General features: G+C 37.7%; 1 long non-coding RNA gene across 2 annotated transcripts; it reads right to left on the bottom strand.

The window, feature by feature from the left end:
- Nucleotides 1-58,266: 58,266 nt before the first annotated feature.
- LOC140532907 (uncharacterized) lies at nt 58,267-135,331 on the bottom strand. 2 transcript variants are annotated; one of them, XR_011976733.1, is made up of 4 exons: nt 135,275-135,331; nt 125,208-125,266; nt 67,335-67,472; nt 58,267-60,377 (listed from the first exon to the last, which is right to left on the bottom strand). It is a non-coding gene; the product is annotated as an uncharacterized lncRNA (long non-coding RNA). The 2 variants fall into 2 exon arrangements; XR_011976734.1 differs by lacking the exon at nt 135,275-135,331 and adding an exon at nt 126,769-126,813.
- Between the last annotated feature and the right edge of the window lie 8,848 nt (nt 135,332-144,179).

Here is a 144,179-nt window from a genome sequence, read left to right as displayed (position 1 = left end):
GAAGACTGCAAGAAAAGCAGAAAGAGTAGAACAGGATGCATAGATCTAGAACAGAAAGAAAGAAGATTGAGGATGAGGGCATGTAAAAGGTATGGAGACTTTTCATCCTACTTTATAGGTATGCCTAAGGTTGCTACTTTTTTCCTCTTCTATATGACTACATTTCCCCCCTGCTATTTAGGGAATATCAGAAGGGTGCCATCCTTCCCTGCCAAGGAGGCAGAGCTATAAAATAGGAATTCTGGTATCCAGGGAGGGTCAGCACAAAGGAGAGTCATACCAGGAAATACCTCAGATAAGATTGGTGAAAATAGGCAGCATGTGATAGAGGAGTGGTATAGAGCCATTGTGACAGAAGGCAGGACCCAAATAAGGGGGAGAGGACCCCAAGGATTATGGTAGGCAAACCAGAAGATTGTTCAGGAAAGGAAGGAAAGAAAAAGGAAAGAGAAAAAGGAAGGAAGGAGAGAAGAATTTGTTAAGCACTTATTATGTTCTTTATAAATATTATCTTGTATGATCCTCACAACAGTCTTAGAAGGGAGGTACTATTGTTATCCCCGTTTTACAGTTGTGATAGAGTTACTCTGGGATAGAGTTTAAGCAACTTGCCCAGGATCACCCAGCTAGTAAGTAGCCGAGGACATATTTAAACTGAGGTCTTCCTGATTCCAGACTCAGTACCCTATCCATTGTACCACCAAGTTCTCTCATGAGATCAAAGCACAACATCTTAGATGTTGGCATCCTGGGATAGAGCGTCAGTGTGTATATATGTGTGTGTGTGTTTGTGTTTGTGTATATGTATACACACATGTATACATATATACATGACAGTGTGTTCATCACTGAGGAAGAAATAAAACATCTGATACATGAATAATCTTTAAAAAGTATACTATTCTAGAACTTCAAAGAATTGCATGACTAATCCATCAGAGCAAAAGACTTCATATCCAATCCATAAATATAGTCTGCCATGCAGGTAACCTTCTTTTATAATCAGGATTGTTCAGTGGTCCCTATGCAGGTGTAGTTTCCATTGCTTTCAGTGAAATCACTGAAGCTCTGTACGTGTAGGGACAAGAAGATTGGGTTGAAACGACAACATTTACTCAGGAGTCAAGTTCATGACTGAAATGTAATTTCTAAGCAAGCCTTGGATTTCCACACAACCATAGATTTAGAAGGGTAAAAGAAATTTAACAGTGTAAACTAGATAGTTAGAAAATCTATCATAACTCTGTGGGTTTCCTTTTATTATATTCCCCTACAGAGTGTCCAAGTTGTAAAGAATTAAGATGAACCCTTTTAAAAAGGGCTATTTTCCCCAAAGACTCAAGAGAAAAATATTGGCTTCTACATAAAATTGTCAGTGCCTCTGACTTATGAAAAACACTGCTAAAAGCAGAGAGTTTATTTTTGTTCTTCTCAACTCCAACCAGCACAGTGTTGGGTTTCTGCTGCCAAAAAGCAGAGTCATGTACCAAGTCTAGCCATATAAATATCATCCACTAAGAGATTTTCAGCTGTTATTAGATGAGTACATTAGAGGATACATTTTCTTTATGGGTACTTTTTCCCAGAAAGAAGAAAAGTCATTATGGATTCAGAGGGCTTGGAAATCCGCAGTTTCTCTAGCTTCAAATCAGTCTTTACTGGAGCATTCATTTCTCTAGATAAAGTCTTGAAACTTACAGTCAGATTCTAATGGCTTCAAAGGTCCTTTCCATGTCTAAGATTATGGGATTCTATTGAATTCCTAAACAAAGTCAAGGTTCTATGCTTATCATAACAGAAGATGGTTTCACTAGCCAAGGTAACAGGACCGGGACAGAGAATCTTATGTTTTCCTTGAACCAATGTTTCCTCCTCTTTCTTATGGTCTAACCTTAATCATTTTTGTGTCATGGACCCCTTCCAGTAGTCTGATGAATCCTATGGACACCTCCTCAGGATAATGTTTTCAACACACAAAATAAAATGCATGAGATTATACAGGAAACCAATTATATTAAAATACTGTTGTCAAAATATGTTTTTTTTTTACAAGTTCATGGATTTCAGGCTGAAAGTCCTACCTTTAGATAAATTGTTTACTGGTACTTTCTCTGACTCACTCGGCTTATATATAAAAGGAGATAAACACTTACCTCATCTACAGAGTTCAGTAAGGATGACCCATATAATGATGGAAAACTTTCTTCAATGTTTTTAAGTACAGCAATAGAATCCTACAGGTAGAAAATCATAGAATCTAAGATCTAGAGCTAGAGGGAACATTGGAAGTCATGTGGCCCCACCCCTTGACTTTACAGCTAGAGAAACTGAGGCCCAGAGAATTGAAATAATTAGCACAAGGTCACAAAGACAGCACTGAGCAAATCTAGGGTTTGAAGCAAGGTCCTCTGACTCTAAGATTGGCATTGCTCCTACTGGGCCATACTCACAGATGGTCTAGTTGATGTTCTTCACTTTATAGATGATAATATTGAAGATCAGAATGGATCTTCCTGGAATGAGACATGAACCTAGTCTTCCTGACTCCCAGGCCAGTTCTTTTCTACCATGCAACACTGGATTCATTTCTAGAGTCATTATTTTCCTTTGTGAAGTAGGATAAGATGAAATTTGGTGCCTTTTCACTGATCCTTTCTGTACCACTTTTCCTTCTCTAAAAGCCTACCTTGTTAGGAACCTACCTGGCTACTTTGGATCCTCCAGTGAAAGTTCTTGTCCAGGTCTGCACTTATTCAACACCACTGCAGGCTCAACCTGTGCTTTCTTTATGGGTATCTTTCCCCAGAAATAAGTAAAGCCACTATGCCTTCATACTACTCATCTTTCCTGATACAAAACTTACCAGTCCTTTGTAGGATTCTTAACTTATAGTCCATGAACTTTTTTAAAAAAATATTTTAGTAATTATATTTCAAATAAGGGGTTTCTTTGTATTTCTATACATTTTATTCTATGCATTTAAAACATTTTTTTCCAAGAGAGGGTCTGTCCATAAACTTTACCAGACTGTCATGAGAGCCCATGTCATCAAAAGAACCCTGACATAGAGCCTTGTTTAGTGACTGGAAGGAAAGCCAAAAGCCACACTGGTGAACTAGTTTGTACATGGTAAATGACTTAAAGAGTTACTCTGTCCCAAGAAGAATATACATTTTTAACAGGGATCCTCAGTTGTACTTAATCCAAAAGAGTTTGAATAAAATCTGATGGTGGAATTTCATGCCCTGTTGTTGTGTTCATCCCTTGTTGCTGAAGAAGACCATGCCATCAGAGAAATGATGACGTGATTTGCACTTGACTTTGTTTTGAGTGAGAGAGGGCTGTGCAAGGTCATCAACCTCACTTCTCCTCCAGAGCCATCTGAATCCAGTGACCAGATGTTCATCAGGATGACTGGAGATGACCCAGGATGCACTGGGAGACCTTGGCCTCTTTAGGCCAAGTCTTTGCAGGTACTCACTTAGGGTGAAGTAATGCCCATTCATTGAATAGGCCTGTTTAATAAGTAGCCATGGCATGGCCCCTTTAATGAGACAAAGAAAAAGAAAGACATCAGGCTGGGAGGGAAACAGCATCAGTTACTACTGATAATCACTGTAAAGCCAGGAGGGTCCATAAGAGCTGTTAGGCAGGGGCCCATTGGCTTCCAAGCTTTAAGGTGCAGAAGGTTTAAGGTTTTGGGAAAGAATGGAATGGGATGGGAAAGGAAAGGAAAGGAAGACAAGGGAAGGGAAGAGAAATGAAAGGAAAGGAAGAGAAAGGAAAGGAAAAGAATCTAGCCAGTAAAACCCAAGTGAACTGGGCATCTTTTGGCCATGCAAATTTACCTTTTTTTGGAGAGGAAAGGAAGGGAAGGGAGAGGCAGACAGGAGAGGAGGAGCTGAGTTGTCCTTTAGCAAGAAATTGAAAAAATAACTTTGTTATAGGTAGAGATATTTGTTAGCAAAATCCCATTTAGGGGACCACGTACTCAGTAAATGCATAAGATCAGCTGGAAATTTAGCATTGTGTGAATGGAGGAATTTCGTGAGGGAAAAAAAAAGTAGTATAGTTTATATATTGGATACTGCAGGAAGGTTAGCTTTAGTAAAGGGAGCATTCAGGAGAGAACAGAGAGACAATATTGGTGGTCTTTATAGCCTTTATTGGCTATCTACAATGTACTAGGTAATTGTAGAATGAATAGAGAATTCTTAACCTAAAAGAAGAGTGAGCAGGAATTGATTGACTACCTCCTTGGAATTTCTATTCCAAGACCAAAAATAATGATACAGACTTATGAAGGAAAAGATAGACAACCAGAAAGGAATACATGCACTAAGGAAATGTTAGTAGAAAGATCTTTACTGCTGTAATATAAATACTGGGATCATGGATTTTGAGTTGAAAGATTATCTAGTCTAGGAAATTGACTTGACCAAGGTCACACTGGTGGTAAATAGAACAACCCGGGTCCTTGATTTGAGGTCCACCATTTTTTCCACTCTACAAAGGCTTTTGCGTATTATCACCCTTACTACTTAGAATAATGACTATCATATAGCAGGTGCTTAATAAATGTATATTGACTGATTCCTTGTGAAATACATTTGCATAACTCTGGAATCAAGGAAATATAACAATATATGTAAGCATACACACATGCATATGTATGTATATATATTATATATTCATAAAGCATACATCATATATATATGCATGTATGAAGGCTATATATCCGAGAGGTCTAATGGAAATAGAACTGGCCTTAGAGTCAAGAAGACCTGGGATCAAGTAGCACCTTTGACACATTATGATTATGTAAACCTTGGCAAGTCACTGAACTTTCCAGAGATCCTGGTAATTTTCAGATTATAAAGTGCAAGCAGAAGCTGCACCATATTGGGGGAGACCATTCTTTCACTGTTAGCTTCTTATACCAATGGAATCATAGGTACGGTGAAAAAAAATAGTGTGTTATCTTTACATATCTCAATTTCTAGTGATGTCTGAAGGCAGAACATTTAGATATGTACAAAAATTATTCTGTTTGTTAAATTTCTTTTGAAATGTTTCAAAAGATTCACTTAAGTCTGAAATATGAATGAAAAATATCTTTTGAAAAACAAATCAGGGGGTGGAGCCAAGATGGTGGAGTAGAAAGACCCACATACACTAGCTCTTCCCCTACAGCCCATAAAACACCTGTAAAAAATGACTCTCAATAAATTCTAGAGCAGCAGAAGCCACAGAATAACAGAGTGAAAGAGATTTCCAGCCCAAGTTAATATGGAAATCTGACAGGAGAGGGCTATCGCATGGAGCGTGGAGTGGAGCACAGCCTGGCCTTGGCATCACTGCACTTGGAGGAACAGAACCGGAACAGGCCTGGGGGCAGAATCCCAGCAGCAGCAGCAGCAGCACTTCTCAGATCCCTCAACCCACAACACCAAAGGCAGCTTCCAAGGTCAGTGACAAGAGAGCAGGGTCCTCTGCTAGACTTGGCCCCAAGTGGCAGTGGCAACAGAGGCAGCAGCAATGGCAGTGTCCATTTGTGGAGCACTCAGCCTAAAACCCCTAGGGGAATTGAGCAGCTGATCTGAATCTCAGCCCTGAGAACAGTCCTGGGGCATGGAGGAGTTGGAGGTGATTGTAGAGAGGAAATTCTACTACTTGCAGATTCTGGGCAGGAAAGTTTTTGGTTGCTCCCAGACCAGTGCACAGGCACTGATTGTGCCACTTCGGAGGAACTGAGAACTTACAGGCCTCCAGAGTATACCCTCCTCTTGATAAAGGGTTCAAAAGTGAAATAACTGACTGGGAAAATGCCCTCAAAAGGGAAAAAAATAAGACTATAGAAGGTTACTTTCTTAGTGAATAGGTATTTTCTTCCATACTTTCAGATGACGAAGAACAATGCTTACCATCAGAGGCCTCCAAAATAAATATGCAATGGTCTCAGGCCATGGAAGAGCTCAAAAAGGATTTTGAAAATCAAGTAAGAGAGGTGGAGGAAAAACTGGGAAGAGAAATGAGAGTAATGCAAGAACATCAAGAAAAGTGAGTCAACAGCTTGCTAAAGGAGACTCAAAAAAGTGCTGAAGAAAATAACACCTTTAAAAATAGACTAACTCAAATGGCAATAGAGACCCAAAAAGCCAATAAGGAAAAGAATGCTTTAAGGAGCAGAATTAGCCAAATGGAAAAGGAGGTTCAAAAGCTCACTGAAGAAAATACTTCTTTAAAAATTAGAATGGAGCAGATGGAAGCTGATGACTTTATGAGAAACCAAGAAATTACAAAAGAAAACCAAAAGAATGAAAAAAATTGGAAGATAATGTGAAGAATATCATTGGAAAAACAACTGACCTGGAAAATAGATACAGGAGAGACAATTTTAAAATTATGGGACTACCTGAAAGCCATGACCAAAAAAAGACCCTAGACATCATCTTGCATGAAATTTTCAAGGAAAACTGCCCTGATATTCTAGAAGCAGAGGGCAAAATAAATATTGAAAGAATTCACCTATCACTTCCTAAAAGAGACCCAAAAAGAGAAGCTCCTAGGAATATTGTAACCAAATTTCAAAGTTCTCAGGTCAAGGAGAAAATGTTGCAAGCAGCTAGAAAGAAGCAATTCTAGTACTGTGGAAGTACAATCAAGATAACACAGGATCTGGCAGCTCTACAGTAAGGGGTGGAAGAGTTTGGAATATGATATTCCAGAAGTCAAAGGAACTAGGATTAAAACCAAGAATCACCTACCCAGCAAAACTAAGTATAATACTTCAGGGGTAAAAATGGTCATTCAATGATATAGAGGTCTTTCAAGCATTCTTGATGAAAAGACCAGAACTGAATAGAAAATTTGACTTTCAAATACAAGAATCAAGAGAAGCATGAAAAGGAAAACAGGAAAGAGAAATCATAAAAGACTTTCTAAAGTAGAACTGTTTACATTCTTACATGGAAATATAATATTTGTAACTCTTGAAACTTTTCTCATTATTTGGGTAGGTGGAGGGATTATACACACACACACACACACACACACATACACACACATATAGACAGAGAGTACAGATTGAATTGAAAAAGAAAGAATGATATCTAAAAACAATAAAATTAAGGGGTGAGAGGAATATATTTGGAGGAGAAAGGGAGAAATGGAGTGGGGCAAATTATCACTCATAAAAGAGGCAAGAAAAAACTTTTTCAATGGAGAAGAAAAGGGAGAAGGTGAGAGGGAAAAAGTGAAACTTACTGTCTTCACATTTAGCTTAAGGAGGGAATAACATGCTCACTCAATATGGTATGAAAATCTATCTTACACTACAGGAAAGTAGGGGAGAAGGGGACAGGTGAGATGAGGGGGATGATAGAAGGGAGGGCAAATGGGAGAAGGGAGTAATAAGAAGTAAACACTTTTGGGGAGACAAGGTCAAATAAGAGAACAAAATAAATGGGGGACAGGATAGGATGAAGGAAAACATGACTATTATGGAAGTCTTTTGCAAAACTACACATATATAGCCTATATTGAATTGCTTGCATTCTCAGTGGGGATGAGTGGGGAGGGAGGAAGCGAGAGAAGTTGGCATTCAAAGTTTTAAGAGTGCATGTTGAGAATTGTTTTTACGTACAATTGGGAAATAAAAAATACAGGTAATGGGATATAGAAATCTATCTTGCCCTACAAGAAAAGAGAGAAGATAGGGATAAGGGAAGGGAGGGGCATGATAGAAGGGAGGGCAGATTGAGGGAAGGGGTAATCAGAATGCAAGGCGGTATGGGGTGAGGAGAGGGGAGAGATGGGGAGAAAATTTGGAACTCAAAATTTTGTGGAAATGAATGTTGAAAATTAAAAAGAAAGAAAGAAAGAAAGAAAGAAAGAAAGAAAGAAAGAAAGAAAGAAAGAAAGAAAGAAAGAAAGAAAGAAAAAAGCAATAAAATAAAAAACAAATCAAAGGTCTGGATTTTCACAAATACAGATATTAAAAAACACAGACACGCAATAGCAGGGCTTCCTAGTAAACTTCTAAGTGATAAGTATTAACAGACTGAAAAGGTATAAAATCCTCTGAGGATGCATCACAGAGCTTTAGAGGGGTTAATTGGAAGTATGTCTGGGGAGGAGCAGGAGGAGAAGCAATGGTCTAGGGCAGGAGTGTTGAATAGAAGTAGGAACCATTAAACCATATATAAATATCTCTGCAGTCCACATATTGACTCAGAAAACTATTTTTAATGTTATCTTTGTCTTATATTTTCACTTATTTTGTTAAATATTTCCCAACTACATGATAATCTGGTTCCTACTGGAGAGTGTCTTGGACCACATACCCCTGCCACATGTTCAATTAGTTCAGAAAACAATAGGATATTATTTTATCATAGCTAAATAATATAATAAAATTTCAGAGCTAGGAAGAACCAGAAATCATGTCACTGAGCCCCTCTCTTTCCTTTTTTTTTTTTTTTTAATAAATAAAGTAGTAAAGACCTCGGTTTTAGTGCTGGGATTTTGTATTAGCAGAAAGCAAGGAAAAGGTTTGGGAACATAAAAGCAGAAGGTGAAGACACCTTGGCTTTTTCCCCTACCCACAAATGGCATTGGCTCACTGAACTGTAATTAGTATCAGGCACAAGAGTTTTAACTGGATGGTGTGCTGAGTTGTCCAAATTGCTGATGACTGACAGTTCAATGACAGCATGATACTGTAGTATTGGAGAATCCCAGAGAACATTCTTCTTCCCTCACTCACCTGCTTTTTACATAGCTTGATTCAGGTCCTAGGCAGAATTTGGAAGATGAGAAATTGTGGCTGCTCTGGAAATGTCAGAAAAGGGTGAACATTATCAAATCCTCAGTCTGCAGTGTGGTATCATGGAAACAACATCGTACCATCGAACAGTCAAAAAACCTGGACTCCAATCGCAGTTTGGTCAATTTGCCAGCCATGTGACCTGGTTCTGAATCTCAATTTCCTCATCTATAAAATGTTGATTAGAGTACTTATGCTACTTAGTCCACAAAATGTGAGGGGAAAAGGTATTCCAAAAATTGTAACATGTCAGGTCTACCTCCCTAATACTCAATTTCCTCATTTATAAAACAGGGACCATAGACTAGGGGCCCTCACATTTCTTATAGGTCTAAGTCTGTGATGCTGTATTAATTTGAGCCATTAAAAGCATTTTGCAATCTGCTTTCCTCCTGAAAACCATGTGGGGCAAATTGAGTAAGTATTGTCTGAATTTTATAGGATTTCCTGAGAGGAAAGTGAGGCTCACAGGGCGATTTGCCTGGTTATATAGGCAGGAAATGGGAGAGCTAGGAGTACAACTCAAGTTTTCCTTACTACCTCCTCAAGAATTGTAAGGAAATGTTTTTTTCCTAAGCTACGCACCTCAAATATTCCAATATACCCATTTCTGTTCCTGAGGCCAGAAGAGGTTAAGTTGAGAAACAAAAGTACCACCATGGACCAGCAAAAATTTTACAATTAATCAGAGCTCTATATCTTGGATTTTCTGACTCGCTGAAAACTTATATCTCAATAGATTATAGTGGGTAGTCATTTTTTCCCAGATTGTATTAATTATTCCTTTTAGATTAATTTTACAATCTGTTAAATATTAAATTGTTATTACAGCTCAGCTTCTTCCACTTTGTTTTATTTTACTACCAAAGTTATGGGCACTGGGTAGGGCTAGGGTTTGCATTTTATTTCACTTGAAATCCAGGTCTATTCTGGTCATTTCTTAGTTTCCTTCATCATATTTGGGCCTCAAACGTTGAGTGGAATGTGCTTTGACATAGTTTGTGAAACTGGGACATAGTTTCACAATGCATTGCCAAACTAGTCAGTTGGCCTTATTCAGTATCTAAAACACAGGTTGCTTTTTATAAAGTGTGACCCTAACTTGACCCATCTTACCTTGATGTATGCTCTGTCAATAATTGTGAGGTTTTTTTCAATGGTTTACTTCTCTTTCTTTCCAATCTGACTCTAGGTGTCAACCATGAAAATTTATCTTAATAAGTGCTTTTCTCTTGGTTTTTTACTTTTCTTGAATTTCACTTGTTCCCTCCAAGGCACCTTCAAATCATAGGATGTAGAGCTAGAGGGGACATAGGCAAACATCCAGTCAAACTCTCATTGTCCAAATGTGGACGCCAAGGCCCAGGAAGGAGTGATCTTCCCAAGGACATGTAGCTAATTAGTGGCAAAGCTGGCACAAAAGTCTAGGTCTCTTGATTCCAAATATATAACTATTCCCACTATGTCATGTAATCTCTTCTAAAAAGTGATTTTTGTTCTCTTTTGTATAGATTTTTTTATTTATAGTTTGACATCAATCCAGTCACCACACAATTGCTGTCTACATGGAAGGCCAATTACATAATTAAAATCAGCCCTTTATTATATATTGCCTTATTCTAATTGTCTGTGCAGTGCAATTAGTCATTTTATTGTATTGGTCTATGATGTCAACCTGACTTGATTGCTAATTGCCACAGGTGTATGTAGCTTGTGTGTGTCTCTCCCTACCCCCACCCCCCCCAGGTAGAAAATAAGGTCCTTGTTGGCAGGGATTTGTATTCTACTTTTACAGTGTTTCATAAGCACCCTAGTGCTGACCCTCATCACCTCACAACTGGATTGCCACAATAGTCTGCTGGTTGTTGTACTTGCCTCAGAGTCCCTCCCAGACTCATCTCTCTCGACTTTCAATTTTTCCTCCAATGCAACTGCCAAATTGATCTGCCTAAAGTACAGTCTGACCATGTCACCCTTTCCAATCCTCCCACCCCAATTTAATCAAGTCCATTGGCTATCAGGATCAAATACAAAATCCTTTTGTTTGACTTACAAAGTCTTCCATCACATGACTCCTTCCTACCTTTCCATTCTTACACCTTTCATACCTCCATGTACTTGGTGATGTGGTGATTCTGGCCTCCATTTCCCAAGAGCAGGAATTTTCACTGACTGTTCCCTGTATCTGGCACTCTCTGCCTCCTCATCTCAGCTTCCTGACTTCCTTCAAGTCTCAGCCAAAGTCTCACCATCTGCAAGATTTTCTAGATCCCTTTTACTCGCTAGTGCTTTCCCTCTGTGGAGTATCTTCAAAGCCCCCCTGTCTTCTCTGGTCCTGCTGCCCATACCACTGTGCTGTCGTATTTCTTGCATAGCACAGTCTAAGTTCCCACTCTAGCCCAAAGGTTTTAGAAAATCATAAACGCTTAGATTTGAAAGCTTCCTTTGGGGCCTGTCTAGTTCAAACTCTTGCACCTTGCACGAGTCCACTCTGCAACATTCCTGATAAGCAGTAATCCAATCTCTGCTTGAATATTTTTAGCATCCCAGAACTCACTACCTTACAACCTAGGACATGACATTTTTTTGTAATGTTAGGAAATATCTTTCTTCTGGTTTTTTCACTTTACCTTACTGATGCTAATAATGTCTTGAAGTCAAAAAAACTTGGGCACAAGTCTTGTTTCTGATGGAGGATGAGAACAAGCATTTATGTGGTAGCTACAATATGCCAGGCACTGTGATGAACACTTTGTAAATATTATCTCATCTGATCCTTCCAACAATCCTATGGGATGCAGGCACTGTTATTGTCCTCATTTCATGGAAAAAGAAACTAAGGCAGACAGAGGTTAAGTGACTTGCCTAGGATTACACAGCTAGTATCTGTCTGAGGGCATGTTTGAACTCAGGTTTCCTTGACTCCAGGTCCAGAGCTCTATCCACTGACTAACTATGTGATCCTGGACAAGTCAGTCCACTTCTTCACAATATTCATAAGGTTATGGACAAACTTGTCTTTCCTCTACTCTGAGATAGTTACTGTATTCATAACCAACAAACCAGTGCACACTTTCAGAACCACTTATAGCAACAAGATATCCATGAAACACTTTATAATTTGCAAATGCTTTACACAGGTTATTGAATTTGAACCTCATGATGATTCTGAAGAAAAATAAAACCTCTCTTATTAGTTACATGTCGGAGATGGGGAAACTAAAAAATTAATGATTTGTTTAAATTCATGTAATTAGTGTTAGAGGCAAAATTTGAACACAGTCCTTCTTCATGCCAAGGCCAGCACTCCATCTTCTGCATGAGGTTGTATGTCTAGGGTGAAAGGGACCCCAGAGGGAGGCTGGCTCAATTTCAGAATTTTAGAAATAAGCAAACTGAGGCCAAAAGGATTTAAATTACTTGTTCAAGGTCATGCAAGTAGTAAATATCAACCTTTTGATTTGAATCCAGGTCCTTTGACTCCACTTTCCACTGCATTGTATCTATTTACAATGACTTTTCTTTGCTTTGCCCTCATATTCTACTATTCTTTCTTCAACTGTATTTCTACTTTTCTCCTAGTTCCCTAACTTGATAACCATAAAATAATTTCTTTACCAAATAAATACAATATTAATCCAAGAACAAATATTAATTGCAAACCTATGATATGCAAAGTACTGCCAGGGAATTCAAAGAAGAATAAGGTTTAGTGAGGTGGTGCAGTGGATAGAATGCTGGGCCTGGAATCAGGAAGATCTGAGTACAAATTTAGCCTCAGACATTTACTAGCTGTGTGATCCTGGACAAGTCACTTAGCCCTATTTGCCTTAGTTTCTTCATCTGTAAAATGAGCAAACCACTCTAGTATCTTTGCCAAGAAAACCCTAAATAGGGTCAAAAAGAATCAAAAACGTCTGAACAACTGCAACATGTCTTTATGGAGTTTGTAGTCTAACACTGAAGATAAGACAGGAGAACATTTGTCCAATCCGACGGCTTAGATTCCTATAAACAGTTACTAACTAAATTAAAGTCCACTGCTCTCTTCTTTCAAAATGCTTCTGGAGAATTCTTACATCCTAGTGAAGATTTGACAGTGAGGGAATGGGATGGAGGTTGAGGGGAAAATGAGGAAGACCAACAGCCATAGTTTTTGTGTAAGATATTTTATTGTTCTGGGTTTTTTAAAAAAATGTTCATCTTTACTGCAAGATCCTCATGAAGTACAATCTTTGTATGCCAAATTCATGTTTATAATAGAAGTAATAAAATAATGATAATAACAATTAATAATGACATTTATTTAGTATCTGAATTAATAGACACCCTGTTGGAACTACCTATTAAGAGGAAGAGCAAAATGAAACCTGACCCAGTGAGATAGCAAACTAACTCCAGAGGGATTGTGTTCCCTAAGTACACCTGATTAAGTAAGAGCCTTCTAGTAACACATGAAATTCAGCATGGCGTATAGGAGGGAAGACACTTCAGTCCTGTTAGCAACGATAGGTAGGGAATTGTGTACCCAGCTCTTCAGGCAGTGTGATTTATTCCACAAGGAACATCCTATTTTATGCACTAAATGAACTCTGTGGGATCTGGTGACAGCTACATTATTTTTTTGGAGGGTTTTCCCATGTGTAATAATTGATCAGCCAGATCAGCATTCTCCCAAGCTTGCAGATTTCAGATGTTCTCTACTAAGAGAGGAAAAGACAAAGGCGACTTTTCAAATCTTTTTTCTGTGCTCAGTCCTAGCACTGACTCCTTCTTAATACAGTACAACATATGTTGACTTGGAATATGGAGGGCAGGACTGATATTGGGCAAAACTGAAAGAAATATGAAGCAAAAACCAAGTTTATCTTCCCGGTTTCCCTTCCTCATCCTCTCTTCTGCTTCTTCTTTTGCCTCTTTTACTCACAGTCTTTCTGTCCCAGAAGCCCATGGCCCTCAGCTTGAATTAAGGGATATATCTGGGTCTTCCTTTCCTCCAATTCACTGACTCATTTTCTTCAAATCATATTCTCAGCTAACCAATAAGTGAATCTCAGCTGAGGTATGGATGGGAGCTAATCTGTAACCTGTAACCCTTTCTAAGGAAATTTATCCAGTTTGGGAGACAATAGGCACTATTACTTCTTTCTTCTGGTGGTTCTCCAACCTTTCTTGTGCCAAATGGCACTTCTCATGGCACTGAGTCTCTAGCTAAGACTGAACCACTCTGGAACATTTTCCTCTATTTTGGTAGCATGACACCCATGGAAGAGATTTTTCTTTGGCAGCTGGTTAGTGGTATGGCTGTGTTGAAGAGCAGAAGGAACTATGAGGCTATGCAACATCATACTTCTAAGTACTGGGAAGATAGGAGCAGACAGAGAGTCATGCCAGACACTACCTGGTGGCAGTGGCCCTACACTGCACTACAAGGATCTACCTACTCCACCCTAACTGGAGAGGTGAAACACTGGGAACCTAGCTAAGTCATGAATTCAAGTGATTGACATTCTGTACTACTTGGAACCTCTGGGAGAGGGGGTTGCTCATTGAAGAGTATCTTTATTCACCATTAGTTTAGTTTGGGTTCTAGTTTGTTTCCCTTCTCATGTCAATAAAATACACTTCCTTTGAGTTTTGAGAATGAGATTCAATTTATCTTTTAAATGCTTAGTGAATCTTAACCTATTTCTTCCAGAACTTTTTGCTCTAACAACACTTCTCCCTCCATTACCAACTGGCCATTTAAACCCAGTAAAACTATATTCATTTAAAAATAACTATTAATATTTATCTTACTTCAAAACTTAAAAGAATTTGTCAGGGTAGTGCAGCTCAATCATTCAATCAACTAACATTTATTAAAGATCTTTTATGTGTGAGGAAGGACAGCAAAAAACAGTCTTTGTATTCAACCAACCAGTGAGGTACTGACTAAGTCAGGAGTTCTTAATCTGAGGTCCATAGTAAAAGGTCTGGGAATAAATTTCAATGAGTCCATGAACTTGAAAGTTTTAATATTCTGATAGTTACATTTCAAAATAATTGGTTTCCTTTGTAATATTATATATTTTATTGTATTCATTTAAAAATATTTTGATAAGGGATTCATAGACTTCACTAGATTTCCAAAGGGGTTTATGACACACACAAAAAAGTAAAGAATCACTAGACTAAAACAAACAAATAGTTTAAAAACAAATTCCACAGTAGTAAAGAGACTGAAGAGGCAGGAAAAAAATAAACCCATTGAAAACTTTCCATTTTCAAAGCAATTATCTGCCACTTACAACGTACTATTGGGTACTAGAAATATAAAGACCAAATAAATACCTAGCTAAGTAAATAAATCAATAGGTAGAAAGAAGAAAGAAAATGAAGAAAAAGAAAGGAAGTAAAAGAAAGAAAAAAGAAAGAAAGAAAGAGAGGGACAAAGAGAGAGAGGGAAGGAGGGAGGGAGGAAAGAAGTGAGAATCCTTGCCCTCAAGGATCTTACAAATGCTGAGATAAAACAGCATAGACTGGTCATTACAAAATAAGTACAAAGTAATTAGGGTAGGAATGACGCCAATATCTAGGATAATCAGGACAATTTTTCTTAACATAATCTCATTATCAAAAATTGATAAAGGAATGATTGTTTTAAAAGGTATGAAAAAATGGACCTGTCTCTAAACTAATCATATACATATATACTATACAATATACATACATGCATGCATATCCGTAACACATGTGTATACATTTATAATACATGCATAATTTCTTCCATACCTATACACCCAAACCTAACAAAAAAAAAAAATTTGTGCTTACACTGACCTATCCAGAGGCCACTCAGGAACCCAGACTGTCTTTGTTGTCTTGCCCCAGAATATTTAGGACTGTGTCACTTCAAATGAAGTTCCTCTCCTCCCACGTCCACCACATAGCTATTTTCAGCTGACCAATATGTTCACAACCCCCTGCAGCCACATAAATACATTTCTTTCTCAGGCTTCTAAATATTGACTTGGAACCTCAACATTCCTACTTCTTCCAATCATCCCTCATTCCCTGCTCCAGCCCAGAAGGATCTTGTTGCACCCAGACCCCAATTCTGTTCCCCACACTCCTTCTATAAGAGAAAAGAGAGGAGAGGAGCCAGTATGATTGAGATTCTGATTTTAATTCACCAGACTAGGGCGAACATGGATATTGTTTGGCACTGGCAGACAGTTTTTGGATTAAGGCCAGTGGACGGAATGTTCATATGAGTCAGAAGAAAGAGAAAATAGACAAGGTTTCTTGGGATGGTGAGGATGGAAATCAGTATTCTAAAGAATATTCAGGAAGGTGAGATATTTTAGGGATCAGAGATATGGGAATTCAGTTAGTTTCCCCAAGTCAGGTCCAGGAATAAGACAACTGGAAATAATGTTATGAGTCCAAAATAAGGAAGGAGAAGACTGCCAGGGTCCATGGTTTCCAGGAGTTTGGGAATACAGTTTGAATATGTCCCCTTTTCCCTTTAATCACTTGTACTACAGGCAGCTCTCTCTTTCATGGTTGTTTTTAGTGCTGATTGCCTCATTTGCCAGAATTGCCTCCAGTGAATAAAGAACTTCCCACTTCTATTCATTTTCAAAAGATTGATATTGCTGACATCAATAATGAGCCCTCTTCAACCCTGACTGGCTGCATTCATGTTTTGGTTTCATGACACAGGAGTTCTGGGAAGTTTAATTTGTCCTGTACAGTTCTAAAATGTGTGATCTTTGCAAATTGAAAAAAAAGAAAGAAAATCAACTAAAAATTGTTAGTTTCAGTATCTTTGTGGGTTTATTTTTTTTCACTGAATAATAGACTTTTCCTCCCTGTTTATCACCTCATTGATTTAAATACACTCTATATTGGGATGTGTTATTGTGATATGAAGAGTACCTCAGATACTGGTTTATAGTTCCAGGTAGATATATAAACATGTGATGTCACCAGTGTTCTTTGCCAGCCATTATGGTATTTTAACTCCAGGCTTTCAACAACAGTTTACCTTTCATCAGTTCATGCTAACTGAAAAACAGTCTACGTCACAAGGTCTTCTGAGAAGAAGGGCAGCTGTTTGAGTAAAAGAAGATAAATATATTCTGAAATAGCCATTGTCTGAAGTCCCTGAATCATCTGAAAGGACATTTCCAGTACAAATATATGATGTAAACCAGTGTGCCTTCAGTAACACATCTGCAAGGTAAGTTGTGTGATTTCCCAGGGTAATATTAAGTCTGCAAATAGACTGTCAATGGCAAACACTATTGTAAATGAGAGGTATATAAGCCCCTGTCCTATAAAAAGAGCATTAACCCGTGTTTTGAGTTAAGGGTAATGCTTTAATTTTTTTAAGGGATATATCTTATTTTATTCTACTAAAACTGCTATTATTGCAAACTTCTTGAACATAAAATGCACTTGTAAAAATTCTTTTGGCGCACTAGCAGCTTGCATTACACAAAACCGATAAAAAATAGATTAAAAATTAAACATTTATGACCCAAGGAACTGCTGAGCAGACTTTGCTGGGAAGAACATCTGTAACCATAAAATCCAGACTCTTGAAATTTGAATTTGCCTGTTGTGCTTACTTAATTACTGTGCAGAGTAACTTCTTGGTCCCTAGTAGGGCAATGACTGGGTTATAGAAAATATTATTCCCTTGGGGATTTTTCTGTGCAAATTCTAGAGGGGAATATTCTCTTTCCAATACATACACATACACACATACAACTTGCATTACTATTAAATGGAGTTATGCATACTATTCAATGGGATAATACACCCCTGAGTACAGATCTAAAACAACCACTCAAAAACCCCTACATTATAGTTATGTTCCCTGTATTACTTAATTTTGAATTTCTTAATGTGTGAAAGAAGACTAAAGCTCCATTTCTTCCTCAATTCAATTAATCGTGTGCATTATGTGAATACTTTTTAAATCCATAGAGATAGATTTGAGTTCAGGGATTGGTGCAGTGATGGCAATATCAGGGAAGCCCCAATTTTCCCTTTTAGGAATACTTTTTGTCTGACTGGTTCTGATAATGGATGTTACCTCCAGCTCAGGGGACTTAGCAAATGGAAATTATATTAGGTACCTAAATTAAGTTACTTTTTTTTTTTTTTAACATTACCTTCAATTGATTTTTTTCCCAGTGTTTAAGGGACTCTGGATAGAAATAAAAGGTTCCCCATTACTGCTAGAGGGTAAGGAAGTAGGAATAATTTTGGTATGAGTTGTGACACTGGGTACCTGTGTGGCCTTAGTCAATTTATTTAACCTCTCTGGGCTTTGGTTTCTTTGCTTATAAAATTGGGGAGGAAAACTCACTCTCATTAAGTCCTAGTCTAAAAACCTGTTAGAGTATAGAGATGACCTTGGGTTCTGGAAGGCTATTTTAGTGGAGAAGAGAATCTAAAGTTTCTATCAAACTCTAAAAAGTTCACGTACAGGTTCAATGATACACTAGATGCCTGATGTTGGGGGGTCCACCTGACCCAATGAAGTTCAGAAAGGCTCATTATGACCTCCTGGTCAATGAAATTTTATCCGCAAAACTCTTGAACTAATCTACTAATTGAAAAAAGGCTAAAATCTGCAGTATGGAAAGAGTACCCATCATGACAACATAAAGGATTTTAGAATTATTGGTATACAATTACTATCTATCAAGGCTTTTATGAAGTCTAGTTCTAATTTCATCAGAGCTGATAAACTGGCAGACTGGAGGAACACTACTCAGTTTACCCTGATTTTAGCAAAGCATTTGATCACTTCTCTCAAAATGGCTTTATGAACCAGATAATAGAATGAATACTACATGACTATATTGTTAGGTTGATCTGGAATCAGTTGTGAATGGGCAGATCCAAAGAGGACACCTGTCTCATTAAATACTGTCTTCAACACCTAACTATGTGACCATGGACAGGCCCTTTACATCTCTGAGTCTTAGTTTCCTCTTTACTAAAATAGAAGGGTATATTATCCTGTCTACCTCAAAAGGTTGTTGAAAGAATTTTGTAAATCTTAAAATCTGACAAGAATGAGATAGATTATTATTAAAACCTTATTAATAAAATATAATCGAGGCACTGAGATAACCCTGAGTACTCTCTGAAAACTGTAAAGCAAACATTTTTTTTGGTTTCTTTTTAGAGTTCATTTCACTTTATTGCATTCTAATTCCCTGAAAATTGGTAATCTAGATGTGGCAATTTTCCTTAACCAGAATACTTTATTAAATGATACAGCCCATCTTGCTTCAAGTCTGGCATGTTAGTTGACTTATTAGTACCTTCTGGGTCTGCTTCCTGAACCTTCCATCTTCATCCCCTCTTAAAGAGAGTTTCAGAAAAGATTTTGTGTCGTTCTCAGAATCAATTTATGCTATCTGAAGGACTGATGTGGTAAAAACATTCAGAAAGCTTAACCACAGGCTCACACGGGTAGATGAAAACTAGAGCAGGTATAGCTGGCCTGAAGTCCAGATACCATTCTCATCAAAGGTCAAGTACATGTCAGTTTCAGCAAGGCATTTTTAGTCTGTTATTATCAGAGTAATGCTACTCAGAATAGTGAGTGCTGGAGTTAACGAGCACAGAACCTTGAAATGATTATTATTCTTAGTTCCTGTATATACACAGCAGAATTGGCTGTGACATAATTGAAAGATCACTTTGTTGCTCTCATAATCCTGTTTTTGCAGCAATCAACTAAATGGACAAAGTGATGGTTTTGTGACTGAGATGGCTGAAGGGACCAGGTTCCATGACCCACTGATTTCCTTTGCATAGAAAGAATTTAAATGGCTTGACTAGACGTGGAAAATCTTTTTTTTTTTTTAATAAAGTGTCCACAGGAAAAGAAATCCTTTAAAAACCACATAAAAGCAAAATAAAGCTCTTATTTTAAATTTAAAATTATACAAAGCATTAAACTCATCTGCTTTCTAAAATTAAATATTAAGAACATACAGTTGTATGTTTCTACATTACTAGTCAATACACTTCAGTTCCAGAAAAAGGCCAGATAAGTGGGAGTAGGCAGGAGGAGTAAAACAGAGAGGAGGGTTATATAGGCAGAAAAGGGGAGGGAAAGAAAAGGCAAAAAAAAAAAAAAAAATAAAGAGAGAAAGGCAGATACAGAGAAAAGAAGAAAGAGAAGTGCAGAGAGATTAGAAAGAAAAGTATGAGACAAAGGGAAGGAGCAGAAAAGGAAAATAAATAAAGGTCAGTGAGAAAGAAGAGGCAAACAGAATTAAAGATATACAGGCAGTGGAAAAATTATTGCTCATAGAAGGGATTCATCTAATGACTCAGTAAGTGCTAAGGTTGGGGAAATACTTATGTAAAGGGGAACTGGCCAATGATCCCAGTCCTTAAGCATGCTGAGAGCTGAGGATGCAGTTCCCCAAGCAGGAAAGCTGAAGGGCCTACTTCCAGAAGAATTGTAATGATGGATAAGGGAAGTGTCTTAGAGAAATTTGAGGCATGCACAGATGTTCTGCACTACCATAACTAAGGGTGAATCCAAAAGGCACAAGCCAATCAAAGCCTTCTATGGGTAACTTTTTTTTGTCCTGACTTCTCCTCTTTGTGTGATTTCTTACTGGCTGATAGTATCTGGTGAGAGACAATGCCGTAAGGGGAGAGATCTAGGGCCTTCTGCTGAGATTGACATGTAACTCAGTAAATACGGACCTCAGTTCTTTACTCTGGAATTTGTTCTTTGGCATTTGGTGAAGGAGATTATCTTGTAGGCTACAGCCTTGTGAGTTTCATTTTGAAAGGTCAGGAGAGGGAAGCATGAGTTCCATTTCTGGAAGTCCAGTCCACACTGGGTTCTGAAGATAGTCCAGCAATGATACCCCAAGGATCAAGTCACGGTTAGCTTCCAAAAATTAACACCCCAGGTCCATTGGGACAGTTAACATTCTAATTAATTAATTCTAATTAATATCAATTGTCTTTTATAAAATAATATTTACTTTGAAAATCTGGCAAGCACCAAAGACAGTCTTCCTCCAAAAAACTTCAGGGGCACACTCAGATCAAACCCAGCCCGTCAGTAGCTGGGAAAAAGACATATCTGGCAGTGAACCTGCACGTGGATGTAAACTTGGTGAGGCCAATGCTATGTAGGAACTATCAAGACTGAACTCACTATCTTTAATGAAGGGAAGAGTAAACCCTTGAAGTTTTGAGGGAAGACTTATTTTATTGCTAACTTTACAAAGTAGCTATCTCTTTGGAAATAGGCTTGTAGTTGCGGGAACCTAACAGTGGGGTGAATATATTCATAAAAATGGCTCCAGCTGAAGAGAATAGATACTTTGAACCCTTACAAGCACTCCTAGGACCTTGAGTGATAGATTTGACTGGTCTGAACCAAAGATTACTGCCTTCATGCCAGTTTATCATTAAGCATATCTCTGTCATATAAACAGTAATACAAGCCATATTTAATACATTACTATATTTAAGTCTATTTCATAGGCCAAGTCTCCAGTTAAACAAGAAAAGTTTAGAAGGAATCATCAGGATAATTGAGACTGAATGTACACAATACCAAAATCAAGTCAATGAAAACAAATATTTAAACTGAGACAAGCGTAAGATTTTGAAGCAAAATGCATCTATATGACATATGCAGAAAATTAAGACTTATGTGTGTTCTTGATTTTGACTTCAGCCATTAACATTAGCCTCCCACTTTACCTAGCTCATGTAATCTTGCTCACTAGAGTGGAAAGTATTTTTAAGAGTCATTTAGTCTATTATTTGTGCTTAAGGCAAAACCCCTCCTAAGCCACTGTAATAAAAAATTAAAGTAGGAAAATACAGGGGAAAGAAAATCTTCTGACAGTCTAGAGATGGGAGGGAGAACGGTTCCTGGTACTAGTTCTAGCACTAACTAGTTATATGACTTTGAATAAGTGACTTAAAACAATGTGTGAACCATATATACCCTAGTCACTCCATTCATTCAACAGTATATAGTAAGAGACTACTATGTGTCAGGCACTGTGCAAAACACCAAGGAATCAGAAACAGAAATGAAAAAGTCTCTGATTTCAAGGATGGCAACTTCTCTGGGCTTCAGTTTCCTCATCTGAAAAGGGAAGATCCTAGAGCAGATGACCTTCCAGAGCTAACATCCTATTAATCATGGATGTAAAAACATTTTAAATGAGTTCTAATAATGATCATAGAAGTGGTCTGGAGAAGTGAATAGAGGGTCTGACAGGAAGTGGTTATCTCTAGATCTTTTCTTAAACCACATGCCCATAGGAAAAAAATTTGAGCATGTATCACACACATATGTACATAGATACATGTACATATATTTTTACTTATTTATAAATTATATGCACATACTACTATACTGGGCAGCTAGGTGGTATAGTAGATAGAGTGCTAGGTCTAGAGTCAGGAAGATACCTTCCTGAGTGCTGGCCTCAGACACTAGCTGTGTGACCCTGGGCAAGTCACTTAACCCTGTTTGCCTCAGTTTCCTCATCTGTGAAATGAGATGGAGAAGGAAATGGCAAACCACTTCAGTACCTCTGCCAAGAAAACCCCAAATGGGGTCACAAAGAGTCAGATGTGACTGAAAAACAACTGAACTACTATACTAATGATTGTGTACATTACAAAGCTTATACAAAGCTATGTGTTAAAATATCCATCTTGAAAGTAAAAGATAAAATGATGAAATTTTGAAAATAATATTCTATTAATACAAAGATTCTTTCACTTTCATTAAAACATTATCTATATATGGATTATTATATATAATGGTTATTGTTCTTCATTCTTAAAGAGGACCAAAATGATATCACTATGTTAAGGTCAAGGTACAGTATGTCCAGCTGTGGTTGATCAGAACAATATATGCTCAAAGGCTCTACCACAGGTCAGGCAGAAATGATCCATATCATCATTTGGAGCAGAGATGTCTCTAAATTTGCTCATCTCACTTTTCTTTTGTGGTGCTGAGGTATGCTTTGTTCCTGGAGTGCCTTCTTTGATGCAGACAGGTCATACGAAGTGGTCCTGTACCAATGTCTCCCAGGTCTCACAAAATTATTCTTATTATATATAAAATATTACACATACCTTTAAATAAATATTTCTATATAAATTAAAATTATTTATACATAAAATATTATTTAGAATGGTATTTTGGGGAAAGAAATGTAAATTAATACACATTCTTTTAAAAAATTTTCTGATACAGTGTTTCAAAGGTCTCTGTGTTTAGCATATTCCAATAATGAAAGAAGTTCATCATTGGCTATCTTACTAAATCATGATATACATTTTTTTTCAGTCCTATATATAAATTGTGTAAACATTTGTGTTGAAATTTAGCTAGTAAATTTACATTTTATCTGATATCAATCATTCTAACAAATTATTTGAAGGTGTTATATTATTAGCTAATGAGTTTGAAGCCCACTGAAACTCTTGATTTGAAATATTTTAAAAACAAGTTGGAAAATTCTATTTTCCAATGTTTTAAGTGTACAGATATGGGAATTTTTAGGTAGCATACTTATCCTGTTTTCAGCAATCCATCAGAAGGTATAATAATCACTTTGTAGGAAAAGATGGTCAATTCTATCAAATGCTACAGAAAGGAAAAAAAAAGAATGAGAACTTAGAAAAAAACCATTAAGTTTACACTTTAAGAAAGCATGGTAACATCGAAGAAACCAGCTTCTGTTGAGTAAAAATTCATGGAAAAAAAAGTTTAAGAGTTGGAAGGCTGGAAGGATAGTAGTGTCATTAAGGAAATAGGACAATATAGAACAGGAGTGAGTTTAGGGCAAAAGAATATATAATGAGATAAACTAAATCTATTGCAATCCATTCACATCTTCTCCTTTTGTGTCACTCACTTGTCACCATGAAAAACAACAATAAATAAAATAAAGTGGAGAGGGGGTATCTTATTCCCTAGTCACTATTCCAGAGCACAGAGCATGTCTATTAAGTTGTAGCTGTAGCGGTCATGACATGATCTCACCTTAAAAATCAAGGAAAGGGGTCAGACATGGGAGAAATGTTGTGTGTAAAGTTGTTGAGGGTACTTGAGTCTCAGGAAGATTGATCCACGATGTAGTCACAGGAAAGTTGGTAGAAGAATGGATTGAAGGAATATTAATTATCATGAGTGGGCATTGAGGCTGTTTTGGAGATAAGCCCACTACTGACTGGGGGGTGAGGATTTCACCCATCTTCATGTCCATCCCCTTCAGGTCAGTATATGCCCCCAGAACAATCTGGCTCATGATTTGGTACCCCTTACCTTAGAGTCAGGAACTTACTTAGAGTCAGGGTTCAGGTCCTGAATGACTCGTACTGTGACAAAGAAAGCCATTTAACCTCTCAGTACCCTGAGTAACTCTCTAAGCATAATAGAGAGGAACTCCTGACTTGCATTAGTGGAAGGAGTTTCAATACAAGGAGTTCCTAATCATAGGTTCAGACTTAAAAACAAAATACCTGCATGATCCACCTTGCTTTAATGTTTTAGCAGAAAATAACAGGAATACATGATGAAAAAGGACCTCTGTTAAATTCGCAGTATGTATCCCAAGATCAAAGCCACTTACGAGGTTTAGAATATATAATTCAATCTCCAATAATGAGTAATATAATTCTCTTGTACATTTTCCTAAAATTGATGGTAAATGTAAATGAAAACAGTCTATGTTTAAAAAAATAAACGGGAAAATCTGTTCACAAAAACAATATCTACTCTCAAGCTGAGACGTTTTATGCCAATTTTCCCCCAGCTGGTTCAATTTTGCTTTACAGCTGATCGTATATTAAGGGTTTGTAATGGAAATGCTGAAAGCGCCATAAATGCCCTGACACTGGTGGCTACTGCAATAATAATGGAGCCTTTAATCACTACCTGTGTAGTGAAGGGAACAGGGGGGAGGAGAAGAGGCTCTCTTTGCATTGGAAATACGAAGAGGCTGTGGAAAATTCCCTGGGGAGAAATAAGCAACTTTGGGATATTAGCTAAGTATTTCACCAATGACCTTTAGTCAGAGCAACTGTTCCCTCTGAAACAAGAGGCTAGTTACAGGTGATAAATGGAAAGTCATACTAACAGGTACACCGATATAGTAGCAATTACTCTGTGATGCATTCCATCCTTGTTGAGGTTACAAAGATAACAGTACTTTGTTATTTAGTATGGATTTTCCTAATTGTAAAACCCCTTATGATTTATTACACAGGCTCTGATTAGACCCAGCCTGAGCTAATCAATACCCTATTAATTACTAGTTGCTGTTTTACATGCACTATGACAGTAACTGAATTCTAAAAGTTGTTAAGTTATCTAAGCCCAGAACTGAAATTAGACACATTTGTCATAAGTACAAAAGGCTCATTTCATGTAAAGAGGAAGCCATTATGCTAAGAAAAATTGGATGCAATTTATATGGGAGCAGACAGACGGCTGTGTGTTAAGGAGAAAACCATTTCATTTGTTGATCATATCCCATTTGAGCAGTAGCAAACAGATGACTGTTTGGAAGAGTACCATTAGCTAATAGTATTTCTCATCACTCACTAATATTTTATAATAATTAAAATTGCATACTTTTCCTGAAGATGTCATTATGCAATCAGATACCTGAGTCATCTAATTGATAAAACCAAAATTACTAACATATAGTGTTAATTGTAACTGTTAAGTCAGATGTAATTGTGTGTGTCTATTAATTGTACCTAAGCTATGCAAGTATTATTTGGGCCACATAATCAGTGAAAACTGAGACAAATAAAACAAGAATTATAGATTAAAGACTGTAAGGGCACTTGAAGGTCACTGAGTCAAATCCCTTGATTTTACAAAATAGGATTAAGTGACTTGCCCAAGAACACATAGGTAGTAAGTGACACAACTCAGATTCAATGATCCCATGTTCTTTCCATGGTACCATATTGCTTCTCTTATATAATATTAACTTACAGTGAGGAATCCTCACTCATTGGGTAAAGGAAGCAATGGGACTGAAATTCTCTCTCCAATTCTATGAGCTCAAATTCACTTGTGCTCAATTAGATTGAGCAGGACAGATGAGGAAACTAAGCTCCAGTAACTTGCTGAGGATCATTGCACAGGTCAATGGAAAAGCTGGAATTTGAACTTTCACCTCCTGCATTTCCACTCCAGTGCTCAGCCTGCTGAACCATGCCATGTGTCTTCTAAGGTAGGAAGGATGTTGGCAGGTGGGGAAATATATGTAACCCTCATGTCAGAAGGACTGGAGGCATGAAAAGTCCAGGTTACCATTGTTCTCTTGGCTTGGAACCTCACTCAGAAGTTCATACTACTGGGCAGTCTCATACTTTCTTAATCGTGGGTACTCACTGAAAAGAAAATTCTAACAACAAGTAATAGCTTTTCCAGCAGCAATGACAACATTCTAATGCCAGAGGTAACAACATCTTATACGAAGAGTTCTGAACTCAGAATCCCATGATGCTGACACTGCCATTTGCAAATTGGCATGATTATGGGGAATTAACTTCTCCCTTAATTTCTCTGAACCTCATCTATTAAATGGAAACAAATAACTTCATTAACACTACTATATCTCGTAGGGCTAGTGTAAGGAAACAGAGATAATGTGATGAAAGCACTTTGTAAACTTTAAGCCCCTATACCTTTGCAATGACCAAGGTCACATAGACCTCCAAACTTTGAAACCTTACTAGAAATATGGAAGTACTGTCCTTTGCTGTCAACCATGGTTCTCACATGATCTGGAGCTTCCTCTTGGTGAGGTCTCTGTCTTGCTTTAGTACTAAATATCACCAAGTTAAGAGCCTGAGAATTTCCATACTGATTTCACTAGCAGTTCTTTGCATTTCATGTCTAGAATACTCTTCTGCTCATTTCTGCCTCTTGGAATCCTAATATGCTTCAAGGATGACTCCTAGGTTGAAAGCCTGGGTAACAGGGAGACTGATGGTGCCCTCAGCAGTAATAGGGAATTTAGGAAGAGAGAAGAGCTTGAGGGGAAAGATAAGGAGTTTTGATTTGGGAAATGTTTAGTTTAAAATGTCTATGAGACATCCAGTGTGAGATGTCTAAAAGATAGTTGGTGATGCAAGACTGGAAGTCAAGACAGAGGCTATTGCTGGACAAGTAGATCTGAGAGGCCATGATCTTCACAGAACTGATAGCTGAGATCACAGAGCTAATGAGATCACCAAGTGAAAAAGTGTGGAGGAAGAAGATAAGAAGACCCAGGATACAGCCTCATAGTACTCCTACTCTTAATGGTCATGATGCCATTGAAAATCCCGTGAAAGAGACAGACAAGTAGACATGTAGAACCAGGAGACAGCTATGTCACAAAAACCTAGAGAGGAAAGAGTATCAAGAAGAAAATGTGAAAGTCTGCACAAAAGTTAAGAAGGAGGAGGATTAAGCAAAGGCCATTAGATCTGGCAATTTAGAGTTCCTTAGTCACTTTGGAGAGAGAGGAAGAGATTTCAGTTAAATAATGAGGTTGGAAGCCAGATTGCAAAGAATTTAGATGAGAGTGAGAAGATAGAGAGTAGAGGCACCAATTATAACTAGCGTTCTAAAAAAATTTAGTCGTAAAAGGGAGGTGATACAGGGTAATAACTAGTGAGGAAGGATGGCTCAGGTTAAGGGCTTTTTTTTTGTTTTTTTGTTTTTTAAGATATTGTAGGCAGTAGGAAAGCAGCTAGTAGACAAGGGATAAATTGGAGATCAGTGAAGACAAGACTTGCCTTGGCAATAAGGTCATTTCTTGTTAAAAAGAGGAGAAGGAGCTCGTGCGTGCGTGTGTGTGTGTGTGTGTGTGTGTGTGTGTTTAAGCATGTATGTTTGAGGCTAAGAGTCTCTCTCCAACTACATTTCCTTTATTTTCTTCTGAAGCCAAGTCAGTTAAGGAAAATGGGTCCCCAAACTATCAGTAGCTAAGTCTGCTATGATACAACAGGGATAAGAGGTGGTGTGGTGGAAAGAATGCTGGATTCTAGTTACTCACTCCCTCTGTCACCTTGGCAAATCACTGTAACCTCTCAGCCACAATTCTTTATTGGTAAAATGAAAAGGCTGGAACAAAATGCTTCCAAGATCTTTTATACCTTTAAATCCATGATTATATCTTTCAATTATTAAGAAGTAACTGAAAGTCATATAAATATGATCAAAACATCAAGGAAATGGCTCATCTCATGGATCCATAGCTCAGCTTTCTCCAGATCATTTTTAGTTTGTGAGAATACCTAATCTTCACTCCTGTGCGGATGGAGAGCCCATAGTTGAGTTCCATTAACACATTTCTGTCCATTTCAGGAATCTGAATCTCTGTTTTCTGTAAGCCCAATAAAGAAACGATTTCTTGCTCATTTTATCCACATGGAGACACAATAAAGCTTAATTTAAAATATAATTTTAGTTTTGTCTTGTGTATGGACCCCATAGGATAATAATTCTTGGGTTCCACAAAACCTCACTCAATGGAGAAAATTCACTTTGGACTACACCCTCCAGGAGTTTGTACATAGGCTCTATAATCTAAGTGTTGCCATCTGTGGATAGGCATGCTTTCCAGATGTATAGTTTAATAGATCTGAAAAATCATTTAAGGGATTAGACAGTAACAGAAAAGATAAAGATATAAAGATAAAGAATTTAGATGATGCCAAAATTAGCAAGGCTTACAGAAGCAACTGAAGCCCTGAGAGATGTCAATATGTTCCATATAACAGTGATTTGAGAGATAAGCACATCCTAGAGTACCATACGCACACATACGTGTGTATGTATGTATATGTGTATAATATATGTATATATGTATGTGTGTGTATATACATATGTATGTATATAAATATACATATATATTTGTACGAGGAAAAGTCTACAATACTGTCTAATTGCTCTGCTGAGAAGCTAGTATACCAAAACTGTTCCTGGGATGAGTTTCCTTAGCATGTCCCCACAAGCTAATTAATGTAACTCTTTCTCACCGTATTGGGGATCTAGATAGGTTAATTGGAAGTCACCTAATATTTCTAAGAGACATAAGAGATTAACACCCATTTGGAAATGGGTGCTGAGAGCATTTAATGCCTTATTCAATTCTTCATTATTATATCACCTTCCTATTTTACTTAATAATTTTTTTGCTTTGCTTTGAATTCATGTGCCAATTTGTTAGGTCTCATATAAAGTTACATGCATGTATATACAGACATACACATATGTGTTACATCAGGAAATTAGAGTTCTGAACCGAACATTATGCCCTCTAAATAGAGGATATTTACTTCCTTATACATTTCCTCAGTGTTCATGTGATATCTGTCATCTTGCTTGGTCTTATATACACTAGTATATCTCAGAGGAGGGTTAGAGATCCGAATCAGAATAGATTCTTCCTCTAATGGTTCTAGAAACTTAGAGGTAGCTGAGAGGGGACAAACTGAAGATATCCCAACTTTTGTTGTGTTTCTAGTTAATAGAGGTGAAAAATAATAACAAGGCAAAAGGAGTATAATGTTAAACATATAATTACTAAATGAAGGCAGAGAATTCAGATCTGGTAAGAGAAAACTGTAGACTCTAAGGTACATTCGGAGGTTGTGTTAAAAGACATGCAACTTGATCTTTTCAGAAAATACATACCTATGGTCACAGAGGATAGAATTTTAAAGTATTAAAAAGGTGTGGATTTTTTAGAAATTTAATTTTTTTGGTTACATTTTAAGTTCTGAACTATCTCCTTTCCTCCCTCCACACCATCACTGCAGGCCACCATTTGACATACACATACATATTAACATATACATATATAACCACAAATATACATATATATGTATATACGTATACATATATATATATATATATATATATATATATATATAACCATACTATTCATACTTCTATTTATCAGCTTTTTCTCTGGAGATGGATAGTATCTTCCTCCATAGGTTCTTTGCAGTTGATTTGAGTATTTATGATTGTCAGAATAACTTTGTAGTCCACAATTGTTCCTTGAACAATTTGTTATTACTGTATACAATGTTCTCATGGTTTTGCTTATTTCACTGTTCATTATTTCATGCAAATCTTTGCATGTTATTCTAAAATTGACCAGCTCATCATCTTTTATAGAACAGTAGTATTCCGTCACAATCACATACCACAACTTGTTTAACCATTGCCTAATCAATGGGTATTCCCTCAATTTCTGGTTCTTTGTTACCATTAAAAAGGTATGTCCTTTTTAAGAGTTCTATTAAGAAGAGTCCCTCTTTTTATATCCTCCTTTTCAATACCTCTGCCACCAAGTGTGGCACTCTAAGAAACTCTCTACCTTGCCTGCCTGTTCTCTATATGTGATATTATTTCCAACTCCTATTCCAATCTTATCTCCATAACATGGTCAACTTCAAGATTTTAAACTTTTAATTTCTAACTCACCTCTCTTCAATTTCTGTAAAGGAGAGATTACCCCAGGAGTATGGCTTATCTCCTTCCTCTCCCAGACATCTTCTATCAATTGCTAAAAATCCCAGATTTCCATCTTGAACAGGGCTTTCAGTTCTTCCAAGGTCATATGATCTAAGGAGAGGTATTTACAACTCTCCTAGCCTGTACTCTGGTCTGTGAGCAGCCACAAGCACTTTTTTCTGCCCTGGAGCAGTAAGCAGGGTCTCCCCTCCACTGTGACTGCAAGCCCTGCTACGCTAGTGCTCCTTCTCACCCTGGGACTGCCACCCAGGACTGAGACCTGGATGCAAGTATGGGCAAAGCAACAGAGGTCTGCCTTAGTACTAGCAAAAAAACCTCTGTAATCTCCTCCTGACCAGTTGTTTGACCCCCTTGCCATTGGCTGGCTGAGAGCGAGTCCCTGCCTTTACTCTGCCATCTTGGCTTAAATGGGGCTTTTTAGATCAAAAGATTGATCCAGACATTCACAATCACTGGGGAGGAAGACAGTTCTCCTTACTTTTAGGTATAAAACATAATCCTAATGGTTATTTACTCAACAGCACAAGCAAGTGACCTCTATACTCCCTTTGATGGTTTCTTCATTGGCTGTAATAGCATGACACAACAGAGGGAAGAGGGCACGGCTAGCACAAAGGTATCTGGTGTAAAGGGTGTGATGGTTTGTTGAAGTTGTTAGGTGAAGCAATCACATCATTGCTTATTTAGGCTTCTTTTCTCCTTTTTGGCTTGTCTTCTTAGGGTTGCTTTTGGTACGAATCGTGTTTGCTCTGCCTTGATAGAAAAATCTTCTGACTTTGCCCTATGTACACTAATGTTCATAAGGTAACTCATCACAACAACAATCTAGTGAATACTGATTTCTGAATATACAATTAGAGTTTTATTATAGAGATCACTGTTGACTTCAATAATACCCAAAAGGCAAAGTCAGAATCATTTTTCTCAAAGCCTCTCAAAAAAGTTCCTCATCTGGTTCCCCAACCTTTATTAGGCATCACAAACTTGCCTTTTCCATTGCCCTATGAACATTAAGTCTTGAATTGGTTTGCAATCTATGGCTTCCTTGTCATGGCAGACTCTGTTTCTATTATGATGGATAACTTGGTCTAGCCTTCCATCTGAGAATTAACAGCTGTCATCATTTTTTATGGTCCTGTGAGCTAACTATTCAATTCAATGCTGTTTGATTCAATTCAATTTAATAAACATTTATTCAGCACCAAGTACTGTTCTAGGTAGCCTAGGATACAAAGATTTCCAAAAAGCAAAAGAAATTTGCATTCTATTGGTGAAGAAACAACAAATATGTTTTCCCATAAATTCTCTACCAAGGAGTTGCCCAACATACTATATAAATCCTCTACTAGGTCTTGGTGGGCAATTATGTACCTTCTTGGGCCTTGCCCTGGCCAGGTCTCTGTGTTTGGTCATGTAACACAAAATGTAGGATGCCTTGTTGATATGGTAGACTGGTATGTAGACCCCATGAGCACTACTACTCTGACTTATATGGAAGAGTTGAGAAGCAGTTCTGGTCATTTAAACTTCTAGAATAAATGACCACAATTATAGCTAAGAATGTAAGATGCTAAGTGAAATCAAAAGAGTTGTAGAAGAAAAAAGAGGGAGTATAGGTATCCATCTATCCATGCATCCACCTAGTCATCTATTTATTAATCAATTTATTTATTGATCTTTACATGTGATTTTGTGGGTATGGGGAATTCCCAGGATGAAAATTTCTTTCACTGATATAGATCGTAATTTTTCTGTATTTATGGTTTTAAAGAGTGACCTGGGAGTATATATTTGAGCCTGTTAGTCAATGGTGTTTCAGATACCCAAAACATCTATATTCATTCAATTAATAAATGAGTCAATAATACAGAAAATGATTATAAAATAGGTTAAGAACTGTTCTAAGGGGAGATATCATGTTCGTATATAAGTATATACTCCATGTATACAAAGTGAATGCAAGTTAGTTATTAGGAAGGAGTGTAGTAGCAGCTGAGGGGATCAGAAAAGGCTTCATTGTAGAAGGTGGTGCTTGAATTGAGTCTTCAAGTAAACCCCAAATTCTAAGATTTTAGTTTGAGGAGTGAGTACATTCCAGGCAAAGAATACAGTTAGTGAAAAGTCATAGAGGCAGAGAGTCAGGAAGAAAAATAAATGTATGCAGATTCCTTAATTGTAATGAGAGGAAGTAGAGTTATTTACATGTAGTTTCCAGTAACAAAGTAGAACACTTTATCCCAAGAATACTTTTTAAAAAGTCCCACTAAAAGCTAATGGGATGGTTTTTGGTCTTCTTTCAAAGCGGCCAGAAGCATTTTTCATAATTCACCTCCCTGTCCACACTTGCTCATTTGAACATCAGTCCCTCATAACACCAAGCACCAACTTTCTCAAAGAGTCATGAAAATGCCTAGAGTTTAAAGAAACTCTTCCTCTGTCTACTTCTTATTTTGTTATTTACCAAAAACTCTGGTTGTTTCTCAGACTTAAAACTTTCCAGAGAAAAGGGAGGGAAAATGGCTGCATAGAATAAAAATCTCTTTAAGACACTAATCATGGAACTGGAAAACCTAAGTAAATTTATTAAGCAATGAAAGGGTTTTTGTGTGGCTAGAGTTTCTTTGATAAGAAGCTCTATATTTCAGTGTTAGTCACACTAGCCCAAAGCAATTCTGATTTAGTTTAAATTGAAAAAAAAATCAACCTCTTTAAATTGTTTTGCCTCACAGATTGGATTATAGGTATGTGTGCCAAACAGAGACATCTTTTTATACTGGTGGCAGAGGGAGAATAAGTTTTACAATGAATATTCCAAGCATTGTCCTAAGTATTCCCCCAACCCATCACCCTCTGGCCCTTTAGTATGCATCTTTTATATAGAACAGTAATTTAGAAGCCAGCTCTAAGATTAGAAAATGGCATTCATAGATTATTCTCCCTTCTCATAAAAATATGCAGTGGAATTGGCTAGATTTAGCTCTGATGCCCAGTTTGGAAGTAATAAGAAACAGTGTGTTAAGAGCACAAAATCTTTTGCCTGTAAATGATTGAAGACTCCCAGTAACTTACCCAGCCACAATGACTCAGAGAGTTGTTGGGAAGAGAATTTACATCCATTTCTCTCAGGGGAGAAAGCTGACCAAGCTGCTAGTGCTTTTCAGAAGCAAAGTGACTAATTCATTGGTTGCCCATGAATACTTTTTTTGGGCCTGTTTAGTTTGTGCTGGGATCTGGAGCCATGCCATTAAAAGAGGCACTCAGTTTATAGCTTTCAACTTGGATAGAATCAAGATTCTGGGTGAACTATATACTCTATGCTTGTCCTCTTTCCTTTGCTTTGTAAAAAAAAGCGGGGAGGGGGAATGACAAAATCCCTGGAGAAGAATACAGATCCTAGGAAAATTGTCTTATGCAAAAGACAGAACTAAGGGAAAGAGACTGAAATTAGAACATGAAAGATTTAGAGTTGACAAAATAAAATTTTTTTTAGTACTGAGCATAATTAATATACTTCTAGAAAAATCATTGTAAAGTATGTCATGAACAGTTTTGCTTTGCTGATGTATTTTCTGTGCTACAGAGCTATATATAGCAGATGGGCCCAAGCGTATATGGTAAAAAGTTGCCCCCTATCTTTTTTTGTCTTCCTGTAGAAACAATTATATTTGAAATACTTTTTTTTCAAAAATAGCAAAATTAAGTTATCTTCTCAGTCATTTATTAGTGCTTTTAATATAACATTAATTTCCAAATATACTTCACCCACATTCCCTATTCTATTTTGACAAAAGCAACAATCACAAAAACCCAAATTAGCAAAACCAACTGATGCATCACCAAAACCCGACAGTGTATGTGACATTTCATGCCAAAGAACCTCATATTTCCAGTGAAAGGACAAAGATTGCTCTGATTGGATAAGATGATAAAATAGATGATAGAGAGGAGAAAGTGCATAGTGCACTTTCCATTGGGAAAATAAAAAGCCATTGACAGATCATGAAAACAGAAGAAAAACAAAGAAAATGTAAGAGATCACCTAGTTCCTCTCAACAGGTTCAATTTATTAGGTACAGATGAACTAAATTTCAGAAAATGAATTTATTTATTTTTTAAAATATTGATTGAGTCCTTACTAGTATCACTGTGCTAAGTGTTAGAGATACAAATACAAAAACAAGGACAATCCTTGGCCTCAAGAAGCTTACATTCTAATAGAAAGGGAGTGGCAGCAAATGTCTAGAATAACAGACCTCAAATAGAAGGGGCACTAAACCACACATATGGATCCCTGTGGTGCCTTTATCAACTTAGAAAACTATAAATTAATATTATCTGTGTTCTCTTGTATTTATTTTGTAAATATTTCCCAGTTTCATTATCATGTGGTTTCCATATGAGCAGCTTTGTCTAGAAAGCTACAGGAATAGTGAACAGAGTCATAGGAGGTAGCTAGCTCCCTTCCCAGAGCAATGTTAGAGTTAATTTGATCATGATTTTTAGAACTAGGGAAGAAGGGGAGAGATAAGTGTGGTGACAAGAAAACTGGTGAGAAGATGGTGCTACAGGAGTAGGGAATGTTAACCTAGAGATGTAAAGAACTTCTGGAAGAAGTGGAAGAAGTTTGGTGCAGTGGAGTGGGGAATTTGGAGTCACTGAATGTGTTTTAATATCCCAAGTCTGCCACTTTCTGCCTGCATCATCTTGGTAAGATTATTTCATCTCACTGAACTCGTTTTCTCATTTTTTAAAATGAGGAGTTTGAACTATGACCTATGTACTATGACCTAATCCAATATGATACTCATGCTAAAAGGGAGACCAGGGACAATGGGTAGAGGTATAGAGTGGTGATACCTATAGAGAGGGCTGATGAAACTGATAGCATATGAATCTCACAAACAACAGAGAAGGTAATGAATATAGAAAAGTAAAGGGTGGGAAAATGAAAAGAGAAGCAATAGAAGGAAAAAAAAAACACCAGAGGCCCTTAGAGATTGAGGGGCTAAAGTTGACAGTCTGAGTAGCAGAATTTTGTCAGGACTGAAATGGAATGCCCAGGAGAGTTTTCTGAGGTATTTTCAGCCTGAAGTATCCATCAGCTTCATGAGTGTGTGATGAGTGTGTGAATATGATCCCTCCTCCACATAGCTGTCAAACTGACATTTCTAAGGCACATGTCTGACTACATACTCCCAACCTGAAAAATTTCATTGGCTCCCTATTGCCTCTAAAATAAAATACAAATATCTCTGTCATTAAACTCTCTTTACCATATGGCTCCAGCCTACTTTTCTAAGCTTACTAACCATTATTTTCTGTAAGAAAATATATGTTCCAGCCAAAATTTTGCTATTAGCTGCATATAATATTCCATCTCTCATCTACATGGCTTTGCATAGACTATTCATCTAATCCTGAAACATATGCTCTCCTCTCCTATCCCTCTTAGAATCTTTATCTCCTGTATAGGCTTTTCTCTGGTGAAGCCTTTCTTGATTCTCTTATATGTGTTCTCCAAAGAAATGTAAGCTTCTGGGGTTAAAAACTTGATTTTTGTATTTATACCTCCAGAATTTGGCACTATGTTTAGAATATTGTGATAAGTCCTTAATAAATCCTTCTTCACTCATTCGTTAATTCCCCATTTACTTGTACTCTCCAGAAATTGCTTTGCATTTACCTTGTATATACTTTGTATTCATTTATAGGCTATATGCTATTTCACAAGCTCCTTGAGGGCACGGAAGGCTCTGTTTTTAGCTTTGTATCCTTAGGGTTTGGTATATAGTAATACTGTTGTTTGATTGATTTGCTTCTAAGAGTTTGGAACTGGGAAAGCACAATCTCCAGTGGCTGGTTAGTTCTACCCAAGAATTACTTCTTTAACAATTTAACAGATGTCACAGTTGGACACAACTTAAAAAAACAATTGAACAACAACATGTCGACAGATAATATTGGATCCACAGTTAAGACTAACCAGAAATGGCAGTCTGAAGGAGGTAAGATACATTGCACACTTCTATACTTTCTCCTTCTATGAAATATACTAATTGTTAAAATGTCTATGCAAATACTGGGGAAGGAAAGAATGAAGGAATGAAGAAAGAAAGGAAACAAAAAAATAAGGAAACAAAAAGAAAGAAAAGAGAAAAAAAGCAAGCAAGAAAGAGAGAAGCTGGCTACAGGAAATTTCATTGTCCTATTACTGTCTTCACTCTCAATCAGGACAGATTACCTCAGCAACAAAGTTAGATCACTCAAGTAGCTTAAGTTTATTCACCCCTCCTTTCTTTTCAATATTCTATTAATTTCAAAGGAATGTTCTTTACCAAAGTAAGCAGCTCAACTGAGTTGGCAAATCAGGTGGTTGCCTGGACAACAGTTTGACTGGAAGCCAAGGAGTATGGAGACAGAGGAGAAGAGGGAGAAAATGAGGGGAGGGGAGAAACCAGGGCTTGGACAGAAAACTAACTAACTTCTCTGTTGACCTAACAGTGGGAGAGAAAAAAAAAAACTGAGAGAGACCTCATCCTAGGTGTGACAATGAGACCATGAAGAAAAGGAATCCAAGAAAAGGTTAAGGACTACCATAGGGTTCTGCCATTGGATAGTAAAGTGATGTCAGAATTCTTGGAAGGGATTATTTAATGCTTTAAAACTGTGCCAAGTTGAGTGATACAAAGTTGTAATTCTAAGCTACCCTCATTATATTTGTGGCACATCCCCCAGATCTCTTAGATATTAGGAAAGATTGGTCATGTTCTTGAATTGACTCTTTGTCATGCTACAGAGTTCTGGATGAGGAAATGGTGCAAGCAGAGAAGAGAAAGTGGAGAAAGGATATAAACCTAAGGGGATGGCTCTTGAAAGAGATTTTTGACCTTTCTTTTCTCTTGAGTAGTGGCAATGGAAAGTTTATTAAGTTGAGGAATATCTTCAACTGGGCTTGGGTGCCTTCTGTTTGGTAGGTGCACTTGGGAAACATTTCATGTCAATCCAGGGATCACTGTCAAAGAAGGGAATTCTATACCCCAGGTCTGGCATAACTACAACTCAGCTATTCAAGATGGAGGATCACCCTTTAGTAACTACGTACCATGAAGAGATATCTGAAGAGTTATACCACTCACAGTCCTCCTGCTCTGTTATTCAACTTTGACTGGACATCCATGAAATGCGAGGTATTATGCCACGTGCTTGGAATACAAAGAGATATTAAATGTGACCTTTTGTCCTTCAAGATCTCACCACCTTGGTGTGGAGACTGAACCCACACATAGCAGCATCAATATTGGTACGTGAACATGTAGGAAAAACCCAATGAGTTCTACATTCCAACTCCAATCAAGGTTAGTGGCAAGGGAGGGAGAGCATTGAGCAACTCACATATGAACTGCATAGAGAATTATGGGTATATGGGTGGCAGAAGAATAAAACTTAATGCTAGTAGTTCACAGAATTTCACAATTGGAAAGAATCTTTGGAGTATGTAGAGTCCAATATATGTCTGAACAAGAATTCCTTTTACAAAGTGCTTGTGGAATGTTCATTCAACTTTTTCTCAAAGATTTTCAATAAGGGAAGAACTTAATACTATCAGAAATTGCCTATTCCACTCTTGTATAACTTTTATTTTATATTTTGTTATTAGGACATTTTTCCTTATTGCCAAGGCTAAATTTGTTTCTTTGCTACTTTCACTCACCACTCCTCATTTTGCCCTTTGAAGTCAAAACCCATTTCGTCCCACTCCCACGTGGTCACCCTTCAAATACTTGAAAACAGCTATTATGCCCCCAAGTCTTTTCTTTTCTAAAAATTACCACTTTCTTTAATTGATCTCTCCCTAGAGTTCTCTCCAATCCAAACTATCTTCCATTTCACTGTCAAACTGATCTTCCAAAAGTGTAAGTCTGATGTTCTGTCTCTCTGTCTCTCATGCACACACAGACACACACACACACACACACACACGCACACACCTCAGTGGCTCCCTATTACCTCAAGGCAATAAGATCCTCTTTTTGACTTTTAAAGTTCTTAAAACTCTAGCCCAGAATGATACTCAAAACCTTTCCAATATGGTAAAATCTGCCAGATCGTGGGCACCACCTTAAGGACTAAAGTCATTTCCAGGTCATGATAAGATCATGATCAAAGTTGAACTTTTGTGGAGATAGTTATTCCAAATTTCATGGACTATTTGGTTATTTTGTCCTTTGGGGCCCATGGCAAGCATAAGCAGAAAGAATACCCTAAACTACAATTACAACTTATATATCAACTTTCATCTGCCATTCTAGGCAGACCTTTACAAGATCCCCTAAATTAAGTCAGCATTTCCACTGATACCAGACATCTTCAATACAAAAGAAGACACAAGAGATTATCTAAAAATTACAATTTCTAATTAAGATATAAAAGAGGCCAGAAGTTGACAAGCTACTCAAAACTGAATATAACTGAATATAATGAATACTTTTCTTTAAAAACAGAATTGGAAAGAACTAAGCACAATGACCACTAAATAAAAGTGACTATTAATGATGAGTTATTGTTGTGCATGTCATTCAGTTTAGCTGCCTCTGCGTGTAGCAATAACATCAGCTAGTTACACTAAAACTGAAAATCAATACCAAATTAGGATAAAGATTAGAAGAAGATATCTGTCTTGAGCAAACACTGCAGATGAACCTAGAACCAAAATTGAATATAAAAAAGAGAACAGCCTGGATTGCATTTAGGAAATTCCAGGGCATTTTTAATCATTCAAAGATTCCCCCTCACATAGAAGTCCATCTTTCTAATGCTCATAGTCTTACAGTAATGCTATATTGACTTGAGTCAGGAAACACCACCATTTCTCAAGAATCAAAACCGCAGGTGTTTCAAAGGGCAATGGAAAAGAGAGGTAGGCTTACACATGCTAAAATGGGTAGGGAACTTGTGGCCTCAGGGCCACATATGGCCCTCTAGGTCCTTGGATTCAGCCCTTTGACTGAATCCAAACTTCACGGAACAAATCCCCTTAATAAAATTATTTGTTCTGTAAAACTTGGACTCAGTCAAAAGGACCTAGAAGGCCATATGTGGATTTGAGGCTGCAGGTTCCCCATCCCTGGGCCAAAACATTACACAAATAATGATTTTAACTTATGAAGTAACCTAAAGAATACAACCCAGAAATTGCCTATATTTTCTAGAGCAAATGACTCTGTCTCTCTAGGCTTCGGTTTTCCAAACTGTGAACTAAACAAGTTGGATTGGATTGTCCCCAAGGTTTCTTCTAATTGTAGATATCCTAGAGAGCCCAAGACTAAACTGAGATATCCATGTTTTTCTATTCTATTAAGTTCTTTATCCTTCAATCTTACAGCAAGGTATATGGTTTGAGACTTTTCTTTTGTTTCTTCTCTTTCCTCTATTTTCTGTTTCAAGTTAGGGAACTCAGAAAGCATGTGTTAATCCAGTTTTCACGTGACATGATAAGAGGCAATACAAATATTCAAATTATGAGGTTTGAATTTTTATTATGCTAATTATGCTTAAAGAAAAAATATATTGGTGCCTACTAGACTACATAGCTCTTATTCCAATAAATGCTGTTTTATTTATAAACAGGGATGCTTAACAAAACTCTTATCATAAAGCAAAGATACCATCCATACATATACACTCAAGTTATATAGATTCAAGTGGGATATGGGGAGATATAAATTTTTGAGAATCATATTATACCTGGCTATTCATCACCTTTTAATTTCACTTACTAGGTAGAGGCATTTGTAGAAGTTTATTGCTCCCATAGGTTAAATGAAAAGTGAAACACTATAAATGCCAGATGAGAAATGTATCCGACATTGTTCTCCTTCCACCTATCTATAGCCCCCAAATTTTTCAGAAATATCAGCTCTACAAGCAAAGACTTCCTTATGGAGGTTAGGGACCTCTGGACCACTATGTCAGCTTCCCTGTGCGGGTATCATTTTTATATAGTTGAGGTCTGGGTAAATTAAATACTGAGGATGGCCCTGAATTAGGGAAGCATAGCATTTTACTGCTAGAATAAGGACCTTAGACATCATTAGTTCAACCCCTTCATTTTACAGATGAGGAAACCAGAAGAGAAGCAGAAAGCTTAAGTAATTCACCCAAGGACACACAAGCAGTTAGTGTCAGGGTTGGCAGTCAGGTCTCCTGGCTTGTAGCTCAGTACTGATTCCTTTTCTCCCCAATCTGTCTTCTTTCTTTCCTATGACGAGGAGTGCATTTTGGCAGCCTTTTTTGGGGAGCCTTGAAGGGAAGAATGGGGCTGAATCATCTTTCCATACCTCAAAGGCACATCAGGAACTGATACTTAGAAGGCACTTGGAAATTGGTAAAGCACTAAATATTTCTCATTAATTTAGAGAAACAGCCCAATATAAAATAATAAATGGCTTAGCTGGATGCTTTTATTTTTGGTGTCTTATTTACCCTGCCCAATAATATATGAAGCACAAGTAGGTGATAAAATTAGTAGGCATCAAATTTAAAATAGATAAAGGGAAACAGTATATTGTTTACTCACCATGTAATTATCTTGTAAAAGTCAGCACTACGGGATATTATTGTAATAAATAGTTTCAACAGAAGATTAGACATTTACAATAATAAGAACAACACATGTAGTTAGATTTAAGTTCAGCTTAGGAGACCAGAAAGACTCCATGCTTTAGAGCGGAAGAGATTCTTATAGGACAGGTCTATACAATCAGTGAATGGGAGATAATTTCCCAAATAATTTATAAACAACCCTCCCCAAATTTGCCTCAATAACCTGGACATTTCAGAAGAAAAGTTAATTGAGGTATGTTTTGCTTTGTTCTCCCCTACCCTCAGTCCCACCAAATTAAATGGTTTTAATTAACCACTTCCTTTGGTACATGCAGATAAACTCAGGATCAGGCACCAAATTAAGAGGCATCTTGAGTCACTGTTATGTTAACCCAAAGCTGTGTCCACATAGGGCAAAGGGAAGGACAGATTTATCTGATAATGTATTAGAATGATAGAAGCACTGACTCTAGAGATAGAGGGTCTGAATTCAAATGTTATCTCTGATGTTTCCTATTTGTGTGACCTTGAGCAAGTCACTTGAGCTTTATGGAGCCCTTGGATTCCTCATCTGTAAAATGAGAGTTAGATGAGATGACCTCTAAGGCTCCTTCCAGTTCTAGATCTGTCATTGCTAGTTGTGCAGGCCACCATATTAGATCAAGTAACGTACAAAGACATTCTCATGAAGGAACTAAATATTTTCCATTAACTGTTCACATTGCTCAAAGGATCAAGATAATTAAAAATGGACCATTTCTCTTTTCCCAACATAGATATGGGAAATTTATGGAAGTTCTGTATTTAAAAAAAAAAAAGGAGACTAAGTACTGTTAATCACATGATGAAAACATTAGCCTAAATTGGTAGAAAGTTGGATGCAATAATATTCTTCACATCTGAGTCCATACAATGCTAAAACAGCAAAAAATTAATTGAGTTGTCATTTGACATCAAGGAAGCAAAAGATCATCCAAAATGGTTTCGCTGGATTTGTAACGCAACATGATTGAAGGTGATTGTCCTGAACTTCGGCGTTGCTTGATTCAGTGGATCAAGTGTCATTATATGTAACTGTTTGACTACCAAGCACTACTAAGTGAAGTAACATAGTCTAATCAATGGCAACTTGGCCCTTGGAGTCAAAAACACCTGAGTTCAAGTGCTGCCACTCATATACATTAGCTACATAACCTTAGGCAAATCCTCTAGCATCTCAGTGTTTCAGCAGCTCTGTCAGATTATGTTAAGGAATGACAATCATCTACATTGAGAAAGAGAATTTCCTTATTTCCTATGTCAATGAAATAACGGATCAGGATCAATTGAAAAAACATAAATGAATAAAAAGTGCTACTGGGAAACATAATGAAAACTATTCAATTGTAAACATCATGAGGCCAGGGACCATTTCCTATCCAAACTTTGTATCTCCCCATAACCTTAACACCATGCTCTACACACAGAAAGTACTTAATAGATGCTTACCGAATTCAATAAATGTTTATTAAAATGATGAATCAAGAGAAAAATAGATAATTATATTGGGTATATATAGTTTATACACATAAGTCTATCCATAAACTTTATTAAGCACAGCTTGAGGATATTTATTGCGATATTTTACTTTTTTCCTAAATCTAATTATAATATTAAATGTAAAAAGGCAACTGTTGTTTATTAGAAATAATAACAATTACTGAATATAATACCTTAGAGCATTCTAAGTGTCTGGCTCACAATAACTCTTTGATATAATGAATATATTATCCCTATTTTACTGGTAAGGAAACCTCCATTAAAATCTTACTTTGATGCTCTATTGTGGTATCAGGGTGGGTGACTTCAGATTCTCACAAGCTACTTAAAAGAAATGTAGAGGCTGATATATTTTAATAGTCTTGAAAAGTTTCAAGGATTGGTTGATAATTCACTATTTTTATGTCATCTGAGGACCAAATTAGCTAAGACTAGAGGCCATCTCATAACTAACTAGGTAGGCTATAAAGTGATGGAATTTTTCAGCCTCCAGGGGAAAAACAAACAAACAAAATCCTTAGTACTAAGTTGTTAAGGGGTTGTGAACTACATGAATAGAAGGAAAATCCACATTGCGAAAAGCACATACAGAAGAAGAAACTGAGTCTTACAGAAGTTAAGTGATTTTATCATGGTCATTCAGTTGGTAAATATTAGAAATGAGATTTAAACCTGGGCCTCCTCACTCCAAGCACTATGCTCTTTCTACCACGCACCACTTCTTTGTATCTTTCTATGAATTTGCAAGTATCTCCTTCTTTCAGGAAATCTAAGCTAGACTTGCCACCCAGAAAGCATTTTTTCCTCATATATTTGAAATCCGTTCTATAATTTCAAGAAATTGAATCTATATATGATACGTGCTTTGGAGAGGAGCATTCTTTTTGAAAGGGCACAAAGAAAAATGGGATAACCAGGAGTCTGCTGATGAATACTAACACATTCATCCATTCACCAACAAGTCTTTATTAAATTCACTACTTATATGAACACAGCATTATATAAAGCCAGAGTGAGGGATACAAAGAAATATAAGACAGAGGCTCTACCTTAAAGAAATACATGTTTTATCCGGGAAGGTAAGACACAGAAGAAATTGAGAATAACAGCAAAAGAGTTAATAAGAAAACAAACAAAATAATGCATGAGAAGTGAATGGAAAAGTATGATTTAGTACCAAATAAAATACAAAAAAGGTGTATTCAATAAATGAATAGGAGAGAAAGACTGCTGTGGATAGGAGTTGTTATGGAAGGATTCACTGAGAGGTGGGAATTGATTTGGTTTTGGAAGGACACTTCAGATCTATTGTTTTTTGTCCTTCATTCTCGAAGAGGCAACAGGGAGGTGATGCCATGACATGGTAGTGGATTGGATTTAAGTGAGGGAGAGGTGTGCTAAGTCACCAGCCTCATCACTACCCACCATCTTAGTCTTGTCTTGCATTCATAAATCCCAAAACTCCTCTCATTGGTGCCCCCTTTTGGTTTTTTGGTGCTACCACCTCTCCCTCTCTGAATTGGAGCACCCAAGAGCTTCAGCTCAAGAGAAGATCCATATCTTTCTTTCTTTCTTCCTATGGCTCCAGAAAATAATACACAACTTTCCTGTTCAACATTCTACAACTAAATACATGGAAACATGGAAATTTGGAAAGTTTTAAACTAATGAACAGAGGGGAGGCTACATAGATTCAATCAATCAACAAGACTTTAAATACCTACTACATGCCAGGTTCTATGCAAAGCACGGCAGATGCAAGTACAAAAAATGCAACAATTTTCCTCACTTACAAGAATAATATATTCCTATGGGAGACACTTGAGCTGTATCTTAAGGGAGAGATTTTAGGAGGGAGAGGTAAGGAGGAAGTAAATTCCAGGCAAGTGGGAAAGCCAGTATAAAATTAAGTTCAGTAAATATTTGTATAGGGTGTGTGTATTGTTCATGTAGGCTATGTGCATATTACCCTGAGTCGTCTAAGTGTGGTTCATAGAGAGGCACAAATAGATATCTCTAGAATCCACCCATGCTAAGAGAAATTTTTATTCATGCCTGGAGAAAAGCAGAAGAAGGGACCATAAGGATGATTGCACTGTTTTCCTCCAGGGTAGAGACATATGACACTAGAATTATATCTTTCTGCTCCACTAAATATTGCTGGTTTAGAAGAATTATATGTATGTGCATATATATGTATACATGTATGTATATATACATACATACATTATATACAATAAATACACACACACACATATGTTCAAGCTACTTTCCTAACCACTTTCCATTAAAAAGAAGATACCCATTCTTTTTAATGGAAAGTGACTAGGGAATCCCAACCTCATATCTGAAGTTGTGACTTCTTACCTCTTTCCAGTTATACAAAAAGCCATCACAATACTGGATAATAAGTAAACAGATTTATCGAAGCAGATAGCAAATAGAAACCAGACAAGTTATACAGTTTGCAGTGTAGCAGATACGAGGCAGTATGAATGAGTTCTTTCATTGGAAGCAAGGTATCTATACACCAAGAAAAAAGAAGTTTTGATTTCACCCAACGGGAAATTCCTCCAAATCTTTAGGAAAGCAAGCTGAAAATCAGGAACATGGGGAAGAGACTATTCTCTGCCTCCACAGATTTCTCCCTCAATAGAGATTGGAACTACATGTATACTCTCTGAAAGCAGGGATAAAAAAATATCCTCTTCAAAGTTCTCAAGCCAAATCTGCCCCTCAAGCAGTAACATATCATTGACTGGTATTCTCTACATCCGTGAGTTTGATTCACATGGTTCAAGTTTGAAACCTGAGTTACATTCATTACATGCCTTTTATATAAGAGTCACTGATATATAAAAGAAAAATAACAAAAGTCTTGCCCTCAAAAAAAGATGAACAGTCTAATAGGGCAGATGGATAAGGTATGAACCTAAAGAAATATAAGGTGGACTGTGATAGTGACAAAAAAGGAAATCTAGAATATTATAGAAAAGTTGATGAGGGAGAAATCAATTTTGCATAGGCACCTCAGAGAGAAGGAATGAAGGAGGGAGATGTGAAATGGGACTTGAAGGACAAGGAAAATTTAACAGGTACATATTGTTGCAAATGATGCCAGTCACTATTTTTTCTTGACTGTTTTTCTTTGTTATAAAAGAGGTTCTGGATGTCAAGATGATATAGTATAAAAAAAGAAAAGGTATCAGTGAACGAAATTTTTTTTTAAATGTCATTGATTTATTCCCTTGAGAAAGAAGATGATGTAGAATACTGAGGTCAGAAAGCAGATTTCAAGTAGTCTATAGCAGCAGAGGTGAGCTGGTAAATGTTTAACAACTGGCTATGGAAGGAAAGGAAAATGTACTCATGACACTTTTATTAACATTTTCCCATTGCTTTCTTAAAGCCAGACAATCAACAAAATAATAAATCAAGTCCTAACTTGGAGCATTTGCCAATTTCTGAGGTGTGAATGCTCATACTGAAAATTTAACAATCAGCTCATGTTCATGCTGCCTCTACCATGTCCCTATCTAGGAGTCACTGTGTGAAAGCAGAAAATAGACTGGAAATTTCTCAATGAAGTGATGAAGTTCAGTAGGTAAAGGGCCTGGCCAAGGGAAGAATGTCTATTTGCGTGTTCTACCATGATAGGATTTAGAGTTCTAAAAGACTTTGGAGACAGATCATTTGGCTCATTCCCTTGATTTTACAGATGAGGAAACTGATGCCAGAGAGGTAGGATGACTTGCCCAATGTTACAAAGGTACTTGTAGAACTAGTATTTGAACCCAAGTCTTCTCATTCCAAATCCTGTGCATGTTTACTGATTTTCCAGACTATCTTGTGCTGCCTTTTTAGGGAAGACATAAACATGTTTATTTGTAGTGACTAAAAAAGAAATGAGTAGAAAGGTTAAGACTAAACAGTGAAATATGAGATATGGAAGAAAATGGGAGAGGGAGAGGAAGGAGGAGAGAGAGAGAGCTAAAGAAAGACAAAGAGACAGACAGAGAGGCAAAGAAAGAGACAGAAAGATACGAGGAGGCCAAGATGGGCCCAGAGACAGAGAGAATGAATGTTGAAACACATTTCCAGAAGATATAAATAGTAATAGTAGTAAGAGCATGAGCTGAAGGTTTAGCCTTAGCAAGAAGGAAGGCTGCTTCGTCTGCTAGACTAAAGAAGAGAATGAATCAAAACACGGAAATAGACAGCAAGAACATTTTCATTCAACATACTAAGAACTAGACTACATTCTTTTTCTTGACTGACTCCTTCCACCCAGGACCTTCCAGTCGGGTGACTTTTACACTTGGGTTCAAATCTCTGCTCTCTTAACTCATGTGACATTGAGCCACAGTTTCTTTACACATTAAATGAGGATAGAATCTGTATTGGGGGGGGTGGTGGTGTGAGGATTAAATGATCTCTAAGGTTACATCTCATTATAAATCTATGATCCTTGAATGCCAGGCTAAGGATTAGACTTAAACTTTTATTTGGGTGGATCTATAATTGTGAAATAAAACATGTCCTTCTGAAGGCCACTGTGTCCTGTGTTTGATAGGGAATTGTTCTGCATACTAATGCCTTCGGAGCATGGGGTTTCAGGTATATTTAGCTCCTTTAAAGGAAATCCAGACTTTTGCTTTTCTTGCAATCTTTGAAAACATGGACACATCTCATAGTCAAAATATGGAGTCTCTAGTGATAGGATTAACTTTCCCAATATGACATGTTTTAAATGTAGATGTTTTTATAACTATTCTGGTAGCAGCAACCTTAATTTGACATTTTCTTTCTCAGCACTTTGATAGTCTGGGTAATATATTCTAAAAGCTATGACCACCAGGAGGTCAGATTCTACCCTCAGTTATATGTGCACAGTCCTTGAGGGGAAAATGTGAAGAATACATTCTTTCTTTTTTAAAGAAAAAATACTTCAATGAATAAAGCATACAGAATACATTTATTGCTGATAGGATCATTTCCCATAAGGGGCTATGCTTGGGTTACACTCCAGGAACATCATGCCCCCTACCTTCTTTTAACTTCCTGTTTTGTCTGGTCTTCCTCTATTAGATTATAAGCTTCCTGAGGGCATGGACTGCCTTTATCTTTTCTTGTGTCCCCAACATTAGCATAGTGTTGAACACATAGTAGATAAAATAAATGTTTGCTGGTTAGTTATTATTACTTAAAGACAAGAATAGCCTATCTTTTTAGGCAATAATAATAATAATATCTAACCTTTATGCAGTGCTTTAAGGTTTCCAAAGTACATTACAAATATATCTCAATTTATCCTCATAACCCTAGGAGCAAGGGGCTATTATTACCCCATTTACAGATGAGGTAACTGAGGCAAAGATATATTAAATAACTTATCCAGAGTCAGACATTTATGAAATATCTAAGGCTGGTTTTCAACTCAGGACTTAATGACTCCAAAAGTCTAACCCTCTATCCACTGGACCACCTAGCACCAATTTCCAAGTGCCACAAAGGTACAAGGTATATTAAAGCATAATATTCACAAAGTTTAGAGATGGATGGAACTTTTGAAATTATTTAGTCCAACCTCTTAATTTTTGAGATGAGGAAATTGAGGCTTAAAGAGGAGTAACTCTTCCAGAGTCACACAGATATTAAGTACCAGAACTAAGGTTAAAACCCAAACCCTCTGACTCCAAATCAAAAGAATTTTCCACTATGCACACATAAAGTAAATGCTCCTATATGCTAATACACCCCGATGGCATCGACTAAGTATATTTTTTTATGTTTTTTTCCTCCCTAATGAAGATTTACATTCCTTGGTTCCAGACATGTTTCTGACTTGGGGTTATAAAATTCATTTTCACTCCTGTTACATCCCTAATTGTTAGCTTGAATCTCCAAAAGGGGTGATTCTTCCCACTCTCTTAGAATCGCTCTGGAGCTATGTAGAAGCCAAGGTGTTAAAGTGAACCTCACTCTTCAGATTCTCTTTGACTGGCATGAAAATCAAGGTAAGTGGAGAAAGCTGAATTTTATTATGTATACTAGCAATAAAATCTCTTATTATTTCCTTATATTTTTGCCAGTTTCTTGATTAACTTCATAGTAATATACATTTTTAATGGTTTGGAGACTGTAATATTTTATGACCTGCAGTCACAATAAAGCCAGTATAATATTAATATTATAAATATTGGCCTCAGTCTCAAGGAAAAACCTGAGTTTCCTTATAGGAGCTCTATACTTAGCCAAAATCAACCTAGCTCACTTTCTTCCACCTGTTTAATTCTGAAATTTTGGGCCGAACTCATTGACCGTGTGCATGAGAAGAGCTATCTATATATAAATATGCATATAGTTCTATCTATAAAGATATATATATATACACACACACACATAAACACATATATACATAGATTTATCTTTCCAAAGCTAGAGATGATAAAGATATATGCTATTGCACTAATAGACATTCCTATCTAAATGTATAATATCCTTTGAACAACAGCCTTCACCCTCTTGGTTTTTCTATGTGAATGGTCAGACAAATCTACTAAATAATTATGGATCTTGTTCTGGGGCCATGTTCTGGGGCTTCATACATATAGTACGATGTCAGGAACATCTGGAGAACCTCATCATTTATAGTGAATACTCCTTAATTACAGAACGATTTCATGGTCAGGGCAAGAGATAATATTTGGAGAGTCAGTGTAATTCACCATAATCCTCCTGATGACAAGAGAAAGTAAGGAAGAACCCCAATATGTTAGGTGAGCTTCTATGGAAACAAGAGACAAGAGTGGTACAGAATGGGCAGGCAAGGAATCGTGACATTGCAGGGAACAGTAAAGCCATGAAAAATACAGATCCATTGGAGTATTTTGGCCAGCAAAAAAACCATGCCAGCTTCCTTGTATGAGGAATTACAAAAGTACTCCCGTAGGTTCCCTCCGCTGAAGACAACTTATTATATAGTTAACAAGAAGTAAGAGGTCCTTTGTTTGAGGGCTTGCATTTATACTTTCCCTCTGCCCCTTTAGAGTGAACTTTATTTATTTATTTTAATTGTTGTAATTTTGTTATCATTTTGATTAGGCTACATGGCAGAGTTTTAATGGTGCTGAAGACCAGCATGAGGTGCATCAAATTTATAAAAGTGGAGATTAGGAGACTTCCAAACTGTGGAATGTAAGCTCCTAAATACTTTAGTGTTGTTAGCCCCTATGTGGTCTTTAAGGAGAGAGGAAGCCCAGCTGAAGTGCTGGTCAGAGGTTGACAGAGAAGAATCCCCTTCTTTTTTTTCTTTATTGTTTCAGTCATAACAACAATTGCATTTTATAGCGTTTTGCAAAGGTTACCTTGTTTGATCCTTACAACAAGCCTGTGAAACAGGAGCTATTATGACCCCCATCTTACGGATGAAATGTCAGAAGCTGAGTGATGTCAAGTGACTTGCTCAGGGTCAAACAGCTTATAACTCAGTCAATAGGCATTTATTAAGTGTCTAAGGCAAGATCTGAACTCAGGTCTTGTTGGATCCAAGTGTAATACTCTTTCATGGTCATTTAGCTTTCTTCCAAATATAATGTGAACTCAGTAGACAAATAACACTTCCCAGAAGTGCTGAGCTGGATTAAATTGATGAGAAAGATAAGACCATCCTTTTCTCAAATCAACCACCAAGATACCAAACTCCAGCAAGATTGTGTAAGACTAGGGTGAAGAGCTGGGAATTGGATCCTCTACTTCAGTTTCATAGAACTGTGCGGCTGAGTGTGTGACTTGAGAAGCTGATGAAAATGATAATGTTTCCAGGGCATTCCAGTTTCTACAAGCTACTTAAATTCTCCACATAATCTCAAATGACTTCTTGTCTTTGAAACTGGCATTGTCTTGAGTCATATCAGCTTATAGGAGAGTCTTCATTCCTGAGGGTACATGAGTTGGGTACTTATTGATGCAATCTGAGGGGCCTCAGGAAAGTCTCTTACTTTATAACAGTCGTCCCCCAAAGTTTTAATAGTGCAACCCTACTGATAAAATAAGTTTGAACATGCACTTGTAATATATGGATATTTACTTATAAATTATATGTATGTACTAATATACCAATACATTATGTGCCTTATAAAACATACACAAATTTCAACTTAAAAAGATGAGATGGAAATAAAATAGATGACAGAAACAAATTTTATTTATTCATAGTACAAAGAAGTCTTTTTTGCTCTCACTAAAGTATTAATATGTAAACATATTTTAATGAAAGTACTATCATTGAATTTTTTTAGGATTTTCAAAAAACAAATTCTTATGTATGTCCTGGGGATAGGATAAACTTTTAACTGTTAACTGTTAGTAATTAATTATTTAAGAGTAGCTTAGTGGCACAGTAGATAGATCACTGGGCTTGAAACCCAGAAGACTCATCTTTCTGAATTCAAATCTGGCTTCGGACACTTACTAGCTGTGTGACCCTGGGCAAGTCACTTAATCCTATTTGCCTCAGTTTCCTCATCTGTAAAATGAACTGGAGAAAGAAATGGCAAATCAGTCCAGTATCTTTGCCAAGGAAACCCCAAAATGGGATAAAAAAGAGTCAGAAAGGACTAAAACAACTCAACAACAGTAATTATAATTATTTAGTTAATTTGATTCATACAGCTGTTGAAGAAGTTGAATGTCTTCTTTTTATGTTACTTTTTATTGAAAGATATATATATATATATATATATATACATATATATAATACATATATATATATATGAGACAACCATCAAATAATGTTGCAGAAGTCACTGAATGTCACAGCTTTACAGCAGGAGATGTTTCTTGGTACGTACAGCTTTGTCACACAATGCAGAAATAACAAGCAGAAGTGAATTGCCTCTGATTTCAACTGGGCAGAAATTTCTCCATATGGATCCATTTCTCTTTCCTTATCTGGTTCTACTCAAGGGATACTATGATACCTTAATTTCCTCTTCATGTTTATATATATTTAGCTGTACTTTTTGTGTGAATATAAGGAATAACAAGAAGTCAGTTTGACTGGATATAGAGTAGAGAAAGAGAAGTATGTTAAGTCTAAACAGGCAGGTGGAGGCCAGATTGTAAGGTATTTAAATGTCAAATAGTGGCATTTATATTTTATACTAATGGCATTAGAAAACCCCTAGAGTTGACTGGGGGTGGCAGCTAGGGCCAGTGGATAGAGTACCAGACCTGGAGTCAGGAAGACTCATGTTGCTGAGTTCATCTCTGGCCTCAGATACTTACTAGCTGTGTGACCCTGGGTAAATCACTTAACTCTGTTTGCCTCAGTGTCTTCATTTGTAAAATGAGCTGGAGAAGGAAATGTCAAACCACTCCAGTACTTTTGCCAAGAAAATCCCAAATGGGGTCACAGAAAGTCAAATGTAGCTGAAAAATGATTAAATAGTTTACTGGAGGTGGGGAGTGATATGGTCCAAACTACATTTTAAGAAACTCACTTTGTCAGCTTTGTGAAATATGGATTGCAGTGAAGAGAGCTGTGAAACAGTGACTATTCATAAGGTTACTGCAGTAGTTCAGGAGTGAGGTGATGAGGGCCTGACCCAGGGTTGTGGCTGTGAGTGTTCAGAAAGGCACTGATGCAAGAGATTTTATGAAAATAGAAAGGACAGAATTTGCCAAAAGACTGAAAATGAGTTGAGGATGACAGCAGTGTTGCAAACCTGGGAGAGCAAAGTGAGGATGAGTGTCTGGGGTGAGAGACAAAGGCATGAGATGTGGGATTTCAACTGTGACTTGTTCGTGTCTGTTCATCCTGTACCACTCATACTTTTCCATTTCAGATGAAAAGTCAGAGATAGGATTCTACTCACTAGTCACCATTTCCAAAGGGCCACTGATATAGCTACAAGGTGATCTGAAGGCAAGGGAAGATAAGCTGGAATCAGGGTTGGAGTTTTCCCAATGGTGCAACTGCTGCTGTGGATGCCTGGGTCAGTTTAGGTTATAATTACCTGAAGGGCTGACCTCCTGTCCAGAAGGGATTATGTTGGGAGGCGGTGGGAAGAGGCAAAGTAGAGAAATGTTGAGCTGTAACTGGTGAAAGGCAGGTGTGGCCAATTTGGGGGAAGATGAGACATTGTCCATATTCCCATTCTGCATCTAGATACTCTTTAGGATCATTCCTTCCTCCCATCCCCAAAAAGCATGGAACTCCACTTTGGAGACCACCTTCCTACAGTGTCTCTCCTACTGACTTGAAACCCCATCACTAAAGATCCTTCTAAGACATAATGTCTTAGAAATTGCCCTAATAAGACAGAAACAACAGAAGCCTTCTTGAAAATTGTCAGCTAATAACTTAGGAGAGAAGCAAGGCCATGGGGGAATGAGAGAATACCTAGTCACCTGTTGGAGTAGAAAGGGTGGTTGTTGTGTTTGTCCTTCATTTTCAAAGAAGATCATGACATCAGAGAAATGATGACATGACTTGCACTTGACTTTGTTTTGAGTGAGGGAGGACTGTGCAGGTCACCAGCCTCAATTCTCCTCCAGAGCCACCTGAATCCAGTGACCAGATATTCATCAGGATGACTGGAGATGGCCCAGGAAGCAATGGGAGACCTTGGTCTTTTAGGGTAAGGTCTTTTCAGGTACTCACTTAAAGTGAGGTAATACCCCAATAGGAATGTGGGAGGCATTCAAAGAAAGGCTTCAAATTTGGCTTTTCTTGGCCTTGCATGCCCCTGAACATGTACTATACCATTCCCTTGAGCAGGCATGACAAAATCTCCAAGTAGGTAGAGTCTAGTTCTTTTTTTAAAAAAAGTTTTATTGATGTCCTTTCCTGTTCTTTTTCCTCACAGGAGACTATAGGAGACAGAATATTTAGTATGGAGTCAGGAAGACTTGAGTTCAAATTCTGTCCCTGACACTTAACAGCTGTGAGACTCTGGCAATTAAGTTAACCTCCATGTGCCTCCACATTAAGAAGGATTTATTTTTGTTTATGTGTTATTATATTAAATATTTCCCATTACTCCTTCAAACTCCTTCAAAAGTGGATAGAGCACTGGGTCTGGAATAAGAAAGACTCATCTTTGTGAGTTCAAATCTGACCTCAGATACTTATAAGCTGTGAGACCCTGGGTAAGTCACTTAACCCTGTTTGCCTCAGTTTTCTCATCTGTAAAATGAGCTAGAGAAGGAAATGACAAACCTCTCCAATATGTTTGCCAAGAAAACTTCAAATGGAGTCATGACTGAATATGGCTGAATCACAAAACTATTAAGTGAAATTCATACATTGACTATCAGGTAAAACCTATCTCCTCCAGCCTCTTTCCTCTTTTCCCCATACCTTCCTTTCTGCATATTTGTCCATCAAGTATTCCTCATGCCCCACATATATCTGTGGTTATATTGCCAAACTAACCCCCCCATAATATACCAAGTACAGCATATCAAACCAACTAGTTTTTGTTGGCATCCCATTTTCCCAAGAATTCTGATCCAGACAGTCCCACTGACCTTAATGCCTCACCTCAAATCAAAATGTACCTGTTTCTCCTTTAGCAGGAGTTATCTTTCCTGGAGAAATTAAAATCTTATTCATATTATCCATGATCTTGGGTGATCCAAGAAACTTATGCATATTTTTAACAGAGACCTTTCACAGACCTTCTGAAGACATATATAATTATTGATGCAATCAACAGATATCGATATAAATATAATGTCATTATACAAATATATTACATATGTCATTGTATATAAATGTTAAATATTATTTCAAATGATGTTATATAATATAGTTTTAGAAATATATTAAATATGATAGAATTATTATATATTTTATTCTTATATAGCATATAATTATAGATCATATCCATATTACATATATATTATATGTCTACATATTCATACGTATACATGATGATACACACATAGACACAGATCAACACATACATGTATAAGTGCATACATATATATGCATATATATATAACCAGGCCATTTGTAACTCTCAGATGATTTACTCTGCTTACTTATAAGTCTAGGGCTATACCTGAGCAGACCTGAGTGTGAATGAAACAATGTGGCTTCAGATTTACACACCCTTAGTCAACTGGGCTGCTTTTGTTTGAGTCCTCCACATTGCCATGTTCCCCCAGCCCATGGTAATAAGGCAGAATGTTTCACTCAGTACACTAAAAGAGCCAATTTAACACCTACTCATGACCTTTCACTCTGATCATTGTTTTCTTTCCTTCAGCTCGACTTTGGCTAATGTCAGGGCTTGTTATTTGGGACATGCCTGCTTAGACGATTATGCACAATATATCTCATCCCATATAAACTAACAAGGTGGTACAGGGAAAACCACTATGTTTCCTTATGGAGAAATTCCCAATTACAAGTAAGTTTTACCAGCCTCAAGGAGAATTTCCTGGTTTCTGTCACTCACCCAGTTGGCACTGTTTAAATGTAGTATTTGCATTCTAATAACTCTGAGCAGCTCCTATGGATGAACACAAGCATCTATTCCACTTGTGATGATAGGCACCCATCTTCACCTCCTACTTTTGTCCAATTAACTCTACTTCACTAGGGTAGCAGGAAAACCAACATAGTTTCTGAGATAACAAAAGGTGCTGATGAAACTTGTGGCATTCATCACAGCAGAGGATTACAGATTTGGAGCTGGATGGGATCTAAGAGGTCATCTAGTCCATGTCTTAGCTCAACATTGCACTGACTGCTGTGAGTCTAGAAATAATTCAGAAACCTCCTAAGCAACAGCCATAATGACCCAAAAGAATTTTGCATTACTATAGTGGATGCAGTCTGCCTCCTTTCCAGACTATGACATACCTATAGGGGATAAACCATAAAGTCAGTCCAACAGTACTGCTATATTAGACAGAAACTGTAGATGGATAATATTCTCATAATGCCACTGAAAATGTTAGAAGTACAGCCTGAAGAGGAAGCAGTGAAAAGTCCATTGTTGTACCTGGAACCTCCTTTTAACTAGATTGTTCTATCTTTTGCTACCAAATATGTGGAAGTCAAATGTGCCCACTGACCTTCTTCCTGGTTATGGTGCTGACCATTGATGTTTGGCAGAACAAGTTTGGGAATTCAGTGATGAATTACTCCCAATGGAAAATGATTCTTATCAGTCACCAAACTGAGCTGCATAAAATGGAAGAAGATTTGATTTCGGTATTTGGTCATTTTTACTGACAACTTTAACATGGTTTTGGATAGATATGAAGCCAGTACCTCCAGGGATACTACTTAACAGAGACAGTGAAACATAGAACAATGAACTTAAGAGTCAGAAGAGATCTGGGTTCATATCCATAATGCATATGAGATATATGTCCATGAGCAATTCACCTAGTCTTAGTCTCAGTTTTCCTATACGAAAAATGAATAATAATACCTTAGTATCTACTTTACAGACCTTTTGAAAGCCATAAATAAGATAATCTATTGTAACATTCACACTTAGTAGCTGTGTGACTCTAAGCAAGATACTTAACCCTGTTTGCCTCAGTTTCCTCATCTGTAAAATGAACTAGAGAAGAAAATGGAAAACCACTCCAAAGTCTTTGCTAAGACTGCCCCAAATGGAGTCACAGAGTCAGATATGACTGAAACAACTGAACAACAAAAAAATTGTAGCCTTTCCAAAATTTTAAGGCATTATATAATCTCAAATTATGTCCTACTATAGTTAATCATTATTATATATCATTACAATAGATAATATATTTTATAATCATATATTAACTATTGATAAATATATGATACAATTTTATATTGTATTATCAGTGGAAACAGTACCAGGCCTGGAGTCAGGAAGATCCATTTTCCTAAGTTCAAATCTAGCCTCAGACACTTACTAGCTGTGTGACCCTGGACAAGTCACTTAACTATGTTTGCCTCAGTTTCTTCATCTGTAAAATGAGCCAGAGAATGAGATGGCAAACCACTCCAACATCTTTGCCAAGAAAACCCCAAATAGGCTCATGAAGAATCAGACATGACTCAAACAGCCCAGAAACAACAAATGATAAGAAAGTCAGTACTAATAACAATGAATAAGTTTGGGCTATTCTGATTTCTCCCTGACCTGCCAGACCTGGCCTAATCATCCCTGTCAGATAACTTTAAGTTAAAGATACTAACTTTAAGTTAGGTAACTTTAAGTTAAAGATGCTAACATTCCAGGAATGGGGCAAACATCAGTAAAAGAACAAAACAGAACAAAATAAAAAACCTATCTTGTATGATTTAGAAGTAGAGTAAACCTTTGTGGTTTTCTAGTCCTAATTTCTCACTTTTATAGAATCCGCAAACATGTATTAGTGACAAAACTGAGGCACAAGCTGGGTAAAATGAATTTTCCAAAGTCAAACACGTAGAATTTGAACACAAGTATTATGGTTCTAGATCCTGAGTTCTTTCCACTGCATCACCACTGTTGGTTGCCATGTGACCAATGTGCAGCTTTGGTCCCTCTGAAATGTGCAAAATTAAAACCCCATACAAAGGAATGAAATGAACAAGATATTTCTGTTGGTCCTTTAATAACAGATGCAGCTCCCATTATGACTTCACACATTTCAAGTTAGACATGGCCTTGGAGATCATCCAGTACAAGCTTTTCATTTTTACCAAGAAAGAAAATGTTAACTAGTGAATCTAACTAAATGACTTGTATGGTCATATAGCTGTGGAGCACAAGAGCTGGGACTCAACCCCACATACCCTGGGGTCTAGTTCAGTACTCTTTCCACAATGTGTTTCCTTGTTTAACCTATGGGAGGCAGCAAAGTGTAAGGGGAAGAGCTGTACTACTCATCCAGAGGGCTGAGTTCTAGTCTTGGCTCTCTGATAGCTAGCTTTCTGGCTTTGGGAAAATCATCAAATTTATTTTGATCCCGTTTCTTCATTCACAAAATAAGAGAGGCTGGAGCAGATATGATTTCTATGGATTCTTTCTACTATATCAATTGTAATAAGGTCCCCATCTCTTGTGCTTTCCCTCAAAGGAACATGAATGTACACTGCTGTTCTCCATCTCTGTCTGCATCCCTGTACCTCCACAGAGTCAACTCTAAGACTCTTAAGTTACAGAGCAGGTGCCTCTCTATATTGATAGAGGGAACTTTCTCACTGGAAGTTCCCTCTAACAATAATAAAAATAAGGGCAATGACAGTAACTAGCATTTATATCATACATATATCTCTATATATGTTACCTCACTTTACCACCACCACACCTCTATATGACAAGTGCTGTTGTTACCTCCCAAGGTTGAGATTGGTTAAGTGATTTACCTAATGTTATAGGGCTAATAAGCACTAGAAATAGAATTGGAACTAAAGGTCTTCCTAACTCCACATCTAGGCTTCTATCGACCATTTAGCTGACTTTGCCAAAGAAATCACAGGTCTGGTTAAAAAAAAAAATCAGAGGAAGAAAAGAAAGAAATATGTATTCTCATTCCTCTTATGCTCGTTCCTTTTCTTTTTATTCCTATATCTTATACTTGAAAACTGTATTTCTATAGCTTAATATAAAATCCCCCACTGGGACTGCCACGTTACCCTGAAATTCTTATCATTACTCACTGTTTGGGGTGAGAACATATATCTTCTCAGCACCCCTTTCTGCACACACACGCACACACACACACACACACACACACACACACACACACATCACAGATTGAAAGTCCTGAGTGCAAATTCTGGTTTTAACACTCAGACAAGTCACTTTATTTCCCTAAGTCTCAGTTTCTGTGTCTATAAAATGGATGTGAACAACACTATCTACCTCATAGGTTGCTGTGAGAGTTATATAAGATAACGTATGTAAAACACTTTGTAACCATAAAATACTCTCTAACTGTAAATGATTATAAATGTTATCAAGCTGATAAGCCACCTTGAGTTCTTTAGGATTTGGTATGCATATAAAAGATAAATGTCAGGGTGCAAAGTTAAAAGGGCACTTTTCTTTAAGAGCAGTGTAAGATTCAGTGTCTTGGCCAAATCTCCTTCCCAAAGGTTATAAAAACCCAGGCTGCGGACATGCTGAGTTGATCTTCTGCTGCCAAAAATCACAGGATGAAAATTCAATACTTAATTCACTGCCTAGCAGCCATCCAACCAGACAGGTACAGTGTGTACCTCTATTTACCAGAGATTCTTGCAATATTTATAAATAGCAAAATGCATGCAGCTATGCTTCAAATATGAAAAAAAAAACCCTGAAAAGTGATAAAAATAAGCTCTTTGGTGATGCTGATGGCTTATGTTGGAGGACAGGGCTGAGCCCCCTACCATAACCTAATTATGCTACATCTCAAATTTGCTGAGAGCAGCTATGTTTGGGGAGACATGATTACACAGCAATGCTCTGAGAGAGGGGTGACCACAGGGTTCTGCTGTACTTGGTCCACAACAAATGTGTTAGGACTCTGAAAACTGTCCCGGGGGCATTCAAATTTCAGAAAATTACCTCTGAAGGGGGGAGTTTTGTCAGTTTTTTTTAAAGTTCAGCCGCAGCAGAAAGAAATTATTCAAATACCGTCCATGACATCATCCCCTAAGCATTTTTGCCCAGCAAGCAAAGCAGAAAGAACATGAGCTATTTTGTTTCCTCAAACAAAGCTATTTCCTGTTACCACCATTCACAACTGTATCTAGACCCACATGACCCTCAGTGCCCAGCTGGTCCTTATAAGGCAATGGGGGGCGGTGGGGAAAGAAGGAGGAGGTAAACTGTCTTCTGGAGTAGAGGGAGGATGAATCTCTCTGCTCCTCTCCTCCATTTCTTTTCCTTTTTATCTCCTTTTGAGTGGATGTGTTTATAGCTTTGAGATCACTCAGTTTTGAGATACACAGCCGGGTAGTAAAATCACAGTCCTCATGGGCTGTTCAGAGATACCCCCCCTTCCTTACCCCCCACTGCATGATTCTACCTTTAGTGGAACTAAATATTGACTCAGCAGTATGTGGGGCTCGCTCTTGCTCTGGGAACAATGGATTGGAGATTACCAGGTTTAGTACTTGCTCTTTGCTACCATGGCAGATCTGCTTTCTGAGAAGGAAGTTCAGGAAAGGGAAGGTAAAGGAGGAAAAAAAGGTGGGGGGGGGGGGGGGGAGGGTTACTTCTTTCCCAATTGTTTTAGCTAACAATCTGTTGTGGCCCAGGAAACATAATTAATCTTGTGTTGTAATATTCCCCTTCTCCCTCCCTCACCGCCCCACCAAAAGCACATATGCATGGAAAACCATCACCCAGCTGTGCAGTGGCTTAGACTGTCTAATTCACAGAGAAGCTGGAGACAATGCCATGAGAGAGCGGCCCAAGGCCATCCCAGGCATTTGTTCTTCAGTAGCATTCTTATCAAGATTGTGGGAAAAAATTCTTGGAAAGGCTGCATTAATGTATCCAGAGAAAAAGGGTGAATGCAGCCTCTCTGGGAAGAATCATGACCTTCCCACCCCACCCCCCATCTTCCCGATTGAGCCTGGCTTGTGTGGATTGATGTGCTGTGGGAGAATCAAATAGGTGAGCTCAGTTTCTTTGCCATACTATCCATTCCAAACTATACAAACTCTCACTCCAAGTCTCTTCTCTACCAGGAACAGCCTGCCACCTCCTATCCACGGGGATTCTGAGGTTTTCTTTCCCATCTCTCCACAAATCCCATTTCCCACAGAAAAGCAGGGGGAATGAGGGGACCTCATATCCACAAACATGAAGTTTCTTCTTTGAACTCAAAAGCCAGAAACATTCCCTGAAATGAAAAACAAAAAATAACACATATTTCAGAACTGAATGACTTATTTACCATTTGTGTCAGGTTGGCATTTGGTTAGCTTTGTATTATCTGGGCAAATGATTTGGCTTTGGAATTTTAGCTGATTGTTGTGTTGTGGGGTGCTCTGGATTTGGAAACTAGGGCCCTGGAATCAAACAGCCAAATAACACTGTGGCTAGAAAGCTGAACTTAAAAGTCAGGCATTCAATTCCCTCCTCATTTACTAGCTACATGGCCAAAGACAGGTAGCCTGAATTCTTGGAGCCTGTTTCCTTACCAGATGAAAAAGGATTAATTATAACACCAGCCTCACAGGCTAGATTTTAGGCTCAATTGTTCTGTAGAGTGGTTTGTAAGACTGTATACACTGTGTGTGTGTATGAACCTCACCTTCATCCATATATATATATTTTTTTTAATTTATTTTTTATTTTTGCTTTTTTTTTAAAATTTATGTATTTAACTTTTAACATTCATTTTCACAAAATTTTAGGTTCCAAATTTTCTCCCCATTTATCCCCTCCCCCCACCCCAAAACACCAAGCATTCTAATTGCCCCTATGACCAATCTGCCCTCCCTTCTAACATCCCTCATCCCTCCCTTCCCTTGTCCCTATCTTCTCTTTTGTCCTGTAGGGCCAGATAACTTTCTATACCCCATTACCTGTATTTCTTATTTCCTAGTAGCAAGAACAGAACTTGACAATTGTTCCTAAAACTTTGAGTTCCAACTTCTCTTCATCCCTCCCTCCCCACCCATTCCCTTTGGGAAGGCAAGCAATTCAATATAGGCCATATCTGTGTAGTTTTGCAAATGGCTTCCATAATAGTCATGTTGTGTAAGACTGCCTATATTTCCCTCCATCCTATCCTGCCCCCCATTGCTTCTATTCTCTCTTTTGATCTTGCCTCTCCCCAAGAGGGTTGACTTCAAATTGCTCCCTCCTCCCACTGCCCTCCCTTCCATAATCCTCCCCACCCTGCTTATCCCCTTCACCCCCACTTTCCTGTATTGTAAGATAAGTTTTCATACCAAAATGAGTGTGCATTTTATTCCTTCCTTTAGTGGAATGTGATGAGAGTAAATTTCATGTTTTTCTCTCACCTCCCCTCTTTTTCCCTCCACTAAAAAGTCTTTTGCTTGCCTCTTTTATGAGAGATAATTTGCCCCATGCCATTCCTCTCTTTCTCCTCCCAATATATTTCTCTCTCACTGCTTGATTTCATTTTTTAAAGATATGATCCCATCCTCTTCAATTCACTTTGTGCACTCTGTCTCTATGTGTGTGTGTGTGTGTGCGTGTATGTGTGTGTAATCCCACCCAGTACCCAGATACTGAGAAAAGTTTCAAGAGTTACAAATATTGTCCTTCCATGTAGGAATGTAAACAGTTCAACTTTAGTAAGTCCCTTATGACTTCTCTTTGCTGTTTACCTTTTCATGCTTCTCTTCATTCTTGTGTTTGAAAGTCAAATTTTTTTTTTCAGCTCTGGTCTTTTCATCAAGAATGCTTGAAAGTCCTCTATTTCATTGAAAGACCAATTTTTCCCCTGAAGAATTATACTCAGTTTTGCTGGGTAGGTGATTCTTGGTTTTAGTCCTAGTTCCTTTGACTTCTGGAATATCCTATTCCACACCCTTCGATCCCTTAATGTTGAAGCTGCTAGATCTTGTGTTATCCTGATTGTATTTTCACAATATTTGAATTGTTTCTTTCTAGCTGCTTGCAATATATTCTCCTTGACCAGGAAACTCTGGAATTTGGCCACAATGTTCCTAAGAGTTTCTTTTTTTGGATCTCTTTCAGGTGGTGATTGGTGGATTCTTTCAATATTTATTTTGCCCTTTGGTTCTAGAAACTCAGGGCAGTTTTCCTTGAAAATTTCATGAAAGATGATGTCTAGAGTCTTTTTTTGATCATGACTTTCAGGTAGTCCCATAATTTTTAAATTGTCTCTCTTGGATCTATTTTCCAGGTCAGTTGTTTTGCCAATGAGATATTTCACATTATCTTCCATTTTTTCATTCATTTGGTTTTGTTTCGTGATTTCTTGGTTTCTCATAAAGTCATTAGCCTCTATCTGTTCTATTATAATTTTTAAAGAACTGCTTTCTTCAGTGAGCTTTTGGACCTCCTTTTCCATTTGGCTAATTCTGCTTTTTAAAGCATTCTTCTCCTCATTGGTTTTTTGAACCTCTTTTGCCAGTTGAGTTAGCTTATTTTTCAAGGTGTTATTTTCTTCAGCATATTTTTGGGTCTCCTTTAGCAGGGTGTGGACCTGCTTTTCATGCTTTTCTTGCACCTCTCTCATTTCTCTTCCCAGTTTTTCTTCCACCTCTCTAACTTGATTTTCAAAATCCTTTTTGAGCTCTTCCATGGCCTGAGCCCATTGAATATTTATTCTGGATGTTTGGGATATAGAAGCCTTGACTTCTGTGTCTTTCCCTGATAGTAAGCCTTGTTCTTCCTCACCCGAAAGGATGGGAGGAGATATCTGTTCACCTAGAAAGTAACCTTCTATGGTCATATTTTTTTTCTCTTTTCTGGGCATTTTCCCAGCCAGTGACTTGACTTCTGAGTGTCCTCTCCACACCCACCTCGCCTCCAGATCTGCCCAGCCAGCACTTGGGGTCTGAGATTCAAATGCTGCTTCCCAGCCTTAGGGCTTTTGGCGGGGGCAGGGCTGCTATTCAGTGTGAGTTCAGTTCAGGGCAGCCACAGGGGACTCAGTTCCCTCAGGGGGTTTGTGTGGAGACCTTCAACAATGGATCCGAGCTCCTGCCTGCTTTGGGAGCCCTTGTCCGCTGCTGCCTCTGCTGATGCCTCCTGAGGGGTCCTGAGTTATGGAGACACCCCACTCCCCTCTTGGAGAGCCAAAAAAGACTCTCTCACTGACCTTTAGCACCTGTGGGTGGAGGGACCTGTGTGGCTGCTGGAAATTCCATCCCTAAAGCCTGCTTGGATCTACTCCTCTTGGTGCTGTGGCCAAGGCAGGGCTGGGCTCTGCTCCGGGTCTGGTGCATGACAGACCTTTGGTGTTGGTTTTTCAGGTCCCTCTGGAACAGAAATCTCCTCTACTCGTTGTTCTGTGGCTTCTGCTGCTCCAGAATTTGTTGGGAGTTCTTCTTTACAGGTATTTTATGGGCTGTGGGTTTGGAACTAGCATATGTATACCTTTCTACTCTGCCATCTTGGCTCCTCCCCCTATATATATATATATTTTTAAACTAGTTCTGTGATTCCATTTGTATAGGGAACTACCAGTGAGGAAACCTATATCAATGCATAGCATTACCTACTCTGCAATTTAGTCTTAGGAAGTTACTTTGGGCACTGAAAAGTTAAATTGATTACCTCTGGGACCCTAGCCAGAGGTGTCAGAGGTGATACTTGAAGTCAGGTCTTTGTGACTAAGGTTGATTCTCCAACCACCATGCAAAGGTTGCCTCTCTTTGATGTTATGGAACTAAACAAAAATATGCCTTGCTATAACCAAGGCATGTCAATCCCCTTTCTCTTTTCTCCTGCTCCCACCATGCCCACTTTCCAGGCCTCTAAAAGCCATTGGGCAAAAGGGAAAAGGCCGGTCAATTAAGATAATCTCCTCATTAATAACGGAATTCAATTCAGTAAGCATTGATTGAGGGCCTGCTACATAAGGAAGGACATGTAAAGCCCTTTGTAGGATTTCTAATTTTCTTCATCCTCTGCAATAGATATTCGATCCAACAAAAATGTGAGCAACCAATATGTTTTAAGTATTATTCTTGGCCTCAAGAGATAGAAAGATGAGATAGTTCTTGTTCTCTAGATTAGACCATCTCCCCACTCCAATCCATCCTGTCTTCTCTCTCCTCTTCTGTCTGGCACTTAAGTGCTTTATGGCCTGTTCCCTTTCTACCTTTTCAGTCTTCTTATGCTTTACTCCCCTCTATGTACTCTATGGTCCTGTTGTCCCTGGAGCACTCTAGTCTGTGTTTTTTACTGGCATCACCCTCCCCACTCAACTCTGCCTCCTAGCTTCCTCCAAGACTCAGTGCAAACCCTACTTGTGTCAGGAGGCCTTTCTCAGTTGCCTAGCTTCTATTGCCTTCCCCTGAGACTAATTTCTACTTTCACTGTATACATCTTAAATGTACATAGTTATTTGAAAGCTGTCTCCCCTATAAGAATGACAGCTTCTTGAAAATGAGGACAGTTTTTGTCTTTCTTTGTATCCCCAGGACTTATGTTACAGTCCCTGGCACATAGGAAGCATTCAATAAGTGCATCCTGACTGAAATTCTCCTGGCATGAACCGGATAGAAATTCCATGCCGAATATGCCATTTTTCAGAAAGCTCTGCTTACAGACTAATGGGGTGATTCCAAATGGATTTTTTTAAAGGACATTTGTTTGAGTAAGAAAAGAGTATAAATTAGTTTAACTGTGAAAAATGAGAGAGCTGAAATATCCCAGAAGACAGAATTAACTTGTAGTCAAGAATCCACTCTTGCCTCTTGGCCTCTGGGCAGGTCACTTGGTCCATCAGGGACCCTGGTTAGCAACAGATAAAACAAGAGCATTGACTTACATAGAGACAGGGTAATGGCAAGTGTATGAGGCCTGTGAGATGAAAGCTACTGTGGATATGCAAATTATTATTTTATTATGTGATGTTATCAACAGAATCCAAAGCAAAATACCCCCTTTGAAGGCTACCTCCTTCAACTGGCTGAAAGCACCATGCATCCATCTCCAAAAGCTACAGATATTTGACTGCACAGATAATTGCCTCCCCTCCCAGTTTGTTTCATCTACTCTACTTAGGAATTATCTTGGGTAGTTTCTCTTGAGGGGGTTACATTGCCATCTCAGCTCAACATTCCTCAGTAAATTGAACAAAATAGTTGCTATAAATCCCCAAGGAGAAGCAATACATCTTCATTATGGTAATTATGTTTTATGTTGGGGGCTTTTTCATATAAAATAGGTATCAAAGCTTTAATTTAAGTTCAAAAGACTGCAAATTGCTGATGGCAAAAACTTCAGCTAAAAAACCCAGTTGTTTTGGAAGGGAGGGTTTTCCTTACCTCAGAAAAGCTTCTTTGCAGTCACTTATTAAGGTACAAAGAGATAGGTTGCACTGGGAAGCCTCAGGACACAGAATAGAAAGAGAAACACATGCTCTCTCCTACAGGAAGCCATTGTACCCTGCATTCTAAGGTTGGCGTGTTTGGTTCTCTCCTCCTCTCTGGCAAGAGGGAGTCAGTCACACATTCTCTTACAAATGACAAAAGAAAAATTCCTTCTGAGATTCAACTTGCCCCCAACATGCTCTTCATGTACTTAGATTTGGCAGACCATGTCCTTGTCCATGGCTTGACCATTTACCAAATGATCGTAGAAGGGCAAATGCTTTGCCACTTTTGGGGGGCATGTGAGTGTGAGCAAATGAAAAGGGACCAAGAACATCTGTTCTCTCTAATTAATCCCTCACATGGGAAGGTCCTGGAAATACTAGTTCAAACACTTGTGACATATTAAAATGGCTGTCAGCAAATTGAAGGAGCCAAATGTTGGGGCTACTGCTTCTATTAACCTGCTCTATGTAGACTCATAGAATCTCATTTGGAAAGGATTTTAGCGAACTCCTAGGCCAGTCCCACCCAACATGCATATCCCTTCTACAGTCACCCTTAAAAAGGCCATCTGGCTCTACTTAATGACCTCTATTTATAGACCACAGGATCATAGATCTATATGTTAAAAAGAGTCTCACAGGTCATCTAGTACAACTGTTCTTTTTATTTAAAAAAGAAAGAATTAGCAGATGAAAATCTCACTAACTCATTAGAAGACCCATTTGAATTTTGAAAGCACAATTGGTTAGGGAGTTTCTCCATAATAACAATCAATGACGGTGACAGCATTTCCTTAGCAATCTAAGGTTTGCTAAGTTATCTCTCTCTTTTTCTGTACATATATATATGTGTGTATGCATGTGTATGTATGTGTATAATTTGTGTGTGTGCATATATATATATGTGTGTGTGTGTGTATATATTCTAAGCACTAGTCCTAGTTCTGTTTCTGGGGGATAAAACCAAAAGAGTCTTTTCTGCATGACATCCTTTCACACTTTCAATGTGTTGGAGTGAAAAGAATAGATCATTTATCTCCTCTGGCCTTTGGTTTCTTTATCTATAAATTACCTTAAATTTCTTTTGCATAATTTTTATATATGAAAGAGACAGCCTTTTCTAGTTGAGAGCAGGCCTCAGAGTCAAGAAGACCTGGCTTTAAGCCCTGCCTTTGACACATAGTGGTAATATGATCCTGGCAAACCACTTAACGTTGCAGTTAACTCTCTAGAACTATAAACTGCAGAGAAGATTCCAATGTGCCTTGGTAGAGGAAGTTCTCCCCTGGTAATGGAACCTATGAAATTATCAATTACATACACACACACAGGCACATGCATGTATGTATATATATATATATATATAATACATACATACATATACACATGTATGTACATACATACTTACATACACATATACATATTGTCTTTCATGATCAAATGTTAGCTCCTTGAGGTCAGGGGCTGTTTCATTTTGTTCTGTATCATCTCCAGTGCCTAAGATAGTGCCTGGCACATAGGAGATGTTTTTACAAAGACTCATTGAATAACAAACTGACTCATTGAGACTGGATGATATTTGTCAAGTCCCTTCCTGCTCTGAATTCTCCGATTTATAGACAAAACTAATACTTCTCTTAAGTTTTCTATTGTCCAAGTTCAGTATTCTCATTTTGACCAATCCTCCAATGACCTGCTTCCAAGTCCTCTCACCATCCTGATTGCTACCCTTCGGACTGCTGATGTTTATCCTAAGACAGGGCCCCCAGAACAAGACAGAACACCCTAAATGTGGTCTGTTATACTTACCAGATGTCATGTTTACATCTGTAAGCTCTTTTCATCAGATACCAAAAGGAAGGAGAAATGGCAATGGGGCAGCTTATGTATTATTTCAACCAGAGAGATTTGTAAATGCAAGAGTTTGCCTCATTCTGTCCTTGTTTCCTGAAATATAATAAGGTGGTTTCAGACCCACTTGAAAAAGCAATGACATACACTACTCTATGTAAAGTGCTGCCTTAAATTCAAACTTGGAATTTGTTTTCTAGAAAAGTTTACACTGAAGCTACTTCTAGTCAAATGAAATCTTTCATTAAGAAAACCATGGACTGAATTTTGTAGTTTTTAGCACATGTAATATGATGGTGAGCCAGGAGACCAGGGTTCTGGTACCAGCTTCAGGTAGTTTCTTAGCTCACATGGAATCAGCATTTTAATACCTTCCATATAATAATTTATGCTCCATAATTTGTGAAATTTCAGAGATGGAAAGGGCAATAGAGGTTTTCTAGTACAAGTTCCTAATTTACAATTTCATACATACCATCATACAAACCTGTGGTAAAAAAGGGGATAAGTCTTTTTATCCCCATTCAACAAATAAGGTAAGTGAGGGCTACTTAATACATAGTATATAGCATCAAGGAAAAAAGCACTGGTTTTGGAGTCAGATGATCTGGGTTCAAGTCTAAACTCTGCCAATCTATATGACCTTAGAAGTTCATTTAACCTCTATGGATTTTCCAGTTTCTTTATTTATGAAATGAGGGAGATAGACTTAAATGACCTCTGAGGTCCTTTTGAACTTTAAATCTGTGATGATATGACGATGTAGCAGTAGCACAGTTGGCCTTAAATCCAGGTAGCCTGGCTGGTTTACTCATTTAGAAAATGAGTATAATATTTCAGAAAATAGTGTTGGTAATAAATAACAGATTTAACACCTGGAAAGACAGATGGTATAGACCTGCAGTCCTTGATGTTGGGGAGGCTGAAACTGGTGGACCACTTGAGTTCAGGAGTTCTGAACTAAAGCTAGGGCTAAAGCCAATCAGATACGTATACTGTCTGGCATCAATACACTAAGTCCCATACTGTTTGGAGATTTACCAGACTACCTAAGGAGTGACAAAGTGACCCAGGTCAGGAAAAGGAGCAGATCAAAGTTTCTGTGCCAATCAGAATTGAGACTGGGCCTGTGATTGTTATTACTAACCTGGGTGAGATGAAGGAAGGAAGGAAGGAAGGAAGGAAGGAAGGAAGGAAGGAAGGAAGGAAGGAAGGAAGGAAGGAAGGAAGGAAGGAAAGAAGGGAAAAAGAAAAATAGAAAAAAATATTGTCACACAGTTTGTGAATTCTTCTTTCATGACTTCTTTTTACCCCAGTTTTCATAAAAATCTCTTACTAGCACTATGTGTAGACAATAAAAAGAAAAAAATTAGAGAGATGACTGTTCCATAATTAGACTTTGATATTTCATTGAGGGTGGTTCAGTTAATAGAACAGTGGACTTGGAGTCAGGAAGACAAGTTCAAATTCTCTCTCAGACACTTACTAGCTGTCTGATCTTAGGCAAGTAACTTCTCTCAGTTTCAGTTTCCTCATCTGCACAATGGGGATAATGGTAGCACCTATCTCACAGGGATGGTGTAAGGATCAAATGAGGTAACATATATTACATGCTCTTTAAAGCATTAAATGAAAGTTGTTATTGTTACAATTGATACAATCTCCAATAGCGCACAGAAAAAACCCACTTTCTCATCCTTTGTGATTCTTCTCTATATTCTCCAATAAGTCTGAGGATCTACTCATGTACTGAAGGACTTCCTGAAGGACTTCTAACATTCAGTGGATACTGATGTAGTACTCAGTCTATCCATGCACTACCACTTGTATTTTGCCTGAAGTTGCTCAAATAGTCATGTAAGCAGTATTCATTAAAGATCAAACATTTCTTAGGTAACTTTCATATTATGTCTTTCATGAAAGTAATCACAATTCGTATATCTCTGCCTACTGGCTCAAATATGTCTCTACACTGTCCTTTGGGTCACTTGTAATTTGACTCTATGACAATTTTATTGCTTCATAATTTATAGTCAGATAGTGACATAAAAGGAATATTAATATTACAACAATTGGGTTTTGTGCAAAGGATCTGCTTGGGATCACTATAAGTGCTGCATAATTCCCCAAAAGCAGTCTAGGCTTCTCTCTTTTTTCTACTCAATATTGAGCTCAGTGCCTGTGTTATCCTTCTGGAATGCTTGGCTAAAATATGCAACTATCTTTTGCCTTCAGCATTTAGCACAGTGCCTGGCACAAAGGAGGTGCTTTGTAAGTACTTACTCACTGCTTCATTCCCATGATTTTCCTTTTATCTTTTTAATCACTTTGTGATCTCCTTCATTGATTCTTCATGTTCTACCTGATTTTTTAATGTGTCAATCCTTGGAGCCCTTTGTCTTTCTCTGTGAACTATTAAAAATTTCATTCATTCCCATAGCTTTAACATCACCATTATTTAAATGACTCCTAAATCTATATTTCTTTTTCTGTCCTTTCTTCTGAGCTACTGAACAGCATCTTTACGGTCTTATAGGAATTCTCAATTTGAAGGACCCACCAGCACTTCAACCTCAACATATCCAAAACTGAGCTGGTTATTTTTATTTCGACTCCTAAACCTCTTCCTCACTATTTCTATTTGAGTTCATTTACTATTCACCCTGTCTTTCTCATCCATAACCTTTGGGTTTTCTTTCACTCTTCCTTTTTCTTCATCTCATATTAAATCCATTACCACTTGTAATTTTTTAATTCTATCGTCACCACCTTGGTATAACTTTATCATCTCTCTAGACCACGGGTGGGCAAAGCATGGCTTGAGAGACTAAATCTGTACTGCACATGAACTAAGAATGTTTTTTCCAATTTTAAATACAATAAAACTTTACTTAACTATACAAAAACAGGCTCATGGGTCGTGGTTTGCTGACTCCTGATCTAAAATTTGCAATGATCTAATACAATTTGTTGCTTCCATCTTCCTCTCTGGTCCATCCTTTATAATGTGGTCAACCTAGCACTCCTTCTGTATAGATCTAGCTAGCTGTAGCACCTTCCCAGAATTTAGAAATCTTCACTGACTCCATATTTCTCATTAAGTTTAAACTGCTCTACCTGGCATTCTTGGCTCTCGGTAATCTGAACCCATCATACCTTACCAATCTTATCTCATCTTATTTCACTCTATCAACTCCATACTTTAGCCATATTGGAGTGGACTATTCCAGTCCCCTGAAAACCCATTACATGCTAAAATTCCCTTCTCTTTATTCACACTATTTCCTTAATATGGAATTTCCTCCCTTATCCTGATGAATTTTAATCCCAAATCAAATGCCACTTTCCCAGGAGGCCAAAAATCAAGGTTTTAGGATGAGGATGAAGAGCCAGTAAAACAGAAAAGGAATGTTTAGAGAGATAGTGGGGAGAATCAGGAGAGTAGGCTATCTCTGAAAGCAAGGAAAGAGAGAATATCTGATAGGAGAGATTGGTAAACAGTGTCAAAGATGTAGAGAAGCAGATGATAACCAGTATTGAATTTAGTTATTAGGTGGTCACTGATGACATCCTTGACAAGTTTTCCCTGATTAGTAATTCCTCTGGTCAGTAATGCCTTTCCTTCTTAGTTCCCACAAAAAAAAACAAACAAACAAACATAAAAAACCAAACAAAAACTAATGCATTTATCATGTCATGTTGTATATTATAGTTGTCTATGTTGGCATCTTAGTCCTTCTGTTAACTCCAGGAGAAGAGGGAGGAGATCTTATCTGAACCTTGTATCGCTCCAGACTGAACTCTGTACACAGACAGTACTTGATAAATGTTTGCTGTATTTGTGTGCAACCAAAAAGGAATACACTGGACTCTTAAGTATAGCGTCAGGAAGGCTAGTGCTAGAATTAGCTGAAAGGGCAAAAATGTTAAGAACCAGATAAAGAGTTTTGCTTATTCCCTTGTTTGTTTTTCACTTCGTTCTGAGCAACAAGAAGAAAAAGAACAATGAAGGGGCCACCCCGCTATCTGGGGCTAGTGGCTCTAATGTTTACAGACAAGAGAAACACAACTGAACTCCTCAACTCTTCTTTTGCTTTCTTCTTCCAGATTGAAAAAGGTGGTAAGAGCATGAGGAAGAAGGAGTTTTGCATCTCCCTGGGTAAACTGGAAAATCCCCATGTTTTTTAGTCTCAGTAGAGGATGACACAGATACACTGTCAGCAAGATTTGTCAAAAAGTCAGCAAGATGTAGACCATAAGAGTACATCCCACAATGCTTTGCTCTAACTCGTCTAGTGCCTGAGAGCAGCTGAGTTTATAGTCATTACAGGGGGAGCCAAAGATTGAGTTCCAGCCTTTGATTCTCAAAAGCTCTGGCTTTTGTCAGGTTAAACCAGATGCCAATGCTTATGCTGGTGTGTGAGTGAAGAACATTACAGATGCCCTTCTTCATTGGTGCGGAAAATGAAGCCGTCAGAACATGTAATGTAGCTCACTGGTGGCTAAATTGTAAATTGTCTCTAAATAAATAGGTTTTCCTTCCAGAGTTACTAATAAGATGGGTATTGTTCTTCTTCTAAAAAGCTACTTTTAAAGAGAGACATTCAGCCAAGTAGGGCAAGAAATCTGAAAAATTCACATTTCATGTTAACTTTTAAAAACTGATGGAGATTGTTTTTCATATACTCATATTTTGTACAGAGGGATAGTTAATTAATCAACAAGTATTTTTTGACTGCTTATGCCCAACATAATGAGGATTACACAATGAAGATTACAAAAGAGATATGAGTGAGTCCTTGAGGAATTTACATTGCAGTTCAGAAGACAAGACATATGCATAAAACTATTAAGAGAACAGTATGCAATAAAGTACAAAGTTATGTGCTGCAGACTATATATATATACATATATGTATATGTGTATGTGTGTATATATACATATATGTTTGTATACATGTGTATGTATATATGTGTGTGTGTATATATATGTATATATGTATGTATGTATGTATGTATAGTCAGAGTTTAAAGAAATGAGACAGCAGTATGCAGTCAGTGAAAGAAAAGTACGACCTTTCATTCTAGGTCCAAAAGGTAGGAAAGAGAAATAATAGCTCACATTTACATACACCTTCATTCACATTAAGGTTTGCCAAGGGATTTTGCATAGTGATCTCATTTGGTCATCACAATAACCCAGTAAGGCAGGTGCCAGCAGGTGCCATCCCTTTTCTTACTTTACAGATGAAAAAAATGAATCTTGGGGAGGTTGTGACTTTCCCACATGGATAGCCAGTGTCAGAGGCAGGATTTGAACTCAAAGTTCCTGCCATGGTGTCTCCTGCTATCCTCCCCTCCCTCCCACCTCCCCATCAACTTTCCCCTCTGATACAAGTCTACAGCAATATATGTGCTGGGTGGAGTAAGTGAATCAATAAGAGGAAAAATATCAAGCATCCTTTTCACTTAATGCTATTCTGTCTTGTATTGTTTTCTAATTGTTCTATGTAGGTATCTTTCCTCTTCAGTTCCTTATGGACTATTACATCTTTCTCTTGGTCTAGAAACTCTCCTAGAATGGAGATGTAGAAGAAGAATTTTGTGCCTGGTCAATACTCCTTCAATGCAGTGTGCTTCTGAAAGGCAATGGTTTAATGGATAGACAGACAGCCTAGAGACCAGGAAAACCTGGCTTCAGGTCCTGTCTCTTAGCCATACTGGATGTATGACCCTGGGCAAGTCATTTAATTTCTCAATGCTCTATACAACCCTCTAGGAATTTAAGTTGCACAGAAAGTTCGGTCCTGCCTTGGTAATTGAATTTTCTTCACCAGGAATTTCCTAAATCAATTAAATCATAGGTCCAGTCCTTCCTAAGAGGCCATAGCTGTCCTTGTCACTGTCATCATTATCATCGTCCTGACCATCAATATCGTCGTGTTTATTAGGAGACTGCTATAGGTCATGAATGGTCTTGCATTTCCTATTAAGTAAGGCAATAAATTCCCTCATGACCACAAAAATAGTGCCAGACTGTCATGGCATACTTTGATTCTCTGTTATAATTTACTACCCTCCCCCCACAACGCCTCAGACCCAACCACATTTCAAACTGATAAAGATAAATAAAGTGCTAACAATCATAGTAGCTATAAGGATGGAAATGGGAGAGAAGTGAGTGATGGAGGGTTCCTGGGGGGAAAGGAGCTCTAGAACCTAAATACAGATCATCGTGAAAGTATTATCCTAGTGGAACCTCTGTTCTTCATGAATGGCTGGCCTCATCTCATTTTCAAACATTTCTTTTGGGGAAGGCATGATGTTTTTCAAACACAAGCATGGGCAGGAGCTATGAGATACAGCTGCATGCTTTGTCTGATCCACCTGATATCAAGTGGCCCTTTCAATGTTTCTGAGGCAATTTACACGAAAAGCTGGCAGAGGACCTGATCGAATATTCAATGCCCAAAGATTCAATTCTGAAATCTGAACTTGCTATCTGCACTCTTGGCTCTGAACGTACCCTACCTGCTCTCTCTTTAAATGAAAAGGGAGTTCAGTGAGGCATGCTGGAGTGAAGCTTAGTGTTGTATGGAATCATTAAATTGTCTGAACTTCACCTTTACCTGTCTCCTCTCCCAGTGGGGAGCCTCTTCATTAAACACAATGAAAACTATTGAATTTTAAATAAGGAAAAAAGTGAATTGTAAGAACAGCACTTCTTTCCCCCCTTCCCCCATCTTCTCAGGAAGATTATGTTGTGCTATTAACTAGTGAGGAGCCAAAGATGCAGAAGGAATTGGAGGTGCTTTGAATCTCTTGCTGTGCATCAGCCAGGAGAGGGTCTTTGGTGGATTGCTACAGGGTTCTTTCCCTGGTCCTGTTCTATTCATCAGTTTTATCATTGGATTAAATGAAGACATAGAAGGTATGGTGTCTGGATTTCTAAGTAACACTTCACTAGAAGGAATATCTGATATGATGTATGACAGATTGTGGAATATCATGGAACAATATCAAGGTTCCGAATTATCACAAGGAGCTTCTGAAATTATGTAAATTCTTTGAGGACAGGGAAGTAGGTGTGATGAAATGGGGGGAAAAGATGGATTTGAAGTCAGAGGACTTGAGTCTGAGCTCCACCATTCCTATCTGTACATCTCTGTGTCTTCATTTACTTTTATCTATAAAATGAGTCAGATTACATAATATCTGAGATTTTCCAAACACCACATTCAAAATTATATGACTGCTCTATTTTTGTCTGCTTCATTAACACCTAGAACGTAGTATGGACTTAATAAAGATTGTAAAGATAGTTGTTTTCAATGAACAAGGATTTGTTTTTTCTCTCTTTCACTACCCTCCCCACTTAAAATAACACTCTTGTAACAAATGTGCCTTGTAAATCACAACAAATTTCCACATTGACTATGTCTAAAAATGTATGTCTCAACCTGTATATTGAATTTATAATCTGTCATGAAGTGAGTAACAAAATGAATGGTTTCTGAGATGCTTGGGCAGACATATTAACTGATGCAGTACTAAATAAGTAGAATCAGGAGACCAATTTTTACAACAAAATCAACAATTTTGAAAGATTTAAAAACTCTGCTAAATGCAATGACCAAACTTAATTCCAGAAGACCAATGATGAAGAATGTTTTGTAAATATTTGAATTACTGAAGAAACACTCAAAACTCTGGAAAATTTTGCCACGATAAGAAAGCGAAATAAAGCTAAATTAGCATAGCCACTTACATGAAAAAAAGATTTGCACAAAAATAGCATGGAATGAGCCCAAGTCAGGGGATGGAGGGATCTATCTTATAAAACAGGTACAAGGGTTTTAAGTTGACTACAAGAGTAATCGATCATCAACCAACAAACTTTCCATATGCTAGACACTGTGCTGATATTCATATATTAATGTATTTATAATGATATAATATAATATAATGTAATGTAATATAATGTAACATAACATAATATAATATAATGATAATAAATGATATTTATGTTTTTATGTATTAAACTGCAGTTTCCTTATTGAGGGTTAATTAGGGAAACAAAGAGAAAAGCAAAACAGACCCTATCCTAGAGGAAGTTACATTCTAATGTATATACACACATACACATGTACACACAATATATTCATATGTGTATATACACACTATATATCCATCTATACAATAATGTATATACACATATGTACATATCCACACAAGAGTAAATAAAATAAAAATGAAAGGTAGTAGGGAAGCCATAGTATAATGTAACTAAGAAAAAGGCTAATAAAATCTTAATTAATAGAATGAGACTATATTAATGGAAATAAAAGCTGCTCTGTTTGCTCTGAACTTGTCACAGCACATATGAAAAATGATGCTCTCTTCCTGGAGACAGAGTTTAAGACAAAAAATGTAAGGTTTGCCCCAGGATAGGGTGTCCAGAATGATGAGAGGGTCTTGAAAACATGACATACCAGGAAAAAAAGATGAAAAAATGGAGGATGTTTAGATTCAAGAAAAGAAGACTAAGCTTTGACATGATCTTTGCCTTTAGATATTTGAAGTGCTTTCATGTCAACAAAAGTGTAGATTTATTTTGTCCTTCTCCAAGGGGAAAAACAAGATCAGTAGAGGAAGGGAAAAGGTATAGGAAGACAGATATATCAGTTCGCTATAAGACATAACTTTAAACATCTAGACTAGTTCAGCAATGGTACAGACCATCTACTGAGGCAGAAAGTTTCTATCTATATAAAACACTTCAATAGAGGTTGAATAAGTAGTTGTTAGGGATGCCATAGATTAAAGAGAATCCTGAATTGGGTGGGATTATAAACTGGATTAGAGATCATGATATCTTAGATTTAGAGCCATAGGGAACTTGTAAATTTCTTTCCTACTCTTAGGATTCTGTGGATAGGAAGCTAGGAGGTGCTGTGGTTAGTGTTACACTTGAAGTCAGGAAGACCTGAGTTCAAATTCTGATTTGGATAGCTTGTACCTCTGAACAATTCAATTAAGTTCTATGTACCTCAATTTCCTCATCATTAAAAATGGGATAAGACTACCTAGTTCCCAGGTTTGTTATGAGGATAAAATCGCCTATTTGTAAAGCACTGTACAAAAAAAAAAGTGCTATATGAAAATACTTGCTGTCTTACCACATGCTCTCAGGTGACTTAAGATCATATTTTGAGCAGTTTTATTTCTTACATAACTCTCCCTTTGTTTGGTAGTCACTGTCCTCTCTTCAGTTTTGGGATGTTTGTCAGAACAGCACTAGAGAATCCAGTCGGTTGAGTAGCAAATCGATTAGATAACCATATAATTGATGAATAGTTCTGCATTGGTGTCACCATACTGTCCCAAATCAACCTGTTTATCTAGGGCTGTTTCTAGGTAACAACTAACAACATTGATTGGGTCAGCTCTTCGAAAAGCTGGAGAAAAAAATGGTCAAATTCCCTGTCTGACAAAACTGATCATTGAATGCAAGCAAAATAGGTAGGATCACAGAATTTAGATAAATGTGGCTGCTGTATAGATACACAGCCTGATAATGGTAATAATTGACAAAATATTTTTCCATTTAAATCAATATAGACCCTTTATTTCAAAAATAAGTATCTATCTATCATCTATCTATCATCTATCTATCATCTATCTGTCTATCTATCTATCTATCTATCTATCTATCTATCTATCTATCTATCTACCTATCTATCTATCTATCTCTCCATCTATCTTTTACCTTTCTATCTAGGTTGACCTCATGGGCCAGCTATTGACTGGCATGGTAGCTTTAATCTGCTCTGTTTTTGACCTGGCCCAATCTACCCCTCCTTAGGCCGCCTCCCCACTCCTAGGGTTTGCACCTTTGGTTCTAGGTTTGGTGTGGATGCATTGGTCTTTTTCAGCTTAGAACTCCTTATCTCAAGCTATCTACCAGTCTCAATCTCTTCCATTAGTAAATACTACAGATGTGTGCCCCCATGCCTGCTAAGAGAGATTTTTAAAAACAGAGCTTCTTAATAAAATAGGTGACCTTGGACAATTCATTTAGCCCCTCCAACCTCAATTTCTTCAAATGTAGAAGAAGGGGATTAAACTAAATTACCTTTAAAGATTCTTCTAGCTCAAAAGTGTTGATGTTAAGAAACCTGTCAATCAACTAGCTTTTATTGGTCACCTAAGTAACCAAAACTGTCCTAGAGATTAAGGGCAATATCAGAGAAATGTGAAACACTGCCCATACTCACAAGAAATTTTCAGTCTATTTGAGAAAAAAAGACTCAGACATCTGAAGTAATCCAAGAGTGTATATTAAATGATACTAGTGTGGGTTTGACTATAATTACAGTAGGTATTCAGATGAGACAGTGATCACTGGGTCAGGGGAAGGGCCAGGGGGAGATGAAGAGGGAAAGACCAGAATATTTGGGAAAGAATTCATGGAGAAGATAGGACCTGAAGTAGAAATTGCCCTAGTGAGTCAAGGCAGAATGCCAGTCCCCTGGAGAAAAGCCACTGCCAGTCAAGTCCCTTGTCTTTCTTACTTTCTCTTCACAGCATGGGAGTAGCCACTGCACTGGTTATCAGAACCTGGCTCTTGGAAATCTGTCTCTGTCTCTGTGGGAAGTTAACAGTTCCCTTTTCTTTCCCTTATAAATATTTGATGGTTTCTCTGTAAATGGAAACATGATAAAACAGTGAAGCTTATCAAGGTCAAGTTGTCTGTTGTGTCTGACTCTTACCCTCACCCTGAGCATAGTGAGTTCTCTCTCCACAGCTCACCTTGCTAAAATTGACTCCCCCCAAAGAGGCCTGTTTCAAAATGCTTCTTCACAGAAGCAATGTAGCATAGTGGAACAATGTTATCATGATTACAGAAAGACCTTGGCTATAAGAAGACCCCAGCATGAATCCTATCTGACGTTTAGTAGGTACTGGTGCTCTCCTTGTGCCTTTCCCCCAAATAATCATTGCCCTGAACCTATTTTGTGTGTTTGTGTGTGTGTGTGTGTTTACAATTTCTTGATGCAATCTAAGCTCTTTGAGGGCTTCCATTCTCCCTGTACTTGAGGTCTTCAGTATTCATGCTACCATTTTGCTCAAACACTCTGGCTTCTCCATTCCTCAACTCCCTTTGGCTCTACTTCCCCCCAGGCACAAAGCTGAGATTCTCTTGATTTCATCATCACACATAGGTGTCCTCCTTCTATCATCAAGGACTTTGAATTCTGCTCCCTGACCAGAATGTCTATCACTTACATGTTATCTCTGTATCCCCAGTGTCTAGCATAGTGCTTAGCACATAGTAGGTATGTGCCAATATTTTTTGGTTTGTAGACTGAGTGTGACTGTGGGCAAGTCACTTCATCCCTCTAAGCCTTGTTTGGAAAATGAGGGTTATTAATAGCACCAAGGTCACTTCTGCATTGTGGTGAGGCTCAAATGAGACAATGCATATAAATTTCTCAGCCAACCTGAAAAGGCTCTATAAATGTCAGCTCTTATTATGACACCTGGGCACTTGGATCAGGATGAGATCAGTGTTTTATCTACCTTTTCTTCTTGGAAAAGGAATGAGTCAGGCTAATCAACATTTCTGAGAGTTAATTCTCAAGATCACCTAGAGAAGCAGGTATTCTTTCCAGCTGAATGACTGAAGCATAACAGTGATTTTTTTTTCCAAAGGTATCACATAAGTAAAGAGTTGCATAATAGGAACCTAAAACAATGATTCTGGCATCCTGTCTCTTATTAGGAGAAGTGACATGATGTTCTAGAAAGAGTACTGTGTCAGGATTCAAAAGATATTGATTCTAGTTCCATCTCCCTCCCTATGTCAGGACCTATTGCTAAATATTTATGAGCTGAATTCACCAATTTAGGAAGATAATCCAAAGCTAAGTCTAGGTTAAGACTTGGTGAAGATAAGGTCAATCAATGACAATCCAAGAGGAATTTGAAGGCAAATCTCCAGGGTCATCAGAAAGTTATAAACCAGATTTGTTTAAAGTTGGCCCATCCACCATGGGGTCTGGCACACAGAAGGCAGAGTTCAGAGCCTGTATGCTGAGTTGACACTAAGGACTTGGCCATGAACAGTTCATGCAGTGGCTCCCTGTAGATTTGTTTTTTATCAACCATTAACTGTTTTGGGAGCTCCTATGCAGAGCCTCTGAAATCCAGGAGCAAATAATAGCTATATAAATCTGTCATCTCAAGAAACATGTAGCCTAGATGATGAAATCATACATGTATGAAACACATCCTTATATCTGATACCTTCAATATGCATGCTACCATCCCCCTCAAATACCCTGGCCTCCCAGTTCATCATCTTACTAAATATTATCAGCTGTACTTGACCTCATGCACACAGCTGAGGTCACCCATTATCATTACCCATAAGGGTTCCATTTCCATCATCAAGAACTTGGAACTTCTGCTACCTGATCATGAACTCCTACCCTACCATGTTTCCCTATGCTCTACTTTCCTTAAATCTACTTTTCATCCTCACCAGGACTTTTAGCATTTCTATTCATTTTCCTGTTCTGCTTTTACTTTCTTTCCTTCCTTATATGGATATTATAGATAATCTGTTGAACTATACACTGCCATCTATAGTAGAATCCCTTCTAATGTGTCCTCATGCTTTGCTCAATCCCTGTCTTGAATGACCTCAACCATTGGCCTTTTGTGTTCTTTTTAATGTGCTGCTAAGCCGTCTTAGACGAAGTTACACAACTGCTCTGACAAGATCTTCTATAAATTTGTGTTATCTAATCTATGGACTATTTTCAGAATCTTTGTATCCCCAGTGCTCAACATGAAGTCTGGCATACAGTAGGTATTTAATAATGCTTACTAAGTTGACTAAAATCAACTGGGCTCTGAGTGAAGCAAGGTAATTCTCCCTTAATCAATACTTCATCACCTTCCTTAGGATGGCTATTTCCCAACCTTTCCTCCTCTCCTCCAGCCTCCATACTACTGCCTCCTTTACTCCCTTTCAGCAGAATGTCTTATCCTATACAGTATTTGGAAATTAAAAGCCATTTATCTTAAGCCTCCTCTTCTACCATATTTTACATCTTGAAACCTTTGACGTTACAACCCATTTTTTACCCATTTTTTTCCTCCTTTGCTTCAGCATCTGTTGAAGTGGTGGTCCTTTACACAAAAACCAACCCTTCTTCCTGCTCCCTTAATTCTATACCCTCATCAATATCCTCTGGGAGTTTTCCCTACAATTTAGTCCAGTTTTCAAACTGTCCTCCATCTCACAACCAATACTTCACAAAAAGTTGTCTCCATTTCCTGTCCTCTCTACGCTTCTCAACCCCTTACATTCACCTTTCAACATCATTATTCAAGTGACAGTGCTCCTCTCCAATGCTGCCAATGACTTCTAATTGCAAATTGCAGTACTTTGGTTTGTTTTCCTTCTTCCACTGGTGGGGATGCAGGGATGATGGACTGGAGAGTTACCCTATAGCTATGCAATATAGCCATCTGGACACTGGTGCCAGGAGCATTTTGTTACTTGATTTAATTCCTGGTTATTATCTAGATACTCTTGATACTTTCTAGTCTTCTTACACCTTGCCACTGCCCTCTCTCTCACTGCAATCCAATGGAACTTGTCTCCTTGTTGTTCCTCCCACAAAACAGTCCACTTCCTGACTCTGGGCATTTTTATTGACCCCTATGCCTTGAATGCTCTTCTACCTCACAATATTGCCTGGCTTCCTTCAAATCCCATCTGAGATCCTACCTTTTCTAGGAAGTCTTTCCCCTTAATTCTAGTGCTTTCTCTTTGTGGATTATCACCGATTTATCTTGTACATGTCTGCTTTGTGTATAGGTGTACACATGCTGTATTCCCTATTACACTGTGAGCTCCTTGACAGTACGGACAGTCTCTTATTTTTCTTTGTATTCCTGGCACTTAACACAGTGCTTAGCACAGAGCAGGTATTTAATAAATATTATATGCTTTTGATTTGAGGTTCCTGTTCCACCTGGCTTATTCTAGTAAATGAGAAACTTTGGCAGAGAACTATGAACTATGAATGAATATGTACTGAATCAAAGAGTATCCTGAAATCTGGACATAATTTTCTTTGGGTCCCATGAGACACAAATATATTCTCACAAATTTTGCTTTTCATTCACTTAATATTAATATCCAGCATACAGCACTTTAAGGTTAGGAAAGTACTTTACAAATATTCCCTCATTCTATCCTCACAACAATCTGAGTGGTATACTATCATTATCACCATTTTACAGATGAGAAAATAGGCAGTGGTTAAATGACTTGTCCTGGGTCATATAGCCAGTAAGTGTCTGAGGCCAGCTAGTTTAAAGCTGTGCCACCTATCTACTTAAATTAGCCCTAGTCGGTGCAGAATCGGTCAATATTTTATTTAGGACACATTTACAATAAAGAGTACTTTATAAAGTTAATCTACTGTCAGACTTGGGCACGGTGGTTGTATAATGTTCCTCTTTATGACATTCATCTTTAAAGAACAGTTTTCTTTCCCTGCAGTGAGAATTTTTATAAGAATTTCTCTTCTGATCCATTTAATTTTCTGTCTAAATCTAGTGTAAGAGAACAAGAAAAGTAAACAAGAAAAACATTCAGGGTTCACTACTTGGAGATTATTGCAAATTCACCTGAAAAGTGAAGGTCTAAGGCTATGTGATGCCTTTTGCAGTCCAAGCCTGCTTTTGCCTCCAGTGGAGCAAATCTCTATCATTGCCAGCTCTTGGGATAGATAATAACCATCGTGGTTATCATGAATTTTTCAGGGCATCATCTTTCTTTCTTCTTATCAAGAGCATTTTAGAAAATTCTAGCTCTGGAAGGGATCTTGAGAGATTATGTACCTCCAAATAGTCATGACGAAACCAGGACAAATCATGGAGAATCATAAGACAAGAAATGGAAAGGACTGCAGAAGCAACCTAACCAAACTTCAACCCAATGAACATCATTCTGCAAGCTCTCTGACTGTAGGTCATCCATCATGATACATTCTTTTCTGATAGTTCTTGAGTTTGGAGACCAAACACTTTTTTTTTAGTAGTCCCTTTCAGTACTTTATCCTAGGATAGTCAAGAAGTTCCTTTAGCTCATATTGACCTTAATCCTTCTATAAACTCCTTTGTTACATATTGGCTATGTTATTTACTATGTACACTATCTTAAGTTATATATTTTTACTATTTTCCTTCCTTTCCCAAGAGAATATATATTCTTTGACAGCAGAACTGAGAAAAAATGAGTCCTCCACAGTATTAAACATATATTTAACACCTGAATTTTATTTACTTTTCTTCTGATTTAATTTAATTCCATTTCCTCTTATTTGATTATTCATGTATGGACACAGAATGAATTAGTTCACATACAGGATAAAATCCTGGACTTCGAGTCTGGTAGACTAGTTCAAACATCTACTAGCTCTATGACCCTGGTAAGTCACTTACCCTCTCTCATCTAGAAAATGGAAATAATAGTAGTGCCTCTATCATGAAGCTGTTGTGAGGATTAAATGGGATAATACATATAAAGTGCTTTGTAAACATATATGTGCGTGTATAATATAATTAGATAGGTAGATAAGTGCTGTATAAATGCTAAGTATTATTGTTATACCCATAAAGATCCTTCATGTATTCAAATTAAGTAATTTCTAATCTCTTAACCTTCTCTTGTCTGAGCTACACAGCCCTAATTCATAGAATTCCTAGGAATCCCATCATTTTCCAATCATAGGACAACATATTTTAGAACTTTGAGAACCACAGAGACCATCAATTCCAACCCCTTTATTGTACAGATGAAGATCTGTCTTCATAGATAACTCATAGACGTTAATGTATACTCAAGTCTGCTGTACTAGTTTCTTTAAAATGTATTCCCCTAACCAAAACACTGAAGCTTTGGTCATTGCTATGCAATCTTATCCCTTCCTTCCTTTCCAGTTTTCTTAAACATTCTCCAACACACACATGCACACACACTGTAATCCATGGAAACTGGTCTCTTCAGGCCATATCCAGGCTCTAGGCATTTTCACTGGCTGTTCCCCATTGCTGGAATACTTTCCCTCCTCATTTCCTACTCCTGACCTCCTTGGCTTCCTTCAAATTCCAGCTAAAATCCCATCTCCTATGAGAAGTCTTTTTGATCTTCCCTAATGTTAATGACTTCTATTTACTGATGGTCTACAAATTTTCCTGTACAAATCTTGTTTGTGTATAGTTGTTTTCATGTTGTTTCCCTCATTAAATTGAGCAGGAATTGTCTTTTGTCTTTTTTTGTATCCTCAGCATTTATATATTATATCTTATAATAATATATTATTATATTATGTATAATAACATATATTATACATAATATAACAGTACCTGTTATATTAGCAGGGTTTAAGAAATTTTTTTATTGACCATATTCTCTGGACGCTTCCATTTTTTCACATTTTTTAAAGTATGGTAATCAAACTGAAAACAATAGTCTAATACTATCTGACTAACAAAGAGCACAAGAGTCAGTATGATAGGAAAGCCTGGGTTCAAATACTGCCTTTGGTCTATTACTAGCTACCTTACCATGGCCAAATCACTTAACCTCTCAGTACCTCAGAAAATACTTTAATATTACAAGCTGTTGACAAACTGCTCATCTATATCAGTGAGGGATCGTTCACATTGGGCTTTTCTTACAACGAAGCATCCTCATTGGTCAAAACAAACAAAAGAACAAAAAAATTCCATAATACAGCAGTATAATGGAAGAAATACTTCTTAGAAGAGATGTATCAAATCACATTTCTTAAATTATTAACCGAGAAACGATTTTGGAATTCATCCACAGTCTAATCTGAAGTAGAAACTAAAACCCAATCCCCAGTAGATTGAAGTAACCTGCCTCAAATCCCATAGGTAGTTAGTGTCAAAGTTAAGATACAATCCCATTTTCTCACTCCCAGACTGGTACATTTTTCATTATAATGCATTATTTCCTTTTAAACCTAAGATAGGATCATAATAACTTTTTTTCCTGATAGCACCCATTACTCATGCCTATTCTTCAGGTTTTCCACAAATATAATGTCATCTTCTTCCTCTTCCTCCTCCTCCTCAATCCTCCTTCTCTTCCTTTCCTCCTTTTTTTGAATGGATTGAAAATTAATTGCTTTATCATGTATAAAATCATTGCAAGCAGTGATCACTTTACTTTTATCCATATATCTCCAGTGCCTCTTCCCTGGCCTTGTATATCACAGTATTAGTGTCTGCTGAATTAAATTATCTAGTATATTTCTAGAACCTATGATTCCAGACTCATCCTTTGTGTCCTTTTAAAGAAATGAGTATTACCTTAATCCCTTAGCAATCCTCAGCAAGGTGCAAGTCATAACGGAAATACTGACTGCATAGTTGTTGATTAGCTAATTCTCAAAGATAATGGCTAGTTGCCCTGTGGGTGACAGCTGCCAATTTCTTAAGTACCCTGGGGTGTGTGTTGGTAGGACCTGCTGATCTGAATAAAGCTATTTCCTCTAGGTGTTCTTTAATTATGCTTTCCCTATTTCATTATAGCTTTTCATCACAACTTGGAAGTGGCCCCAGTTCACATGTGAAGTGACAGATGTGAAGAAAGCATCCAAAACTTGAGATTTCATACTGTCCTACCTTATTAGCTTTTCTTCCCAGTCAAATTAAGGTGGGAGGGAGACTATTCTCAGGTCTTCCTCCTTTACCTAATATACATTATACTCTTTTATTAATGTTTATGTCCTTTGAGAGGGACATCACTTTTGTAGCTTGAGCACTCTGAGACATAGGACTTCAAGCTGGAAGGTAACTTAGAAAGCATTTAAAAATAAGAAAACTGAGGCCCAGAGAGGTGAAACTATTCAAGGTTAAAAGACCAGTAGCAGAATTAAGATTTGAACCAACATCCTTTCATTGATCAAATAAGACAATATTTGTAAATTCTTTACTTAGCTCCATCTGGCACATGGTAAGCTTGTAATAAAGCAAATTTTTGTACATCATGTGTTTTCTGAGTAGTAGGGCAAGCTTAATGGAAATTCCCTTAAAGGAAACTCTCTACTCATTGAATCAGTTTCTTAATTTACAATTTAATGACAGTATATCTGCATTAACCTTCATAGGGTGGTTTCAACACACAGAATGTTTCAGCTGTTTTAAGAGTAAAAGGCCTTTGACATATTTAAAGCCTCTGAGGCTTGCCTGGTTTTTCCACTAGAAGAACATCAGGTATTCATTATCTTTAAGCTCACTTCTCTAGCCTCTCAGAGCTTAAAAGATGATAATTTGCTGCATACAACAATCTTTCTACACAGCAAGATGAGACAACACACACACACACACACACACACACACACACACACAAAGGTAGGGAATGGGATGGAGGAGTAAAGAGAAAGAGATGAACTGGAAAATAAAAAACAGGACAGTTTTTCCTCTAAATCAAGAACAAAGATTGCTTTCCTTTGTCTTTCGCTTGATTTTTTAAAGAACTGAAACTTTTAAAAGGTGCTACTTTAATGGAAACGGTACTATGTATTATCACTTCAAGTATGGGGCATCTTTGAATAATTTCCTGCCTTTTTGCCTTAAAGAAGACAGTTAAAAAATAATTCCATTTCTCCTCCTCTTTATTTTTTTTTCAAAATTGTTGATCTAGAACTATGATCACAACATATATATCACTTGATATATACAGGGGATACCAAAAGCTCTTTTCCATTATTAAAAGCTTAAAACTGCACTGACTTTTGAGACTCTCTGTATTTTGCCTTATGTTTTCCTGTTTTATCCATTTGGTTTATTTACCTAAAATAATTTCCCTAACGCACAGTTCCTCTCCTGCTCAGGAAACTTTCCATTGCATCTAGAAAAATACAAATTCCTTTATTTAGAATTAAAAGCCTTTTATGACCTTGCTTTCTTTAGAGGATTTACTTCCTGTTGCTCCTCCTCACTTCATATTCTAGATCTAGCCAAACTGGCCCATGTGGCTGCTTCAGACACATGAGGTGCCATCTCCTCCCTCCATGGCTTTATACAAGCTACCCCCCATGTCAGCCATGTTTTCCCTCATCTCTACCTTGCTTCCTTCAGGGTTTGACTTAAGTGTCATCCATACTTTGCTGATTCCCCCAGTTGTTAGAGTATATATTTGTGTTTGTATATGTGTACATATATATAGGTTTACATATAAACAGACACCTAAACATATTTATATTCTATATATATACATATATAATATTTATTTAGATTTATATATACATATGTTTATTTATATTTACATATATTCATGTACATACATATATATCCATATATACATACATATTAATATATATAGTACAACTGAATTTTAATACCTATGTGTATTTCTCCTGTCCCCATTATGCAGCAATAACATAGCTAGCACTGATATACTGCTTCAAGGTTTACAAAGTACTTTTCAAATATTCTTTCACCTGACCTTTGCAACATCATGGAAGGTAGTGCTATTATGTATCCCCATTTTACAGATGAGGAAAATAGGGTAGACAGTCAGAGGTTAAGTGACTTGCTCCGGTTCACCAGCTTTTAACTATCTCAGGAGATATTTGAACTCAGCTCTAGGCTACCTAGTCCATCCACTCTGCTATCTAACTGCCTCTAATAAGATTCTTGAGGGAAGGTATTGTTGCACTTTTGCCTTTATATTTCCAGCACCAAGCTCAATTCCTTGCAGATAGCAGATAATAAATAAATGCCTGCTCACTGAATTGAACTGGTTGTAGCAGGAATAGTCTCAAATGACCTAATAATGCATACCTTCAAACGGAATCATTGTTTGCTAAATTGAAGTCCATGTTAATGTAAGAAAATAGAACTGATAATTGTAAGAATCTCCTTGTTCTGATCAGCTGTTTTGACTCCAGGATCATGGGGTTGGGTCATGAAGGATGAAGACTGACTCCAGGGAGAAAGGGTACCATACCCTGAGGAATCTGGACCTTTTCCATTGAAAGCCAGCCCAACACTGTCCCCCCAGAAACTCAGGTGCTATGGGTGAGGCAGATTTATATTTGCCCATCTTTTAGATATAAAAACTGAAGAGTCCTAACTAAATGAGGAAATCCCTTAGGAGAACTGATTCCATTCTTGCTTACCCCAGGCCTCTGTAAATCCCGTAGTTTTTAATTCCAGGAATTAGAAACAAGAGAGGTACTTGGACAAAAGATCTTGGTATGCAGTTTCCCCCTGGAAGTAACCTGAAGAATGTTCCTTAGATTCAAGTTAGGAGCACTAGTCTACCTAGAGACTCATGTGCTTCCTGGATTTTCCTCACCCTATAGAGGCTTTTCTAATATTAGACTCAATTAAATTTGTCCACCTGATCTTAATTCTGACTGATCTGATCTCATGTCTAATCCATTATTACACAAGCTCCATGAGGGCAGAGGCAGCTTTTCTGTCTTTTGCCTTTCTCTGTAACCCCAGCACTTAAGCACAACGGTTGGAACATAGTAGGTGCTTAATACATGTTCACTGAATAACTGATATCATGTCTAAATAAGAACATCAACACATATTTCTATAATATTTTAAGACTTTTCTCAAAACTATGTTTTAAGATAAATAGGAAAAACAGCATTACCCCAGCTGTACTTTAGAGGCAGCTAGGTGGTATATACTCAATGGCAGGAAGACCCGAGTTCAAATGTTGCCTTAGACACATAGTAGCTGTGCACCCTTTAGCAAATCACTTAACTTCTCTTTCCTTTCTATCTCCCTCCTTTTTAGTCTCCTTTGCTGGGTCCTCAACTAAGTCAGGCCCTACTACTCTTTCAGTCTTCTTATACCTTACTCCCTGCCTCATCTATTTTGGACACTAGCATCCTTACTCTGGGCATTTTCTCTGGCTGTACCCCATGCTTGGAATACTCTCTCTCGTCATCTCTGCCTACTGATTTTCCTGGTTTCCTTTAAGTCCCAACTATAATCCCAGTTTCTACATTAGTGTTGTCAGACTCAAATAGAATCAGGGCTACTACATCATACATAAAGATCCTTGTTGGCTACATAATGACTTAGAAAATCACCTATTCATGTTATCTATGTTTCATTGTATTCTTATGTATTTCAATAAACATTTCCCAATTACATTTTATTTTTTCTCTGGCTACTCTCAGGAGTATTACAGGCCACAAACTGCATATGGAGTAAAAGTCTGACACCTCTGTTTAACAGGATGTCTTTCCCAAATCCTCTTAATTCTAGCGCCTGACTTCTTTTAATTTTATTTCCCTATTTGTCCTATATATAGCTTGCTTGTACATATGTACTTGTCTGTTGTTTCCTCCATTATATTGTGAGCTCCCTGAAGCCTCTTTTACTCTCTTTTAATGTTTTTCTTTTTCTTTTCTTTTCTTTTTTTTTTTTTTTGGTGAGGTAATTGGTGTGAAGTGACTTGCCCAGGGTCACCCAGCTAGTGAATGTTGAGTGTTTGAAGTCTGATGTGAACTCAGATCTTCCTGACTCCAGGGCCACTGTTCTATCTATTGTGCCACCTAGTTCCCCCTTAACTATTTTTGTTTAGCATAGCGCCTGGTACATAAAAGACATTTAATAAATGCTTAGTGACTGTATGACTGACAAGATTTCTACCTGTTGTCTGACCTGGCAAAGGCAGGCCATTGCTGGAAATGGATTGTAGCCTTGTTATACCCACCACGCTCCTTCTCATCGCCTCTGGGTTACCAACTACTCTGATTGCTCAGAGCTTGTGGCCTATGCTCAGGCTATCCTCCTTATTTTCCCCTTACACCAGAGTTTAGAGTCTGGCCCTGGGACCTCAGCTTCTGATAGCTGAGCTTTCTCTTGATCTTTCATGGAAATGTAAACTTCTTGAGGGCAGGGACTGGTTGGCTGGTTTGGATTTGTATCCTGAAACTTAGAACAATGACTTTGATATAGACATGCTTAAGAGATGCTCATTCATTCATTCTTTCACAATACAGCATCACAGAGAAATGTGTTGAAAAGATGGCTTTTTGCACCAGAGAGCGGTTTGGGATTATTGAAAATATGTAATTTCTCAACTACATTTCAGCCTACCCTCTTCCTTCTGTTTGATGCTGGGTCCAAGTCATTGTCCATCTGTAGTGACTGTCCCAAATGTGTGTAATAATGTGCTAACTCAATGAATCAACTATCTAACTTCATGTCAAAGTCTAGGCAATAAGTATTTCTTATCCATTTAGTTTTGGCTGAATGGATTTCTAGTTTTATCTCTTTTGAATGAGGCCCAATGATGTCCTCAGGGCTTGGTCAACATAGTTTCACCCATAAAGAAGAGATGTGGAAGAACTCATTATCTATAGTAATGATTTTTATCCTTTTTTTAAGTCATGGACGCCTTTGGAAGTCCAATGAAGCATATGGATCCCTTCTCAGAATGTTTTTGAATGCATAAAAAAATACATAAGTTTACAAAGGCAATCAATTCCTTTGAAATATAATTAGATATCAAAATGTAATGCCCATTCCCTCCCCCCCCCAAAATACTAACATCTTCTTAGACCCCAAGTTAAGAACCTCTGATCTACAGGGAATCCTTCTTCCCTGTGGATCTTGTGTTAGATTCTGTCTGTAAGGGTGGTGAGTGTACATCTGTCTGTTTTATGCCTTGCTTGATGATGTTGATAATCTGAGAGCTGCCGAATAGAGTTAACTCTATATTTATATTGATTAAGATATCTTGTATTATCTTAACATAAGTATTTGAACTCCTCATTGGAGTGAAAAGCTTCAGGACTGTATTTTGTTAAATGGAATACAATGCCTTTTTGTATCAGCAATAAACAAAATGCACTCTTACATTTTCCATGTCTTTCGGTCAATTGTGTAATTGTAAAGATATGGTTTAAAAGATGGTTTGCAAAAGGCTTCCTGTTCCCTGCTATTACTTTTTTTTGAGTTTGCCCTTCTGTCATTCATTCTAATAAAGATATTTCAAGAGAAAAAGCAGTTATTTTGGTTTAAATAAATCAAGAACTACTTAATCAACCAACAAGCGTTTATTAAGCACCTACCATACACCAGAAATCGCAGGTATCTCCAACCCTAATCCCTAACTCTAGAAATGCAGATGAGAAGAATGAAATAACACTTGTTGTCAGGGAATCTCTGTTCTAAGGAGAGAGACATCAAGTATACGTATCATCATATTCAGAATCAATATAAATGATACAAGATAGTTAGAGAGGGTGGTATTAGGCATTGGGGATCAGGATACGCTTCGTGTTGAAGGGATCTTGAAGAAAGAAAAGGATTCTCTGAGATAGAGATAAGGAAAGAGTGCATTTCATAACAAGAGGGATGGTCAGGGCAAAGGAATCAAGACAGGACATGGGGTGCTATATGTGAGGAATGGAGAAAAGACCATTTTAGCTGGATTGTCGGGTGAAGGAAGGGAAGTAATGTATAAAGAAGCTAAAAAGACAGTTCAGGAACAAGCTGTGAAGGGTTTTAAAAACTAAAGAGAAGAGTGTATTTTCCATTTTAGAGGCAGTAGGGAGCCCCTAGGGTATTTTGGGCAGGGGAATAATAAAGACAAAGCAATACTTAAGGAAAAATGTTTTGGCAGCTGTGTGAAGCACACACTGCTTGAGGCATGGGTGACTGACTTGGCATCCATTTGAGTAACTGATGCTATAAATGATGCCAGCCTGAACCATATAAGAGTACAGAAAAGGGGTCACATGACAAAGATGTTGTGTAGATTTGGTCATTAATGGGCTATATGGGGTGAAGAAAAGTGAATAATTGAGGATAATGCTCAGGGTCTGAAGTTTGCTTCCCACTTTGGAACATGAGCTCCTTGAGGGAATGAACTGTTTTTGCCTTTCTTTGTCTAACAAGGGCTTTACACTGTGTTTACATAAAGTAAGTGACTGTCTGGTACCTTTGACAGAAGAGGCAGAGTTTTGCAGAAGGATAGGTTTGGGGGAAAGACAATAAGTTTTGATTTGAATACTATGAGTTTGATATTCAATTTGAAATGTCCAGTAAGGGATTGGTGACATGAGATGAAAACTCAGGGTAGAAATCAAAGTTAGATTATAGATTTGAGTCATCTATATAAAGCCGATAATTAAACCCGTGGGAGCCAATGAGTTTACCAAGAAGAGAGCACAGAGAAGAGAGAAGAGGGTCCAGGTCCAGGACACGTGTTAGGAGACATGATATGGATGATGAGCCATCAAAGGAGACCGGGAATGAGCTATCAGATATATAGGAGGAGAACCAGGAGAAAACCCTAGAAAGGAAAGAATATTAAGGAGAGGATGTTTGACAGCGTAGCAAAGAAGTCACAAAGGAGGAAGCTTGAGGAAAGAACATCAGATCAACAGTTGAGAGATCATTGGTAAATTTAAGCTATCAGTTGAGGCCCTACTATGTGCTAGGCTCTATACTAGTAGGTACGGATGCTCTCTCTATTACCTTTTAAGATTATTAATATGATATATTTTTTCCCACTTTTTTTATATCTTTCCCAATACATCTGGTAAGTCAAACCCTCAATGCTTTCAAGATTGTGTTGCTGGCAGCCTGAATATCCTCAAAGTGTATTTGGACTTGTCGAGTGCCCTTCCCAGCTCTGTCTCCCTAAGAGCTAATTCTACTTCAAACAGTGCAGTGGTGAATGAGGTGCTAGGGTTCAAACTGATAATCCTTTTATTACTGATGGTCAAAATATCAGTATAGGAATACTGACATATGTAATCCTTTTTTATGGGTAATTGCTGTCCCCTTGACATTCATGAATACTCTTGGGCTTAAATGACACATTTAAGTATCAAAGCACACTTCCTATAGACACATTTTTGCTATTTTATAAGGTATACTGTTCATGATTTTCTACAATCCTATTATATAGCTTATGATACATAAGTGTGTTTTTATTCTAAACTAGTCTTTTCTTTGGCTGCCATGTTTCTGCTCTTGACAAGGAGATTACATGTACAATTGAGCTAAGGTGTTTTCTCTACTCTTTTGACCTTCCTGTGATACTGATCTAAGTCAGTTAAATTTTTGTGGGTGATGATGATAATCAAGGTCAATATCTATATATTTCTCCCATTTCTCTCTTTTCTTCATCATTTAAATTGATTGGAATGAAAATGACTTTTCTAGAAGTGTTTTGTCACCTAAATTTCATTTCTTGAAAAATTGATGTTGATCTCCATTTGTGCCCCATTTAGCAAGTAGACTGACTGGACACTAATAGGTGATTCTCATAATTTTTGCATCAGTAACTAGTCATTTCCTGTCAGTTCAGATAGAACTGATAACCTTTTTTGTAAGGTGGTTGTATGCTTAAAATATCCAGTGACTTTCCATTAAGTTCATGAAGAAATTCTAGTAGTCTCATCAACACCCATTTTGTTTATTTTTGGTTTGGGGTTTTCTTTTAGATTGGCTCTCCCTATCTTGCCCAGGCTGCAAGTACAGTGACCAACATTCAGAGACCCAATTCCAATATTTATTGGCCTGGAAGCTTTAACAAGGGCTGGACTTACCTCTCCTTAGGCAGCCTGGTGGACCCCTATTTCTAAGAGCCAACCAAATTGGAGTCAGACAGTGCAGATATCCGATCGGTTTTGACCGTAATTCAGCACAGGACTTCTAAGTTCAAGTGATCCACCAGCCATTGCCACCTCTAGTAACAGAGATTATAGGCTTTGGCTATAACATCTAGTTCCCATGGATTTAATGCTCTATTCAGATGACATGTTTTTATATACATACATATATATGTTCATATATATGCATATACACACATATGTGTATATATATATATATATATATATATATATATATATATATATATATATATATATATAGTTATATATATATAGTTATATACACAAATACACACACCTATACTCTCTTTGATCCTACATGAAAAACTGCCTGTTGGACATTTCAAACTCAGTATCCAGCAGGTATTGCAACCTCAACGTTCCAAAACAGAATTTGTCTTTCCACTAATAGCTACCCTTTTTTTCCCATCTCACTCTACTTTCTTTATTCTCTGTCACTTCTGTATGCTTTCCTTTGTTGCTTCCCCCTTCCCCCCCCACACACACACTATGTACAACTTGAAATGTTAGTTTTTCTAAAATCAATCTTTTGAACTCTCGTATTTCTGTTCAGGTCGTCACCATCCTCTCAGGTATATGGTTTACAACTTGGATTTCATCCTTGAGTCCTCATTCTACATACTTATTCCATGACCAAATCTTGTCATTCAAATAACAATTAAATTACAAATTCATTTTTATCAAATAACCATTCTTTTTATCATTTAAAGCTCTTCATAACCTGCCCTCCTCCCCACTCATCTTCCCAGCTCCATTCATTGGCATTAACAAGCTTCATTTTAAAGAGCATGCCAAACCACCATTTTACAGATGCAGAAACTGAGGGAAAGAATTGGGTATATCAAAGATTATAGAGAGTAAGTGCCTATGACAGCACTCAAATGTAGTCTAATGACTTTAAGACTATGGTTCTTTTACTATATTATACTGCTTTCTTTGCTTGCTTTCGGTTGGGCTGTTCTGACCCTCACAGCACTTGTTTCCCTACCCAGGAAATGTTCATCTCTGTTTTAAACAGAATTAATTAACTGCCATCATTTTAAATAAGACCTCTATCCAATCTCTTCATAGCCAACAATGTCTAATGGAATAGTGTGAAGCAATCCTAGAATTCTACAGGAAAATGAGATCAGGAATTATTCAAAATCAGATTCTGAGTATGCACTAGAGCTACCTCTTTTTTTTTTAAATACACATTGAAAATGAAGTGTTAAATTTAAAGCAAAGTGCTATTTATGATTTATGCATAGAAAGAGGAAGGCACAGCAGAAATGAGTTTAAAGACTGAAGTAGGCATTAGCTGGCACATCTGCCCACTTGAGCTCAGTGCCCATAAGTGGTTATAGATTTAGTTAGGTTGCACCTGCCACTCTTGGGTTTGGAAGAACCAGGGGCAAGGATTTGAAGCTCTAGCTCTTTAGTAACAACTTATGTGACCAAGGTGAAGAGCTGAAAAGAGTATGAATTCTTGAGCCATGTTGTATCAGGGACAAAGCGAGGGCAGGGATCAAAGCAGTTCTAACAGTTCTTTTTTTAGAAGGAGTTCTAACAGATTTAACTCATATGATTCCCTTTAGTCTATTATTGTTCCTATGTGTTAAAAGTGAGAATGAGTGAACGAATGAATTAAAAAGCTTTATGGAGCACTTACTACGTGCAGAACACTATGCTAAGTGCTACGGATGCAAAAAGAAAATCCCAACATTCTCTTTCCTCAAAGTGCTCATATTTCAGCTGCAAGTGAGATAGAGAGGTCCCATGGTTCTCAGGAAGAAGAGGCAAAGCAGATGTTCATGAATCTTTGTTCACGTCGTTTCCACTGAAAAATCCATATCCACTTCTATATTGAACCATATGACAATGCCAAAGGTGGGTGGTACGGATTTTATTTTCTGAGTTTGTAGCATTGGTTGCTGCACAGGGAAGGGCTGCTGTGCTGAAGAAGTAGTTGCTTGGGTCCCTTCTCCATAAGGATTGATTACCTGGATTATGGCTCTAGGAACTGGCCTAGAAGTAGGGCCAATGATCTAGGGTGGAGTGGCGCCATTCCCAGTGCTTTTGGGCTTATCTGACCACTGACGGAAATCTGGTCAGCATTTGGCAGTGGTGAAGTTGATGAGTTGCTCCCCTCAGTGATGGCTCTGAGGGCTACACACCAGGGGTCAGAAGTGGGGAAGATCATTGCTATTCCTAGGACTCTTGGGTTCTGTGTCCCAGCAGTTTTCATTGAGGTCTGAGAGGAGGTGAAAGTAGAGCTGCTGGTGACAGTTTGACGTGATTGGCACAATCAGCGTGCCTTGTTGCTTCAGCTAGATTGCCTGCCTTGTGTACAGCATGGGAAGGCATTGGTTAACCCCTTCTCTACAGGGGTTACTCCCCTGGTTGATAGCTGCAGAGGGCGGGCAGGAAATAGGGTCAGTGGTCTCGGGGAGGGGGTGTAAGGGAAGAGGTGCTATTTCTTGTGTTCAAAATTCTGAACTATCTTTATTAGGATCTGAAGGAAGATGGCTGAAGGGGTTTGACTAGACTGGCAGATGCTGCTTCTCCTCTCTCCTTTGTCATGGCTGAGTATATAGTCATATGCCTTAGAATAGGTGATACTCAGCAAAAATTAGGCTGCTGCCTTAGTTTCCTCCCAAAGGAGTTCAAAATCCTCTGTACACATTAATATTTATTCTTTCCACTTTGGGAGTATGCTGAGAATCTGGTCCACTAATGCATTTAGCATACAATATCAGATGTATGGGAAGGGGAGAATCTCTTGAACTACAGTATAAGTACAGAGAAAGGGTGACTAGGTGGCGCCATAGTGCACAGAGTACTGGGTCTGAAGTCAGGAAGCTTCATCTGCCTGAGTTCAAATCCCACCTCAGATACTTCCTAGTTGTGTGACCCTGGGCAAGTCACTTATTTGCCTCAGTTTCCTCACCTGCCAAATGAGCTTGAGAAAGAAATGGTAAACCACTCCAGTTTTTTTTGCCAAGAGAAACCCAAATGAGGTCAAGGAGAGTTGGATATGACTAAACAACAACCTAAATACAGAGAATGTTTAGAAAAGCTTCTCTCTACTAAATAGCACCAGGCTAAAACTCAAGACCTAATTCAATGTCAAGTTGTGTTCATGACTATGTAAACTTAGGGAAGTCACTAAAATTTTTTCCATGCCTTTGCTTAATAACTGGTAAAATAGAAATAACAGTATCCTATCTATCTACTCATAAGGAAATTGTGAGGGAAAAATACTCCAACTATATTGAATTCTTTCCCTAAACGAAGCCCAAATATGCCTACCTACAATTTCTATCTACTACTTCTGGTTCTGCCCATTAAGAGAGGAAAACAAATCTAATCCTTCCACATGACAGTCTTTCCAGTACTAGGAGACAGTTATCATGGACACTGACTCAAGTCTTTTATCCATGTGAAGTGTCCAGAGTTCCTTCAGTCAGTCCCTTCAGCAATAATAACACTCACATGATCTCACTGATGTGTGAATTCCTTCCAATGATGCAGATTACAACTCCCTGGGCAAGTCTCAGTTTCCTTGACTGTACAATGGGTTATAATATTACCAATTACCTCCCAGGGTTGCTATTAGTATCAAAGAAGATAATATTAGGAAAGCACTTAGCACAGTCCTTGGCACATATCAGAACCTTAATCCCTTAATAAATTTCCTTCCTTCCTTCCTTCCTTCTTTCCTTCCTTTCTTCCTTCCTTCCTTCCTTCCTTCCTTCCTTCCTTCCTTCCTTCCTTCCTTCCTTCCTTCCTTCCTTCCAACCCTGTGTAATTCTTATCCCTGTCTTTCCTAAGTTCACCACAGGGGCTCCAACCAAATGCTAGAGTCCTTCCTTGCCTTCTCCTGACACCAAAATAAGTGCTTAATAAATACTCAATGACTAGACTTGAATCTTTTCAGTACACTGCTTTGATAGCCTGGTCTCCAATTCCAACATCATTGTCATCACTGCCCTCTAGATGCATTTCACTTCAGTATTGTCTTTTACAAAATGTGAAAACCCAGAGCTCAAAACTATATTCCAGATGTGGTCTGATCAGGGCAAATACACAGCAGGAATGTTATTTCTTTAATTGTGTATACTGAGCTTTTCTGCATCCAACCTAGCATTGTGTTAGCTTTTTTTGGCTGCTATTCCATTGACTCACACTAAGCTTGCAGCACCCTAAAATTCTCAAACATTTTTTTCTATACAGATTGCTGTCTAGATACATTATTCCCTCCTATCCTTGTGTAATTAATTTTTCCACCCACATGTAAGACTTTACATTCATTATTTTGGATTTTATCATCCTTTTATTAAGGGGATTTGCTCTGTGAAGTTTGCATTCAATCAAAGGGCCGCACTTGAGGACGTAGAGGGCCACATGTGAACTCTAAGCCACAGACTCCCCACCCCTGGTCTAGTTACTCAATCAATGTAAGAAAATGAAATTATTCTTGAATGACTTGTCCGTAATGAAGCCATGCTGGCTTTTAGTGATCACTGTTTGTCTTTCTAAACGCCCATAAGCCATCTATTTAATGTGAGGGCCAAATTCTCTGAAGTACAGATAACTCCGTCTCCTGTCATGACTATGTGCATGGTAGGACTGCCCAGTGTACCAACATCACATTGTTAGTTTCTACACTCCCACACTTAATATGTCTTGGGTGTAGTAGTTCTTAATATGGTTGTATCTTCAGTACCCTTTGATATACTTCATTTGGGCTTCATGCACATTCATGGTGGGTAATACATCCTCAGTCATTCCCAGTCTGTTGCTTATTTTTCTTGGTAGAGAAAAGAGAAGCCAGCAAGAGTAATCTGGCCTTCTCACTGTTATCATCCTCCCATCCACTCCTGGCAATCATCCCATCCCTACTTTCATCTTTTTTCCCCCAGGAGAGGTAAACAAAAAAGGGTTTTTTGTTCTCATTCATCACCAGTCATTTTCATTGATGATACCAATGATCTGAAGGGGGAAAATTAAGGTCCAAAAACTTATCCATGATTTCAGTAAAAATCTAAGAGGATTTTGGGGGGAAAGAAAAAGGACAATGAAGGAAAAGGGAAGGATATAAGAGTAAAAAGGGGGAAAATATTGTAAGGATAGGACTTAATGGGAACAGGATTAGAATATATATGGTTTTCTCTTTAGAGCAGTTAAGTGGTTGTAGCGTCTTAGCAACATGGTTTTGTACATCTCCATAATGGATCTGGTAATGAGATTTGGTGAAGGGATGTTCTGTTCTGTGAGAGAGAAAGAGTTCCTATCATTACTTTACTTGCTGTTAATGTATCCTAATGTCTTGTGTAAGCAATGTTCACAGAGCTACCTCAGGGAAGGTTGTAAATTGTAAGGCTATTGTGCCAGGTTGGAGTCATTGGTTTCTGGAAATGTTCTGTTCACATGGAGAGGAATGCTTTTGAAATCCATTTTAAAGACAGTCTCTGATTTTGATTCTCAACAAAAAATGGAATTGATTTTTCTAGGTTAATTATAAGCAAAACTTTTTTTTGTCTTTATTTATTTAAGGCCAAAGCACATTTCGTATGTAACTGCTTCTAGGTTTTCTTTGTAGAAAGACTGTTCTTAGGATTTAACACAAACTAGTTTTTCCAGGAAACTGCCAATGAGGCAAAAAATGAGTAACCCTCAAAATACCATCCTGTTCTTTCTGCCCTTCCCTTTTTGTTGGTTTTCAGTCTTTCAATTGTGTCTGATTCTCCATTTCTTGGCAAAGATTCTAGAATGTTTTGCCATTTCCTTGTCCAGTTCATTTTACACATGAGGAAACTGAGGCAAACAGGATGAAGGGACTTGCCCAGAGTCATGCAGCTGGTGAGTGTCTGAGGACAGATTTGAATTTAGGTCTTCCTGTCTTCAGGCCTAGGGCTCTATCCACTGTGCCACCTAGCTGCCTCTGTGCCCTTCTCATTTACAAAATCCAATAAATGAATATTGATTTATTGAACCTCTGTTATGTATGACATAGTCTCTTCTGTCAATGAGCTTATAACCTATTTGAGGAGGCAAAGAAGCTGGCTCCAACCTCCCTTTCTAGCCTTGATATACGCTACATACTTTCACGTTCTCCATGGTCTAGTCAAACTAACCTTCTTGATGTTCCTCAAACATGAAACTTCATTTCCCATTTCTGTACCTTTTCACTGACCATCCTTCATGCTTGCAAGGCTCTCTCTCTCTACAACTCTGCATCTTAGAAACACAGATTTCTTTGAAGACTCATCTTCAAAGAATGCCATCTTCCATATGAAACTTCTCCTAGACTCAGGGCAGATACATTCTTTGTCCCACCACCACAACTGTCACTCTCCATCCCCACCCTGACTTTGCCCTCAGGTACAATAATTCCTTAGGGCTGGATCTCCTGCACCCTAGGATATATTTTATTTGGGTCTGATGATTTGAATTCATTGTCTGAGGTAGGGAGGAAGGTGGATGCTGAAAGGGGAACACCATAGCTACAGGAACCTGGAATTGTTGGCCAACGAATGAGCAATTCTCTCAAGCAGCTACAAAGATCCAAGCCACAAAGGACTGAGAGGTGAAGCATAGGGATCCCCATCACATTAGGAAAGAAGTGCCTCTCCTAGGGAAGAAGAACTTCAGGATTATGTCAGCACATCTTCTCACCTTCCAAGTGGTCAATATCCTTCCTTCCTAGTATTTATTTTATATGTACTGCATTTGTTCTATTTATATGATTTACTATTTTATTTACTATTTTACTATTAAATTATATATAATTTATTATACATATAACATCATTTATATTGTATTTTGTATTTGTACATGTTGTCTCCTCTGATAGAATATAATCTCCCTAGAGGCAGGGGATACTTTTGCTTTTATCCCTGTGACCTCCAATGCCCAGTAAAGTTTTTGACACAAAGTGGGTATTTAATAGATGTTTGTTGATTGTTTGGACTGATGTGGATAATTAAAATATAATAGTGAAAGTCTTGATGCATAATATATACAGCAGGTACTAGTTAAAAATAAGGGCAGCTAAGTGCCTCAGACCCTCATTAGCTGTGTGGCCCTGGGTATATATCATTTAACCTCTCTGCCTCAGTTTCCTTATCTGTAAAATGGGGAGAGTCACAGCACCCACATCCCAGGGTTGCAGTGAAGAACAAATGAGATCTTATTTGTAAATCGCTTCATAAACCTCCAAGTGCTACATAAATGCTAGCTAACTTTTATGGCATGAAGTGATTTCTGTGGATTTTGGTGGCTAATAAAGAAATGAGACTTAGGATGAGCCCAGATGGAAGGGTCAAATTCAGATGGGTGGGGTGGAGGGGGAGAAATATTAGGCTTAGACAACAGCTATGCATGGAACTCATGAGGTGCGTATCACAAAGTCTGGTTGAAGCAATTGAATACAAAGGAGAAATGGGACAGCCTATAAAAATAACCTCTATGCTTGAAGATTCAATGAGTTTAAATGCAGAACTAGAAATGTAAGTCATTTGGGCTAGATTGTGGAGAAGAATCACCACTGCTGCCTCCTTGATATGTTTTGGAGTCAAAGGATCTGGGATTCAAATCCTGTTGACACTTACTGTCTGTATGACCTTAGGCACATCATTGAATTTCCCCTGTCTTGTTTCCTCATCTGTAAAATAAGGAAATGGCCTCATCTTTTTTTCATCTAGGTATCACATTTGATACTAGTGACCACCCTCACTCTTATGGTTCTCTTTCTTCTGTTCTGACAATTCCTCTTTATTCTCTTTTGCTGGTTCACCATCCATATCATGCCCCAAACTATGGATATTCCCCAAGATTTTGTCCCAGGGCCCTTCTCAAGTTGATTCTAATCTCTATTTCCCAACTCTCTGAGCACAACAACTCCTCTTCCCAGGGTCTTCAATCCAATCACTGGTCTTCTCTCTGTTCACAATATGATATATCATCTTTTATCGCTGTGCCTTGTACTTACTGTCTCATATGCCTGCAACACATTCCATCTTTACCTGTGTCTCAGAGTGTCTCTTATCTTTTAAGGCACAGGTCAAGTACCATCTTTTACATTATTCTTTTCCTTAACTGCTGGTGCCTTTTCTTTCAAATGACTTCATATTTGATAACTTTGTGAAAACTTTGCTACTTTGAATAATTTTATATTAACTTTACATTTATATGATATAAAGATATGTGTATATATGTATATACAAATACATACATATACATGCACCATATGTAATTTTCTCTCCCATTAGAATATAAGATCATCATAAATAGGAATTTTTTGACTCTTTGTACTGGTAACCTCAACACCTAGCACATGAAACTTACTTAATAAATGTTTGTTGATTGATTAATGTCCCCTCAAGGGGTTCTTTCTAGGTCTAAATCTATGATTCAGCAATGATTTGTAATTGACTGGGTGATTTCCAAGGCTAAATACCAAGAAGCTCATCAATAGTATATTGGTAATGAATTCAATGGCAACCTATAAAACAAAGGAAAATACAAAGTGGCCTTGAGTCCTATGCAAATGAAGAATCTGTCACAGTTGGTTTTATCACATAGTCAAAGGCAATAAGAAACATCATTTTGTGGGACATTTAGTCATTTCATATTACAGAGTTCACAACAAACATTTGTAAAAAGATCACTGTGCAGATAATTGTAACAAACATCTATTGCTGAAGATGAGGAGGTACAGAACTTGGTAGTATTTTCCATATTAAATCAATATATGCATCTGCAGTAACTCCAGTGCAAGGTAAGCATGGGGAAAGACAATGGAAAATATACTGCAAAACATGTCTCAGGAATAAGAAATAAAACAGGCCAAATATTGTGCCTCTTTGTCATAAATGCTATCTTCAAAAACAGAGACAGGATCTAGATATGGAGAAGTCAGTATAACATCCCAAGGAAGAAAACTCAATAATTGAACTTATAGGGGATGACTGGATACTGATTGGAAGTCATTTCAGAATCAGCTTTTCTATATCCTCAAACCATCAACTTGTCAGAGTAAAGATCAAAATCAATACTAAATTATAAGAAAGACTAAAAGTAGAACAATGTATAAGATGAAATTTAGGCAACTCCAAACTGTCCTTTTTAAATAAGCTATGAAAACACAAAAAAGGGTAAATGGCCAAAAATGAAAAATCTAGACATCAACATATGCTATCATTATTTAAGGAAATTTAACTTATGCAAATTAACTGCAGTATTAATGAACAAAATACATCTAGTTAGCAAATCTTATTTCCCTGTTAAGCAGAGATATTGCAACTAGGGAAATGCATTAGCTTAGAATATAAGTCCATATGTAAAATGTTACTGAGGAGGATGGCAGCACATCTGGTTAATACCAGGGTTTTTTAATGAATAACACAGTTTCAAAAAAAGTGTGAAGTGGGGGAAGGAAAAAAAATCTTATGGAAAGCTTGTTGAGAGATCCAGCCATACCAGACCAGCTGAGAGTATTTAAGGATCAAATTGGAAGGACAATGAAAAGACAAAAAAATGGAAAAGATCTGCCAAGGTTGTTATAATAAACTATCCTCTCTATCAACGACAGTGGAGCTATTGCATTTAGATTTTAACATCTCTGACTTTGATGTGCTGAATAAGGAAACAGAAAAAAGAATGAAAGAAAACAGACAGCAAGAACAGATTGAATATACACAGAGGAGGTACATGATGGAGTTAATACAATTTTAAGGACTCATTCTTAAGATATCTGAAAATGGAAAGGATTACAAATGCTCACAAGAAATCAGATTTTCACTACCAACAAAAGGCAATTGGGACATCAATAACTATTCCTACTTTTTCAGCTGTCAAAAAACCTTTTTGTGAATAATCTACAGATACATTGAGGTCATCCTTAATAAAGATGTGAGAAAGGGGTAGGCTTTTGTGGATGAGATTTTACTTCAGGCAGACCACATTTTTATTGTCATAAAATCGACTAAATTTTGCAGAGGATATAAAATCGCGTTTTATTTGCTACTCTTTTTTTGGCCATACAAAAACCTTTGATTTGATAAAGAAAAATAAATCACCTTAGAAGCTCTCTTCCAGCAATGTAGCTGCCATGCATATGTCAAAATCATATATTTTGAAAGATACAACAGAGATAATAACTTTGTTCAATGTCCCTTTAAGTGGAAATATAAAGTGAAGCAAAAAACAAGTCCAGATCAGAGTGGAAAAAAGAAGAGGGATTCCCTCTAAAGGGAAAGTTCTTCCAGATGTGTCTGCTTGTGAATGACATTGTGCTGACTGCATACGGTCCCAGAACACTACAGAGCTTCCTAAATGTAATACATAATCACTCATCAGTTTGGTCTAACTATCCACACAGGAAAAGCCAAGCTGATGAAAAATGCCTATTATCCAAATGTATTATACATGTGGATATATATCTCATAGAACCACTTCATAGACATACACATCTAGACAGGCACTGCAAATGGACAAAGAAACTGTACTCAGAATGAGAAGAGAAGAGAGGACAAATTTCATTTGGGAAATTGTGTAATTCCCATAATCACCTCAGGATTCTCTGTGAAACAAAGGTCCATTTTCTGTTATCGTTGATATTCTTTTATTGATACTAATGATAGTAAAGCATGGAATGTCACAGCTTGAAGACCCAAAGTTCCATAGTACTCAAATGAGTGATGAAGAGAGGCTGTAAGCTGCAAGATGTTAATGATAATTAGTTCAGGAGGACCCATGGGAAAGATATCACCAGAGAAGTATGTGACCAGAACAGAAGGTGAGCCAGTTGTATAGTAAGAGCAAAGGATAGACAGTACATAAACCCCTGGTATCCATACAATGCCAAAGCACAGCAGTGAGCATTTATTAAACTTTTATCATGTGCCAGGTACTGTGCTAAATGCTAAATTTACAACACAAACTCAAAGAAGCTTACATTTTATAATGAGGAAGCAGTGGGGTGGAGAAAGGGGGAAAAGGGAGTACATGCAAAGCAGTAGGGTATCAAAGTCCAGGAGAGGAAAAGGGAATGAAAGTTGGAGGACCTGGGAGGAACTCACCAGTGGGAAGAAGGACACATGTGAGCACTTGGATAAGAGTGGGACAGGATAAGAAGGTGTGGATTGGTCCCTTGATAAGAGTACCCACATTGATGAGATAATAGATCCAAAGAAATATTTGAATATTTGCTGTATCCTCCTAATAAACTTTAAATTTCATAAGGGCAAGCGATTAGTTCTTACCTATTCTTTAATATCTTCCCCTTCTCTGTCTTACCACTATGTGAGGGACTAATCCAGTTCTCTTATCCTAAGTGGTCACTAAGTAAAATGTTTATTAGAGAGAGTTGGGTGATGCAGTGGACAGACTGCTGGGCCTGGAATAAACAAGAGTTGAGTTCAAATCTAGTTTCAGACACTTACTGACTGTGACTCTCTTTAAGTCACTTAAGCTCTTTCTCAGTTTCCTCAGTTATAAAGTGGGGAACAGCACCTACCTCCCAAGGTTGTTCTGAAGATCATATGAGGTAATATTTATAAAGTATTTAGCAGAGTGCCTGACATATAGTATGCTCTTAAGAAATACTTGTTCCTTACACTCTTTGATTGAATTTGATTAAATTTAACTGGTGAGATCATGATATCTTCCAGAATCTACTTCCTCGACTTTCAGCTTGGAGACTGAAATTCAAGGTCTGAGACAGGACTGACTCTCAAATCAGTAAGTGATGTCTATTTTATAACTCCTTCTAGTCTGTCCTTCTCTATGGTACCTCACTCAAGATCTGATCACTAGGAATCTGAAGAAATTAGGTTTCTTCTATCATATCCTAGTCACTGGACAGCCAAGTGGTGCAGTGGAGAGAGTTCCAGGACTGGAGTCAAGAAGACTCATCTTCCTCAGTTCAAACCCAGCCTCAGATACTCACTAGCTGTGTGACCCTAGACAAGTCACTTAACCCTATTTTCCTCAGTTTTCTCATCTCTAAAATGAGCTAGAGAAGGAAATGGCAAGTCATTCCTGTATCTTTGCCAAGAAAATCCCAAATGGGGTCACAAAGACTCAAACACAACTGAAACATCTGAACAACAAAAATCCCAGTCCCTAGATAAGAGTCTTCTTTAACTTCTCCAAACTTCAGGACCAGAGTATCCCTCATCTATCTGGCATTCTGGCCCCTAGAAGTTCTCCTTCCATATCTCTATTTGATCAGTCTTCATTTATGATTGGTCTGCCTGAAGTTACATTTTCTTAGCAGGCATCCACCTGTTTCCCAAAGTTCATCTTGGGTGTTATGGACTATTGAACCTGACCAACGATTCTCTTGTCTTGGCATGGGCTCCCTGCCAAGACTGATTTTCCTGATCCTTCCTGTGTCTCTTTGGCCCCTTGCCCAGCTCCTCATTCACAGAACAAGCTGAGCTGACAAGCATATCCTGGAAACAAAATAACTAGACTTTCTTCTTGTCTTAAGCTACGGGAACCTAATGGGTCCTATTTCAGGGTGCTAAGGAATCTGTGCTTGAGATCTCCCTCCTGGGGATGTATACTGGAGTTGCAGGGTAGGGTAAGGTCACAATATATTGACATATCTCTATGTCTCATGCATTTTTGTTAGCAATTATTATTTTTTAAAAGCCCATTACCTATAAACAATCACTAAACATTTTTTAAATTACAAGAACCATTTTTAATGTCAAAAATTGTGTGAGCCCCTATATTATAATAAATAGTTATACTTTAATACCTGTTAATTGAGAAAAAATGATAAAAAATATGAATTCCATAATACTTTTAAATAAATTTCTTTTATCAATCACTTTTTAAAATCTCTGGCACCTTAATGCATTTGAATAATACTAACATATAGTAATGAAAAACATTTATTCCATTTTTGTTTTTGCTGATTTATAGATGAGATATTTGCTGATTTTTTTTTTTTGTATTTGCATATGGATTTGTGGATTCTTTGCAATAAGTTCTTCCTCCTATAGGCCCACCCCAGACTCTGACCTCCTGGCTGTTCAACAAACAAAATCCTACATCTCTTGGCTTCCAGTGTTCTCTCTGGCTTGTCCCCTATACCTAGAATGTGCTCTTCTCTCTCTCTCTTCCACCCTGACCATTGACCTCCCTTGGTTTCCTTTAAGATCCAACTAAAATTCTACTTTCCCCAACAGCTAGCCTTCCCCAACCTCTCTTCATTCCAGGACCTTCCCTCTGTTAGTTATTTCCTTTTTACCGTATATACAATTTGCTTTGTATAGGTTTCATGACATGCTGTCTTCCTCATTAGATTGAAAGCTCAAGGGCAGGGATTGTCTTTTTGCCTCTTTCTGTGCCCCTGGTGCTTAGCACAGTCCTGGCATTTAGCTGGTGTTTAACAAATATTTAAGCACCTGCCGCAGTACATGGAGTGCTGTCCTGTGTTCAGATTCCACCTCAGACACTTACAAGGTACGTAACTGGAGCAAGTCATTTAATCCTGTCTGCATCAATTCCTCCTCTGTGAAATGTGCTGGAGAAGGAAACTGCAAACCACTTAAGTATCTTTACCAGGAACATCCCAAGGGGGTCATGATGAGTCAGACAGGACTAAATAACAACAAAAAATGTTTAGTGATTGATTGTTTATAGGTAATGGGCTTTTAAAAAATAATAATTACTAACAAAAATGCATGAGACATAGAGATATGTCAATATATTGCGACCTTACCTTACCCTGCCCTTGTTCCCAACAACTGGGCAGGGTCAATTCACTACAACTCCACAGGAGAGCTATGGGTGAGTACAGGGATGCCCCTAGGTATTCTGAACTATTCCAGAGAGGTTCCACAGTAAGTCAGGGATACAGAGTGGTTGACAGCAAAGTGTGCTGGATTTGGAGTCACAGAGCCTGAGTTCTACAACAAACTACTTGTGTGACCTTGGTCATCACTTAACCAGTAGAGGCCTCAGTTTACTAATCCTTAAAATGAAGGGATAGACTGAACCTCCATTCCAACTAGCTCTATGATCCTATAAATCTGCATAAGAAGGGGTCTGTTTTATACCAGATAACATGTGGCCCTAAAAGGGCTATAAGGAGCTCCTTCTCCCATCTCATATACAACCCTACTTTGAAGCTATCCAACATACTGATGACAGAATCAGCTATGTGGAACAGTTTGTTCGATGGAAAAGATGGAAAGCCAGTACTTTGAACTCAGCCACTCACATGGGGTGGGAAAGTCTATGCAGTGCCAATGCAGTGCCAGTCAAATGATGGGATAGTCACTAGGGGACAAGCCAACAGGGAGTCAATCCCTTGGAACCTTGAACTAACTTCCCAAAAGTCTAAAATTCATATGAGTAGAACATATTTAATTGATTTTAAACAATTGCGGACAAAACAACCCTGTGGCATCTCTTAGAACTTGTCCTAAGGTAAGAAAATTGAAGGACTTGCCTTCCCAATTTGAGGGCCTATAGTACAAGTTAGAAGTAGCCAATGGATGGCTAAAATACAAACAGAATCAGCATATGATAATAATAACTAATATTTATATGGACTGCCCTCCAAATCTTAGTGCAGTTTTGAGTTTTAGTAACTTAAAACTGCAGCAAGACTTTTGGGACCCATTGTATATGGCACTTTGAGATTTGCAAAGAGGAGTGAACTTAACTGATTTGCACACTTCTATCTAGAAATCATAAATATGAATCATAAGTATATAAATCAATTTAATAAGGGTTACTAATGATCATTCTAACTTATTTTTCTTTTAACTGCTAACCTCTAATCCCAGATGATTATGTTCTGTCTTCCATTAAAATTCTCTTCAATCCTCATTTCAACCACTATGCACTTGTATACAAATGTCTGGCAGAGGGAAAAGAGTATATATAGTGTGATTTGCAATACCTCTCTCCTCCCTGGGGATTCACACTCTCTGACAGACAGGTCTACCATTTCTCTCTTTTTCTGAATACCCATAGGATAGGAAAAGATTTCCTATGATTTTTTTCTTTAAATCAGAATGCAAGGAATGGATGAAATATTCCCTCAATGACAATTTATACAGAATATAGTAAGTGCTCTTTAGGTAGAAGGGGTTACTTCACATACAGAAAATATTTTGGGCCTAGAGAGGATTCTGCTGTGGGATTCCAAGTACTGGATAAAGCCTTTCTGTCCTTTTAGTCACTGGTCTTACCTTCTCCCTTGAGAATCCCCTCAGTCCTGTAAAAACCACATCCATCCATTATCATCCATTATCAACTGGAAACATCCCAACCCCCTAGTGAGAAACTGGAAGGCACTAATGTCCACAAAGATGCGAGGTTATTGACCATGAGTTAAAGAGGTACAGCTTCCCCTTCTTCTCCATGTGACGTGAATTCTTAATCAGATCATCACCAAATTAAAATAATTCCAAGACACTTGGAGAATTTCTTAAAGCCCCTTTTTTCATCAGTAAACTGAGAGAGACTAAATTATGCTGTCAAAATGCCATATTATCTCAAATTATCCAAATTAATTAATCTAACTCGGTCCTCAATTGTATTAATCATCTGTTTTAGCATTTTATTACAAAAAAGAACATGATTTTTTTCAGCTTACTGTATCTAAATGATCTTCAATGGCAGGTTTTTTTCTTGAAAAAGTTTATAATTTATAATCCAATCAAAATTTTAATTTAAAATCCAACTCTTTGCTAGAATTTCCTAGCTGACACCCCCATAAAAAAAAAATACAGTGGAATTAAATTCAAAAGGTTTCCTGTGAGCTTTTTTTGTGTGTCAAATTCTTTCCACCTATCATCTTGTTCTTCAGAATGCAAGAAGTACATGTTGTTTTTCAAAAGGTATCTGTGTCATAATTCTGGCAGGCACTTTCCTGTCTGAGGGCTTCTTTCCTTCCTTCCTTTCCTGTTGTTTGTGGATGCAGGCCCTTGGGTGAGCAGAACCACGTTATGACACAAGTATCACAATTTACTGGGGTTTGCAGATTGGCTGCTAAATGATGACAGCCCCCTTTCTGGATCACTGAACCTCTTCCTATTTCTGTACTTAGCCCAGTATTGTTAGAGTATAGTACATTTACTATGTCTTTGGCAGGCCCACTCTTACTCATCTTTCTGAATGTGTTGCTGCCAAACACAACAACCGTCTCTTGGTTATCTCCACCTGGGAATCCTGCAAGCCCTTCAAATTTGGCATGGCTAAATGTTAGGCCCTCCCACCAAAACAGAGTTTCCTAGTGACTGCCTTACTTTAGTCAATGGAATCACCATCTTCTGAGTATTTCTAACCTCTCTGTTTCCCCTGCTGTTCACATCCGATCAGTTGCCAAGTGCTAGCCATTCAAACTTCAAAGCATTTTTCATGCTTCCTCTCAGATTCCCTGTGCCCTTAACCAGTTCGGACCCTTAATACCTAATATCTTGATTACTGCAACAACATCCTGTTATGCTTATGACTCCATCGCGGCACTTCCTAGCTCTGATTTTATCACTCTAGAGTTCAAAAGCCTTCAAATGCCTCTCTTTGACTACAAAACAGCCTTCTTAACCTGTTCTTCCTCACCTATATCTACCCACCAATACCCACAAATTCATCAGCACAAAGGCAGTGAATAGAGACCTGATCTTCAAGTTTGGAAAACCTGGATGCAAGTTCTATTTTTGACACCTACTAGCTGTGGAATATTGGACATAAATAAAAATAAGAAAAAACAAGCCCACTTTCCTCTGACTTTGAATAGCACTTTTTACTTTTCCGGTGCACTTATCTTTTATTCTATTTACTTGTTTGTGTCTTTTCTTTCCAAATAGACTTAGTTCATTAGCAGTAAAGAACCCCCTCCTATTGATTTCTCTGTATGCACCTAACCCACAGTCCTGCTTAAACAATTGTTGAGTTGAACTGTATTAATATAGTGAGTTGCTATTTTTCAGTCATTTCAGTTGTGTCTGACTCTTCATGACTCCATTTCGGGTTTTCTTGGAAAAGATATTGTAGGGATTTGCCATTTCCTTCTCCAGCTCATTTTACAGATGAGGAAACTGAGGCAAACAGGATTAAGTGACTTGCCCAGGGTCACACAGCTAATAAGTGTCTGAAGCTGGATTTGAACTCAGGAAATGAAGCATTTCTAATTCTAGGTCTGCTACTCTATCCACTGTGCCACCTAGCTGCCCTATTATAATGAGAAAAAGCTAAGAACTGGTATTCAGGAAACAATAGGATCATAGATGTAGAATTAGTAGGGACCTTAGAGACTATCTCCTCCAAACTTCTCTTTTCATAGCTGAAAAACATAAGGTCCAGAGGGGTCACATAGCAGAGACAAGATTTGAATTCAGCCTCTTAGCTTCCAAATCTGACACTATTTCTGTAACCATCACAATTCTCACCTTTCCACGAAATCAGAAAGGCAGCATGATATAATTAGATAGAGCACTGGTTTTACATTCAGGAAAACCTTGGTTAATAACTTACCTCAGATATTCTACTAGCTGTGTGCCTTTGGGCAACTTAACCTCTTTCTTCTTCTCTTTCCTATTCTAAAAAAAATGAGGGTTTGACTAGATAGACCCTAAGGACTATCTTTTTCCAGTTATAAATCTAATAACTAAGGTCTGCCTTTTGGGTTCCCTATCTATAAAAAGAGGGTGATTAGATTTGATCATCTCTTGGCTCTAAGATTCTAGGTTTACATGTGCTTAATAAATGATTATTAGTTGAATGTCCTATGGAACTCTTGTGTAGGCCTGGTTTTCTTCTGCTATTCATTTTCTCACCCTTTTTCTTTCACATGACACAGGCAAAGAAAATTGCTCATATTTCTATTACAATTAGAGTTAACAAGGCTGATAAGAATGGTTTGAATTCATTAAGCACATGTCTTCTGAAGAGTCTAAAAGTATTTTTTTCTTAAATTTTTTTTGGGGGGGTGGTCTTTGCACTTCTATATTCAGGCCAGACCTGGAGAAAAGGTGGAAAAGTACTCTAAGAATGGTTGATTTTGTGGTATTTCTGGCTTGTCTGCAAGCAGGAAGTTCTAGTAAATTTAGAGGAAAACATGTTTATACATTGCTCTGTGTGTACCTACTGCTCTCCTGGATTTAGGAGAGTCTGAATAAAGTGCCGGTGGAATAGTGTCAATCTGCCTCAGATTACCAAATGATTTAGGCTAATGCTTGGGCAGTCAGGAGGGATGACCCTCCCTCTCTTCCCGAGCCCATTCTCCTCCCACCCTCCCATGCTCTATGCATGGGGAAGGCATTTCCTGAGGCAGTGAATTAGAAGTGGTACCTGCCTTGCTTGGAAGGCAAAGATTTAAAAAGTTCCACTTGCTGCTGTCCAGGTTTGGTCTATGCCAGATCACTAAGGACATCAGGAAGCATTTGAGGAGCTGAATTTAAATGAGTCTAGAGGAAGTCTACAAGATGGTGTTTAGGGAGTTTCAGTGTCCTGGAGGGTTTAAGGTTGTCACATATCCTAAGGAGGAAGAAATGAAGAAAGATCTTTCATCTCTCTGCTAATTCATGTCTACCTCCTTTTTTTGTTTTAAACACCAAGTCAAACCTTATTTCCTTTAAGAAATATTTCCTGAAGAACTCCATGTCATTTAGAGTACACTTAGCTCCACATCCATCCTCTACCGCAGACTATCCCCCTCCAGCACTGGGTATACTATTTATATTATCTTACCCTTATTACAATGCAGTTCCTCTCTAGTAGTGTCCTTTGTAGATTGGTCTACTTTTTGCTCTTTTTCTCTTCTATGTATTCTACTTAGACTTCTCTGTTTCCTTGGACCTTCCAATACAGAGCTATGCATACAGTAAATACTCAATAGATGCAGGTAGAGCTAAGGAATGATTAAGCGAATGAATGGCACTGCATTTCTGCAGTACAATATTTTCACCTATTAATATAACACAAGCATTGGATGGCCCTGAGGTACAATGAAAAGAGAACTTGGCTCTGTAGAGAAAGGATCCAAGTCCAAATCTGATGCTCATTTCCTGTGTGAACCTAGCTTAGTTTCCTCAGCTGTAAAGTTTTTGACTAGACAGCCTCTTTAGTCCCTTCCAGCTTTACATCTATGATGATATAATCCTCTGCTCACCCTTGACTGCCCAGCCCTCCTCACCCCTTGTAGGCAATCAGTTGAAAACTCATGTCGATTCTCCCTGGACAGTATGCCTCATGTCTCTCATCTTCTATCTACTCACACAGCTATTCAGTAATTGTTTGTCTTTTACCCAGGAACCCTGAGGGTCTTCTCCTCCCAGTTTGATTTTTTTTTTTATTAAAGGGGCCATTCCTTGAGCAACTATTCAAAGAAGCCTATTGATTGAAAGGAAGTATCTCACTCAAATGAGAATGTTATAAGACCTTAGCCTGAAAAGGCCAGGGTCTCACATTGCATCCTGGGCCATCTCCAGCCATACTAATGAATATCAGGCCACTGGATCCAGACGGCACAGGAGAAGAAAGTGAGGTTGGTGACCTTGCACAGCCCTCCCTCACTCAAATCAAAACCAACTGCAAGTCATGTCATCATCTTGATGTCATGGTCCTCTTTGAGAACCAAGAACAAACACAACAACAGCTCACACAGCCTTAAGTCAAACCCTTGTCAATTTGTATCTTGACAATGGCAATAGCTTCCAATTTGGTCTGGAAATTCCTTCATACATATTTTGTATTTAATGTTCTGTGCAGGTTTTCCATCCAACAGAATGTAACAGTTCAACAGTCCCTTTTAGAGGCAGGGACTGGGGTTTTTTTGGTCATTGTGTCCAGATTTTAGCATAATGTTTAGCAAGTTGGAGCTTCATAAATAATTGTTCCATTCAATGAAGTAGAACATTCATGTGGCTGAAACATATAAAATTAATTCTGTTGCCTGGGAGAAAAACGAAAAATCCTAAATCATGTCTGCATTTGCCAGTATAAGCCTCCTGATTATTTTGAAGTCTGAGGATCACTCCAGATTGATAGTCAATTCTTGGTTACCTATGGTATTAGTGGAAGGAAAAATAAATTAAGTCCACACACACAAAAATCGTTAAATCTCATTAAATGTTTCAACAAGTTCTGCCTTGAGATGCTTCTTACCAAAACCTTTTATTGAAAAAAAATTTACATTTTATTCATGAAAATTTCACCTACTTTTTCTTTACTTACCTCTGCTATTGCTTGCAAGGTGGTGCTGGGAACAGTTGCTACTTCTCCCCACTTTGGATTTTGCTGGACCACTCGGTCAACCCTGCCTATTAAAGATCTATGCATATCTTTCTTCTGTCTTTACCTGCTCATTTAATAGTTTTCATGGGTGTCTGAATGAAGGTAATGGCACATGTACAGTCAACATTTTACTTTACCATAGTCTACTAAAACCTTCTAATTTGTGCAGATCATTATTAGATACTAGGGAGGGAAGGGGAAGATACAAAGTTTAGGTATCACACTGGCCCTTATGGAGCATACAATCTGTTAGGGAGATATAATAACAACACAGTTCACTATAGTACATGATATGTAATTAATGCATTAGAAAATTTCAATACAAATTAGTAAAAGTTCTGGGAGAAGGTAAATGGATTTTGGTCTTTAAAAAATAGATAAAAATTCATCAGAGAGGGAGGTATAGAGAATAATATGAACAAAAGGTACAGATATGGGAAAACATAAGACAATTTTCCTGGACCTGGAAGAGAATAATATGAGCTGATTTAAAAAGTAGGATTACATCAAACAATGAAGGGCCTTGTTTATAAGGCAAAGGAATCCAAACCTATTTATCAGGCAGTGAAGAATCTTTTGAATAGAAGAATAACACAATTAGATTTATATTGTGTTAGGATCCTGCAACTTCTGATATAGGTACTCCTAAACAAATAGAAAATAGATTTTAAAAAATAGTGCTGAACTCATGGTACAGATTATCACCACTAAAATCTATCCTATTCTCTGTTGCTAAAACTTTGGGCTGTTTATAATATGGCCCATCACATGAGACTTATAATGGATGTATATATGTTATAATTAATTATATTATGTGTGATATATTATAATTAATTATATGTCATATATATTAGAGAGGAACAGAGAAGATTACCTAGAATCATCATCATCTTTTTCCTCCTTAAGGAAACACCTGGGACTATAACAGATTTGGAAGAGAGTCTAATGAAAACTCATAATAGTAATGAAACACAAAGACCCTTTACCCACAGGCTACTATAGAGAAAAAAATTTCCTTATCATAAAAGAAGAGGAATGATAGATGTTCTCAGAGCACATAATAAACAAGTATAAAATGTTCAAAAATACATTTGGAACAAGAGGACATTATTTTATTGAGCAATAATTAAAGCTGCCAAAAGATACCTAGCATTATATCTATTGAAAGTAATTGAAAGTGGATTGCTTTTGGAAGGAGTCTATGAAACAGCTAAGATTCATGAATGGAATCTACCACTCCCATGGAGACATGGGAGAGATATCCATGGAAGATATCCACATGAACTCTCCCAATGAATCAACAAAGAGACCATAAGGATTTGTTTACAGAAACAGAAGGATTGACAAAAGCAATTCAAAACGAGGTCATCATCTTGAAAAATTACAGACAAGCTAACTTTATAGAACCCAGGTTTATTGATCAATGTGGATTATTCAAGGAAATAACAGAAAACATTAAACATATCACTATAAGCTGCAAAAATTTAGCACAACTAAATACTAAATACCTAGTCACAATCTAGTGGTTAGACTGATACATTAGAAATATATTATCTTTTACAAAAAACTGTAAATTTCCATGTCCAAAAACAGATCTTTGAAATCTAAATAATACTGGATTCAGATCATCATTACATTTAAAACTATTTCCAACAATCATCCAAACATGGTGTCATACTATTCAAATTATTGTCCTTTTAAGTCGATATGATCATATCAGATATATGTAATTTGTAATCCATACTGAATGCAAAGCTTTCAAACTATACATACCTAGCAGAAGTAATCATGTGGGAATGAGATGAGGCAAATATTATCTTTCATCCTACATGTTACTGGTCAGGACCAAAAGATGCTTCTAGTAAGCAGACAGAAAATGAGATTATATTCTAAGACATTTATGCAGTTACAAAAACAGTTATTTTATCTATTCATATGATCATCCATAAAACATTAAATACAAAAATTAATAACTGCAAGATTGAGATTTGTCCCAGGATCATTTCTATCTGAATAAAAAGGATGAAAAGAACAAGATGAATAATCATAATGCCTTCACAATACAAGTCATATTTAGAAACAAACAAAAGTCTATTAAATATTAACAAACACTGAGCTCATCCCCCCCACCCAAAGTAGCTATAGAAAGATGAACATTTCGTTGTTCAAAAGGAGGAAGGAGGAAGAGAGTTTCTAGACATTCTCAGATCACATGATAAACAAGTTAAAAATATAAGAAATACTTATGGAACAAACACAAGCCACTTCATAGAGCAACAGGAAAGACTGACATTAGATACATACTAATGGACTCATTAAATGTAATAGTTACCAATTTGCCTTATGATGGATTTTATGAAATTCTAAGATCCAAGAGTGGAGCCAAAATACTTAACATGGGTGATAATCACATGACTTAAACTAACAATGTCAAAAAAAAAAGTTCTGAACACATGCAAAGTTATTTACAAAAATAGAGGGCTTTATGTGAATGATAGACGACCAGGTCACAGACATCAGAAAATTACAGAAAGCTTTTCCTTAAAAATCTGGACTTCTAGATCAATGCAGGTGATTCAAGGAAATTGCAGAATTGTACAGCATTTTCACTTTAGGCTGTTATAATTTAGCACCTATCAAACATCTAGTAAGACACTATCAAGAGGTAACTCATTTTCACAAATTTCTATTCCACAAATACAAACCCTAAAATATTTCTGAGGCACAACAAATAAGACACACCAAAATTAGAACATCATCATCACCAATTTTAACTAATTTTTATTTAAGACCATACTAAAAATGTATAGTTTTAGTAGCTTAAAGCTGCACAGAGACTTTTGGAACTCACTGTATCATTTCCATTTTATACTAGAGCAAACTGAGGTTTTAAATGGTTAAATGGTTTGCCCATGGTCTTACACTTACTTAGTAAGTGTCAGAGGTAGCACTTTGAAACCAAGGCTCTTTTGATTCCAAGTGCTGTGGTCCTTCCACAGTACCTACCTATTAAATGCCTTCAGCTCTCTATGAGCGGAGACAGCTAGTAGTAGAATGGATAAAATTCTGGGCCTTCAGTCAAGATCTGAATTCAAATCTAGCCTCTGATGCTTACTAGTTGTATGACCATTGGCAAGTCATTTAACCTTTGTTTCAGTTTTCTTGGATGCATGGGGTATAACAACACCTAACCCACAGGGTTGTTGTGAGGATCAAATAAGATAATATTTGTAAAAAGCTTAGCACAGGGCCTACTATACAACAAGTCCTTTATAAATGCTTATTCCCTTCCCTCCTCTTTAAGTGTTTAATGTAGTTTACATCTCTTGCCCCAGAAACCCATTTGGGGTTTTCTTGGCAAAGATACTGTAGTGGTTTACTCTTTCCTTCCCTAGCTTATTTTACAGATGAAGAAACTGAGGCAGAGGGTGACTTGCCCAGGGTCACAGAACTAGTGGTTTGGTATTTCCTTCTCTAGCTCATTTTACAGATGAGGAAACTGAGGCAAAAAGGATTAAGTGACTTGCTCAGGGTCACACAGCTACTAAGTATCTGAGGCCATATTTGAACTCAGGAAGGGGAGTCTTCCTGGTTCCAGGTTAGATCCACTCTACCACCTAGCTGCCCTATACTAAAGCCTTACCGTTATACTGCACAGAGATTCTGCCTTGTTAATCATCTTTCTCTCCTTTAGCACACCTCTGTCTGCAATGCTTTTTTTTTTTACTTGATCTATTCACTTCTTCTATATCCAGGTAAGTAACCTAGATTCCATGCCTGTATCCCTGAGCTCTAATGAACGAATTTTTTACTTATGTTATTGGACCCAGGATACCACGCCAATCTCCCTCTGCCCAGTACCCTGCATATGAGTAAATCACATTCTGGCTCCCCTATGTGCTGTTTTCCTTCATTAGAATGTAAACTTCTTAAGGGCAGGCACTATATTGTGTCTTTGTTCTCCCCCTTTTTATTTTATTTTGTTTGATGTTTTGAGATTATCCCCACTCTGTGAGAGATCTCTTTTAACGAAGTAAAAATATTAAGTAAAATGTAATACAGTAATCTCATCTGAAAGCGCATGCAGCTTTCCATATCTGTAGCTAACCTATTTTTGCTTTTTTTTAATTAGCAGAAATCTATTTTCTCTCCCTCCCACCTCCCACTACATTGAAAAAAGAGAGAAAAGAAAAAAACAAATCCCATGTAATAAAATACAGTCAAACAAAACAATTGTCCTCATTAGTGATGTTATATATATATTATATATTATTAGTGATATTAGTGATCATTAGTGATATAATATATATACATACACATAATTTTGCACACTAAAATCTATCACCATCTGTCTTCTGGAATCATAAATGGTCATTAGGTTGATTATGATTACTTACATGTTTTGTTTTGTTTTTTGGATCTGAGGTTTATCTCACTGCCTGGTACCAAGTAAGTGCTTAGTAAATGCTCAGTCTATCCAAGAATCTAGCCATCTTTCAAGAAAATCAACTCTGTAACTATAGTAGAAAGAACCATCCTTAAAAATACCAAGCCAAAACTACTACTTCTCCCTATTTAAATCAATTGCCTGAACTCAGTCTCAGAGTAGAAGAGAGAAGGGCAGGTTGTCAAAGGTAGTGCCCACACCAACTACTTTGCTATTCATAATTCAGCAGCCCTGGTTCCTATATGGTAGTACCAATTTACCTTGAAGGAGAAACCTACCAGATATGCTAGGGATATGCTAGGGAATGCTAACTTCACTTGGTAGTAAAGTAAAATATCAAGAAATGATTTAGAAATCAAAAAGTAAAAAAGAAAAATCCCAGGATTTTGGTGGCCTATTTAGTCCCCACTAAGTGGGATAAATTATTGGAGGCAGCACTGAGTCCGCTGCCCCTTCTCAGCTGTATGTCAAGAAGGAATCCTCTACTGCTTAGAAATGACACTAAAAGATAGTTAAATGAATATTGGACCATTACAAATATAGACGGTGTTAACTTAGTTATAAAAAAAAAAAAAGCCCTGTATGAGGGAATAATTAGCTGGCTTTGTTTTGAAGTTGATCTGTTTTGTTCAGTTGTGTTTGCAAATGTGAGAAAAAGTCTCTTTTAAAATATGTCTGGCAAAAATAGAGCCAACATCTCTGTAGCCAGTTCATAACACATTTTACATATTATAGTTCATTTGATCCTCACAATAACTCAGAGAGGTAGGTGTTATTATCTCCCTATTATAGAAGAGGAAACTCAGCTGAGAAAGGTTAATTACTTGCAGGACACATATGCAATACAGAGCAATTTTTAAAGAAATAAAAACCCTTAGGTATGGACTGGTGTGTTAATGCCCAGGGCCATCCAGCTCCTAAGTGCCTGAGGTGATATTTGTACTTGTGTCTTTTTGATTTCAAGTATCCTGGTCATGCCTTATTCTTGCACACCAAACAACCTTTCAAGAAGCCACTTAGTAAAATGAAAATAAGCAAAACTCTTGGTAGTCTGTTCATAGTAGTTCACTACAAAATCCTAAGTAATTCAACATAAATTTGACATCACTACGGATGGAGGGAGAGAGTAACATAAATGTTTTGGGATTTGCTTCTGTCACTAAGGGACATTTTTTTCCTGATTGGAAGATCATTATCAGGTTAAAAGAAGATTCAGCAATTATCCTAGTAGCTTGAGATTTTCTTTGGTTTCCTCTGTTTTGACACAAAGAGAAGAACAAGAGAAGAAAAAAAAAGAAAGCTGAAGGACAATGTTTGTTAAACAACATCAAATAAAGGAGGTATAGGGACTTTAGGTTCTTGAAATTAGTAGGGCTTGAGCACAGATAAAGCCTTAGATAGAGTACTTAGAGTAAGTAGGTAATTAAAGGCTTCTGACACTAGAATTTGAGCAAAGTGTCAAAAATTGCAAGCCAAGCTACCAGCATCAAAGTTCTAAGCCTGAGACGTAATGGTGACACACAAGTTTCTGCCCCTAAGAAAAAATGCAATGTGAATTACACTTTATTTTCTACTTCACCTTAATGGGTAATATAGAGGTTACCTGAAAGTAGTTGAAGCTTAAAAAGAAACCTATCAACCTATACTTTTTCATTTCTTTAAAAAAATTTTCTATAGGCATCTATGTCTTACCAGTAATTAGACATATATTACATACTTTAATAAAAAATCCTATTTCATAGAGTAAAAATGGCTGGTTCTCTTAGTTATTTCCACCTGCAAGTAAGATTAACCACTTGGCCAATAAGGTCAAAGTTAGGCACTCCCATTACACTAATGGCCACAAATTAAAAAACAAAAAACACAGAGCTTAAGAGAAAATGTGCAAATTTTAGAAAGCCAACTTTGCAAACCAAAGCTAGTAACTGGAAGCACCACCTGGGACGTCAGCAACGGGGGCTCTGGCAAGCGGAACTGCAAAGGACCAAGGCTGGGCAGCAGTACTATCTTCACGGTGCCTTCTAATGTGAAGCATTAATGTGTGTGAGGGCAGGGTGGAGGAAGGAGGGAGGATGGACCAATGCGGGAGCAGCCCTTAGAGCATGCTCAGATTTACCCTTCTTTTCTCTATGAATTGTAAGGAGCATGCTCCAAAGATTCATTCCTCATTGGCCAGTTCCTCCCGCTCCTCTTTTAACGGATTCATTTATTCGTCCATCCATCTGATCAATCAACATGTATGTACTATGTACTTATTAGGTCCCTTGCCCTCCTGCAAGGCGCTGGCCTCCAAAAGGAAGGTCAGCATCACATATACTGTATCTATAAGTACAAAGCAATACAGTAACCTTGGGAGGGAAGACTGTAGCAACTTGAGGGAGCTAGGACGAGGTCTTCAGCAGAAGGCAATCCTTGAGCACATTCCGGGCATGGGGGTCAGCCGGTACAAAGAGACAGATGAAGTGTCGTTTGTGAGGGAAGGCCAGTTTGCCTGGAATATAAAGTATGAAGGTGAGTAATATATAGAGGCCGAAAAGGTCGGAGGAAGGCAGGATGTGAGCAGCTTTAAAAAATAAACAGAAGAAAAGCTAATAACAGCTCATTAAGAGCTCAAAGCACTCTGCTAGGAATTGGGGAGCATCATTAAACTTACATAAGGCTAGATTTCTGCCCCTGCTTGGAGCTTAAACCTAGTCTCCGGCACAAATAGATATGATATACAATATGTTGTAGTGAGTACATTAGCTAATTATAAAAGAACACTTTAAGTAAGGTCTGAAGGACAAAGTTGTATCTGGGATGTATCTGGGAAGTCTTCCAGGAAAAGGTGGCATTTGAATTGGGTTTTATATAGGATAGGTGAGAATTCAACAAAGTGCTTCTGACCTCTTCATATAGGCATTAACTGGTCACTCTTCAGTGGTCACTGGTTCTCTTATCTATTGGCACCTGCAAGTGGGGGGTGGGGTGGGGAAGCCAGGCAGTCAGCTACTTCCATGATCTAAGAATTGTTTATAGTTTTGAAAGGATGGTGGTACTTTTGGACTGGTCACAGCCAGTGAGTGGTTCCTCTTTTTTTTCTGAAAACGAAGGCTCTTTTTGGGTAAGTCTCAGGCTCCCTGTGTGTACAAAAGTGTGTTCCAAGAGTATTATTGCTTTTGAGCAAAGGTTTCTCCTGGAAGCAGAGCTTGCTTTGTCTGGTGGAACTGTCATGGTGATTAAAACCAGGAAGTACTTGGCATTTAAAGAAAGTCTCTCCTTGTAAGGAATGTAGTTCTTACCTGACCATAACTAGTTCATCCCTCCCACCTGATGACCAGGTTGTTTCCTTATACCGTTAGTCATTGAAAAATGCTGTCATGAAGCCTGGGAAGGTAGAGGAGTGGTTAGGGCAGGCTACAATGGCCTGATAATCAGTAGGACATGACCTCAGACAAGTCATTTACTTTTAGCTTTATTTTTAACCACTAGTTCTCCTTTGGTGAAACAGGGCTATTAAGCCCATTGACTGATGCAGAAGTATTAATCAGGTATTTTAAGGTGCTTTGAAATATTCAGGTGAAGGGCAAACTCAAAAGACTGTTATCTCAAGAAAATATAATTCCTGGTGATAGCTCCAAAATTATTGTGCTTTGCCTTCCTGACCTGCTGAATGGAGCTATTAAATAGATCTCAGTGGCTAATTTTTTTTTATAAGAGAGAGACATTTACATTTTTTAAATGACTAAAGTTTCCAGGTTGCCCTTCTATTTTCTATAACCTCCATATCATTATCTAGTTTTGTCAGCCTTCCAGCAAAATGGAAATGCGTGGGTTATTCTGCAAGAATTGAGACCAAAAAAAGGGAAGTACATTTTATCAGAGTCACCCCTATAATTGCTTTAATTTTACTTGTTAGTAAAGATCTGATTGCCCCTATAATATGCAAAAGGCAGTTTGCTCCATTAGACAGAGTGGACAGGCCCCATTTTATCCATTTAATGGACCTGACTTTGGCAGGAAAAAAAAAAGAGTGCTTGTCTATGAAGGATGACTGGCCAGTTTGTGGCCATTTGCTGTATTGATGCAAAGGTGAGGGGGCATGGGTTTGAAAAACTCCTTGAACTTATGGTAGCTAATTCTTTCTGCCAATGCCCTTTAGAGTTTCATGGGTGAGAAAGTCACACTAATTTCTTAAGCCTTCTTAGAAATGTAGGTAGAAGTATACAGGGGGCTACCAACACTTCCCTTAACCAACCAATCAAAGATATTAAGTTATTACTATGAGAGATAAAGACAAAGGATAAGATGTGGTCATGTACTTAAGAGAGGAAACAAATGGAGTGCATGAAACAGTAAGAAAATGATTAAGTGTTAAACTATGAGGTGCTGACTAAAAGTTCAGTAGGAATTCAGAGAAGGGTGGCCTGGAATAATGAAAATAATTTAGAGAGAGAGCTGGAGCTCTAAAATTGTGCTCAGCACTTTTAAGAACCCCATAGGGTAGGTAGTAAGGATTTGGACTAAACATGTGATTTCATTGACATAGAAAGCTCAGGTGAGGGACTTCGAACAATACAGGTTGGCCCCTTTTCTCCAACTTAAAGTCCAAAGAAAGCCAAGAAAATCAGTACGTGTCACACAGCCAGTATGTCAGAGTATGAATTCAGGTCTTACTGACCCTGAGGTTAGTACTCCAATCTGCTATCCTCTATCTTGCTGACTCTCAGTTTTAAATACTAATAGCAATGGTGATGATGCTTAAGATGTTGATAAAATTTATAATAGGGCTTTAAGATTGACAGAGTGCTTTACAAATGTTATCTCATTTGATCCTCAAATCGTAGGGGAGGGTAGGTTCTATTATTATCCTAATTTTACAGATGAGAAAATTGAGGCATATGCAAGCTAAGTGACTTGCCCAGGGTCACACAATTAGTATCTGGGGCTAGATTTGAATTCGGGTTTTTCTGCCTTCAGTTCTATTGCCCTATTTGTTGCACCGCCTAGCTGCCTAGTAAAAATGAGTAAAAAGACACTCAGGGAACGTGAATGACTTTCCTATGATCATACAGCTTGTAAGTGTCAGAGATGAATTTTGAACTTGTCTTCTGATTTCATATTCTGTGTTTTGTTCACTATACCAAGATAGAAAAGTCTTTCTGGAGCAAGTGGGACATGAATTGGGTTTTGAAAAAATGGGCAGAATTTGGCTAGGTAAAATGAAAATGGTTAACATCCAAATGGAAGAAGGAAACGCTCTGAGATAGGATGATTACTGCTTTGTGATATGGTTTGAGATACTGCTAAGCCACTTTCCTTCACATATTTTTTCATGGATATCCTTAATATTCTTGACCTTTTATTCTTGCAGATGAATTCAGTTGTTATTTTTTCTACCTGTATAAAATAATTTTTGGTAATTTGGTATGACACTGAATAAGTAAATTAATGTAGGTAGAATTGTCATTTTGTTTTATTGGCTTGGCCTACCCATGAACAATTAGTATTTCTCCAGTTGTTTAGATCTGACTTTAAAAAAGTGATTTATAAGGATGTTCATATAGTTCTAGTTTTATCTTGTCAGGTAGTCTCCCAAGTATTTTATATCATCTGCAGTTATTTTAAATGAAATTTCTCTATCTCTTCCTACTGGACTTTGTTGTTAACATATAGAATATATAGAAAGGCTGATGATGTATGTATGCTTTATTTTTACATTGAGGCTTCTAGGAGGCACAGTGAATAGAGCACTGCACTTGGAATAAGGGAGATGTCTTCATGAGTTCAAATCTGACCTCAGTTACTTACTCTAGCTGGGCATGTCACTTAACCCTGTTTGCCTCATTTTCCTCCCATATAAAATGAGCTCATAAGAAAATGGCAAACCACTCCAGTATCTTTGCCAAGAAAACCCCAAATGGGATCATGAAGAGTTGGACACAACTGAAAATGATTCAACAGTAACAAATCATGTTTAGGAGACAGTGACAAGAGCAGTCTGGCTGCAGTTTAGGGTGCTTGTTCAGGGGTAGTGAGAAGCAGAGTTGAATAGGTAATATAGGACCTCATTACAAAAGACCCTGAAAGCCAACGTGATAAGGAAAAAGAGCTGAGTTCAAATGCTTTCTTAGATACTAGTTATATGACTCTGGAAAAATCATTAGCTTCTCTGGATTTCAGGTTCTTCATTTGTAAAGTAGAAGGTTTGGATGACATAATCTTTCAAGGTTCATTCTAGCTCTAAATGTAAATGAAAGCCTTATGGCAATAGGGAGTTACTACAGATTTTAAAATAAGGTAGTGACGTAACGCTTACCTCTCCTTCCTGTTTGGAGTAAACAAAACCGAACCAAAAGTTTAGATTATTGAAATATCCTTTTTATTGGTTTCCCTGTTTCCAGTCTTTTCAATCTATTCTCCAAATAGCCACCAAAATAATCTTATTTCATATTACCATTCTCCTGCTCATATCTTCAGTAGCTCCCTAATTTCTGTAGGATAAAATACAGACTTCTGAGATATGTATTTAAAGCCTTTTGAAGTTTGACTAAAAGCTACCTTTCCAGAACTATTTCACATTACTGCCTTTAAAATATTCTTTTCCAGACATAACTGTTGTAGCTGTCCCCATTGCCCAGTTTGCCCCTTTCCTATGCTCTTGGCTACCCTCAAGAGAGGTCCAAGTATCTACCAGAGGTAGGGAACCTGGAGCCTCAAGCTCACATATGGCCCTCTAGGTCCTCAAGTGTGACCCTTTGACTGAATCTAAACTTCACAGAACAAATCCCCTTAATAGAAGGATCTATTTTGTAAAACTTGCATTCAGCCAAAAGGGCGTACCCAAGAACCTAGAAGGCCACATGTGGCCTTGAGGTCCCAGGTTAACCACCCCTGATAGACTTTCTACCATTGACTCCTGCCCCCACCAGTTTGCCTCAATTTTAGGGGGCTTTTGTACACCTGTTCCATTTAGCCACTTAGCAGTCAGATTAGCTTTTACAAAGGAATATTTACTTCAGAAGTATAGCAAGAGCAAACATACAACTCCTCCATCCCCTAACATATGGAGGGACATAATTCTCCCACCCCCATCACCTCAATCTGTGGGGAAAGGAAGGAGATTAGGTTCACAGCTCACCTCATTTCTTATATAGCACAGTCCCACTACATTTCAAGTCCTCCCATCCCCCTTTGTCCAAAGCACTCTGCCTTCTCAGGGCTTTCCTGTTGGTCTGCCAGCAACATCTGACCTGGAATCCTGCCACAAGGGGCACCACTCCTCAAGGTCCCAGACCTGTCCTCACTAACTGTATCCAGAAACGAAACAGACAAGCAAGAAAACAAAGTCCAAACTCTGTTCTCAGACCATAAAGTAGAAGGGTACAGAAGGGAAAAGTAGTCCTTCCCATCTCACCTGTTCAATTCATGGTGCCCATGTTGTGAATGGATGGACCTTTCACTTTTCTGGAGAGCCTAGGAAAAGCAAGAGAGAAACCCAGTTTGGTCATTTTAAAAAACATAGTCTGGTATGTCCTTGCAGGCAATCCAAAGAGGCTATGAATGTGGTAGGGGAATGCAGAATGTCTTCTCCCAGAAGCTGGTCCCTCCATGTTAGGGCGATATGGGCATATGTACCCAAAACCCTATTACCCCTGTACTCAGTCTTCTACTTCATTCTACTGGACACAGGCTGCCTTCTGTTTCCAGAATGAATCCCTTTGTCATCTCTGCCTCCTGGAATCCCAAGCTTCCTTCAAGACTTATCAGAGGTATCCCTTATTTTAAGTCTTTAGTGTTTTCTCCTTCCTGATATTAGTTTGCATTTACTTATCATATCTTAATAAAATTTTAAGATTATTTCTTTCTTTACATCTCTATTTAGGGATTTTGGGGATGTGTCAGTTTTCAAAAATATATTCTTATAAACTGCATTCCACGCAAGTGATTTCCTTTGTAATCCTATATATTTTGTTTCATGTATTTGAAAACAGAATTATGAGCCAGACTTCACCAAACTGTCAAATAGGTTCATGAAACCAAAGAGGTTAAGAACCTCTGGTAACATGTGGTCTTAAACATAGTAGGTGTCTAATAAATTCTTGTTGGATTTAAATGAATTGGAGCCGTATGAGGTACTAAAACTATAATGAAAGAACTATCCCTCTGGAATGATGAACAATGATGAACAGACTGAACTCAAGCCTGTTTGCATCTGCCGACCTATTTTTGGGGTCAGGCCCAGGGGATGCTTTAGTTTTGATTTTGCCAATATATAGCGATTATTGGGAGGCATTTCTATGGACTTTCTGAATGCCTTAATGCAGTTAGACCAGCTTGGATTGGTGTGCTATTTCTGTGATGTAACTGGGGAACTTTGGGAAATTGAAGCATCACTAAGATTAGGTGACTGGCATCCATCCCAGGGGTTTGAATGAGTAACAAGAGCTTAGAAAAAGGGACCTAAGATTCTGACTTACAGAGGACAGTCCCAACCTTGCTTAGGTCACATTATTTGAGGGATTATTTTTAGTTTGTGAACATTGAACATGGGAAAGGATTTACAGTTAAAACATACTCTAGAGGAAAAGATAAGATGTGAAATATTTTTGGAATATATGGTTAATGAAAATGGTTTTTCATAATTCCATATATTCTTATTTCTATGTAGCTCTAGGATAGCTATGGAGAAGGCCTTTTAGCAGTCAGGGAAAATATAGTTTCTTTTTAGCAAACCCACTTAAAATAAAATGCATTTTACAATTAGGGTGCATAATAAACTCTTAAAGAGCAGCCTGAAATGGATTAAGGCATCTGGGAAGCCCCAGATGCCAAAGAGGGATTCATTTCCATATTCTCAGCAGCAACATCACAAGTGCCAAGAGAGACTCTGCAGGGACTCTTCCCAGTAACTTCCTAAAGGCATATTCCCCTTTGATTTCTCTGGGTTTAACCAAGGATTATGGTAGATCACATACCATCCTGAAGTCCAGCATTGATTCCAGTAAGCATTACCCTGCCTGGAAAATTGCAAGATCAGACCTTAGTTACCATATTTTGTTAATATATGCTACATTCTTTAAAGAGACAGGAAAAAAAACAACACTCTGGAATTAAACTGCTTGACTTGGGCAAAGGAAAAACAAGGACACTACTATAACTTCTTTAAGAGCAATGCCTCTTGTGGACCTCCTAAGAAAAAACAAAGCAAAACATAAAAACGTTCATTTTGGAAAAGCAAGAAAAATTATAAAGTGTTTTCCATATGTTAATCTGCCGCTAAAGTACTATTCCAATGCCTCATCTAATGCAGGGGACCCTGAAATGAAAATGTGTCCCACTCTTGATGACCTTATTTGTGATTTTCCTGGCAAAAATACTGGAGCAGTTTGCTGTTTCCTTCTCCAGCTCATTTTACAGATGAGGAAACTGAGGCAAGCAGGGTTAAGTGACTTACCCAAAGTCACACAGCTAGTGTCTGGGGCCATATTTGAGCTCAGAAGGATGAGTCTTCCCTGACTTAAGCGCAGCAATCTATCCACTGCACCATCTAGCTGATGTGAGGGAACCATGAATTCAAGAAGGCTATATAATCACTAAGCACCAACTCCAACAGATCTAATCCAAGTTAGAAAGGTTTTATATATGGGCCCCATGGTGGACAGTGTCACTTGTGATCTGAAGACCAGTGTTACTAAGTTCAATGAGGCTAATAACCTTCCAGAATCATAAGTAGAAGCCTGACCAATGGGTGGGGACTTGAGCAGTCACAGAAATCCACAGAATATCTACTCAGAGGTAAAGAGGTTCCAGTCTGCATTTGTAGTGGGAAAGTCTGAGGGAATAAAACAATTCTTTTGCAATTGAACTTGAAATATACACTAATGATCATGTTTAAGATACATAACTTTACAAACTATGTTCATTTTGCAAATCACAGTGTTTTCCAAGCTGTTTTTTTGAGCATGCCCAGTTTGGCTAACACGGAGCCTAGAAGTAGCCTCTTTGGCTGCCCGTGGCTTTGAAAGTGATGTGAGTGAGCCATGAGCTCTGCATTCTTTTCCCAACTGATACCATGAACTGAACTGGTAAGAGGAGAGAGATTTAACCTCCCTCCTCTTATCTCCCTTTTACTCCAGCTGCAAGAATTGGTCTAGGGGTACTGTTTTGAGCCATGACATTCCTGGAGTCAGCGTGCAGGTGGGGTGGTACAGCAAGCCAGGCATAGAAGCCCCAAGAAGCAGAAGTCTTCAAATTGACTATAGAATAACAGGAAGCTATTCAGTCTGAAGAAAATTGAACAGTTCCCCTCTCTGCTGCCCTCACCAACGCTGACCTGGGCCATCAATCTCCACTAATGAGGAGATACTCAAATCCTGACGGGCTTTGGGACTGGGGTTATAATAGCATGTTAAAATCATGAACAGGACTTTTACAAACAGATCTTAGTGACATGATTTAAGGCAAGTGTTACCTTATAAATCAACAAGCATTTATTATGCACCTGTTATATGTTGGAAACTATGCTATGCATTGGGGATACAAGGTCACTGCTTTTAAGGAGCGCTCAGTTTGATGGGGGAGAAAAAAGGCAAACAACAATATATAAACAACATGCATAGAACATAAATCAGCAGTGGTCTTAGAGGAAAGGCGCTAAGATTAAGAAAGATTGGGGAAGTGTGAAAGGTGGGACCTTAGCTGAAACTTGAAGGAATCCAGGGGAGCTAGGAAGCCAAGATGTCGAGGGGAGAGTAGTCCAGGTATGTGGGGGATCCAGAAAAAATGCTCTGAATCAAGGGTTGGAATGCAGTGTGGGAGGAATGGCAAAGAAGCCAGTGTCACCATATCACAGAGTACATGGGGGAGTATAAGAAGTTCAAAAAGGCAGAAACAGGCCAGGCTGTGAAAGTCTGCGAAAGCCAGAAGAAAAGTTCCACAGACATGGTAGAACCTGAGCTGAGCCTAGAGGGAAGACAAGGTTTGTAAGATACGGAGATCAGGTAGCTCATTCCAGACACAGGAGCCAGCCAGTAATGTAGGAGGTACAGGAGATGGAGCACTGAGTTTGAATGCTACCTGAGGTACTTATGAGTTGTGTAAACCTGGGCAAGTTCACCTGACCTCTCTCAGCCTCACTGTCCTCATCTGTAAAATGAGATTGTTGTAAAATGAGATAGCATCTATAAAACACTTTGTAAACCTTAAAGCATTATGTAACTGCTAGCTATTAAGTAACAGAACCTTAAGCTCCCCTGGTTGTGAGCAATCACATGTTTGTATCATTCTAACTCATTTTTATGCTCCCTTTTAGAGGTACTTCTTTGGCCTAATGACAGAGGTTTGCAAGGATGCTTACACAATTTACAGATCACTTTCAAAGTCACTCTGATGGGAATGTGATTGCGAGAAAAGATAGAATCTAATTTTAAAACAATAACAACACAAACCAGATCTGAAAGGATGATCTGAAATTAAGGAGGAAAAGGGAAATCGAAGACTTACTCAGTACTTTATTACATTCTAATCTAATAGTTTGGTCATACCACCTAGTTACAGCAGACTAATTCTTGCTGATTAATTATTTACCCAAAACTCTCTTAGCAAATATTTACCATTTAGGTCTTAATTAAAATAGAGCTTATGCTGCTCCTTTATAGAGGATAATCTAAACGTCTTTGCAAATGAAATTGGGTCAGAAGAACAGAACTGCTAGAAAGTATCAATAGGTTGATATTGGCAGTTAATGTCAAATTCTAGTAATACTCCATATGAGTTACCTCTCTCTCTCTCAGGTAATTAGCACTAAGTGACCTATCCAGGGTCACACAGCTAGTAACTGGCTGGGGTTGAATTTGAACTCAGCTCCTCCTGTCTTCAGGGTTGGTGGCACCAGGCTCTTTTTATTTGAGTGAGCCCTCAGTTTTCTTCTTTGCCAAAGAAACAATATATCCTAAATGGCTTTTGTAGACCCTTTTAACTCTAATCTATGACCTTATGATTTGATGACTAATTTAAGAATAGTAGATGCATTACAATATAATCTGAAACATGTTAAAAGAAAATACAAAGTAATAGAAAGCAGCTTAATAAATGTACATATAGGACAGTAATAACAATCGCTCACATTTATACAATGCTTTAAGGTTTGCTAGGTACTTTCTCAGTGTTCCGTAGCAGAATCCAAAGTACATTAAAACAAAATGGGAGATGACTCATAGGAAAAGGTCTAGGGATCCAAATGGATAGCAAGCCAACAGAAGTGTTTTACATTCTAACTAAAAGTAAGCAAGCTACTGGGCTGTTTATCTATTTAACAAAGATTTATTAAACACCTACTTTGTAAACAGGAGTATGCTAGGTGCTATAGGAGATGAAACATTTAAATAAAATCAAGGAGATCTTTGGAATATGAAGGGTTGGCAGCTAAAAGGAGTGAACTTGTCCCTCATTGCCTCAGAGGCTCCATAACTAAGGCAGCAGAAGGTGGGAAGAGAGATATTTAAGATTGAGGGAGGGGAAAATGGCCTAACAGCTGAGCTGCCAGGGGTGAGGTGAGGGAAAGGGAAAAGGGAACTCTCCCTTCAATCAGAAGGGGTGTGATAAGACTAATTAGTTTTTCCCTGTCAGCTTTCTCCCCCACTTTGTGACAGAGGGAAATCTAGGAATCTCCTTTCCTAATCCTTAGGGATTAGCTTTCCCTAAACGGTGCAAAGCAGACTCCAACTGGCTTCCTTTTCATAGCTTCTTGATCACCTAAGGCATATAAAGTCCCAGGCTCTGGAAGTCAATGCCTCAGACTTGTATTTCTTAAAACTATGAGAGACACCATGGTGTTCATCATATACTGCCCTGATGATTATTCAAGTTTCGGCATGGTGGAGGAGTGGTCCTACCGTATTCTAGTTTCATTTCCTTCCAGTGTTAGGGCAAAGAAAACCTCCTTTTATTATGTGTTCAGTGATCTGGAAGTACCTCATCTCAATCCCAGCTCTGACCTGCCTCCTACAGGAGGGATTATCTTTTATTGATATGCCCTTGTTGATACAAAGGTATTCCTTGTTCAAGCACAGGCTGGACCATCTGGCTTTGCAAGTCCCTTCCAGCCCTGAGATGCTGTGATTTTTTGATTATAGGAAAACAGGATGGAAAGGATAAACATAGATAAATTTAATATGCAATGTTCTATGATAAATGCAACATAAAGCAATACAAAATTGTTTGAAGTCTCAGGGAAAGCTTCTTGGAGAAGTAGCATTTGATTTGACTTTTGAAGGGTAGGTTGAAATTCAACCGGGAGAGATGCATTGAAGGCTTTCTAGGTACATGTGATAATGTGAGTAAAGGCAAGAGAGGCCCAGACTACACTTGGGGAAGAAAAAGGAGTTCCAGTTTGGTCAGTACATGGAGGACACTAAGAGGAATAATATAAGATAAAAATGGAAAGGCAGGGTGAAGCAAGATTATAGAGGGCCTGGAATGTTAGAGAAAAGAGTTAAACAATGGGAAGCCACTCAAGTTTTTGGAGCTAAAGAGATTCATGACTAGAATAGGGATTGCGTGAATCTGGAATGTGTGAATGTATGAGTTGAGGAGAGACATGACCAGAAATACCAGGAACAGGAATAAGGAATGTATGAATAGTAAGTCAATCTCACTACCATACTTAGCACCGGCCAGACTTTAATAGAGGTCTGTGTCTAATTTATGGTGTGGTTGAAAGAGCACTGTATTTGGCGTTGGTAGAGCTAGGTTTGAATTCTCTCTCTGAGCAGTCATTTAACTGTATCTCTGTTCTCTCATTTATAAAATTAGGATCATACTTGCACTAGCTACCTCATAGTGTTAAGAAAGAAACACTTTGTAAACCTTAAAGTATGATGGAAATGTTAGCTATAATTCCGTCCTTCTACAACTGTAGAAGGACATGGAACATTTGGAGAAACTTCAAAGGAAGACTACAAAGATGATTAAAGGGCCAGAAAATAAGACCTATGAGGAAAGGTTGAGAAAATTAATATTACTTATCCTTCAGAAGAAAAGACTGAGGGCTGTTTTTAAAATGAACTTCAGAAATATTTTTTTATACAAGGGATGTTTTCAATATTAATGGAGGACAGAACAAAAAGGCATAGCCGTATACAAAAAATTAAGTATTTAGGTTTGGGAAAAGAAACACTTTTATGTTTAAGAGAAGGGATAAAGACTACGGACAGATGGAGAATTTTTCCTTCTCCAAATTCCTTACCATTTTTCTAATATGTCAAGGATGTATGTCATCAGTGTAGGTCTTGACCTTTCTACGATTAAGAATCTTTGGCTGTGGCCTCAAAGTCCAACCTGATATGAATGAATTCCTTTCAAAAGGACAGAGTTTTGTCTCTCTGGGATGGCATGGATGATCCTACCTGAAGGCAGGAAGATGGACTAGTGGATTTCTTTTTCAATGTCTCATCTTGCCAGCAGGTTCTGAGATATATATATATATATATATATATACACACGTCATTGAGACCTAAAGATTGGAGCCACTTTAAAAAAATAATTTTTGGTGAGGGAAGGAGGAGGAGGAAGGAAGGGAGATCTGGACCTACTGTTTCAACAGTACAGAGACTTTTTAATACAAAAATTCCCTCCATCAATGAGAACTGGCAACCTGTTACTAGTAGTCTCAGAGAGTTGCCTATAATACTGCCTGCCCATGATCACATAGCTTGTATGTTATCAGAGGTAAGTGATCAGAGGTTCCTGACTTCAAGGTTATGCCAACCCTCTATCCATTTCTCCATTCTACTTTTCTTCTTGTTCCATCATGGGTATCAAACGCAAGCTGCTTTTTCATTTTATCTATAACAATAGATTAAGATAGCAAAGAGGACTCCTCTGAATCATGTGGCCCCTCAAAACAACTCCAGTTTCATGGCATATTTTGGATCAATGAGTGCTCAGAACTTTCAGAGTTGTTTTGTGCAAGAAGATACTAGAACACTATTAGTTCAAAGCAGATTACATCTAGGCAGCCTATGACAAGGAAAATCCGCAGCCACCCATATAGAAAGGGAGGGATATACTCTCCCACAAATCCTCATAGCAAATCTCATACTTCCTTATTGCAAGTCTTGCTCCTATTCCTTCTAATTTCATCTTTACTCCACCTGGGAACAAGCATTTTACTCATGAATGAGTATTGGCATTCAGTAGGGACATCAGAATCTCTTTAAGGTGCTACCAGTCCTGTCTCACACAAGTACATGGGAGTGAGTTGAAGAATGCAGTCAAGCAAATTCACCAGCTCGCTCTCAAATAGTCCTAATGGCTCCCCCACACAAAGATAATTAGTTTTGCTCAGTCACTCATGGCTGATAATAGAAAACTTTCCTGTAGCTTTTGGCGTGTGCTGGGAATCTCAGCGTAGTGCTAAGTTACAAAATAGTGAAGCTGGCAGCCTGACTCCTCTCAATAGGAATATAGTTGAAGGTAAAATCTCCCAATGGAAAACCCAATACTGGACCTCATTGCCCAAGAGCCTTTTCTTTTCCTGTCACCTATGATATTCCTTGAAGAGAGTAAGTACAGTTGCCTTAATCTTCTTCTGGCTTTTAGCCCACTCTCATTCTGAAGCCTCCTATGCTCAGGGAGAAATTCCCATACCTACTAGCTCACTGCATGCTCTTTGGGCTATGATCTTCAGGAACTCTGTCCCTATCACTGAAGTCTTGGGTCCAGACACAGGCCAAAGTGTATAAGATTACCCAGATCTGCATCTTTTACAAAAGCAAGGACCTAATCAAAGAAGAAATTATTCTTTAAACTAATGAATATCAATAAATAAGAACGTTTCAATATGCAAAGAACAGAAAAGAATATTTATGAAACTATAAATATAAATTGTGTGTGTATTAACATGGAAGTGTGACCTAGAGGTCTCTAACCTGCGGTGCTGTGGCAGTCCTGAGGGTTGTCAACCTTTCCCACTCCATGTTCTATAACCCAGCCAGCCAGCCAATTACAGACTAAGTTCATTCCTAAGGGAAACTTTACTTCTCGGTAGGGGAGGTAGGCTCCTCATTCTCACGTTTGTTAACTTATGACCCCCAACCTAATTCTTTCAGGACAATGTTACTTCTGGCTCTAGTTTAGTGTTTTCCTGAAAAGGAGAAAAATGAAATGAGGAGTTGAATGCACAAATGGGTATATGAATAGATGCAGACATGAACTGAGTAGAGGATAAAGAATTTATTCCTACTCAAAAATCACATTGTATCAGTAAGTACCCTGACATACACAGGAGGGTGTGCTATCACAGGTTCTTTGATCTGCTTTTCTAAAAGGAAAGGCAACTTTTGAGGGATTAACAATCTCCTTTAATCAAGCACATATGACATTCACATGGTTCAGGAAATAAACTGACAGTGTTTCCAAACTGTCTGACATAAGTGATACATATTTCACAAATCAACAATCAGTTCTAACTGTCGGACCATAGTTGCCAGAGAGGGAAGCACCAACATCTGGGTTTTCAAAACTGGGGGACTTCTTAGTGGCTTCCCAGTGTCTCATCTGGCATAGAAAGTTTCTCCCAAAAACTAAGTCCAAAGTAAAACCTCACTCTCAGAATATTTGCACCTTTTTTAGAGCCAGAGGGCATCACAACCCTAGAGAACCAGTGCCTCATTAACAAAAGGTGTGGGCCTTCCTACAAATCCTCCCTAATTAAATTCCCCTTAATGGGCAGGGTTGGGTGGGGAAGGTCTTTAATCACATTAACAATACAAATACATATATTGTTTCTAGTTAAAGAAACTCTTGTATCTGTACTTTATGCCTAGTAAAGACTCTTGGTTGATTCAATAAGAGGAACTTGATTACGCTAAAACAAAAACAGCAAAAGATGCTACTTTGATTGCCCTTAGTCCCTTTCTGAGAAGGTATCTTGCAGATCAGTTACTCATCTCCATTGCAGAGGGTCTTTCCTCACCAGGGAAATCACAAGTCTGAACCAAAAAAGTTGAAGTTGAAAGTGAACTTGGAGATGACTTACTCCAGTCCTCCCAACTTAGAAATGAGGAAACAGATTTAGACAGGGCAAGAGATTTACCTAGGGTTACACAACTAGTTAGTTAGTGGTTGATTCAGGGCTCAAATACTAGTCTCTTGGTCTACTGACTTCTAGTCTTAGTTTTCCATTACACTGTGTGATCTTTCTTTGTAGTGTTTTTAAAAAATCTCCTTTCATAAAAGGAAAACGTTTAATTTTTTTTGAATGATTGGCTTAAGAAATTTTGTGGTTGGGGTAGGAAAAGTTATAAGAGGAAGGATAATAACACTACAGCATACTTGTATAAACTAGATTTTCATAATTTTTCAAAGTTTTTTCACATACATTATCTCATTTTATCCTTGCATGAATCCTGAGAGGACAGTGTAGGTATTATCTTGCTATCCTGATTTTTCATATGAGGGAACTAAGAGTAAGCGACTTACCTGTTGTCAGTGGGAAAATTAGGAATTATTGTTTCCACCATGTTGGCCAATGTTCTTTCAACTAAGAAGGAAGTATTCTTTTCAAAGAATGTCACAATAGGACAGAAAACAATCTAATAGAGTAGTGACTACAGAGGCATTCTACATTGCTCCCAGCTTTGTGATGGTTAATAAGTAATAGAAGGAAACCTGTCTTAAAAATATCAGGATTAGAGAAGCTTTTATTCTTTTGAGGCTTTTAGCACCAGAAAATTTCTGAGATGTGCTAATGCAAGTTAGTAGGGTGTTAGGACTCACAGTACCCTTTCTTATTTAGGAAAGGATGTTATTTTCTAATGGTAAGCTGAGCAAGCAGGAATGTTATGCATGCCTACACTATGGGGACATTTATTACTACACCCCAGAGAATTGGTTAGGTTTCAAAGGTTTGCTCATTATTTACAGATGACTATCTCTTCACCATCTACCCTGAAATAGCACCAATTCTCTTTAGAGGTAGAACGAAGGCCATGTTTCAATGAGGGGAAATGACTATTCAGCTACAAAGGCTATGAAGAAAGGGGAATCATGGTTATGGATGGCTTGTCTTCCTCAGTAAGAGTCAATTGCATTGACCTGCTGTTATTTCATATCCTCTGCATCTCCACCTCCCGGTCTCATTTAATCAAACATCGAATCACTGACTCATAGAATATGACTTGAAAAACTTCAAAGTCCATCTGATGTCCCAAACAGGACCTGAGCAAGAAATTCCTTTACAACAGCCATGAAGAGCCTGTGTGTTACAACGAAAAGGGCACTGAACTTAAGTTCAGAGGACCTGAATTAGAATCTTGGCACTGCTGTTTGCCACCTTTTAGAACATTCAGTTTCCTCATTTGTAAAATAAAAGTATTGGACCAAATGACCACTAAGGTCCCTTCCAGCTTGAAGACCTCCAGTAATCACAATTTACCATCTCTTGAGGCAGACCATTCCACTTTGGACAACTCATATGAAGTTAATTTAAAAAAACAAAATAGGCCTTTGCAGTTATCTCTATTAAATGTCACTTTTTTAAATTTGGTCCAGGGTTTTAGAGTTTAATTTTAGATCCTATCACACACTGTGTTGGCCATCATTCCCATTTGTGTCCTCAGCAGATTTAATAGGCATGCCATCTATTCTTTTGTTAAAGTCTTGATAAAAATTTTAAATATCACTAGGCAAAGCACAGTTCTATGGGGCACCCTACTAGGATCCTTCTTCCAAATTGACAAAGAAGAATTAATAGCAACTCTTTGGATTTAGCTATTCAATTCCTTCTGAATCTCTCTACTGCAATACTGTCTCTAACCCACAAAAAGAATATCAATGAGTTTGCTAAATGCTTGGCTAAAACTCTAGCTTAATTATATTTACAACATTTTCCTGATCTACTGACCTAGTGATTCTTTTACAAGGCTGCCTGTTCAGTCATTTTTGGCAGTATTTTTGACTGAAGTGATGTTATCTTCTAATATTTTGGAATTCAGAATAGCCCTTATTTAGCTTCAGCCATTCCAATGTTAGTTCTCTCATGAGTAGAGGCAACAACTTTCTTTTATGTTAGGATGGGATCTCCTTTATTTGGAACTGAGTCAAAAAACCCATCAAACTTTGAATTCTAGAGATCATCTAGTCCAAAGTCTCAATTATATAGATGAGCGAGAGAACCAAAGCTCAGAGAAATCAAGTTCAAAGTAACATAGCAAGTTAACGAGAGAGCCAAAGCTGACATAATTAAAAACTTTAGCAAAAATAGAGAATTATGCCCCAAAGTCTGTAAAACTGCATACTCTTTGACTCAGCAATAGCAGTACTAGGTCTGTATCCCAAATAGATTTAAAAAATAAGGAAAAATATATATGCAAGTATTTAAAGCAGCTCTTTTTTGTGGCTAAGAATTGGAAATTGAGGGGAAATTGGGGAATGGCTATTGTGGTATATGATTGTAATGGAATACTATTGTGCTATAAGAAATGTCAAGCAAGATTCTTTCTGAAAAATTTGTTAAGACTCACACGAACTGATGAAAAGTGAAGTGAGCAGAAGCAGGAGAACATTGTACATAATAGTAGTGATACTAAATGATGATCAACTTTGTATGACAACTATTCTGAGCCTTACAATGATCAAGACAATTTCAAAAGACTCGTAATTAAGAATACTATCCACTTCCGAGAAATAACTGACAACATTTGAATGTAGATTGAAGCATATTTTTTGGGGGGTGTCTGTTTTCTTTCGTAGCATGACTAATATGGAAATATGTTTTGCATTACTGCACATATATAATCTATATAAAATTACTTGCCTTCTCAAGAAGGAAAGGGAAGGGAGGAGGAAGATAATTTGGAACTTAAAATTTTAAAAAAATGAATATTAATTTTTTACATACAATCAGAAAAAAGAGCAAAGAATAAAACCTGAGTTTCCTGACTTTCAGTTTAATGCTCTTTCTGTTGTATCAAGATGCCTTCTACTTAAGCAAAATGTATGGCGCTCCTTTAGTTTAATCTATGCAATTAAACAGATATATACACAAACACAAACCTTTTTACACTCTCATAATACATTGTTGATGTTTTTAATATGCATCTTTTGAATATAAAATTTCAGTTAGGATAATAATAGCCCATTTCCATATATGTCATGACAAAGAAGTTCCATAGTTTATTTGAGGTATTTCTATTAATTGGTAACTGTCACCAGTACTCCAGCTGGCTAAGTGCTAATGCGTTATTAAACTAGGCTCTGAATATTTCCTAAGCATTGTAAATAGCCTCTATATAAATGGTTGTTGTTCATAATGGTGTTATTAAAATTTAAAAAAATTGACTTTAATGAAAGAAGCTAATAGACTGTGTTTGAAAATGTTTTCTGGTAGGTTTGTGTTTTGGACTATGTAATTGACAATTTCAAGCAAGAACCAAAGTGAGGATCATAATGGTCTTAACATTCTGTGATTCAAATGTTAACATCTGGACCAAAACATCTTTGGGATCTACTGCTGAGATAGGCTGTGGTCTCAAGGTTACTTGATGTGTCTGTTTTTATAAGTGGAATTAAAGCTACAATTCTTTTTCTCCCTGTGTTTCTCTGTCTCTCTCTCTGTCTCTGTCTGTCTCTGACTCTGTCTCTCTCTGTCTCTCTCTCTCTGTCTCTCTGTCTCTGTCTCTCTGTCTCTGTCTCTGTCTGTCTCTGTCTGTCTCTCTCTGTGTCTCTCTCTGTCTCTGTCTCTGTCTCTCTCTCTCTCTTTCTCTCTCCCTTAAAAACAAAAACAAAAAATCCACTAGATTTTGAAAGTTCTGTCTTTCTAGAACCGTAGTTGGACACATTTTCTTGTGATACCAAGTGGGCATTCCTTGGGGTTTTCTCAGTATAGTTAACTTTAGATGCCAAAGTGACATATATACAAAAAAATATTTATAGCAACACCCTTACTGGTATCATTGTCTCTAGTGTCTTTCCCTGTGAATCCACACCTTTTTTTTTGTGGAATTGCCAAAATAATCTTTCTAATGCTTAGGTCTGATAGTATCCTGCTCAGAACTTTTCAATGGTTTCTTTTGCCTATGGAATAAAAGAAAATCTCAGTCTCATTTAAGGCTATTCATATTTTTTGGCAGTGTATTTCATTTAATAATGTCTTAAGCATATGAATGTGATGGAATTCTATTGTACTCTTAATGAGGAAACAGATGATTTCAAAGAGACATGGAAGACATATGAATTGATGCAGAGTGAAGTTAGAACCAGAAATATAATTTATACTAAAACTTCAATATTTGTAAATGAATAATTTTGAGTACTTTTACAAACTGATATAGAATTAAATAAGCAGAACTAGGAGGATAATTTATATAGTAATAACAACATTGTAAATACAATCAACCTTGCAAGCTATATAAACTATGATCAATACAATAGTCATTTTTTATCCCAAAGTACCAATGATGAGACAATCTATCCATGATGACCAAGTGATGCATGTAAGGTGCATAATGAGACATATAATTTTGGATATGGTAATTGAGGAAATTTGTTTTGCTTGATTATGCATATTTATTTTAAGAAATTTCTTTTTCTTTTTCCAGCAGGGTGGGAAGTAAAAGGGAGAGTAATTAATAAAATCTATTAATTTTTAAAAATGGAAGTGAGAATGCTATAGATATGGAATACTGCATTCACTTTCAGAAGAGATCACTGTATTATTTTTTTTTTTTTTACTTAACTCTATTACTTTGTTAGAAGAGACCTCTCACATTGTATGGTAATTTATAAAAGTTGTAATGTAAAAACAAAACACATCAATAAGATAAAATAAAAACAAACCTTAATTATATGTTTTCTTTGAGTCAAAGAAAGCTATCACAACAACTCTTCCTGAGATTGAACATACTCCATTGTGGGAAAGGATTCTAGGAAAAGGACAAAGAGGTTCCAGTGCTCAAATCATTTAGATATTTGCTATCTCTTTATGATGAACAAAAAACGTTAAGTGAGGAACCACTGTATATACATGAGTCTCTTCTGGATTTCAAGGAGAATCTTTGTTGAAAAATATCTATGTCATCCCAAAAGCCAATTTTAGTTGCTAACTTCTGACTTTCATCAGCCTATAGCTATAGTCAGTTGTTTGTATAACAAATGTGAGCTTTTTTAAAGTGTTAAAGTTATTTTCCAGAGCTAACCCTGCATTTGGAAAGCCTCCGGAATGTTCTTCTTGTCAGCTTTTTAGTAGTGTTTGAAATCCCATAATTAGAGATACATTCTTTTAGATTAAAGCAGAGGTTTCTAGTAAAAATTAAATACCTCTAGGAGGGCTTACAAATCAATGGTAAGTAATTATTAGTTAGTGATTCATGTCAACAGATGTTTATTAAGCATCTATAATGTTCCACACCTTCTGGTAGAGATGATAGGGATGCAAAAGTAATAGTGAAATCATCCCTGCCTTCAAGAAGCTTACCTTCAACTGAAAGCACATACAAGTATGCAGATGATTAAATACAAAGTAATTTCAAGAAGGAGGGGTGACTGAAAACTGGAAGGGACCTGAGTAAGATCAGAAAAGTCACCTGAGACAATGAATATTCACTCTGGGGAAAACCGTAAAAGACTTCTTTTTCTAAAAATTTAATTAATGAATTAATTTTTAGTTTTCAACATTCACTTCCATAAGATTATAAGATCCAAATTTTCTCCCCCTCTCTTTCCTCCTCCCAAGCCAAGACGACACGCAATCTGATATGGACAGGCTCTAAATATACATTCATATTAAACAGATTCACATTAGTCATGTTGTAAAGAAGAATCCGAACCAATGGGAGGAACCACAAGAAAGAAGAAACCAAACTAAATAACAAAAAGTAGAGCAAATAGTATGCTTCCATCTGCATTCAGACTCCAAAGTTCTTTCTTGGGAGGTGGATAGCATTTTTCATCATGAGTCTTTTAGAGTTGTCTTAGGTCCTTGCATTTCTTAGAAAAGGTAAATCTATCAAAGTTAGGCATTACACAATGTTGCTGCTACTGTGCACAGTGTTCTGGCTCTGCTTACTTCAGCATCAGTTCATATAAGTCTTTCCAGATTTTTTTGAAGTCTGTCTGCTTGTCATTTCTTATGGAGCAAAAGTATTCCATTACATACATAAACCACAACTTGTTCAGCCATTCCCCACTTGATAGGCATCCCCTCAATTTCCAATTCTTGGCCATCACAAAAAGAGCTGGTATGAATGTTTTTGTATATGCGTGTCCTTCTCCCATTTTTATAATCTCTTTGGGATACAGACCTAGAAGTGGTATTGCTGGGTCAAAGGGTATGCACATTTTCATAGCCCTTTGGACATAGTTCCAAATTGCTCTCCAGAATGGTTGGATCAGTTTGCAAAAGGCGTCTTGCAGAAGGTAGAATTTGAGCTAATTTTTGAAGAAGACCAGGGAATCCAGAAAGTGAAGTCACAGGGCACATCTACTGAAAAGGCCTAGAGTTAGAAGATAGAGTGTCATATACCAGGAATAGCAAGAAGGCCAGTGTCATCCAGTTGTAGAATAGTGTGAGAAGAATGGAAAGGGTTTCATGTTTCAGGTTGTGAAGGACTTTTATATTTGATCCTGGAGATAATGGAAAATTTCCAGAGTTTATTGAATAGGAGAGTGACATGGTCAGACTTGTGCTTGACCCCCCAGTGGAGGATGAGCTAGAAGGAAAAGAGAAAACTCTTGCAATAGTCCAGGTAAGAGGAGATGAAGGTTTGACGAGAGTGGCAGCTATGTCAGAGGAAAAAGGAGACATATATGAGAGCTATTATAAAGGTAGTAAAGATAGGACTTAGCAGCAGATTAGATATGTGGGGTGAGAGACTGAAGATGACACTGAGGTTGTTAACATGGGTGACTGGGAAAACAGAGGTGTCTTTGACAGTGACAGGAAGATTCAGAAGAGGAGGGAGATTTTTGGTGAAAGATAATGGGTTCAGTTTTGGGCATGTTCAGTTCATGATGTCTGCAAGACATCATATTTTGAGGGTGACTAGAATGAAAGTGGTATAATCAACAGAAATGATAAAGTTTAGAGGGATAGTCTTGGAAGAAAATATGAGTTCTCTTTTGGACCCTTTGAGTTTGAGATGCCTGTTAGATATCGAAATGGAGAAGTCCTGTAGGTGGTTGTGGTGAGGTGCTACAGTCAACACATTAGCGTGAGTTTTCTTTTGAGATTTTGTCCACACAGGCCTTCAAGATGAGTTAGGGACTGGAAGAAACAGGATAGAATACTACAGAGTACCATGAATTAGGGATATTTAGGGGAGGGAGAGAAGCAAAGAGGGGGTCTATATTATTGAGTGCTTGATGGGAGTAGGGGTAACTCGAACTCTTCAATGGGAAAGATCTCTATAGTAGAGTGTTTCTGGGTGCTTCAAAAAGATGCTGAAAGTAAAGGTACAAAGTCAAGTCAATAAGCATTTTTTTAAGGTGCTTACTCCATGCCAGGCACTGTACTAAACTCCGGGGATACAAAGAAAGACAAAAACTTGCAATTCTCATGGGGCAGACACCAGGCAAGCAAGTATATGTATATAAGATATATACCATATTAAATCAGAGCTGATTGCAGAGGGAAAATATCAATTGAGGAGGATCAGTGGTCAGTGTGATGGGCAGCAGCTAATGGGAGCAGAAACTTGGGAAGAAGAAAAAAGAACGTGGTGGAACAAACCATAACATTTTGCTGAGAACTGGCAGTTCTCTTCCCAGTGATAGGACCTGGACACAGGCAGTCAGAGATCCAAAGAATCCTAAGAAAGTACCAAGGAGAGTGGTCACAGGCAGTTTTGTCAGGGTGACCAACAAGGAAGGGACTCATACATCCAGAAATATAGACAGATAGCTAGCTAGGTAGATATAAATATTTAGATATATATGCTGGTGTTAGAGGGTCATGCTTGTGTAGTAGAGGGTGAGCTTTAGTGTCAGAAAAACTTTGGTTCGTCTTTCCTCGATAAATATGTCCATGTGACTATGGGCAAATCATTTTAGCCTCTCAGTTTTCTAAAACTACAATGTACAAAGAAATTGGTGCTCTACATTGGTGGATAGACTTTCCACACAAGGAGTTTCACTTGGCAATGAAATCATATGTTTGTGTGTTCTCTCTATAATCATGAAAATGAATATGACTGACAGGGAGTAAAAGCCTTAAAGCCTCTCTTTTCTATTGGTCTGTTCCTTGGGCTCTTCTCATAGTTTGTCACTGATCACTTTGTAGCCTTGGAGAAGTCATTAAGGTTAAATATCTCACAGCTGAACTTGACCCATTTATAGAGTAGAATTGAAAACATAGTGGTTTGACTAATTGCTGTTTGGGAAGTGCTCTGAGATCCTTAGATGAAAGCCATCCTTGAAATGCAAAGACTCATTATACTAATTATGGCTATTTAAAATAAACAAGTGAACACTTTCATGAAAGGTTAAAAACTATTTTCAACTGAGTCATATCTTGGAGATAGGGTTCTGCTCTTTCAAGGCTAAATGAAATTATTTACTGAATGCTCTATGCTTATATTTGCCAATTTCTAGCAGAATTAAGGAACTGTCTCTCTCTCTCCCTCTCTCTCCCTCTCCCTCTTTCTCACCTTTGTTAGAAAGATCCCCCAAATTACATTGAGAGCAGCATCCCAAGAGTTCTAAAGAGTCACTAAAATAAGGATAAATATTTTTGGGGACAGCTACGTAGTACAGTGGATAGAGTGCTGGCCCTGGAGTCAGGAGTAACTGAGTTCAAATCCAGCCTCAGATGCTTATTAACTGTGCAACCCTGGACAAGTCATTTAACCCTGTTTGGATCAGTTGTTTCATCTGCAAAATGAGCTAGAGAAGGAAATGGCAAACCACTCTGGTATCTTTGCCAAGAAAATCCCAAATGGGGTCCCGTGGAGTCAGACTCAACTAATTGACTAAACTGTTCTGGTGTTGGAAGGGCGTGCTTATCAAGTAGACAGACAGGATTAGTCATAGAGTCAAAAAGACCTGGGCTCAAGTCTTGCTTCTAACAAATAGGCAAATTATTTTAGCTGCCCCATTTTTCCAAGACTGTAAGATATAAAGAATTGGTGCTCTCCATCCATGGATAGACTTTCCACAAAAGAAGTTTCCCACGGTAATAAAATCATGTCTGTGCTTTTGTTCTCTCTGAAACCATAGAAATTAATATGAATGACAGGTGGCAGAAGCCTGCCCTATCCAATGTCTTGTTCTGCTTTCGTGTTTAACTCTAGGTCTTCTGTTCCTCTTCCTTATATGCAGAGAGAGCATCACTTACCTGGAAACCTCAGCAAAGATTTAAGTACCTAGGGAAGCTTCAACATGTACAACACAA

Source organism: Notamacropus eugenii, chromosome 3 (assembly GCF_028372415.1).
Source record: "Notamacropus eugenii isolate mMacEug1 chromosome 3, mMacEug1.pri_v2, whole genome shotgun sequence".
NCBI lineage: Eukaryota > Metazoa > Chordata > Mammalia > Diprotodontia > Macropodidae > Notamacropus > Notamacropus eugenii.
The sequence above is the reverse complement of the archived record's forward strand: the minus strand, read 5'-3'. Positions and strand labels throughout refer to the sequence as shown.